This window comes from Ptychodera flava, chromosome 15 (assembly GCF_041260155.1).
Source record: "Ptychodera flava strain L36383 chromosome 15, AS_Pfla_20210202, whole genome shotgun sequence".
NCBI classification, from domain to species: Eukaryota; Metazoa; Hemichordata; class Enteropneusta; family Ptychoderidae; genus Ptychodera; species Ptychodera flava.
In genome coordinates, this window is record NC_091942.1 from 7,688,064 (window position 1) to 7,832,242 (window position 144,179).

General features: G+C 37.8%; 2 protein-coding genes and 1 long non-coding RNA gene across 9 annotated transcripts; 2 read left to right on the forward strand and 1 right to left on the reverse strand.

The window, feature by feature from the left end:
* Positions 1-8,265: 8,265 nt before the first annotated feature.
* LOC139151069 (uncharacterized) lies at positions 8,266-80,342 on the reverse strand. Its single transcript, XR_011556336.1, has 3 exons — positions 79,652-80,342; positions 26,893-27,056; positions 8,266-11,136 (listed from the first exon to the last, which is right to left on the reverse strand). It is a non-coding gene; the product is annotated as an uncharacterized lncRNA (long non-coding RNA).
* A 14,819-nt stretch (positions 80,343-95,161) lies between these two features.
* Positions 95,162-119,846, forward strand: LOC139151070 (7-dehydrocholesterol reductase-like). 4 transcript variants are annotated; one of them, XM_070723599.1, is made up of 5 exons: positions 95,162-95,414; positions 103,507-103,627; positions 109,384-109,600; positions 110,227-110,865; positions 116,817-119,846. In XM_070723599.1, exons 2-5 carry the CDS (start codon positions 103,515-103,517, stop codon positions 117,279-117,281), a joined length of 1,434 nt encoding a protein of 477 aa, XP_070579700.1. In that variant the 5' UTR covers positions 95,162-95,414; positions 103,507-103,514; the 3' UTR covers positions 117,282-119,846. The 4 variants fall into 4 exon arrangements, with proteins under 4 accessions (XP_070579700.1, XP_070579702.1, XP_070579698.1 ...); XM_070723601.1 differs by lacking the exon at positions 95,162-95,414 and adding an exon at positions 99,059-99,122; XM_070723597.1 differs by lacking the exon at positions 95,162-95,414 and adding an exon at positions 99,814-99,986.
* A 6,455-nt stretch (positions 119,847-126,301) lies between these two features.
* Positions 126,302-140,653, forward strand: LOC139151071 (7-dehydrocholesterol reductase-like). Of its 4 annotated transcripts, XM_070723605.1 has the most exons (6): positions 126,315-126,511; positions 129,526-129,605; positions 132,978-133,104; positions 136,873-137,092; positions 137,533-138,171; positions 138,544-140,653. In XM_070723605.1, exons 2-6 carry the CDS (start codon positions 129,536-129,538, stop codon positions 139,006-139,008), a joined length of 1,521 nt encoding a protein of 506 aa, XP_070579706.1. In that variant the 5' UTR covers positions 126,315-126,511; positions 129,526-129,535; the 3' UTR covers positions 139,009-140,653. The 4 variants fall into 4 exon arrangements, with proteins under 4 accessions (XP_070579703.1, XP_070579706.1, XP_070579704.1 ...); XM_070723602.1 differs by lacking the exon at positions 129,526-129,605 and having other exon boundaries at positions 126,302-126,511; XM_070723603.1 differs by lacking the exons at positions 126,315-126,511; positions 129,526-129,605 and adding an exon at positions 132,571-132,772.
* Positions 140,654-144,179: the final 3,526 nt, after the last annotated feature.

The window sequence follows — 144,179 nt, forward strand, 5'->3', positions numbered from 1 at the left end:
TTTATGTTCATACTTGTTTAAAACGTACAAAAATCATCTGAAAAAGCTCAAAATTTGGCACACTTCTTGTCTTGAAAAGACGTATATGTATGAAATGCATATTCCATTTTTGTAAGATGCTTTCTTAAAGACATTTCCTCCTATATGGACAATAGTAAATTTTGAAGAAAAAAGAAGTTAGTCAAGGCTTCTCTGGTGCACATGGCATATAGTTGTCCACACTAATTTTTTAAAGTAAACACAACATGTCAAGTTGTCAAAGTGTCACAGTAAGACACAACATGCAGAAAGTGGGGGAAGTGGGTCCTTGGCAGGGTAAAACCTATTTCCTTGTCCAACAAAGTCCTTCATAAAAAAAGGTTAGTTTGTTTGTAATATCTTTAAATAAACCCTGAAATAAATGGGTGACATTTCAAAATATACCTCTCAGAAATTTAAAACATATTCGTAAAACCTTTCAAATTCTGGTGTACCCTGCTATTAATTTTTATACAATTTTGTTTTACTAAAAAATGGTAAAAATCACCCTTAAAATGAAAAAATGAACATTTCATCATAACTTGAATATATCATATTTTGGTAATTCCCAATGTCTTAAAAATGTCTGAAATGTCTTTAATGCCAAAAAACACAAAGTTGCAAATTTCTGCATAATTTTAACAATCTGAAAAAGACTACCAGTAGAGAGATCTATGTCCTAAATATCAAGGCTGCTCGATTAGCAGTTTTGAAAAAGATTTTTTAAAGATTGTTTGACCAAAAATGACAAAAATTGCCATGAAATATAAAAATTTGAATATTTCATCACAACTAGCACAAATTTGACGATGGTCATTTGTAGGGACATGTTTACAAAATATTGAAGACGTCAGTAAAAGAGAAGAAGATTTTTCCAAAAAATAGCAAAATTAGCCTCAAAAATATAAATTTGCATATTTCATCATAATTTGAACATATCTGATTAGGGTAATCCCTTGGGACCTGTAATCCAAATACAAAAGGATTCGCACAGGCTATTTTGAAGAAAAACCTTTGGAAGTACAATTTGAGGACAATGCTACACATCCACCTTTTAGCTGACAGCAAAGCTAAAAACCAGTTGCAAGTACAAGAGACGTGTTGAGCTACAATACAAAATAATTTACGGTTTGGTAGCAGGCTATGATCAACTAAATGTTACAAGGGCATAAGCTTTCAAAGTACGTGAAGTCTCCTTCATCAGATGCAAGGGGGGGGATGAAAAATTGAAGCAGAAAGTGACAGAAAATTCAGAGTGAAAATTTCAGAAAAATCAGTAATTCAGAGTGGACATTTTTACTCTGAATGGTCTGTCGCTTTCACATCCATTCAAGGCTGAATTTTTTATGTAAAAACATTTTGTCATATTGTCTTGAAAGCTGCCTGCAAATACAAAGATGTCAGATGGTGTTCAAATGTATGAGACTGAGTGTACAGATGACTTTCATAAATGCATGTATGGATTTTCATGTACACATTTTGAAAGAGCTAACAAGAAATATCAGCTTTAATTTAAATAAGGGAGACTACACGTCTGTGAAAGCTTATTCTCCGGCAACATTTACTTGATCATAGCATGCTACCAAAGCTTAGATTAATTCAGAACCAAAATACAGAAATTTATCAAAATTCAGTTACTGACCCTGGAAGTTTAAATCTACATTAGAGATGAGCTGAGTTTCTCAAGCTTGTTTCCAGACAGCTACCTGTACACTCCTCTTCTTCGTTATCTGTACCACCAGCTTCTATAACAACTCTTCGATTTTCAGTTAAATCCAACTTTTTACATCCTGAAAAATGCAACAATAGGTAATATGGCGAGATGAAACTTTAAATGAAAGACAAGGGGCCGATTATTATAAGGAAAAGTGGAGACTTTCATATACAGTGCCTCTCTTCAAAACTGTTACAAAATATTTGCTGCTTCTTGTGATCAATTGATTAAAATCAAAAGCCAAACTCTCATATGCTGAAACAATACATTGTATACTCTACGATGTTTAACTGATGTTTTACATGCGATTGTGTTTACTAAAAGACATATGTTAGCTGTGATTACGCAGCGGTACTATGCAAGGCGTATCGATCGCGCTCAGGTCAAGGGTTATCACTACAGTTGTATTGTGATGACCCTTGACCCGAGTGAGATCGATCGATACGCCATGGCCAAAAGTACCACTGCGTAGTCACAGCTAGTTGTTGGTATAGCAGCCACTGAAAGAAAAAAGGTTTTTTCACGTAGTTAAGCTATTTCAAGGTACAATACAATTAATTTCAAAGGACGATAATACAGATGCTTCAAAAATCGAATACCTTTTACTATTTTGGAGAGGAAACTTACCCTTTCTGATCTTGCTTCCGTACGATCACGACTTCAGGGTGCGCTTACAAGAAAAATGTCGCAACTTCCGTTTTGATGCATCATGGGATAGGAAAAGACACCAAACTTGAACACTAAGTGTTAAGAAGTAGAACGCCCCTTGCACGCCGATGTTAAAATTAAAACGTTCATGGTGGTTTTCTGATTTTCTTTTCTAATTTTTAAACTTTCAACCCGTAATAAACGTGTAAAATTATTTTGTATACTTCCTTTTTTAGAAAAAACATGCTTTCAGCAATTGTAGGCCGGAAATATTTTTCACTTAGTGTGAAATTCGTTACACCAAAATCAGTGTACTTTTGCCGGACAGTGAAGCAATAGTAAATTTAATATAGCCATTGTAAAGAAAAAAACACAAAAGACTGTTAATTGTTTCACAGTATTGTAAAATTTCTGTGATGCTGAGTTTTTGAACACTTGAAGGAGATCGTTGTTAACACATAGTGTTCAGGTTTAGAACATCATTGTTAATATTATGAACACTAGTGTTAACAATATGAACACTAGCCGTTCAAATTTGAACACCGACATGTACATTTTGAACGCGTAAAGACGCGTCTAGCGTCCGCTATTTTACAGTGTGGATGGTGTCAGTGAATGGAGAGTTTAGGGAAAAAATCTTCCTGTTTGCTCATTTTCGACAATAAAGGGCTCCCCGCCACTGTTAGTTCTATGATTATCGGCAGGAATCTATATTTGAGGACGGGACGTCTGGGAGTGCCCTCTCTACTGGAAAGTTCGTGTGACTTACACAGATGTGCCCACGTTTTTGATCTACTCAGATTGAAAATATAGCTTGACCTAGCAAATTCAAGTCAATTATCGAGAGAAACATCGACGATTTTACCTTATGAATAAGGTTAACTTATCAAAAATTAATTGATGCTCTGCAATTAAACGTTCCACCATTAGCGGGCATCGATTGTCAGGTTGTTTAAAAGAACGACGAAGGCAAAAAGGCAACTCTGTCCGATAGATACTACGATCCAGGGAAACCAATCTTGCCAAGTCTTCATCTGTTTTTCTACCTGCTAGTGTGTTGTTAGCTGTGTAAAGCGTTGCTTTCAGGTCTTTGAAGTCCAATTCCTTCCAGTATGCCAGTATATCTCATTAATGGCTGACAATCACTCGAAAATATGCGCCTAAATCGCGACTTCATTGCAGCCAATCATGGAGCATGCTCTTCTTGTTACATCTGAGACAACTCTGTCTACCACGGTAGTGTCGTGTTATAGGCGTGATCAGTTTAAGGTTGGGTTCTCGGTGCCTCTTTCAAACAGGCATTTGCAACACAGTAATGCTTGTTTCGTAACTAATGTCGTCACCCCAGAGTGATTGATCGGTAAACTGCATTCAACCTAGAATAAAAAAATTATTCTTCAATTTATCTTTTAAATTGCTCCTATCAACGCTACAGTGACTTATGAGTTTAAAAATATGTTCGGAAAACTTCCATTGCTACTCATGGTTTGTCAAATTTCATATGAACCATCCAAATTTAATACCTTTTCGCGAGACAAAATGAATGAGCTTAGAGGCTGTAGATAATTAAAGTTATAGGGGAGAGTGTTTGTCGTATTTCGATTACCGTGCACAAAATATGTTTTACATCGCAATATACCGCTACACGTCACGTTTTTATCTATTGCAAAATATCGATATTGTTTAGCGTGTACGGTAACTGGCCAGTGCAGCACCGGTGCACCGACACCTGTGACATATATGTGGTTCAGAATAAGAGTAAAATAACGTAACAATGATTCTGGATACACTGTTTCAATTCATTTTATTCTATTGTTGCGTCACTGTCGAGTTGGCGCTGAGCAAAGATTGATTTTAGAGGAGTGTGCCGCGGGGGGCGGTGGGGTGGTAGCGTATGCGTGATTTTATAGCGACATAATTACCGACTGTAGGTATGCTATTACAGAATGAGGCTTTGTTGGATTTTCGCACTTCCAATCTTTTATTATGGGTGGGGCGCAGGGGGGATGGTTGAGGACAAACGCAGTTAGTTTTGTTTACCTTGCGCATGTTTAAATTATCCACGGCCCCTTACTGACGTGTATGACAGCTATCATTGCAATTGTGAACATCCCTCGGCTTAATGTCCGGTGCAATAATGCTCATGTGTATTATATAAGTTTTATGAAAGGTAGACTGCTACAATGGCCAGACAAGGTGATAAATCATTCCTTACCTACAGATTTTAAGCCACATTGCAAAAGCATCATAATGTATTATGGTAAATGACGGATACTTGACGCCCTTAAAGTTAGAATGGTTGTATTCTTTAGTCGTCAGTATAGATTTTGATTTTCGAGATAATTGATGACGACCTAACATAAGAGAAAAAGTCAGAAACGTTTGCATTAAACACTGTTTGAATTTGAAAAAGTCAATAGCGATTGGAACTAATTTTGGAGAACTGGATCTTGATATTTTTCAAATTTCTCAAAAATGTTAGTCACCTTGTAGATGATTGTTGCAATATTACAAGTTACTCATAAAAACAAGTGTATAACAAGGGTATAACTTAAAAAGAAAAGCAGATGCGCCTACATTTGCAGATTAAACTGACATTTCTTCATTATCCAATCATCCAAATCATCCCTATCGTGTTCCATGAAAGGAAAAGTGTGTCATAAAAAACGGTTTACTTTTATTTAATTGTTTCAAAGTTCCTGTTCAATGCGAGTCATCACATTGCTGCAATCAAATATTTTACTGGCCATTTATATTTATAAAATTTCCTCATAAATAATGTTTTTGCTCCTTCTTAAATCTTTCACCTAGCTCTGCCGATTGATGCCTTACCTAAAACGTGACAACACACCTTTTCCATTACATGAACAGCAAGAAGGTAATGAATGCAGACAGTTATATGCCTATACATGCGGCATCTAAATGAATACTTTGCATCATAGATTTTGTGGTAATATATATAGCAAGACGTTTTTATTACTCAGTATCAACTATCAGCATGTTTTGCCTATATGCCTATTGATTGATATCAAATTATTCATCTAGTGTATATCCAGCTATTGCATTTCATTCTTGCCTTTGGCTATGCTTAGTACATCCGTTATGTACGTTAGTATCGAAAACCGGTCGGAATGACATATATTTCCTGTTAATGTCAATAGTTTACTGTAACACTGTTTTGTCTCTCCTTTGCTCATATTTGAACAATCGGCTGTGTATAAGTCTGAAATTTCGATATTTAGCTTTTAATACTCCGGCGTATCATATTGAGAGCAGGGTGACCTATATGATGTAAGTTAAGCTTCTCGGCTGAATCAGCAACACAACACTCCTATTTTTGTTACATCACACTTAAAATTTGATGTGAGCTTGTGGCTAATAGACGATACTGAATCTGTTCACGATTATACAAATCGTCGCGAGTTATCGAGCGAAAACACCTTTGATTAAGATACTACGTCTGAAAATTCAATTAATTACTATCAATGCCTGCTTTATGATCATACATCTACTTTACTTTAGGTTCGCAAATTACCAGGAGCTGCCCTGTGTCATACGATTATGATGACTATTAAATAAAACATGAGCTATTTTACACGGCACTGCACTGCGGAAAGCCATGGGAGTAAATCTTCTTCCAGTATATGTCAGTTATTTCAAATGGTAAGGAAGGCAAAATGTGCCGTCACCAAGTGCTATCATCTTGTCAGACGCGTCCAAGACACACCTTCCTATCTCTAGCTATGACTTGCATTAGGTTTATTGACGTTAGGTTACTTTATTCGTATGCATGATTGTTATATCATACAAATATATTAACAGCACATATACAGAGATGTGTTATTTTCGAAACATGATAATAATAGTGCTACATGTGTATCAGATCAATATCTGTAGCAGGTTTCACAGAATTTGGTGCCGTACTTTAGAATTATACATCTAATTATAAAGTTCATTAAATATGTAAATGAACCCTTCATTAACTTCACACTACTAAATGCTTTACAACACAGTCAGATATCTGTCGGAACAGTATCTGCAGCAGATTTCATCAAATTTGTTGCATTCATTTCTGAGTTATATGACTAATTACAAAACTTCATAAAATATGCAAATGAGCTGTTTATTAAGTTGACACTGGCCAATTGTTTCCAGTACAATTAGATATTCATCAGATCAATATCTGTAGCAGGTTTCATCAAATTTGGTGCCGTAATTTCAGAGTTATATGCCTAATTACAAAGTTCATAATGAACCCTTTATTAACTTCACACTACTAAATGCTTTACACCACAGTAAGATATCTGTCGGGTGAGTATCTGCAGCAAATTTCATAAAATATGCAAGTGAGCTATTTATTCACTTGACACTGCCCAATGCTTCTAAGTACAATTAGATATATATCTTATCAACGTTTGTTGCATGTCTCATCAAATTTGGTGCAGGAATTTCAGAGTTATTTCACTAATTACAAAAGTTTATTAAATATGCAAATGAGCAGATAATTGATATGACACTCACAGTATCATCATAATGTTCTGAGATTGTTATCTGTGAAATGTTGAATGAAATTTTGTGCAGTATTACTTGATATATGTCGACACTGTCATCACTGTTTCCATAGGGAAACCATTATATGAAAAAAATGATATTGCATAACTTCATTAATATGTAAGCCATACCAACCAAAATCTAATCAGTTTTTGCAAGTAGCGTATGGTACCTGTCTATCAAATGTGACTTGAATCTGCGCAGGCGTTTTTGAATTATCGTGTAAACAGACAGACAGACATACAGAAACACACATACACACACTCACGCAGACAGACAGACAGACAGACATCGCTATAACATTAGCCCATGTGTGTGAACACGTGAGCTAAAATCGGATAATTTACAATTGAGAAACGTACCGCTGAACGTCACCGTTGTACTCGCTCTCCGAAACGTCACAAGTGTATCCCGTCTATCCCTACCATCAAAAAGGCTGGGCCGACTTGCACAGATTTGGAAACTGTTATCCAATTGGTTGGCAGAATCTTACCGTTTTAATTGAGTAATACGAATACACTCCCTAAGTTGCTGTGAATAGTGACAATCGACCAATCAAATATGACCTTGCAAACTCGCTGTAAGTCAGCCCCAAGAGCTTCGACCACAATAAAAATAGAGAATATTCACGTTTAAAAGTAATTAATGCAAGCGATGTGAATGTTAAATAAATGAATGCGGAGTGGAGCATTTCTTATAATGTGGATGCTTTCTACATTCTACTCAGTCCAGCACTGATTCGCAAGTTACTGAGAATTGATTGTCGTTTACCATGTTGACATTTACTGGGACTATACATTTTGATTGTGAAATTGATAATATTCATTGTTTAAGTCGACATACGACACGTTTTTGTGGATATACGATGGAAACTTAAGAGTTTTATCAGAAGCTTGTAAACATCACCTAATGACTTTTACAAGGTCAAGTCCAAAAGTTTTGGGTTTCCATGGTACACCTATTCATTTGAATACCTAATTTCTGTGGAAATGGTTTGTTATTGAGCGTAATATAAACCTTCTCTAGCATGTTCATCCCGGGAACTTCGTAATGCAGAAAAGTGCCAATCGTCATTTCAGTGACATCTTTCATCCCCCGTTTTTTTGAGAATACAACAGGATTAACGTTATTGGAATACAGTCTGTTTCTTTACACTGATATTCTTTATCAAGCACACAAGAAATCATCGAATGAAACCGATAGTTTGCAGAAACATGTAACTTGATGATTCGTCTTTGTGGAAAAAGCCAGTATGACATACATGTACATCATCTTTAATTCAAAAAACACTGCTTTGGCAAAAGTCACGAATAAAGCACGTGTATAGATATCAATTCAAGTGCATTATTTATTCTGATATAATACTAACTAGATACAAAGCCGATATAAAAAGAACTTAATGCTTCATGATAACGTAGTATCTGAATAAAACGAAAAGGCACTTGCTCGGGACTATTACAACATCAAAAACCACGTACAGAAAGCAAAACATTTACGCAGCAACATGCATAAATAGACAATGTATGGTTTAATTGTGAACAAATGTGGTGTTTTCACTGACATTCTGTTTAGTGTAAATTTTCGAGACTGTAACAACAAGTGCTTCAGGCTTAATTAAAACTTGAACTGTCATTCAAGGTTCCAGGACAAGAAATTGACCTTTTTAAGCTAACAATTCCCTAGTGGTTAATAAGCTCAGAACCCCCGTAAATTATATATTTACGGAAAGCCTAGATATAGAGTAACATTTTAGTTACGATAGTGTCACCATTGATTACATAACTATAACATGACAGGTAATTTGTGTAACGTTAACCTTTCCAAATTCGGTCTTGCCTCTTATGTTTTGTTTCAATGCTTTGAAGATTATATGGCTGAAATTTTTGGAAGGTCATGCAAATTACCTGTCACGTAATAGTAATGTAAACAATGGTGACACTGTGGTTATGTTTCCCTATATCTAAGCTTTCAGAAAATGTATAATTTACCGGGGTTCTGAGCATATTTAGCACAAGAGAGTTGTTAGATTAAAAAGGTGATTTCTGTTTTGGAACTTTAAGCATAATTTGAAGACTCTTAAATTATTAGACAATCGAATAAAAATATTTTACAGCCTCAGTGCAAAGTAGGATATTGCCGTAGAAAGTTCAAAAAGATTATTTTACTCGACGTCACGTTGACACGGAAAGGTCAACTTTAAATTGAACAATTGACATTGAAGAAAAAGTGATGATTCGTCGACCACAATAAATATTATGAACATATTAAAAAATTTTGCTGTTTGTTGATCTAATGATAAGTTACTTATATCGTAGCTGCTACAAGAATTATATAAACAAACCGCAAAACTAAAGATCTGATGAAACGAATTTTCTGAAACTAATCTACTCCTATACTTACAGTGAATTTCAGAATAGCTTGGAATTACAACATGCTTGGGCGATAAGAAAAATGTTTCTGGTGATAGAAAATAACGCCACCTGTATTCACTACAAACGTTCTCCTTCGATAAATTTTGCAGCAACATTTACCCAAATACGATCTCTACTGTGCCACAGTCAACATCTAAAGTGTTGCCGCACTCGCATTGAAAACCTCACAAGTACACTTACTGCTTGAACATTCTTAAATTTCCTTTATCACATTTTCCGGCGGTGAAACTGCACAGAACGCTAATGATATGTTCGAGTCAGTAAACGATTGGTATTTCCTACTCTGAACGTGTTCTGTCAGTGAGAACAGTGGAAGTCCTATTGGGTTCAATCGTTGCAAAATATATATAAATTTAAAAACAGAACGTTTGCAATGGATGCAGCTGGCGTCATTTTCTATCGCCAGAAACGTTTTTCTAATCACCCAAACACTATGTAATTCCGAGCTATTTTGAAATTCACTATAAACATAAATTGTTAGTACCAACTTTGTATAAAACATAGTGACTCATTTGTTATCTACAGATGACAATAAAGCTTGGGAAAACATTAAAAATTGGTGGGCAACTGCAAAAATCCTAAATTGTTCCAAACGACGGCATAAATAGTACTCTTTTTAGGTTAAATTGATTACATAATGTAAAATCCAAGGGAAAGTGAAGATTCTCTGAGTGACCAACAATTCATTATAATATCAAAACGTTAATAATCTTACAGTAAGGTGCTTTAGAAGATGTGTTGGTTGCGGCAATGAAAAAAAGTGTGTCCCTTATAAGCACCTGCCTGTGGTACACAACTATTTTTGTAACAAACTGGACACCAAATCATTTATAAACTGTGTCGTCAATTCAACATCCCGTTAACACTGGAATCTAACTCATATAAATCTCTCTTTTTCTTTGATTGCAGCTTCAAAAATGATAACTGCCATGAACATTTACATGTACAGTTTCTTAATAGTCTTAAGTCTCTCTTAATTGAAAGATGTCTTTGTTTTTCTCGGGTTTTCTGAAAACTACTTACACTGTTCAAGATCATATTTAATCCATAGGAGAATAATTTTCCAAACTGTATTTGGTCCAACCTTCAGGCAGCCAACCATGTCACATTTGAAATTAACTTACACCGAGTTGCTGAGGGTCGCTTGCAGTTTTCTCGATAATGTCGGTACACGATAGTAGTTTTATGATAAACTTTTCCAAGTGCGTCAACTCTTGCCAAGGTTAGATTGTTTGTAGCACGGTCATTGTGTCAGTATAGCCACGGACGAATCGAGGTCAACCCTCGAAGGCTTATGCAATACTTTGTTACCTTTTCGGCTCATGACGATGTCAGAAACAGTTTAGGCAAGGTCAGTACGCGCATGGTTCGTCCTTGTCGAAATATTGTTAGAAAACTCCGTCGTGGCTGTTTGTGGCTGACTTGGTCGCACTAAACTGCTGGTAGCTTTAAATTTCTCCGGTTTGGAACATACTGAAGGTAGAATAATAAAAACACACGTCAGAATAACCATGAGGCTACCGATGGTCATTATGCATACTCCAACACTACCAATATCCAATCTCTTCTCTCCCGGGGACATAACCAGGGTGAGACCAACTCCAATGAATAGAACACCGACGCCCAAGCAGGCCAACCCTCGGAGACTGCAAACGATAATGCCATCCCTTTCTCCTGATATCGATATTGCTGTTGTGTCAGAGCACCTGTGTCGTGGCATCTTTTGTCATCACCGGTGTAGGTTAGCGAAAGCTTTCTCTTAACGTGTCCAATCTTTAAGAAAACACAAAATACAGTTACTGTGCATTAAGAAGATTATTACTCACTATATACGGTGATCTGTTCTATAGTGGTTTTTAATGGCATAACGATAAGTTTTCATTACAATTCTTGGGTGGTCGTCCCTCCAAAATGTTAATCGTCATAACTTGTGTGACTTCCAAATCCTTCCGTTTACGTCTGCATGTACATATAATACTGTAAAGCCGACTTAAATCTGCGAGGATGTGTAAGAAGTCTTAGGAATCTCGACTCCTCGTTAGTGACAAGCCAAGGGAATGACGAAGAATTGCCATCGGTCAAATCATAGTACAGATTCATAGCGGGGTCCCTGTTCTAAACCTTCTAAACACGTCATAATTGCCACGAAGAGGGGAAAATTAGATGATACGTTCATAGTTATCATTATACCGTTAAAAACAAATACGTTTTTAATAGCACACACATTTGTAAAATGAATTCGTTAGCCGAAATTTAAATGTTTAGACACGAAGAAATGCACCAGACAAAGGTAAATTTAACATGCAACTGCCATTTGGAACAACGATCCTCTTTCTGCCAGTAACAGTGAAGTTTACTTCTTTTGGAACCTAGTTTTGCAATTTCCTGCACTACGATTTCATGACTGAAGGTTCTAACTCTACTGTGTGTGATTTATTTTCTAAATGCTTAATTTCTCCTCGGTGTTTTAGTTGTCTCGATTTGTTTGACATTGCATATATTTTATTTTATTGCTTTATTTCTTCCTAGTTTTGACAGTGATGACTTCGCTAGGTTACTTGGTGCTGTATGTTATGAGTTCGAACCCGATTGAAAATTTACTGAATTTTTCACCCTGGGTTGATAGCTCTGCTGGCGGACAGCATTGTCCCAAAAGCTGTCTTTCGCCAAGTTAAAGCGATGTATTCATTGCTTTGATAAAGTTTGGGTACAATTTGTTATTGTGAGTATGTTAGTGCGAGTGCTTTATTAACTGTACAGCGTGTGGAGGAGTTGCAGTCTTAACTGTCTCTCAATCCATATAGCCTTTGCGTCCTACCTCTTGCCCTTGTCGATTCATTCGTTGATTCAATTATCAATGCATTCATTTACTCAACCATTCATCGAATGGCCCGTACGTTCATTTTATTTCCCTCGATATTCACAAGTATTGCACACATGCGTGACTCAAAGGCTTATTGGCTATCATTATACCTAAACGAGAACTCCTACAAGATATAGTCAGCAAAGTGGACGAAGCTATTTCTTATTACCCACCAGGGAACACGTTTTAGCATAGCAAGCCATCTTCATTAGCGACAACACTGTGCGAACATGATCGATAAAAATTATTGTTATGGTTGCAAAAAGAAAACAAACAGGTCAAGCTTACATGGTATTAATGAAAGCCATTACATAAACATTGTAAAAAACGGTGGAAAATAAATTATTCATGCCCATCTAGTGTGAATTAGACTTTTTTCACGTCCGTTCTTTTTAAGGTCATTAGAAACGAAATTATGATAACAATAAAAATAATTACATAAAGAATTATGAAGGGTCCGGTTTTTGCAAAGATTTTAGCATTATATGGGTAATTGGTCGAAACAAATTCAGCTAATGTCTGTTTTGATGCTCAATGTTTCCATGGCAACCATCCTGGAGTGATAGTATAATTTTTTGCCGCAAAATGCCATTCAAATACTCCAAAAAATTAAATTCACACTTTGGGTTTTATTTGCCTAATGAACGTAATTGGTCATATGTTTTTGCCAAGTGTTTGCATAGCAACAATTTGGTTGGAACATAGTATAGGGATAATCCGTCTTACGAACGGACGGGCAGAAGAATGCATATACATGCACAAATAGAAACGCGCACAAACAATGTGGCGACATAGGACATCGTTTTGTTCTCCTGCTCATGGTGTCCAAAAACTCCGTTCTCACAACAAGGTCGTACTAGGCCTGCGCAGCATGGCCTGAACGTTGTGTTATGCTGGGCTAAAATAGAACACATATCCCTGCCTGCAAGTGAAATTTTTTGTGATATAATTTTGTAGACTTGAGAAGACTGCAATTTTCTATGCAGAATACATATAGTATTTAACCATCACAAAGCGTCGTGTCAATCATTAAGAAAGTTCTGTACAGACAGGTGTGCTAGAAACGTAAGAAATTAACCGATCTATTGGGTTCACATTGTTAGCATAATAAAACGATACAGTTCATTGAATGCTTGTATAGTATTTGTACGTGGGGACAGAAATTTGGGCTTTCAAATCGATTTAGAGTCTATTGTTTGGCATTCTTGAGTTCAAATTAGATGTCGACTTCTGTCTGTTTTTTGTTGAGCATTTGAACACACTTATCCTGTAGTCAAAGCGTCATTTTGTTTCTAAATGAACGTGTATGGTACTGCATGGAGCTACTGTATCACAGCTTGGAACGTTGCCATGGCAGTTCATTCTCTCACACACGTTAATACTGAAGACACTGATACTAGAAACTGAGGAAAATTCAACGCCCATGTTCTACAGAAAAGACTGTCCAACTACTTCAGTTCTGTCGCTACTGAGGTATTGCGGTAACGCACGCAATTTATATATATATATATATATATATATATATATATATATATATATATATATATATATATATGTGTGTGTGTGTGTGTGTGTGTGTGTGTGTGTGTGTGTGTGTGTGTGTGTGTGTGTGTGTGTGTGTGTGTATGTATGATGTATGTATGTATGTATGTATGTATATCACATAAAAATCCACATCGAGCAAAATCATCTGCGAGTTATAAAATCATGCTGGAATCTCTAAATTCTAGTACAAATAAATTACATTGCAAAATAGTATTATGCATTTCTTCCATCGACAACATTAGATTTTCGCATGCGCTAAAAGCGTTACGGAACAGACGTTCCATAACGTTGAATGTCTCCAAGTGCCCCAAGTGTAGAGCAAGACTTGTCTGGCAAAACCTATCCGCATTCACTTTCAGACGGTTTCAAGGGACCCGTCGAACTATTGCCAGCAAGTGTCAGACGCTAAGCATGTGCAGCTGCACAATTCAAGCTATCAAAAGTGAAAAAAATATAGCGTTTCATACTTGCACTATAAACAGAAAAAAAGCTGCTGATATCGGACCGAAAGACTATTATTTGGACTATTGAATTTCTGATTTATGAACTTAAGATCAATAATGATAATTTTATTATAAAAAACTGCAAAGAATGCACATAGCTATTGGTGCAACGCATCCTCTGCTTGGCGTCGTGTTATAATGCTGTACTGATGCTCTCATGCGTTCTTTGCAGCCTTTCATTACAACAAATAATCCTTGAAATTACGATGTTATTGTCATATTTAATGGGAATATTGCAAATTACCTGTTTTGTACATTTGAAACAAATGAGACAAGAGGGACGTTTAGCTAATAATGACAAATATCTTCAGACGAGCGACTTACCGTCTGATGTAGCGCCATTGTGAATTGTGCTGATAGTGTTCAAACCTAGCAGCACTGACGGGGCCCAAGCGTACAAGCAACAATAATAAATTTACATAATTAATATTGTGAAGTGGATGTTAAAGTGAAGGTTATCCCCAAGTTGCCCACTGCCATTTCATACCTGCACTGCAGCTATTAACGTTTCTTAGATTAGTGAACGTAGGTCAAAGATCATATAAGCCCATCCTAAAACATTTCAAATTTACTGATTCAATATTCAAGAAAAAGTCTCAATTTTTTTAGCCCATCATTAACTTATGCCATAAATATGTATATAGTCAATTAGGTGAATTACTCTTGTAAAAGACAGTGTTCATCTACCTTAAAAATAACTCTTGATTGCACAATGTCGTAATAGCAAATGGATGTAAATTTATGTTTACAAAAAAAAATTGGCTATATGGATGCATTCGTCACAACATCAAACGTTTATGCTTCTGTTCTTCGATGGATGAGCAGGAATTTTTTATTAATTATGCCATGCATTGGTTTGAGCTCTTTAAAAAGTTGGGCAGGTGTTTATGAGAGGAGTTTCAACTCATTAACATGCTATGCATTGTGTCATCCGTACTGTTGTCTAGATTCTTTAATGCATCGACACAGAAAACAACACAGAAAACATTTCTGAATTACTAGTGTGCGTTCTATTCTCGTTCTATGAAACATGACACATGTTCATTACAATGTCTGTAGGTAATTTTCGCTAAAAGATATGAATTCGGGTAAAAGCTAATATTTAAGCAACAACGACCACTCAGCCATGGGATACCAAAAGACTTGACCAGTTCACGTCATGCATGAGCGATAGCGAGTGCACATATCGAGTGAACCGGTCAAAATTTAGTGTTACACCCATTGCTGAGGTGGTGTTAAACGGTGAAAACATGAATTTTTCTCTGGTTGAGAGCTCGCGTGTGGTACAACCGTGCGTGTATGGCGAATAAGTGCGGTGATTTTCACATCTCGCCCGATCAAATCATTGCATTTGCGCCATCAATACACTGGTATAATATAACACCCACTATTAAGAGGAAGATGCCTGACGATAAAATGCACATATTATGTGTTATCATGGTGAGAACAAATTTTGGTCAGTATTCAGATTCCGTTGTAACGAATACCAAAGATCAAGCAGTTCCTGATATAGGAAAAAGTTATATTAGTCTTTGTAATGTTTTTAATTAAGGCTAGAACAACAGCCATGACAATGATGATAGTAATGATCACGATAATGTTGATTCAACTACACTTGATGCGGTATATATGGTAATCATTAAAGCAAACGCGAAATGTGTTCCATCTCTGCAACAGATTAAAAGTTCATAGGTTTAGCTCAAAACAAGTACTTCGTCCCGAAGTAGTCCAATACCAAAGTAATGTTGGCTTAATACTGACAAGTAAATACCACCATATAAATCACGACCGAATGATAAAACTAAACAGCGCAGTCTCTGATTACCGGACACATTAGGCGAGCTCGTGTGCAGGTTTAAACCATTGATTATCAGCTAGTACCGTGTCACACAACTTTACCACGCATGTAAGATGATAGCTAGACACCATACCCGAAGGGTTCGAATTTTAATTTGTATTGGCTTCAGAAGTGCTCGTTCGGTACGCAGCAGACAGATTGCATTGCAAAGTGCCAACGCATCCTTTCCAGGACGGAAAGTCAAACGACACCGATAGTGGATTCACCCGGCAACGGGAGATAATGACCTGTTCTCGAAAGGGCATATGCATGTATAATCAGTGGAAAAGCACGGCCAATCACATTAAGAACATACTACATCAAACGCATAACCAAAGCTTTGTATATTTATCAGTAGCTATCAACAGTGGATCAATCGTCACGAATGTTTTAACAATGTTAAGAACCTTCACGTCGTCAGTATGAAAACAATCTGACAAGCATCGGATAGATTGCTGCACATCTCTCAATCAAAGTCATGTAGAGAGCTTTCCAGGGAAAAATAAATCACACTGAAGCTGGTCAATAACCCATACCACATATAGCTCATATAAATAACTTGTCACGAATCGACCGAGGGACCTGAGCCTCACAAAGAGCAACTTACTTAGAAAGAAAATTAATATAAAAGTTCTAAATTAAACAGCAGCTGCAGGGTACATTGCAGTTTCAAAATCCGATCCCCTCAATCATATTTTCGGTAAAGACACTGACTTTCCTTAGCTGGGTAAATTTACCGCTACCAGTTCTTTTGAGACAGGTTGTAAGCATGAAAATCAAGTTATTTTACAGTTTGTAATAAGCAACTTAACATTCGTTTCTAGGGCGTCGAAATATTTCAAGGCTACAATGAACTATTGTAATCAAGTACTTCCGCCGTGTTTGCTTTCACCGTCAACTCTACATCAGCCGGGCATTGGCCCTGTATTGAAATTTCTGAAAGGAATCATGCAACTGCATTTACTTACTAGTACAGATGGTCTGCAGACAAGCATGTACGCAGATTTTCAACTATCCTGACCTATAGGAAGGAATAAACAGCGATCACATAAACATGGATAGATGGACCAAATACTGAAGGGAAGCTCCCTGTAGTCGGAGTCTCAGCACCATAAAAGACGGCGCGTGTGCAGGATGCGATACGAGTACGAGATAGATATTTGAGAATGACGTTTTCAAGCACTGTTACACATGACTGGAATACCCAATCAGACACAAGGTCGTATGCCTCGTTTTAAACATCAATGTTAAATTGTCTCCTGGGTCATCTTGTCGATATTCGCTGAAATTGAAAGTATTGTTTAAAATATGATTAATTTTATTGTATTCCATACAATATTCGCCTTCTTTATGTGCGAGGTTCCAAAATTAAGCCAATTCGCTCATACAGTTCTGTGAAGTAGTATTTTACACCAAGAAAACAATCAATAAATTGAATAATTGACTCAGACGTGTCGGTCTCATAGGTATTGCTAGGTCAAGGACCTTTAAGCACATGGCATTCTACTGCAGACGAAGCGGAGACTGCATTTTTCTCCTACATTTACCGGGATCCGTCTATTTGCATATTAGCAAACCATCGACGTCGGCGTCATGTCTTACATTGCACAATGAACTGGCAAGAATAGAACGCCCGAATTGAGAAACCATTCGCTTACCTGTGTATACGTGATTTATGTAATTATTTTGCCGTACAAAGTTGGAAAGTGATACATTTCTAGGACGATGCATTTGGTGATTTATCGTTCGTTGATATCAAATTTTGTATTTAAGTGTATGTCACTTAATTTGGCTTACTTTTAATACCCGGATGTTGTTAGTAAATATAAGCATGAAAATGGTGTGCGAGTCTATACAAAGTACCCAGTTTTGGGTAAACTATTTATAGCCAACACGAGTTAATTTATAATAACAGGCACTGTACAGCATATACATACAAAATAAAATTAAATCATCATGCAAAATATACTATCGAAAAAAATAAAAACACTTTCTTGAACATAGAAATCGTTAATAAAATATGTATAACACATAATGATAGTTTTAAGAAGAATACATCCTTCGAAATATAAATTCTTGGAAAAAATTTATACATGTATAACATTATAACTTATTAAAGCATTGTGAAATAAAGGAATATTATAAACATTAGTTCTTGGTGAAGGTACCCGAAAGGAGGATTAAGCCGGACGCTACCTTGAGCATCAAGTTGAATTTGGGTATAAACTTAATTTGAAAAATCAAGGACGGGTTGTTTAATTCTAAGACCTTCTGTACCAACCTTGAACAAACATTATCCAATTAATATTAAATAACAATTGGACGACGTTTAATGGTATCTTGTCAAAATTCCTTTATTAAAGAGAGTTAAACAATTTGTGCTATATATATTAATAAGTGTTGAAAGACAAGCATGAAAATTTCTTTAGGTGTATACCTGAGAGAGAGAGAGAGAGAGAGAGAGAGAGAGAGAGAGAGAGAGAGAGAGAGAGAGAGAGAGTCTTACCAAACGCTAATCACTTATTTGCATATTACATCTACTTTTGCAACGGAGAAGTTAGTTTCAGATTGACGGTGCTGATTTAGATGAAACTTCGCCAAGCAATGATTACAAAATATTAAAAGTTCATTGAAAGACATTCAGCGTTGTACCAATTGTAAGTTTTATCACTTATTCAGTTTTCCCTTGATAAATCCTTAGTGCAATAAATATAGTATACTGCAGATACTCAGCATGCACACACATATATAAATGAATGTATGTGTGTATGTATATATATATATATATATATATATTATATATATATATATATATAATATATATATATATATATATATATATATATATATATATGGGTGAGGTTGTACTCGCTGGTTGGGAAAGTGCTCGATTCGGTCATTCCGCAGAGCGATTTTTCACTTCAGGATCGACTAGAGTGACAAGGTAACTGAGTTGTGACTCTGAAGGTCGCACTCTATGCGGTCTTCAGACAACTGAGGAATTCTTGCTCTCGGCATACATAAAATTTTCGTTGGCACCCAGGTGGCTAAGGTGTTGGTATGTAGAGGGCAGTTCCATTTTCTAGGTGAATCCCAGGTATAGTTCACATTGTTTTTGTGGCGACATTTAGAGATAAGTTCTGACCTTTTGTTGAGTAGACTGTTCTTGCCTGCGTTGATTATGCAGAGTTTGTTTGCGAGGCAGCGTTTTGATTCGTTAGTGTATGCGGTTGTCCCGGTAACGAGGGACCAGCTGATGGTAGATGGTCGTCCTCCTTGTTTTAGTTTCCATACGTGTTTTGAAAATTCGGTGCTATTTGCGTGTTTATTGTGGTTGAATGACTACTTGCGGTTGGTGAAACGACTTTTGAATGATGATTCTGTTAGTCCGTAGTAGCATTTTATGTATGCTGAGAGCAAGAATTCCTCAATTGTCTGATGACCGCATAGAGCGCGAAACTCAGAGTCACAACTCAGGTACTTTGTAACTCCACTAAATCCTGATATATATATATATATATATATATATATATATATATATATATATATATATATATATATATATATATATATATATATATATATATATATATATATATATATATATATATATATATATATATATATATATATATATATATTAGTTCAGACAGACACTCTGAAGTGCCACGCCAGTTATTTGCCAAGTTGCACGAATAAAAAAAACTTACACAATACGCATTCTCCTCAATAAGCATATTCAGTCTGGCTTAAAAGATAGTTTCAAAAACACAGTGTACAGTAGTGAAATGCCTCATACTTCAGTGAACTTAGCATTAAATAAGCAGCAGCAGTTCATGACATTTAAAGTACAATAGATCAGTACCTGTCAAGGGATCTGCTTTAGCTTTAGATTACTGTAATCTAAGATTGCTAAGTCAGTCTACCATGTTGTACCGTTTCTGTTTAGGTTCACAATTGCCTTATCGATGCCACATTATACTAATCCTCCCCCCATAACAACGGAACAAATGCTGCGCAGAGAAAGTGTTTTAGCTCGGAAGTCAAGTGCTCTCCGTAGGCCGTGTTAATCACTCGATAGTTCAGTTTTCATCGGTTTTTGTAGGTCGGTTAGCTACAGATCTGATTACTCGTATGAATTCACCCTGAAAGTTCTTCAAACGACGTTTATTTTATCTGTTCGAAGTCGACAGAGACGTTATGTCGAAGAGGCATGATGCATTTATAGATTGGCAGAACCCCTATCATATTGCGGTTTTCTAATTTCAACCTATAGCAAAGACACAAACTGAAACTGTAAATAAATTTTGCAAAATGATTTAATTTTTCATCGGTCTAAGTAACAGAGAGAATTAAAAATCTCAGAATTCACTGATTCAAAAAACTAATCATAAACTTGCACAGAAAATTATTGACCGTCCTTTTAACGTAATTTCATAGACTTCTTTCCAGTAGTCAAACCATTAAACGTTTTGCATCGACGTCAATTTTTCAGGACCTGAACATGTAACTACTAATAGGCATGATTGTAAACAGAACTTGTGCTCCCTGAGTTGTTCTTTCCTTGGCTTTCCTGTTTTGTTGCGCACGAGTCCTTGCACAGTTTTTAAAAAAGGTTCAAATACGTCGAGTTAATGCGAGTAGCATTAGTTTTGTCAATATTGCATGTTGCTGGGCAACTTTTAACACGTTTTTTGAGACTTCGACTAAATAAGTAGATATTTCGTATTCACATGTGGTAGCTAGGCTGCCAATTAAATCAGCGTTATTCACCCTGTACCTTGAAATGCTCGGATGTTTCCAGCTCTTCAATAAAAGAATAGTAGTCTGTGTGACGTTATCGCAAGATGTCATCTGCCGAGGCAAGAGGTCAGTTTTGTTCGGGTGGGGGCGGAGTGGATTATTTTTGCAGTCATCAAAATATGGCTGCTCTGGAAAAAAAGCTGGCTGACCTTTCATTCCAGCTTTTGAAAACAGGGTTACCCCTATGAAGCCGAATATATATATATATATATATATATATATATATATATATATATATATATATATATATATATATATATATATATATATATATATATATATATATATATATATATAGCTTGATATTCAAAAGACAGCTGTTTGTACAGTAACGAGAGAAGAGCCCAGACTTCAGTTTGTCAACACGGCATACAGATGTATAAACAGTTGTGCAAAATTATATATTATTGGCTAAACACAGGGGTTTATGTGCCCAAGATCAGGTGACAATTTGCCAGGAGCCAGGAGGGCAAATTATCTCCCAATGCGAGGGCACATGAACCCATGCATTCAGGCAATAATATTTTTATTACATGCCTCTTCACAGTTACCGCTATATGACATTTAGTTACATGCATGGCATTCTCAAACAATTTTACCATTATCGACCAGCATCAAACGACCAGCATCAAACAGATTTCAACCAAAGTCAAAATAGCAGTGCGCGCATGGATATTTTACATCTATAGTGTTAAGCGTCTACTTTGACGTCGAAAACGTCGAAGGGCTTCACCGGACCGGGCAACCTTAGAAACTGGTCCGTTAATCGTTCACACGGCCCGCTAGCTCCCCGGATGCTCCTATTCAAATCAATGCACTAATTTGCACTCACATCGAGGCATGTAATAATGCCAATACATTAATTTGGTCAGGATAGACAATTCATTGTTGCCTATACATACGCAGGCTATTACAACAAGCTTAACACTGGGCATTACAACATACCATTTCATAACATAACATTTCACCATCATGGTGGACCTCTACAGAGGAAATTTGAGTGGAAAGGTTCAGAGAGTACAAAACACTGTAGTTAATAATACATAACAACAATAACATTGAAATTAAATGTGATGTCATAAATTACTGCTACTGTCCCGTAAAGGAAAAATAAGACGAGACCAGCTTAACTCTTCTTTTCATTATAACTTGAGTATAAACTCTCTCTTTTCTTGATAATGTAGGTATAAATGTTTATATTCAACTTCTATGAATTATTTCAGATCTCTGAAACCAAATTTAAAAGGTGACCTTGTACCAGCTTCAAAGTTATGAAATATGCTTGTTAATCTTTTTACGGAAGGTTAGAAACTTTAGGAACGAAACTATCATTGCCATTCGCATTTGCAAGGTACATCACACCCGTACCAAAACCATGGCCAGGAGGAAAGAACAACGGGGTGATTTTGTTCTGTTCAATTACATCTCCTGAAAGACCTGGAGAGCTATAGTTTAATAAATTGTAGCCAAGTCTGATGTGCACTGTGTCTGACAGGACTTTTTCCTATATAGTTTGAACCACAAAAACACAGCTAAAATAACAAAAACGGCCTTTTGTTAACTATTATTTTACTCATGAAAAAATATTAAAATTGATTTGAAACCTGTCCCAGGAGGGAAAATTGTTGCCCTTTCAGGTACATCTATAGAACGTAAAATATATCGTCATCTTTGTAAAAATGTCGCTGTATCAAATTATTATGAATTATTAATGAATATCACTTTCTCATGCTGAGTTCTCAAAGAGATAATTGTGAAGGGTCAGGTTTTTGCCATGCTTTGTATATAAACTGCAGATTTCATAATGATGAGTACGCTTTGCAAAACAGATACCTCAGATATGTATCTTTGGTATTCAATAGTTACAAACGCGAAAGGCCCGCCTGGCCTTGTGACAGTGCAATGTGTGGCTGGTATGATTCAAAAACACACTGACCGGAGACTCTATTGAACATTTCAAAAATACAGTAAACCCCCCCCCCCCTCCCATCATCAATTGCAAAAACAAAATGACTCCCGTGACTGGAATGGCCAGTTCCTTATATTCGCCGATGGTAGCGGGCACGAAGAACCTTAACTGAACAGAATCATGAACGAGGACTGGGATCGCCTGTAAACAGTGTGGTGAACCAATTGCCCTATAGGCACATATCGAATACGGAGTAATTGTGCCAGACTATTCTTACTCAGTATCGGGTTTTCTCGACGTAATCAGAGTATGAGAAGCATTATGAAGAAATTCGTGTATGCGTACAGTATACGGGACTGCCATGCCCAATCAGCAAAGGGTCCACGCAACATTTTGTAAATGTCAGGGCTAAATTATCAACTGACTCAGTTCTTCAATGGCTTCCGTATGAGAAAAGCATCACTCAAACATGGTTCCATTGAACTGTATTGCAGATGGTATATTACCACTGACCCTGTGTATCATGTTTTCAAATTAAAGTCGTTCTCTCATAATGTCAACAACACGAGCATCTACAGTAATTGATAGCATTATGCACTTAGTTGTCAGACGTTTCTGTGTCAGAGGTATTACAAGCCCAGAGACCTTTCTGAAATTATTTCTCCCGATCAGTAGCGTCCGCTCGTAAGCGCGTGTTTTCTTTTGTTATATTGTTCTCTGTTTTGTGTAATAGGCAAAAGAATCTTTGCTTTTTTGCAAATTACAAAAATGCATATACATTTACATTTCACTACGTTAGTAGAACTTGTAATCCCTGAGTATTTTTCTGTCCTGAATTTCGCGGTACTGTGGCGCACGAGTCCTTGCACATTACGCGTATTTTTGAAAAAGGTCTAAAACGACCACAGTAGTCGTCCGAGGTAGGATGCGTCACAAACGTGGTGATCATGCTATTGTGATAATCTTACAAATTGGGGCAAAAATTAGCATTTCAAGCTAACAATAGCAGTTCCAGCTTTTTTACATGTTACGACACTATGTCGAGTTAAAGCGACGTAGTCGCTGGCTATCATTGGTGTTGGTAAGATTGCATATTGCTCGGCATCGTCGAGCGCGTGTTATGAGACTTCGAGTGAATAGCAGATTATTTCCCGTTCTCGTGCGGTAGCTCGGCTAAAATAAAATAAGCGTTATTCGCCGCTTTCCTCGAGTTACTCGGATGTTTTCACGCTACTCGTAAAGGGCATGTGTGACGTCATCGCGAGATGGAACCTGCCAAGGCAAGAGGCGTAAACATTGAAGTTATTTTGGTATGGACGATGGCATCGATCGATAGCGTGCCATCGAGAACACGGAAACTTTGAAATGGTGTATCAGCATTATCAAGGAGAGACGATCGTATGAGGGTCATTTGTGCTATTCTTGTTCAGAACGCAAGAGGGTGTGACTAACAGGCGAGATGTATTCTAATGGGACTGCAGTTTTAACCCGCAAAGACTGGAACGTGCCTGCTCGATCGCTGATAACGTCAGCAAACAGCTGCTCAAACTCTCAAAACGCAAAATAGCCTAGGGAAATTTCATTCGAATATCATTTGAATCAAGACGGAGAAGGTCAAGTGCATTACAGGTAAATGCAATTGCGCATCTTGATTTTAAAAACATGCTTATGTTCCTAAAAGATGTAAGTGCTTTTATAGTGGCAAATACAGTGTTACAAACTATCGTACTGGAGGCGTTGCTAACACGTTCACCTAAATAGACATTCGTTGTTTTTCCATTGATTCGAATTAAATGACACAAGTGTCAGCAGTTCGACGGCTTATTCATGGTGATGATATGTCCTTTCAAAAGTTGTCATCGTATTCACATTGATGTTTCTGTAAATAACATATTATCATATTGTATCGCCACAGGAAACGGAAAGGTCTAAGCTTGCCATCCGTTGCTTGAAATATGTAGCAGCACATTTGTAACGAGGAGGGACATCGTGTCTTTTTTAAACGGTCGAGATACAGCTGTGGAACGAACGATGAATGATTTATGTCCATGAACATCAGTATTTAAATAAGGCACTTCTTACAATTCCATGCGTAAATTACCCATGTCATTTGAGGTGTTAGCCTGGTGGAACACTCATTAAGAAGTTTTGAATAAATATTATGAAACATATGGAGTCTCAGCTTTAAATTGAAATCGGAGAACCAAGTGATATCGACATCAATGCTCGCCGTTCCTGTCCCAATATTTTTAACAGAAAGCTAAGGTTACAGTGATATGTGCTTGGCGTTAGATGGCAAGTCCAACATATGAAATCATTAGAAAGCACACAATGCGGCAGATGTTGAATATTCACTGTAATCATCGAGCATAGCGCCGGTAGATTTTGTCTAGTCTATGACGGATGTGAAAAAACTTAACATCACAATGTATGCTATTTGCTAAGTAGGGATAACCTCACAGGGCAAGACAGCTGGTTGGAGAAGACGCTAGTCAAGGTGTTTCGAGGTATGAAATATTGACATAACGACATACTAAATGAACCTTTAACTACAAATTTGTTTGTATCAAGCCGAATCTGCCTACTGCGCTCGGCATGTGTCCAAATTTAGATCGGAGAATGTGACCAAATCATGATATGTGAAAGATTAAATAGATTAATTTGATACCCTACCTTACTTATTCGTAGAGAAATACTGAAGATTCTGTGGTCGGGCTTTACAAACGTCACCCTACTAAAACAAAATTCTGCTACTTAAATATCACCATCGACGAGTCACCTTATGTTAGGATGTCCTGGTAACCAAGCGCAATGAGGTCCTGTTAGTCGCGCGAGCGTGATTCGTCTCTCTATGAGGGATTTCTTAAGGGCATGGATTTTCTCCAGAGGGGTCACCAAATCGGAACAAATCGTTAGAGAGGAGCAATGAAGCAATCCGGTTTTAACGATGCGCTGGAAGGATAATAACTATAAATATCTCACATGTGCTGGTAAGTACAAAGGAGCATTGTTGCGCATGCGCGGATGCCAATGAGAGAATACAAAACGATCATTTTTTAGGGGTGCAGGAGTATGGCCTAGCAATTTTTGTTCTCTATCGCTTTCGCTCATTGGATGTCATGTAAAGAGGTCCAATTTTGCCACAGAAAACACTTAAGTTGTACGAGATTTTGCAGGAAAGGGATGAAATGATATGCTGTAAAAAGGTCAAATAATGCTGACCGTCATTTTGCAGGTTAACTTCAGTCAATGTATTCACTCAATGGTACTGAATCCAGTTCATCTATAATTGTGCGATAAATGATAATCAATTTCGAAAAACTACAGACATAATTCAATTCGTTTTCAGATTCACTTTCTTCGGCGACAACGTAAAATAGAAGCCATCTTTGTCAAAATGTCTATTCTCGGCCTCAGTTTTCACTGAGAAAGCACACATGAACATCTACCCTGCTGCACTCGCAGCGCGCGGTTACGTTGATAGATTTTCGCGAAATGTTAGTTAGGACTTGTCGATGCTGCTGACGTATGTAAATATTCCACGTTTAACTATTACCTTTCCTCTAAAACAATGAACCCACCAAAGAAAAGTAATAGTGAAGGCCAAAATCTTGACAGTAAGTTTTGCTCGAGTACTCAATCAACCTGCCTTAGAAATAAGGGTGTACATATTGCACAGTATCAGCGCTTCGGTATACTATGTTATGCCAAAGAAATGTGTAATTTTATTAATTTTAAAAATGTGGTTAATACCCATGACGAAATTCAAAGAAAACTTCAGCCAACCTACATAACACAAGAACTGTACATGTAACCACTGAGACGATAAGATTTATGAACCCGCTGTTATAAGATCAGACTGACGCACCTGTTCATAAATGTACAGATTCATCGGCCGGTAACGAAGAAAAACGAGGAAGTGGATCTACTTAAAGTCACTCAAGACTGTTGCTGGCAAGCAGGGACTCGTTAAGTCGTTTATGAAAATGATGCATTTGCTTTAACAAATTTTGTCAGCATCTAGCCAGGCTACTATCGCATACCTTGATTTCAAATTGATCTGACTTACCCCTGATGGCAAAGTGTGACGATAGTGTTGTTTCTCGGAATATTGCTCAGCAACCGACCCTCAGAACAACATAGTGTATGTTTCCGTGTAATGAATGGCTAAGTCGTCATATTTCATCGTTTTCTCGAATTTCCGGGTTAATCTTTTCAAGAATGTCCGAAAGCCTGTAAGAAAGTAAGAAATGCGATATAATGAGTCCTGATTAACAAGCTCTCCCTACCAACTCTTTCAGTATAGGCCTATTACAGAAACAGAATGTATAATACCCAAAAGGTTGAGCGCGTTATCGTATTCAACTATACGAAGAAAAATAATTAATAGAAAGGATGATGCCTGTATATATGGCTTTGGCCTTTTCTGACATTATTGCTCATTGTTGGTTGAAGGGAAAATAAATCCGACCCTGTTTAGATCACTCGTCGAAAAGACTGGGCCAGATATTTCAAGGAAAACAAAAACTACACTTGGACCATGAACCCATACAAGGATATTTCTCGTCTGACAACTTGAATCCGTTTCCCAACTTCAATCGGAAATATCAACCACCTAAGCTGGCAGTCAAGATTTTGCGATATTCTACAAACTGTTTTTACAGCAAAAGTGCTTTTATCTGATGTCGTAAAACTCTTCGCTTTGGGAACACAAAAGTCGCGATATTTCACTCTAGCGTAAACGTCAGGTCAAATTACTGTACACAGGTCGGTTTCAATTTGTCTCTTTAATCAAACATGTCCTTCATATCCCGTTTTTCGACGTTTGAACGATGTCATATACGCGAGGAAGGCGTAAAGAACTGGCAGCAAATGCTGTCTTGGTTTCGGTGCTCATTAGGTAAGCCGAGATCGCCCTTCTCTAATGGTCTAGCTGCTGTCAGCTACAAAGATTAAATCTGGTAAAATACCCGTGCACATAGAAAAACTAATTCTGAAAATAAAACCGGCAGAAGAGGGATATCATTTAGGATGATCATCGCCATTAAAAAATGGGAGAAAAATCCTGTTGACATTTATATTAATCGCAAAAGTCCAATTTTAACCTGAAGCATGTATTTTATCAGCATATTCATATAAATTTTTCCTTTTTGTCTAAGTCTACGTCTACTAAGCCAATATCTTGAAAATGTGATCAAGGAAGTTGTCTTTATATGTAGCTCGGTCAAAAGAGGTTGTCTGTCTGTGTGTGAGCAATGGTACAATAAAGAGTAGATCAGGTCGTTTGCTTTGTTCTCAGTCTGATTGAAAGTACACTTCCTCCTGTATAACAAAACCTAGAGTAGCTGCGAGTCTCCAGACGACGAGTGACAATGCCGCATCTTAATTGAACTCGCTACGAGTGAGTGCCCTGTCTTTATGACAAAGCACCTAGTTTCCCCTGTAGTCCGTGATTGTCTTTGCTTAATTTGGAGGTCTAATGCACATGTTATTATTTTGTAAATCCCCTATCCATTTTCTGTATCTTCTGGTGCCTTGATAAGAAAATGTCTTCCATTATCGTCTTAGTCTATAATAGAGGTGCCAAGAAATTAGATTTCTCAGAAAACTTCTACGTAAATTAAGCCCCTATTACAAAGCGCTTATATCATATTTTACATGGTTTTCATTTTCAGCTCACGTGTGTAAACACGTGGGCTATTGTCATAGCGATGTCTGTCTGTCTGTCCGTGTGTGTGTGTGTGTTAGTGTGTGTGTGTGTGTCTGTCTGTCTGTCTGTTTACACGATAACTCAAAAACGCCTGAACGGATTCAAGTCAGATTTGGTAGACAGGTACCATATGCTACTTGCAAGAACTGATTAGATTTTGGTTAGTGTGGCTTGCATATTAATGAAGTTATGTAATATCGTTTTTTTTCCGTACAATGGTTTCCCTATGGAGACGGTAATGACAGTGTAGACATATATCAAGAAATACTGCACAAAATTTCATGAAACTTTTCACAGATGACAATCTCAGAACATTATGATGATTCTGTGAGTGTCATGTCAATTACCTTCTCATTTGCATATTTAATGAACTTTTGTTATTAGTGAGATAACTCCGAAATTACTGCACCAAACTTGATGATACTTGCAACAAATATTGATCTGATATATATCTAATTATACTTAGAAGCATTGGGCAGTGTCAAGTTAATAAATAGGTCATTTGCATATTTTATGAAGTTTTGTAATTAGTCATATAACTCCGATATAACTTCACCAAATGTGATGAAATCTGCTGCAGATACTGATCCGACTGATATCTAACTGTAGTGTAAAGCATTAAGTAGTGTGAAATTAATTAAGGGTTCATTTGCATATTTAATGAACTTTGTAATTAGATATGTAATTGAAATTACGGCACCCAAGTCTTTGAAATTGGGTACAGATACTGTTTTGATATATATCTAATTATACTGAGAAGCATTTGGCAGTGTCAAGTTAACAAATAGGTCATTTGCATATTTTACGAAGTTTTGTAATTAGTGACATAACTCCAAAATAACTGCACCAAATGTGATGAAATCTGTTGCAGATACTGATCCGACAGATATCTAATTGTGGTGTAGAGCATTTACTTGTGTGAAGTTAATTAAGGGTTTATTTGCATATTTAATGAACTTTGTAATTAGTGAGATAACTCCGAAATTACTGCACCAAACTTGATGATACTTGCAACAAATATTGATCTGATATATATCTAATTATACTTAGAAGCATTGGGCAGTGTCAAGTTAATAAATAGGTCATTTGCATATTTTATGAAGTTTTGTAATTAGTCATATAACTCCGATATAACTTCACCAAATATGATGAAATCTGCTGCAGATACTGATCCGACTGATATCTAACTGTAGTGTAAAGCATTAAGTAGTGTGAAATTTATTAAGGGTTCATTTGCATCTATAATGAACTTTGTAATTAGATATATAATTCTGAAATTACGGCACCCAAGACTTTGAAATTTGGTACAGATACTGTTTTGATAAATATCTAATTGTACTGAGAAGCATTTGGCAGTGTCAAGTTAACAAATAGGTCATTTGCATATTTTACGAAGTTTTGTAATTAGTGACATAACTCCAAAATAACTGCACCAAATGTGATGAAATCTGTTGCAGATACTAATCCGACAGATATCTAATTGTGGTGTAGAGCATTTACTTGTGTGAAGTTAATTAAGGGTTTATTTGCATATTTAATGAACTTTGTAATAAGTGATATTACTCCAAAATTACAGCGTTAAATTTGATGAAACTTGCTTCAGATGTTGATCTGATGGATATCTAATTGTCCCATGAAGCATTGAACAGTGTCAAGTTAATTAACAGCTCATTTGCATATTAAATAAAGTTTTGTAATTAGTGATTAAAATCTGAGAGTACTGGGCGATATTGAAAAAACCTGCTTCATTTAGTGATAACATATATCTTATTGTTCTGTGAAGCGTACTACTATTAATGAACCTGTTGTAAAACACGTGAGCATATTCAGTTCATATCTGGTCATCTATCGGGGTTCGGATACTCTACGGGCTACCATTTGTAGTTATTGTAAAACCTATTACCATTAGTCACTGGGTTGAAGTAATAGCAAACTCAATGTAGATAGGGAATCTTTTAAACTGCTTCATACTGTAATAAATAAATTGACTGTTCATTGGAACACTCTCACCACACGTCTTCCTGTAGACCGCTCTGTGCCATAAATAATCGGTTCTATCGCCGGTCTCACTTTGAATTTGAACGTTGTGGGTAGGGATGGACTAGTACGCAATGAAGCCTTTGACAGCGTTTGACTTTTCACGAATTCGAAGCAGCATATGGAAATGGCCTCATTCTTGGGGGAGGAAACCAAAGGCAAAAAACGCAATTAACCTGAAATACATTCTTCGCTCCAACATCTGAAAATGTGAAGAATTGAATGTATCAACCTTCTGATAACTAGAGGCTTTACGATGAAAATAAGACACTTCTTCTATCTCGACTCTAGCTTCGCCAATTAAAGCTGTTCTTCCCTATTAAATATCTTACCCTATTGAATATTCGAAAATGATCTCTCCAATTACAGTTTTTGCACAATGTCCCGTCCCCTTGGATCATAGGCGCCCATTTATACAGAGTCTTCCATTTGATTATCGTGGTTCAGATCTAAAGGCGCACATGTCTAGTCATAAATAAAGCAAAACAGATTATACGATGCATGTAAAAGACTATTCGTGTACCGAACGTTTGAGACAGTCATGGACAAGCCTACGGCTAAAGTATACATTTTCACATTAACATCGCTAAAAGCTAATAAATAATGATATTTCTATCCGCTTAAATCGAATCCAAGGTCTTTTGTGTGTCAATAAACACAATATGGCGGGCTTGAGTCAAATAACCGTTTTTCCTTTTCGTTATTAACACTTGAAAAAGACCTTGACGGTGTTATATGTATCATTCGTCTAGTCTTTCATCCTTGCCAAAACGATTGTTTTAATAAAACATTATTTTATTACCCGTATGTAATGAAATCAAAATCACGTGACTCCGTGATATTGTTCCTACGCACACTCTGTGGCATCCCGGCGAAAACAGGCGATCAGGAAAGAAAAAAACTAGATGACATAGAATCCGGATGGTTTGTAATTTTTGGATAAATTGTACAGTATCATTTCGTTTTCTCCACGCATTTTATTTTAATGAATTTAATCCATCATCCAACATGGCTAACGCCCAAATATAGGACAAGTTAATCGGAAGTTTCTTGCTCAAGGACACAACGCCACTACAGAGTCTCGAACTAACCATTATCCGACAATGAGTCAGTTACTGTAGACTTACGGGATCTCAAACTCACCATCCTCCGATAGTGTAACCGGTACCCTATCCACTGTCCCATAGTGCCTCTCAAACAGTTTTGAAGGATCCACAGTATACAGCTTTACATAAAATCATGCAAATTTCCACAGTTGAGTGTACAGAGCTACGACATGCCGCGTGGTTTCTTGCGTCTTTTTAACATCGTACCTATCTAACGATCAGAGTGTCTCTCTGGGTACGTTACCTTCATGGGTAAAACTTCAACGTGCACATGAAAAGACGGGAAACAGTTCGCAACATCTGACAATGTCGATGTGCATCGACGAGTTTGAGATCACAAGGCTTCCGAACACCTCCAAAAGACGGCATTTCAAAGGTACACGAGATCAATGTTGCGCCTAATGAGCTGCGGCTAAGTGCATGTAAAGGCACTTCCAAAATTCATCCCTGATCGCATCAGTTGTACTTACCACTGACTGAAATCGATTCATTTCATTGCTTGCATGTAAGACGAGATCGCGTGTATTTCACAATATGCAGCATTCCATTCATTGCTGAATTCTCACTAAAGGACCACTTTTTTAAGTGAAGCGGTTACGAATACGATAGACTATTGCCCTTGCTTGGTTGAGATTTTATCTATTTCTGTCCTTGCGGTTGCCAAATGTATCTGCTCCTTCTGACCTATTGTCGCTCTCGGTAAATACTAAAAGGGAGATATACTCAAATTTTATACTCCTCGGTTCACCTTTTAACGCGTAGTTAACCTCGCTGAAAACTTCCGCTATCGAACCTTCGCTATCGGACACCAACTATATATATATATATATTTCTTTAGGTAAAGCCACTCTGGGAAGTGGAGTAATTTTTTTATCGAAGATCCTCAAGTATAGCCTATATATAGTTCTGGCAAGGCCACTCTGAGAAGCGGGGTTATTTTTTATCGAATATCCTCTAGCCAAGTGGAAAGTCACGACACGAATACCAAACAGAGCAACACTTAAAGTAGTACATCAAAATGTAAAAATACCTCTGCTCACAAAGTCTCGAATAAATATTGGACGTATGGCTGACCACATCTCATACAATATCAGGAGCGTTCATTGTAATTGTGGCAAATTCAAAATGTGAACAACAACTATTCACTCTACAGATGCAAAAGCTGTCTTTACAAGCCGAATAATGGACGTTGTAACATTCTTTTGGTAGTAAAACAAGATTTTGTTGTTTACATGCAAACCAAAAATACTGAAAAAAGGATCATCAAATGTTAAAGCTACTGTCCCTTCACTGTTGAAACGTTTTTGTAACGAGCACTTTAAGGCTAGACTTTATGTCCATTTAAAAACTATCTACTGTTGATTGACCAATCAGAGTGCTCAATTCAGGGTGTTTTATCTACTCGTAAAGCCTTGGTCACCAAATTCCAGAAACGAATGACAGCGCCGTAGTAAAGTACTGTCCAATCAAAAGTGAACATGTCATATTCTGTAGACATCTGGTACGTTTTAATATTCAAATTTGGTAACACAGCGGAAACCAGCTGCAACACAAAATCTGCTGTGGTACAAACATAAACTAATGTGCCCTAGGGCATTTATAGGATGTTCCATTACATTGGAAGGCTATTTCACAAAATCTGCTAATGTGCCCCTAGGCATTTATAGGATGTTCCATTACATTGGAAGGCTATTTCACAAATAAAAGTTTTAATTCATATCCTAAACATGTTAAATTGACAAAGGGGATGGTTGACGTAAACACATTGAAAACGAAAATATATCAGTTAGGGGCAATAGTTTTTAAGTCGGATAAAACCCTCGTACTCGGGCTCTTCTGGTATAAAGTCCAACCCTACGATAAAATGTCTCGGCCTGCGGCCTCGACATTTTATCGTTGGGTTGGACTTTATATACCAGAAGAGCCCTCGTACTCGGGCTTTATACTATACTACACACAGAGTATCATTTCATTGTTTTTTATCATGCTCACATGTGACCCGTGACTGCGCGGGCATTGAACGACGAATACACAGCATTATTAAAGGTCAGGCCGTCGAATCCCAGTGAACCAAGACACTGAGTACCTAATATCAATGTCAAAGCAGCAAGAGAGATACAAAAACCGTATAATATTCAATATTATACTGCCCTTGGGAATCAATACCAATCCTCATATTCCATGTGCAAATGTATTTTTTCTCTGAGCCAATACACATCCGGAAGGGTAGAACTTTTCGGTCACGAGAGTGAGGTTCTGACGTACGAATCGGTACACATCATAGATGTGCATTGTTGGTTTGCCTTAACACATTAATATGATATTTTGTCTTCGGTTTGGCGTCATTTTCTTGTTTATCTGCATACATAAATATTTGCAACGTATATTTGCTAATCTGTCAAGTTTGAGGATTACTGTATTGTTTTGGCGCAAATGCTAGGTAACGACAATATAAAAAGAAATAGACAATTCTTGCATGCAAGTTTGTTGTTGCAATCTGAACTTTTCTGTATGAAATCCCATCGTCTTTTCAGGACTACATTATATTAAGTACTTCAGAAAGACCGCATCTTCAAGGTTTACCTGTGGTGAAGTCGCTATGACCTGGCCAAGAACTCAGTCCCCTCAAGGTTGCGCTTCCCCTTACCGCTTCACGATTCTGGAAGAAGTAAAATGCCCGGACCCTTAGGATATAGCTTCGTCGTTATACTTTGGCTGTCAACACAGTCACAAGGTAATATTCGAGATCAACACACACGTCTCGCCATTGTGTGATGCAGTAAATCAAAATTACTGAAGCGCTGACTCACGAACTTGATATCGTTAACAAGGCATTGAATGGTAGAAACTACATCAAAACAGCACATATAGGGGACACATTACAGCAGCGTGAAGTGTTGCAAAGTCCTCATAAGGAGCAAAAATGTAAAACCCGACACCATAAAACGACGGTGTTTTATGATCTCAATTTCCTGATAATCAACCGTATCGATTCGGCAACACTTTGAGACATTTCGATAACGTCTTTTTCGAATTCATGCTAACCTCTGACATTTTCCTGATATTGAGTAAAGGACATGAGTGAAATCCTTTGCCATATGAGCAAATTCCACGATGTATTTTTCTGAGTTAATTGAATTGGTATAATATCTTTCTCTTTTACTTTTTTTGTTTCCCCTTTGACTTTTAACTTGTTGACGATCCCAAAGTTATTCAAAGAAAGTCCGCCACCCATTGGCAGTCATTTTAGGGGCTTGATTAAAACCATATAGAGCCCAGATTAGCAAATCAAAAATTTAATTCAAATTGTGCGATTACTCTAAATACTAGTCATTTCAGCATGATTTTGATATACCTGGTCTACAGCCCGTTTGCTTATCAAAAATACGCCAGCTGTCGCTTATTAATCACCTGAAGTAATTTGACGATGATATCAAATGGCAAAGATACACTCGGCCTTACCAAATTCAAGCAGAACTGTCCCGCCTACATTTAATTTAATTTCCCATCTATGTTACTCTGATTTGGAACAGCCCTGTTTTGCCGTGACAATGACCTTCAGTTAATAAAAGTGCCAATATTGGGATTGTTTTCGATTGACGCATTACCGAGGCTTGTCTCACCAACGCAAATGTTTGTCCTCAGGGCTTTACCGTTAATTTCGAAAGGTAGAGAAGGCCTGTTAGAGTATACGCGTAGATGTTTTTAATTAAAAACGCATAGGGATCAGCGTTATTCTAGAAATCCTATTAATTTCGTCCAGCTAATTGCTGGTCACAAATCTCGGTAAGTTATTGCTATTCCGGAAACGACACATACCTCGTCATCATTTGAATTCATGGGTATAAATATATTGAGGACGCGATGTCAAATAGGAGAGCTATTAAAGGTATACAGTCACCTGCAATCTAAATATGCCAATATGCCAATACATGTATATGGTCAAAGAGGCGTTCCTTGGTATTCAAAATGTCCATGTGAGGGCGCTGTGTTTAAACAGCGGCCACCCGCTTAAAATCTGTGATTGGTTAGATTTTCTCTTTCTAAGGTAACTGTGGCAAAATTGGAATAGGTAACAGTATACCTTCAAACACACGGAAAGTCGCTGTCCCATAACGGTAGTGTTTGCTTCAGGCCGGTAATCTTACTCGCGTAGCCGGCTAACAGTTCAGTTGTTTGGGATGCCCTACACAGTTTATAATAGCGATGGTGTTTACATATTTTCTGTAGCATATGTCTGTTTACTGCGTTCGTAAGACCTAATTAAAGTGTACTTAGGTTGATATAGGAGTAAAATCACACACAACATGATGTCCGTATTTTATATATAGCCAGGATGGTAAACATTAGTTTCAAACTCGATGTAATGGAAGTCCGTAAATACCACGCGTTGTGCATCGTGGCATTGTTCTACCGAGGCTGTAGCTACAGGTGAATAGTCAGAACTTTGAACAGAAATTCTCATGAGTCACGATTATGAAAATAATCGGAAAAATTGACAAAGATTCGTAATATACCCCGTTTAATATGAATTTGACCTAAAGCGCATACAATCGCACAACCCCGGCCAAAACTCACGTATACAGATAGACCTTTTATAAGAGTAGACAGTAGATATAAGTTTATAAATAGGATAAAAAGCCAAAAACATATCTTCTGACCTCCGCATGCCCTGTCAACCTAGCTCGCGCGTACATACGTACGTGCCCTAAATCACCTCTGTCAGAGTTAGGATCTCATTGTAAATGAAATAAGCACCATTTACATGCAAAGTAGTTGTATATCTCGCTTTCGTTATTGCAGCTTTGACAAAGTTTACCTCGTGCTATGACTTTCACCAAGAATGTCTATCTGTTAGTTATTACACTAGTGTGAGAAATGTACAAATAAATATTTTAATGGAAGGAAAAAAGCATATTGTCGTGAACCCTACACTGCTACATATGGTTGCTATTGGATACCTTCTCGAAAGCTAGGAAGTATATATAAGGGTAGGTCGAAAGGTTACAGCACACAAGAGGCATGATAGAGCGATTTTTTGTATTTACCAATGAATAGTAGAGGAAAGTTAACCTTTACACAACCTATAAAAAAGCATATGTAGTTTTTATAAAGCTCTTGAGGAATGGCAGTTGAAAATTGAAATTAGGCAAATGTTTACGTCTACACTGTACTGCACTTGAGGATCATTTCTACCTAAGATAGTGTAGCTAATATCTTCAAGAACTAAAAAAGAGCTGCTCAAGCTCACGGAATTAAAGACTAATAGAAAAAGATCGCGTCATAGTTGATGGAGAACGCAAAGATGTAAAACAGTCCCCGACTGTTGCTGTGCCAAAACGTTATATCTGTGTTCCGGGGATATGTGTTTTATGGTGCGCTCATCATGCAATATGACATGTTTATATTCAAAGAAAGCACATACAACTACAAGATTTGTCTTTTATAATCATCAGCAAGATTTAAAGTTGATGTACACGAATTCGAAGGAGTGACATTCTATATAATTTGTGTAGGACCCTAGGCTGATTTGATCTTCAAATGACAATATTATAGCTTGCATGCCTCACTATACTATTTATCCTAACAAGGAATTATATTTATTGTATAAAACTTTGTCTAAGACTCACAGTCTTCAACACGTTGGCATATTACTTTTCAATTGAAAATTTGTTTCGTGACAAATTGGTAGGCTTTTTGATCTGATTGTGACTGGCTTTCTAAGAAAATTACCAGACTTAATATTATTGTCTATCTCGGAGATTGCGTTTCGTTTTCTTTTGGTTCTTTCGAACGGAGAGAAGTATTCCAAGGGCCTAATTTCCGCTTTCACTAACATCGCATTAAATCGACCCTCTGGGAAGGTTGCGACTGATACACAACTGAGATTTGCTGTCTTTGAAGCCTTGCAAATAAGTCAACATCAGTCACGAGGTAATCATCAAGGGACAAACAACGACCGCATTAACGTCACGGCTATCTCCCAAAGTAAAAGTTCGGTCTGACACAGCAGGGAATTTAATGTCTTTTCCCCTCTCTGCTTGGAATATGTGCATTGACGATGCAAAGGGTTCATCTTATTGGGAATTGGGTCGGACTATTAAAAGATTAAACCAAATATTTCGTGTCTCAAGATTTAATTTAAAGACAGTTTAACAATCCGAACACCTGCAATGAAAAAATGGTGGACAAGAAAATTTCGACGGCGTTTGATCGTTTATCTTGAAAGTCGATTTCTATGGATGGCAGTGTATGTAGTGTATGTAGGGCAGACCCACATGGATGTCAGACGTATATCTAATCAATATTTTTTTTTACCCATTCAAATTATCATCAATTGAAAAGTTCCCATTTAAAGGTATTTTCCCCAACGTTGCAATTATCGGCTTTAACTCGCCTTACTTAGTTGGAAATTCAACAAGAGTACGAGATGTCCATAGTAAACATATGCTTGACATATGTTGTGTCCTTTACAATGTGTCTAACGTTTCATAGCATCAACGTTGCATACATTGGATTGAAAAATATCCCAGCGTATCTTTTAAAGACACTAAGTGCATGAACAAAAGTGTATACCAGCCAAAGTGCAGTTTGTAGCTTACTTGTCTCGACCACTTTTTACCCATGGCAAGTGAGACTTGTGATAATTAGATTGTTCATGAGAATACAGTTACTACTGAAATATTCATGAGTATCTTTAGGTTGCATCATTAGATCTTTGATAAGGGTGGTAAGGGTACCGACATACATTTTGTCGCGTTAGAATATTGGACAAATTTTAGATTATAATAATTAAGAAACACATGAGGAGTCTAAGAACATAAAGTAGAAGCGACTGTCTATGCTACAACTCAGGTTATTGGCTATTGAGTAGTTTATTGGCAGATTTGAAATGATTAATTAATGTCAAATATATTCAGCCGAGCAATGAGCTACGAACTCTCGATACGCTGTACATTGCCATAAAATTGTCACATTTGATATTTCTTCTGAATATGTGCATTGTGCACAATATTTATTTTCAAAGTTTTCATACCTTAATTTGGCCGACCTTCACGTGATATTTTTAAATCAACATGGCTGAAAAATTTCGAGCAATTTTTGTTCTTCACGTTTTCTCTTCCATTTTTGACAAATCGATCGTCTTAAGATCCTCCTAAGGAATGTTTTGCTGAACATGTCTTAACCTAGCTGTTGGTCCACAGTTGTGGTGTTTTAGACGGGATTCCTGCCTTAACGGGCTGGTTTTGACTTTTACGATTTTTAACCCCGCCACCACCCGTAAAAGGCAGGAATCCCGTCTGAAAACACCACAGCTATGGACCCACAGCTAGTCTTAACCGAGGTATATCTAACGTAGAGATTTATGTATATGCTAGGTTGTGACGGATGAAACCATTATTGATTTCACAGTTGCAAACCCTAGCAGTATATAGTTCTGGCTAATGCAGTTGGTTGGTGTTTTTTGTGTCATGATAACAATACCTCTGGAAATTACGGCTATCTATTTGAATAAACTTTTCTTCACCAGTGGCAATCCGCAGGATTGAAATTGCAAAATTTTCTGCATTTTCTTGAGTGATATATATAATATATTTTAGGCCTAGGTGTCTCTAAATTAAAGAACTTTGATGACTACAAAAAACATTGAATAAGACAGCAAAAGCAAACTTTCGTAACTCATTCCACACAGAAATAAACAGTTTACTGGGGAATCGCAGGACATCCCGTATTACTAAACTCTCCCCCTTTTCCCATCGTGCTCTCCGAGTCAACAAAAAACTTCAAGGAGCCATCCGGTAATCACGTGATCAAGAAATTGAATGAGGAAATAAAGGTGCCGGCTTGCAATTTCCGGACCCTGTCTCTAATATGTTTGATTGATTGTTTAATCCAATGATGAAAAAACATCATTAATCTAATTGCATTGCTCGCGACTAGACTATGCCTAATTCATAGCTTTGCACAATATCTGTAACGATCTAATGTCTGCATTCTCCATGTTGTAAAATTACCTTACATGTGCGTAATGTTATTATAGGAGACTTGTAAAAGCCTTAGTTTTCTCTTGATTACCACAAGCCTACACATTATGCAGACTTTTAATTACTCACACCGAAAATAAGTATGCACGAAAACGTCCAAATTTTCAATCTACTGGCATTGCACAAGTCCATGTATACACATTTTCTGCTTTGAAAAGATATGCTTGGCTAGTTTCTAGTCCACATTTATCACAGTGGCTGCTTTATGGTTCAATGATGATTTATGATAAACCCAACTGTTTCAAGAGAGGTTGTACACAATAATGGAAATAATTATTCAAAAAGCATATTGTGTATTGTATATCGCAATATCTAGAAGCAATAGAGAAAAAAGACTTGAAAGTATGGCAGCGGGGAGGTGGAAAGGAGTGAAGAGGGCCTAGAAAAGATGGGCACCGACAATGAAAAATGTAGTTATATGGAAACAGATGGAAAGATACTATATCAATAATCTTATTAAAATCAGATGTAGGGATAGCCCCGATTACTTCTTTGCTTGCTCTCTGTTTTTTTCCTTAGCCGAGAGTCGCTGCATTACATCTGACCCTCTAGGATAGTAGATCGCGTCGTGCAAAGTCTTGCATCATCCCAGGACAGCCGACCAATCGGAACGAGGTTTACAAACCCCCTTAACATCGTCATTATTCGACCATAAAGCTTCTGATAACAACGGCAATTAAATTGCTTGCACTTATTAGTTTCTATTGCAAGGTATCTGGCGAAATCAACAAAAGTTTAAAAACGTCATATTACGCAAGATTCGCTATCACTCTATCTGTACAAAGCAAAAATAAACGAACGGGAACTGCTAAGTTGTGACACTTACAAGAAAATCTCGATAGAAACAATTGCAAGATGCGAGATTTGAATAAGACTTTCTATGGCTGCACTTGACAAGATGTATTGAGGCGACCATCAGATAATGAGAACAGCACAGATCAAGCAAAGAGGGAAACATCGCCATCCCTACATCTGATTTAGATCAGATTGTTAAAGAGAGTGGCAATGAGAAAGACATACTATTGTGCAAACGCTTTGTAACCAAACATTCATTAGTGTGTAGCTTGTATCACATGGAAAGAAAGGAAATTCAGGGGAAACATCGACAACAACAACAACGACAACAGCAGCAACAACAACAACAACAACAACAAAAGTTGATCACAGATTATCAAACTGACGAGTTTTATGTACTGTCAAGATGCAAATCCTAAGAAATCGCGGAGTTTCACGGGTTCTTGCGCTAGCAACCAGCGGTGTCCTCCAACGGAGGATGACTGAGCACTAGCATCAGCGGAATTAGGGAACAAGTTGCATTTCTATTCTCTATACCAAGTATCAAAGACGAGAACAACAAAAGATTAAACGGTTATAAGAATTACACTTTGTAGGTAACTCACGTTGAAAGTGAATGAAAGTGACACGGAGAGCAATGTCCGTTTGAGTGCGTGGGAATGTCGCTCTACTTAGTTTGGAAAAGATAGATAGATAAATAGATAGATAGATAGATAGATAGATAGATAGATAGATAGATAGATAGATAGATAGATAGATAGATAGATAGATAGATAGATAGATAGATAGATAGATAGATAGATAGATAGATAGATAGATAGATAGATAGATAGATAGATAGATAGATAGATAGATAGATAGATAGATAGATACATACATACATACATACATACATACATACATACATACATACATACATACATACATACATACATACATACATACATACATACATACATACATACATACATACATACATACATACATACATCGTATAGTAGGTAGTTTGTGAAGATAGGGATTGTATGTTCAGCAAAACAAGGCATAGAATGTCAATGGTGCCAACATCTCCATGTAAGGAGACAATAATGGTGCTAAAAGGTTGAACAAAATAGAGAAGTCACCTTAGCTCAACCTTTTTTTGACAACTTCAGGTCTCAAAATGATCAAATTACATATTTGACACACAAGACAATTTATGCATCAAAAATGCGCTGTACGATGATGAAATTGTTTATTTCTCGATTGACTTTCGTCTATCATGGAAAAGGGGCATATGAATATTGTCATTTGCAAATTAACCTAAAAAATTTGCATTGGAAATTTGTAAGCAAGGAATGTAATGAAATATTTTAGCCCAAACAAGGGGCAATGAACCTTTGAAACAGGATACCAATTGTCCAACGTCAGGATAACAAATGATCACCTGCCCCTTGGTACATAATCCCTTGATTGTGCTATAATGTATGTGTATATATATATATATATATATATATATATATATATATATATATATATATATATATAATATACATATATACATACATATGCATAACAGATAGTTATCTTTGCGGTTAAATCGTGTTCGCTTATGCATTATTAGAGTTATAAATTTCTTCTCAATTTAGTAACCTAAGTCTTATGTATCTGCCAGTCGCCAGACAAAAAAGAAGACTCTTCTTTGTCGATATATAGGTATATGTGTATGTACATAATCTGTGTACATGTACATGCATATCTATGTATGGGATAAAAAAAACCAGCGTGAGCACTTCATAAGTGGACTGTTGATACCGTTTATGCAATCGTCTCCATGGTTACGGTAACTATGACACACTTCAGCGGTAATCTGTGCAACTGTATTTATGAGAGAACGTACTTACACTCGATGTGAAACATTTAAGTGTCATCACACCTTTTTCTATACTTTTGTTGGACAAAAACATAGCAGATATAACTGAAGTTCAGAAACGTGTGGCTGAACAACTATTATTTCGTTTCCAAGAGGCCTACGTATTGGAAAAGTGTTTCTAAAGCTGAATGTTCAGATTCATTCTACAGCTCTATTTACTGAAAAGAGTATTAAAGTTCTTCGGTCATTTGAACAACAGAGGACAAAGATAACAGGCAGTACTTCAAGAGCCACTTTCGAAAAAAGCATAACGTACTCGATCACGGCGATTCGAACACTGCTTTGGAGTAGACCAAGAATGTGTAACTGATACACTGCTACAATCCTGAGTTACAGATGCTTCAGAGACAGTGGAGGAGAAATCGAAAAAGTAACCGAATAAAGATTTTCTCAAGCTGATAAATGCACGAAGCGTCGTTTTCGATTTTTTCAAAAAAAGGAGTTCCTTGTACGCAAGAAGCAGTCATCTTCACTGTTTTAATAAACGCTGTGTATACGTGTAAGTTTCTACCATCTCGATACAATAGTACAACAGAGAGTGAACATACTGTCATGTCCACATACAGCTTTTCCTCTTGAAATGACGTCATTTCCTGTTTTCGAGTGTAAATGAATAATACTTTTGCTTTCTTTTTTCACATTGTGCAAAAATACACATATACATGTACGTTCACACGAAAATCGATATGATCACAGCCCTTGTTTATAAGTAAAGTCAACTCCTATCGAGAGACTAGACTTCAAACTATTTGCACATCAGGACAAGCCGCAAGCGGTAACGCACATCGACTGAGCAAGTCATAAAATGATTCTGATTGGCATTGGGCCTGCATAATGCAATTTTCTGCATATAACGTTTTTTGAATTATTAAATCATTTTATGTTTGATAACATTATTTATCGATGGAGTATCAAATGGAAAAAAATGACAATCTTGTTACTGCAGCATTGATGTGTAATTTATAATTTCTAACACACTTAAGTCGGTACTGTTTCGTCAAGAAAACAGCGTTACCCAGTAGTAAGTGAGTGTGCAAAGACAGCCCTGCGGTTACGTTGGAAATGTTTTGCAATTAAATTAAATAACTGCCCACCATTCGCCCTTATCCTGTCTACTTTTCGAAGATTAAAGACCATGTAAGGCCATTAACTTCGAGCATTCCTTTTGACGACAATGTTCCCTTTGATAATATTAGTTTAAATATTCTATCTTTGCGTGTACTTATACGTGAGATATTTGAAAAACGAAATTCAAAATAAAATGTTTCATTAAAAGTGCTTAATTGCATAATCAGTTTCGCTTTCCTGAAGTTCTGTAATTTATATGTCACGTCACGAAAAATAATGCAATTGCTATTTATATCTGCCGTTTTTTCAACGCTTTCCTCAACAGAAGAACATCCAGGGTCTTAATATCGACAAAAACGTTTTTTTCTGGTGTGAACCTTAAATACAGCAAGTTTCCAATCTACCTGCATATTGTGTTACCGGTGGCGATCCACAAGTTTCTGTATGTAAGCTAGGTCAAGGGTCACAAAAGATCTGATGCTGCTCCAAAATACAACGTTACTTTTGACAACTATTTAAGGTTTCATGCAAAGTGCGCAAGATAAATCAAGAAAATATATGTACTGGGGTTCACTTCATACAGTGCATATGCTTGAACTTCGAATAAACCCTGTAGACACGGAAATATCTCCAAAACCCCAGCAGTATGTTCACACAACTTCAAATGAACCGACCGAGCATCTCTTTTCACTGCTCACGATATCATGACGTTGATAGAATCCCTTAGAATGCGATTAATTTGCAGACGATACGGCGACCTTTCGCTCTCCGCCACTGAGAGACTACCCGCGGATGATATCCCGGTTCTATCAATTTTGCGGTGAATTAGTGAAAGAAATTAAACATTGAGAAATTTCTCATGCTATCGTAGATTGGGGATTACTTTAGCGACTGAAACGCATAACAAGAGCTCATTATCCGTGACAAGTTGACCTCTATACATTGCGCAAATCGTGAAATGGCCGCTTGAAACCTGTATTTTATCGCATGGTTGGATTTATATACAGGTATTTGGATAGAAGGATGATTGGGTTAAAAGTGTTGTCGATTGATCGAATGAAAACGTAGCGTTGGTAATAAAGCCATTTCAGATGAGCGACGTCCAAAATTACAGATATATATACCACGCATGGGGATAATCAGTGTAACCGGAAGAAATCGGTCATTTTCCCTGTAGAGTCAACTGGCGCCGCGCTTGGTTTGCTGATTACCACAATTTAAGCTGTAGCCCGCTCAAAATATGGGAAGATTCACTAAACCATTGCCATGGGTAACGTTGAATTTCAAAGGCGCCAGGATATTCCCATCTAATATTCCTTTGTGATACTTTCCCATCGAGGAACTCAAGCATACAGTATTTCGTCATGGTGTAAATAAAGTTAATAGTAAAACAAAATCTTTAGCATAAAATTAATTTTGGACGTTTAAGGTAGAACTCGCTTAAGGGCCAGATACTCCAACTCTTAAATATTTACGATACTCTTCTGATCTCACTGTGACAATGTATGGCTCAATTTGAAGCTCTTGGACTGAAAATATCTTCACTCTCATATTTTGTGAAACTCGAAAACTTGATTGATTTTTTATTCTTAATATGATTTTGACAGGGAATGGTTGAACGGTTGAAAGTTTCTTCGACGAAAGATTGAGCAAACGTTGAAGGCTTTCACTTTCAGGGCACATTCTGCCAGAAAGCATCCCATGATGCCTCTTAGTCTCCTTTGTTGCGAAAAGGCGATAAATCATCAGAATTTAGCGAGCTATGGAGGTGCTAGAATCCTTCTTAAGACTCCGCCTCTGCGCCGAGTGTGGTTAATTACAAATTCACACACAAAAATTTTGTACAATTATATATTTCTCTAGTTTTCATCCCCTAAAGAGACTACAGCTATGCGTGTCGTGCCACACGGTTCTGAGAAGCTTCTCTGTGCAAACTTAACCTCACGAAGGCAGATAATAAGTAAAGCGATGTAACGACGTCAGAACTAGATATCCTCGTTCTGTGGCACTCTCTGTGGGGCAAAATTGTTCGCAGTGGACCCTCAAAGGTACACCCCCAGGAAGGACATGTAGGATAATGATCGTTCAGACTGATTCTTAAAGAATTACGGGTGTGTAGCCTGCATGCTTACTTGATTGGTTGATTGATTGATTGATTGATTGATTGATTGATTGATTGATTGATTGATTGATTGATTGATTGATTATTTAAAATATTAAGATTGGACGGGGGCATTTTGCAGTATCAAAGTGTAGAATTTCGAGGAATATACCTTACTTTGAGTATTTTCCCCTGGCTAAAAATTAGGGATGCGAGTGAAAAGGCAACAAATTAGTGTCCTTATCTTCGCAGGTCATAATTCATGCTGACGTAATCCTTCAAAGCTCCAATATCGGTAAAGCTCCAATATCGGTAACTTATGATGTATTTTTTCAGTTTTTTTGTTCCTTTGGTAAAATCCAACGTCTAGTTCTACCTCAGACCAAAGTCAATTCCGAATGTTCAGCATTTGGTTTGTAGAATAAATCTCTAATATGTGTAATTAACACGATTGGAACTAATTTGGGATTATTGGATCTTCATATTTTTAAATTTCTCAACAGTGTTATATGTGCCCTATAGCTGAATGTTGCTATATTACAAATTACTCATAAAAACAAGTGTATAACTTAAAAAGTTGTACACTTTTTGTATGTATGTTTTTATATGTTGTGATCGATTATACAGTTTTTGCTACCAGAAAAGCAGATGAACTGACCTTTGCAGATGAAACCGACATCACTTCCCAAACCAATTATCCAAAATTAGTTCCAATCGTGTGAATGTTCAATTTCATTGTTGGCATGGTTACTGGATTATGATCGATTGTCAACGGTTTTTAGGTTGGACTTCACCGGTTGCCTTTTAATTTACTGTTTCATGTTAAATTTAATTCACTGGTCGTGAATTCAAAGACTTGTATGTATTGTTAGTTGTTTAAGACGGGGCAAACGAACGTGTCGCGGGTATGGATAACTTTCCATCCATAGGACTATCCGAAATCGCAATTTCAAATCTCAAACCCCATTTACAAACATCGATGCGGTAAAAAATATTACAAAGAATAATTGACATCTATATAATTTAAAATACAATACACATACGTATAAGTACCCCTCTTTGGGCTCTTTGAAAGGCCATATCGGCGTTCGAAAATCCGGCCGGGCTTTTCATGTCTCAAACACGCCAAACATCAAGTAATTACACGAACAAAGTGTTAATGGTTTCCGTAAATAAAAGATACATATCAAGACGAGAGGATGAGAACATACGGTTCAGGCATGTACAATGGCGCAGGCTTGCAACAGAATCCTGTATGTATTCAGTAATCTCAAAGAGGACACTAGGCATTTAAATCGACATGTAAAGTGGAGCTTGGGGATTGTGTTTATGTAATTATGTTATAATGGGGGCATTAAAACCAGCATAGCTCGGCGACCATGGTCTGAATAGAAAGATTAATGTCAGACATATGGTTATCAGAGGAATAATTAAATCCTGACAAACCATAAAATATCCTCTTCATAAGAGTTGCACAGCTGATGATACGGGCCATGCTGACCCGGAGACGTGAGGGTCGTCGTAACTACCGTTTCTTGATATTCTCGACTTATAAATCATGAACCATAGTCTCATTTTACACGGTTTTACCAAATCGTCGGAATAGCCAGAATGGGCATGTTTTAAAGCGGCGCTATTGAAAAACCATCCATCCACCCATCCATCCATCCATCCATCCATCCATCCATCCAATCATCCATTCATTCATTCATCCATCCAACCATCCATCCATCCATACATCCAGCCATCCATTCATCCATCCAACCATCCATCCATACATACATACATACATATGTGGGCGAGTAAGGCGAGTTATCTGACAAAACGTGCTCACCTGACAAAACCCGCTGCACTTCACTGTAACCCTTCTCGTTGGTAGAAATAATCCCCGAAAATAACAGTTTGATGGCGATATCGTAGTCTGAGAATGGTTAAATGAGTGGCATTGTCTACTTTATGATGGCGGCAATTTTCTCGCTGACAATCCAGCCTTGTGCGACCTATTATAATTATTTTTTGGCTGTGTTCGTTTGTAAAGTTGCCGCTGTGGTACCTTCTGTTCACTAATCTCATAAGTGCTATACATCGATCTCGTTAAATGAGAGATGGAAGATGCTGTGCAGTAAGTCTCGTATCTCTAACGAGATATTGTAAATATATGTGGCCTCATTGAGTGCGGTATTACAATAAATATATGCGTAATGCTGGTCTCATTAAACGGAATATGATCAATGTGATTGTCTCATGTTTGTTGGTCTCATTGAATGAGATGGTATAATTTCAAATTTACAGGAGCTTTAGCGAACAACACTGTGACAAAGCATGTAAGCTATATTAGATTTTTAAATCTTTTGGACAACAAAATGAAAAAAAATGTAAACAGCTCACCGGATTCAAAATCGGGGCCAACATTATTACATTGCAACAGTGAGGTGCTGGAGAATATGACAAGATGCTATTTCTTCGCTCAGGTCAACATATTTATTTTTTCTCAATCATATGAAAATAGTGTTATTCTGCAGTATCTTGCTTCTCTCACCATATTTACAGTTTCAGTAGAAATAAGCTTTGAATAACGGGATTAACAGACAGAAAAACAAGAAAAACCTCTACACGCAGTGTAGTGATACAATGCCGTGAGCTTCAGCGATTTTTCCGAAAGACTCTCTAAGTTACCGGTGAATAATATGATTTTTTTGGGGTAAGATAAGCATGTTTTGTCAGATACTTGCCTTCCACACGTACGTATACGTAACGTACTACGACGTATATGCCGTACTACGACGTATACGTACGTATACATACCTACATACGTACATACATACATACATACATACATACATACATACATACATACATACATACATACATACATACATACATACATACATACATACATACATACATACATACATGCATACATACATGCATGCATGCATGATGCATGCATGCATGCATGCATGCATGCATACATACATACATACATACATACATACATACATACATACATACATACATACATACATACATACATACATACATACATACATACATACATACACACACACACACACACACACACACACACACATACATACATACATACATACATACATACATACATACATACATACATACATACATACATACATACATCATACATACATACATACATACATACATACATACATACATACATACATACATACATACATACATACATACATACATACATACATACATACATACCTACATACATTCATTTACTGCATTCAACGTCCGTAATTAGCACGTCGGTAAAAGCGCAAGGCCTCTGTTGAGGTGATTTGATACAAAGATAGTGACTTTTACAGACCCAAGGAATTTATTTGTTATCACAACTGACATACGCTGTTCAAGATTAAAGATTTAATTGCCCGAGCTAGTTGACTCGCAAATTTTGTTGCGAATATTTCGAATTCAAAGCAATGAAATCGGCTCCAACGGCCACTCTCTGTGAATTCATATCTTCAGGAAAATATCACAATGCAGTCCATGATCTATTGAAATGAAAAAACGGGAAAGACATGGTTCGGGCATAATCACAATTTTTGATAAATGAATGAATGAATGCAAAGCAATGGCGTCTGCACAGCAGTATTTCAAATCCATATATATGCACCAAGGGCACAGTCATTCAGCGGAGCGTGTCATGTACAATACGCAACGATACTTTATTGAAAGCGAGACATAAATTTGATTGATTTAATTTTGACATATCAAATTGCATTCAGCGAATAAAACCAAAAAAAAAACTGCACCATACTTTTGTTTCCATTCAAGTGACTGAAAAACACCCAAGGCAGTCAATCTTTTAATGAGACCGTTATGTACGATCAAAATTCTCCCTAATTCTGTGCCAGACGATTTGTTGAACTGCATGCTAACCGCGATGTAGTCGACAATTTACGTCAACGTCATTTTTTTTAAATAAAAGTGGATTCGCATCAACTTACATGCAACATTAAACAGACACTAGTAACAGAATCTGCGAGATAAGGCGCAGAACTCAATGTCCCACTTCTGTTCATGGTGTTCTTGTAATCATTTATCACACTGGTCATAATGGCCACAGCGCCCGAGGCTTTCAATACCCAGGGTCGTAAGCCGAGGGGTATAGCGATGTGTTTCTGGTAAACGCAAGAGCTATGAGGGGTAATAAACAGGCGCAATAGCCCCCAATAAGACCAGGTTATAAGTGTTTTATAACACACCACATGCTCATGCTCTTCTATGTTATTGTTTTGTTCTTTGATGTATCCGCACTGAATTAATACGAGAAGTACAATGGAGGATTCTCCACAGGGAAAACAGTGGTGCCAATTTCTTCACAAAAAGAAGTTAAATGTCTTTAGACGTATAAGGTCACAGAATATACTTGAATCTTTGTTGTCAATGAGCTATTCAAGTTCCTACGCTATTGAAATAGAAAATATTACTGTACTAGTCACAGGCTCGTTGCTCATCCCGGGCGCTCATCATGCTCTAATCACCTGCCATTGTTTCAAAGCTGTAGACGACACTATAAGCATATGGTCATGTGACCGGGCACTTTTTCGAAAACTATTTCCCTGAGGATATAATGCTAGGAGAAATATCCTCTGACGTCATTCATTTCGAATCATTAGGGACTTAGTGGTATCCATGTTCTAGTCACGTGACGTACTCTGGCGAACTGCAACATGGAATGAGCATGTGGCGTGTTTTGGTGCAACTAATGACTAGGGTACGAGAAATATATCTGATCGCCAACCCTCTTCCTGGAGAAAAAAAAACACTTCCCTGGACGTCCCTGTTAGACGTGACAACATGTGCGATTTTGGTATTTATTTCTATATGAAGTGTCCATCCATCTTACACAGTGATTAATAACCTAGGGACTCAACATTTGTAAAAAGTCAATATATCAGCGAAAGTTATTACAAGTTGTCAGTGCATCGCTTGAAGTTAGCATTGTGCCGCACGGCGAACAAGAATTACCATTTTATAGAATTCAGCATCGCAAGAAATTGTTTACATGTCTTGTACAACTTCATATTTGCTTTTGTAGCTATTCTGACTCGCTTCGACGAAATGTACATGTCGCTGAAGAAATGCAATTTGCTCAAAGACAATATGCCGATGTCGCGCATGTGCAAACGTGACGAGCGTGGCCTTTTAACCAATGTTGTGCATGCCTCACCACATTTCAAAAGATTGGCACTCTGGGCTTAATCCCACTCACTTGCGAAAGACGAAGATGCACATTACTGGCACGGATAAGACAGAGGTATGTCACAAACGCAGCTCTCAGTAGGCACCGAGTCATGAACACACAACTTCTCGACCAAACGGTGGATGCGCCAGGTCGATACGCCCTCAAAATATTAAAGTTTACTGTCTATGTTTACATGTTTTGCGAAGGATTTGAAGGAAATATACTACGTTAGATTTCGTCAAATATTTTACCATATGCCAGGGTTTTGTTTTGGTTTTTTTTTATTTTAATGGCCTTTTGGCCTCCTACATTTTAGAAATGACATGTTAAGACCCCAAAACCTTCACAATTGAATTACCCTACGGCGCATTGTATATGCCTCGCAGGTTTCTTATCAGCGCTGAAAGAGACACTATGTATATTATCTTTTTACCTTTTTACATCTCTCTTGGGATGGCAAACGCGCTTTTGCAGTAACATAAAAATCGTTGTTGTGTACGCGGATATGAAAGTCTGTTGTCAACGGCGCCGTCTATTCTACAACCGTATCCTGGCAACGATTGCGGCCATAGTAACTTCTTTAAATCGTCGTTGTATGTGAAAATAATAGCGTTGTAGAGGTGCAGATCCGCAAATCTTCCAAAAAAACCAGCTCAAATATACATTTCTTGCACACGCTACATGTGCTGAAGGACAGATCACGCTTCGTTTGAATAAGAAATTTCCAACACAGCATGACTAAAACCCGAAGATAACATATGAACCACAATGTCCACGCGGTGGACAACTTACCAGACAAGACACTGTGACCTGTGAATTGTTGGTTAAGATTCTAATTCTGCCCAAATACTATATAATTTAGCCCAAACAAGGGACTACGTGCCACAGCACAGGAGGGCAAATTGTCTCCTGCTGCGAGGCTATATAGTCCCTTGTTTGGGCTATAATGTTATGATGTGTTATTGCATGCCTCTCTAACATTGTTTCCACTGCACTCTTTTTGGTTTATTTGCAAATAGTAATAAAAGGCGTTATTTCAAAGATAGAAAAAATCAGTTAAAGAAAGAATTTTATCAGCAAACGGCGCATTGATATACTTTAATCACTGTAGTGCGGTTTCTCGATTTGTTTCGCATAATTTTCAAAACACCTGATTTTCAATGTAAAACGTTCAATTTGAACATTTTCATATCCCGTAGATGACAAGGTGAAAATAGTTCCGGGACACTTTCAGTCGAAATATGATGGTTATGCTGCCCGCTGCGTCATCAACGAGTTACCACTAAATCTGAGGCACGAGACGTTCGATATAAGAGGCACGTACGTGTTCGCTCTACTGATTACCCTAATTGTGTGGTGACGTCACGTTTGACACACCTTACTGACTCGAATTCAAAAACACAGACATCACAAGATGGCGTCGAGGGAATATTTATCGGCAACTTTGAAACTGAGGCTCAGAGCTGAGATGATGAACACGAAATAGTTCTCATGCATTGCCTGTAAGATTCAGTACTGACTTAATCAACCTGAACAGACTAAAGTAGTCCGTTAGGGATGGTGAGCGTTTGTTTTTTCCTGATCCCTTTGGTTAATGATAATGATCGTTCCCTATTAATATTCTTACAAGTGTTCAAAACACCGAGTAAATGCCTTCAAAGGAAACTTACCGAAACTTGTGATTGTATTTTCATCATATCTGTTCCATAAAACATGTATTATTCATCTAAATGGGGCATTTTGAATAAAATTGTATAAACTTAGTTAAAGCAACCCACTGTGTACGACTTGAAATGATATCGTTGAAATTGTCCTTTGATAATATTTTCATTATTTTTACATATTTTATTTGCCTCCCTTAAATACAATTATATGGAAAGCATCGACGTTTCCAACACAACGCTTTGTGTACCAGGGGAAATGTTATTGTTGATAAAATGAATTCAATTTTCGATAGTACCATCAGCGATTACAAAAATAAAGGTTGTTTTGGCGAGTTGATCATTAGGAATATCGACATAATAATTCATAACCTTACAAAAACACTATAAAATACATCAAGAGCTACAGTGGCGCTTACCATGTGACTTACTTCTCAAATAACCCAATATTTACTCTAACAAATTAAATGTCGCGAAATAACGACTCAATCGTTAATCATTTCATCCACGCAGTACTGGTGTTACACTGAAAAAACATCATTCAGAATTAAGTAGTTGGCCGCAATAGCGTGCGTATGCGCATACACATATCTATCGTTGTTGGAAGGTTTTGATGGGATAAGCGTTGAAATTTCAAGTTCTATCGCATGTTAACTGCACGTTGAGACTTTTGTGGGAATATTATATCATCAGTCACTTCTTTTAATCGGCATATTAAGTAACACCTTTAACTTACCAGAACCCATCGGGTTTAATTCATTCTCTTTATTATAACATCATTGCCCTACCAACTTTGAAAAAGAACAGCATTTGACAGAGAACGCTGTTTTAATTATCAGATAGTAATTTTGAATTCTTTGAAATACATTATCCAGCGTGGCACTTGGACACAGAACACGACTTGTCGAGATTCGGGTACACAAACCAGAGGCTATTTTGTCATCTCGACGCAGTGAAATTGTAAACTTATAGTCCAGTCAATCTACGAGATTTTGGCACCTAACCACCACAAATTGCAACAGAATTTTTTACTTCAGAATGCATTTCAATGAGGTACCCAGAACAACATATTAAAAGTTTACTCGAATCCACCTTGGGGAAATATGTCTAATTTGCATAAATCAAATATGGCGGCCAACCATCCAACAAAATAACATAATTGGCTATATATCTTATATTAAACAAGATATTTCAGTTATTTCAAAGTCTGACACTAGTTATTTGGCTCAGAGAATCATTTTGGAGGTATAATGTTTCATATAGGCACCTCGTTAATTTGCATAATTCCAATATGGCGGCCAACATTCCTACAAAAGACATTTTCGGTCATATACCACGTATTAAACAAGCTATTTCAGTGATTTTAAAGTTAAAAGTATATTTCTTTGGCATGGACAAACGATTTTCGAGATGCTATGATTTGCATAGGTAATTTATTAATTTGCATAATGCTAATAGGGTGGCCAACATACCTATAAAAGACATTTTCTGTCACATACCACGTATTAACCCTTGTGGCGCCAAAGTCTATTTTTGTCAACTTTATAAAATGTACCACAGTCAATTTTTCTGCTTTTTGCCAAAATTTTGATAAAAAATATGTAGCTGCTGAAAAATGATATCCATTTGGTCCAAAATTATTATAAAACCGTACAGAAAAGTTCACAGAAATTGTTAAAATATTGCATTAAAATTTTGGTGTAAAAAATTACAGCAGTCAAAGGGTGAACAAGCCACTTCTGTGATTTCGAAGTTAAAAGTGTATATCTTTGGCATGGACAAACAATTTTCGAGATGCAATGATTTGCTTAGGTACTTCGTTAATTTGCATAACTCCAGTAGGGTTGCCAACATACCTACAAAAGACATTTTCTGTCATATACCATGTATTAACCCTTTGGGCGCCAAAGTCTAATTTTGTCAACTTTATAAAATGTACCACAGTCAATTTTTCTGCTTTTTGCCAAAATTTTGATTAAAATCTGTAGCTGCTGAAAAATGACATCCATTTGGTCCAAATTTATGAAAAAACGTGCAGAAATGTTCACAGAAATTGGTAAAATATCGCATTAAAATTTTGGTGTAAAAAATTACAGCAGTCAAAGGGTTAAACAAGCTATTTCTGTGATTTCAAAGTTAAAAGTATATTTCTTTGGCATGGTCAAATGATGTTTGAGGTGCAATAATTTGCGTTGGCACTTCGTTAATTTGCATAAATCCAATACAAAAGAAATTTTCTGTCATAAAATGTATTGAACAATCTATTTCAGCCATTTTGAAGTTTAATTTTATTTCTTGAGCATGAAGAAACACCTTTAGTGGTTCAATGTTTTTAAAAGACACTTTGATGATTTTCAGAAATTAAATATGGCTGCCAAATTAATGTCCAAATAACTTCAAATATAAATAAGATTATGGTAGAGTTTTTAGGAATAGGAATATCAAGAAAAAACTGTCAAGAGGGCACTGCACCCAACGCACTGTATTTTGCAAATATTCTTCCAATTTTTATTAATTTGTTAACCCAAGATTAAAAATTGGTCAGGTTCACCTTTTAGCTTGGCAAGCAGTCGTAAGTTGCAAGATATAGAAGAGTCAATGTATGATAATGTATGCAAATCACCCGAATTCCTGCTTCCCTTTTATCCGAATTTCAAGATTTCCAAAGAATATAACTCTGTTCTGGCTGGGTCATATTTTCTGAAATTTTCACATTATGTTTTTAAATGCTATATAACAAAACAACTATTTTGTTTTGCAATAAAATTCTTACATTTTGAATTAGAGGCATTTTTATTTTGCTAACCATGATTTTAAGCACTTTTTTGAGTGTCAGTCGTTCAGCCCATGCCATTTTAGAATGAGGATATACTCTTGTTTCAAGTGAAATATTACATTTCACAAAATAGTTTGTACGGGTTTCCTTGTCATCTTAGATGAGAAATATTCCTTCGAAAAAACTGTGTTGGCAACGTGCAGCTCCACATTAAGTCCTTGAACATTTATTTTTAAAAATGTAGAAAATATAATAATTTACATACAATAACGATCCATTTACGAATAAAAGTGGTGTCTGTGATACCTGAATTCGTTAAAATACCCCATAAATATATTGTATTTTGAAAAGAATGTTAAAGCAAATTTGGTAGACTTACATATATGACTTCCGAACGGATTAAATACGTATATGTTGATATGCCTTTTATTATTGACTTGTAAGAAAGTCATGCAATTTTAATTATTTGCGATTTTTCTAAATATGACAACCGTTAATGATTGTTAGTCATCTAATAACAATCTCTTTCTGAATATAACATTGGATTCATCTGTGTACGGCATTATTTGTGATTTTTATAGGTGCTTTATACTCTACAGTGTTAAAACATGTAATCTTTAATGTTACTGTTTTAAAAAAGTCGTGGACAAAATCTTTAGTTTCTAATTTAGACTGAACCCCCTCCTTATGGACGAGTGCATCTTTGGTACATCCTCCTAGATGATAGGCTAGAAGTCATCACATATAACATCAAAAATACAATAAACACAACAAAGATAATAACAACGCAAAAAATAAAATAATGTGACCAAAAATAACACATGCCACAATACAGACAAATTAAACTTAGCGCTGATGCAAACAATGTCAGACTCTTAAAAACTTGATCGACACACAAACTCACAAACATTGAAAATTGCATGCTTAGCAAAGACTTAAAATTAATTCAAACAACTCATTAGCCCAACAGAATCCAACTGTTACACGATACAAACTTGTACATCTGGAAAAATGACACTTGGAAAAATGACTCAAGATGTATTCTTTGTATTGTGTATTAGTTGGATTCTGTGTTTGGATTTATTGTAAGTCTGCAGTCTTGTAAGCATGCAGTTTTCAGATTTTTTGAGTTTGTGTGTCAAGAAAGTTTTTATGAATCTGACATTGTTTGCAATAGTGCTGAGTTTCACTTTGTGTGTATTACGACACTTTTATTTCGGTCATATCATTTTCTCTGTTTTTTTAGCTTTGTTGTGTTTATTGTAGTTTGCTGGTATGTGTGATGACTTCTTGCCTATCATCTAAGGGATCTATAAAGATGCACCCATCCATAAGAAGGGGGTTAAATCTAAATTAAAAACTAAAGATTTTGAACACCCCTTTTTTAACAGTAAACATTACAGATTACATGCTTTGACACTGTAGAGTGTTAAACACCCTTACAAATTACGAAAATGCCACACACAGATGAATTCAATGTTATATTTAAAAAGAGAATATATCATTCAGAAGACTAACATTCATTAACATTAACAGTCGTCATATACAGAAAAATCAAAAAATTTTAAAAATGAATGTCCAAGGACTTAACAGTTTCTTCTTGATAGTTTCCTAGTGCTAAAAACTATACCAAAACCGTTATTTATATTAGAAGCTATTAAGCCATGGGGCATTAATATGGCAGCCATATTTAATTTATGCAAATTATCAAAGGGCCTTTGTAAAATTGAGCCACTAAAAGTGTTTTTTAAAAATCAAAGAAATAGCTTGTTTAATGCGTGGTGTATGACCGACAATGTTCTTTTGTAGGCATGTTGGCTACCATATTGGATTTATGCAAATTAACAAATTACCTATGCAAATCATAGCATCTGGAAAATCGTTTGTCCATGCAAAAGAAATATACTTTTAACTTTAAAATCACTGAAATAGTTTGTTTAATACGTGGTATATGACCGAAAATGTTTTTGTAGGAATGTTGGCCGCCATATTGGAATTATGCAAATTAATAAAGTACCTATAAGGAACATTATACCTCCAAAATGATTCTCTGGGCCAAATTACTAGTGTCAGACTTTGAAATCACTGAAATATCTTATTTAACATGTGATATATAGCAAATTATGTTATTTTGTTGGATGGTTGGCCGCCATATTTGATTTATGCAAATTGGACATATTTCCCCAAGGTGGATTCGAGTAAACTTTTAATATGTTGTTCTGGGTACCTCTCTGAAATGCATTCCGAAGAAAAAACTTCTGTTGCAATTTGTGGTGGGTCAAACCCTTTTTTGACTGGACTACTTATCCTGTGTGACTGACTTTGAAAAAGGCCCCAAGGAGAATGTGTAGTATTACTTCGCATGAAAAGTCTGCTCATCTATTAAACATTCAATATAACAACAGTTGTGGACAAAAATGATGTTTAATACCCTGCCGCAGGTTATACACTATTTATATCATAATCCTTTGCATATAGATAAAGAGTGCCTGTCAAATAGGAGATCGGGAAGCATGCAATATCGGGGTTACACTCCGTGGCATCCATACTAGCTGTACAGTGTGTGACACGTCAACCACTAAAGGGAAACATCTAGACTACCAAATGGTAAAAAATACTCAAGTCAGTATAAGGAGGTGTTCTCCGGGGGAAATCACTTCGCCGACTCATTAATTCTTCACACTCAGAAATACCCCTCTGCTGCAGTCGTGATCTGTATGTCTCTGCAACAACACATGGAATCGTGAACGTGTGTATGGCTTTGAATTGTCTACGAGCCGCCGAAAAGAAAACTACTCATCGAGCTAGTTTGGTGCACACTCGAACATCGCCAATCACATTTGTACCAGCATAGTCTTCAGTGTAACGTGCTATCTCAGTGTGTGTTCAGGGACTCGTCGCTTCGTGACTTTACAAATGTCAGAGGCTGTTTGTTCAATGATAGTAGATCACAGTACAGAACCGTGATCTTGTGAAAAGTTTCAACTCTTCGTGCTTGCATCGAGTCTATCTTTTGTTTCATAAGTACGCCTACCCATGAATCCTATTGATTGCTGGAATCAAGTTGCATTGCTTCGAAAGGACACCGCTATCTTTAATACGCTAATGCGTGTCGAATCAGAAGTCACAGCGCTTTCTTAAATTGGTTTCCACTCTACATTTCAATTGTGGCTGTTCCATTTTGGAATAATTTCCGTCGATTTTCAAGAACACGCTCAACAACGTCAGTTCTTACCATCAGCTTAGCCAAGTAATGAGATCGCATTTCGTTGAAATGTCATCAAAAGACGCCGCGTTCCCCAAATCATTAAAAACCTACGGCCGACGTTCTTGTATTGCAAGCTCCATTCTTCTCAATGTTTTAGCTGGCATTTTCAATGCGTGTATATTGGCATGAAGAGTTATTTGCATCAGTCGGCGTCCTTCGTCTGCCAGTCTATTTCTTTCTCTGTCTGTCTACCTACCTACTAGTCTTTTCCCCTGCGCGTTTGTCTGTCTCTATGTATGTATGTATGTATGTATGTATGTATGTATGTATGTATGTATGTATGTATGTATGTATGTATGTATGTATGTATGTATGTATGTATGTATGTATGTATGTATGTATGTATGTATGTATGTATGTATGTGAATGAATTAAATTTTCTGTTGGCCGTCGAAGAAGAAAATAATAAGCTGCACGTTTTTGCTACTCCTTTGATAGTTCTTTTTCTTCTCTTCTTCCTATCCTAGCCACCTTCATCAAATTGAAGATTTTGCTAGTTGTACACAATTAAACTTTACAGAGTGTTAAGGATATAAAGAAAAACGGATCAGTCAAAGTATTTTGCCACTTTGTCTATGAAGGTGTCAAGTGTTTCAGCTGTCACAATGTCCGGGATATATTATTCCAGTCCTGAATAGTTCGCTGGAAAAAAGATCATTTGCTGTCATCTGTCTTGAACCTGGGAACCTGATACGATTCACAGTGCATGTGTCCAGTAAATCATATTTGGAAATTTCATGTGTGTAGTAAATCTATTTTAGAAATTTCAGATATAATAACAGGTAAAGAGATACTTAACGCAGCAATTATTATTATAAAAATTATATGTACCTGCTTAAAGTATTTCAATTATTTCAGAACAGTTTATCTCAGCTTCATATACAACAGCCACAACAAACTCAAGTTATAACAACGTAATTAGCAATGTTAAAGCGGTAACGTCCCTATCTTTCAACGTTATTTCAAGTGAGCAACTATACATGTTGATTTGCTCGCTGAAATATGCTAAAATGTATTTCGTCAGATAGTTACTCTTGCTTGTAGACATACCAATAAAAGATTTGAAGACATAACTTATGATACATACAGGGCATTGTGTTCAAAGCATATTGCAACAGTTGTGTGTTACGGAATGTCAGTATGGCTGTGATTCCATTGATGGATAATTCAACTTTTCAATAAGCAGAACAAAATTAGATAATTTCTCATGTGAAAATAGCCGAGATAATTTGAAAAGATAGCGACTTTGTCCTTTTAATGGCAAACTACTCTCACTTCACACAACTCATGTAAACCAAACTGAGTATAGCTGACTGAAAGTCTGTTCACAGTTCATGCAGTGCTAAAGGCCTTCTCATGCATGACGCATGGGTAAACTGGACGTAAACCATAAAACCCCCCGGACAATGTGTTTCTAAAAGTCAAAGATCAACAAATATCTGACTTTGGTGTGAAAAACCGATATGCAAGACTGCGAATATCTTCAAGATGACAGACTTACCCAATGAAAGTTATACGCTTGAGGATGCGTGTAACGTTCGACTGAAATATTCAAGCGAGATATGAAGACAATTTATCTGCGTATGTGTATGAGCGTCAATGATTTATGCTAAAGGCGGACATACATTAAGTCCTTACGTGGTGTTGTATTTGAGAGTGCATTTAGGCCTTCTATCCTCAAGATGTTATCCTCTAGAATCTCGTAAGCGATAAAATATCAATAAAGGAGTAGGTTCTTGAAGACAGTGTTTTCGTGTGTTTGTTGAGATAAGCTCAATTTTTCTTCAATTTCCAATATTGCCAAAATGTGAATTGATTAAAGGGTTGGCTTATATGAGAGGAAGAAAGATGCAGAATCGTGACGTTTTTAACAGCAGAAATGGACCAAAGAATATTCCGACCGAGTACACAAAATCCGATAATCGAAGTTCATCCTAGAATGTGCTGTCCCATGCTGTGTCGCTGCCAATATGAAGCGGGTTTCTACCTGTAATGTGTAAGTGATTTTGAATTCGGCAACCACGATGGTAAAATATTGTCATAGGGTTTTGTCCATTGATATAAAATATACACTGATACTCATCACACTTCCCTATCTGGTTTACCGTAGACTAAAACATGCGTGTAGTCAGATGAAACTTATTGTAATGTTTAAAAGGGAAGGGGTTCACTGCGCAAATTCGCTCTAGTCATACGTTACTAGTGATTTTTAATCTTCGTTCAGATTTTATAGAAAACATTTTATTGTTCATAGCAGTTTAAACTTCCAACAACCTCTTTCAGCATTTTTTCATTTTACGGAAGTCAAACTCATAATTTTGTCGAATGATTTTCGCACTCCACATATTTTCAGTGTTTCATCTCAGCTGCGGGATTTCCATGCATTTGCTGCTATTCAAAGATTTAAAGGGATGTTTTGACCACCCCCGAGGTCTGATGGTCCATCCCTTCGTATTGTCGGAAACCGTTCACACGTACTATTATGAGCGCTTCGTGGTGGCAAGTTACTTTGCTCACTTCATGTTCACGGAAAAGATCAAGAGCAAACGGGAAATTCCGTCAAAGCTATATCGAATTCAATCCCCTCCCCTCCCCCCCCCCTTAATAATCCCAAATCGCCCTGTAAAAACGGCGAAGGGTACAATCTTACTGCAGCATCCTTTAATGAAACGCTGTCGTTCGGGATAGCCGGGAGGGTGTTTGAGGTCATATTCAATAAGTTTCATTTGCTTTGCGCGTGTTTTAATTTTCCACGGTCCCTGGGGACACATTTCTCGGGCATTCAAAATCTAATTATAGATTAGTTTTGAGGAAAATGTGTAAGACACAGCGGCTAACCAAAAAATCAATAACCACTTTGAATTCACGTTCCATGCTATGTAATTACATCAATCAATATGCATTGCACAGCCAATCCCAATGGCTTCATCATTGAATTCAAGAATAAAGATTAGGTTCTGATGTATTTGAATTCAGGTTTACAATTTCAAAGTTAATCCAGTCTTCGAGCACCTGTCAGAAAAATCAATCTATATTCGCCTTCGTTACACATCGCTTTTTTCTTAATTTCTACTAAGAGTTGTATTCGCTGAACACGCAGGAGAGAGATGGAGTTGAAATATTGTTTGCAGTCAGGTTGTTGAGAATGAGGTTGCTTACGTCTTTCTGGCCTCTAACCCTTGATGTCAGCTACATAATCGCCACGATTGATGAAGCACGGGCTTGTTTGGGAGAAACGTGATATTTAAAACGTTTCACAGAATACTAACGACTTGCCGATGTAGACGACAATCTAATGTTTGAGATAACAGACTCTTCGCCTGTAGCGAAATCAGAAATAGCATTTTGTTAAATAACCATGCAGTTGGCTTTTCAGAGCTGACTGATTCTAAACTCTCTTTAAAGAGGTCTTCTAGCAAATTGTGCCGGGGTTTACAAGTTTAATCGCGCTACGTCCCAATTTGCATTGGTTTTAACATACATGTATATATATATATATATATATATATATATATATATATATATATATATATATATATATATATATATATATATATGAAACAACTTTTTTGCCAATTATTATTTCAACCACAATCAGGCATAACCCTTTTTGAAATTAACTTCTACTATCACGTGTAAATAACGAGTGTTCACGATTTAAATACCCGGTGTAAACCGATCTAGTATTTCAATTCATAATCAAGTTTTTAGAATCTTTCATACAATAACATTCGCTTCATATTGCGGAGCTCCAGGATTTTTTCTCAATTTCATCAGGACTTTCTATAGTATAAGGTCAGACCACCTCAAACGGTGTTTGCTGAGAACAAGCTTCTCTCAAAGCCGGGGGTTAGGTGTCACTCTAACAGTTATGCCATCTACGTGGTTTAAAGCCAAAATTGTGCTGGGAAGCTTTTTGCATCATTTATCACGTATGGTTGTGTTGGCTTTCGCTTTGCAACACAGCGCTGTGACAAAAGCATGTTGTATGGACTGGAGACACGAAATCAGTTTTGCCAGATATGGTAACTTCGGGCGGTGTAAGGATAAACGGTAACATTCATGAATGGAGAGCGATAGTAACCATGGCGATCTTCTAATCAGCTATACGAGGTCATAAAATTTATTTCGATATTACATATTTTGCATCTCTGATTGTAAAATATGTCCAAACATTAAAATATTATACCGTCCCCATTTACATCTATCAATATAATTTACATCTATCAATATATATATATATATATATATATATATATATATATATATATATATATATATGTATATATTTATATATTATCTATGATATATTTCATCTATCATATGTGTGTGTGTTATATTTGTGTGTGTTGAGTTTTGATTCTCGTGATTACGAGTTTTTAATTACTTTAATTGCGGGGGTTTTTTTATTCTCGTAACTGAGAATTTTTGATTCTTGTAATTGCGAGTTTGTGCCTGTAAAGACACAAAGAAGTTCGGCGGTGTGGCTGAGTTTGCAAAGTTACGAGCAACCCGTGCAATTCCATTAGTAGTGAATTAATTAGCACATTTTACGGTTGTCACTAGCACCTAATGTAGAAAGATATTATAGCCTACATCAACAATTTCTGATTTTGTTGGCTGTACACTGTGTTGGTGAAATATTTCTTCCCTGTACGGCAGCTATAAGATTATATTTCAAATCAATTTTTGATTTTTATTCAGTTTGTCTCGTTCATAATACTGCGTTGTTTTTGAATTAATATTTATGCTTTGAATTAATGCATTTTCTTCCAAATATGGTATTGCAGAATTGGGGTATTGTTATTTAAATTGAACTTCAACACAGTTGTTTCAAACACTGTATCTAGACGAAAGACCTGTATCTTTACCCTACAGCAACTTATTTATTTTTGTTTGTGGACTCTTTGATTATACTGCCATCTTCATTGTGTGATTCACATTCAATTTAACTATGCTCGTCAAGTTGGTTTTTTTTTTTTTTTTTTTTTATTTATTTATTTATTTGCACAAAATGATACATAAAACACCACAAAATGAACAAAATTGTGCATGGATTACACAGAAAAGTCGAAAGACTTATTTCCACTGTGGTCCATATTAACAAAAGACTAACAAAAAAATGGAAAAAGTACAAAGTGAGAAATCCGACAACAGAGAGTAAAACAAGCACTTCCAAAAATAAGTTAAACGGACTAAAACCCTCTGCAAATCACACCAAAGATTAAATGAAATCTCTCCTGACACGTTCGACATAAGAATCTTGCAAATGACGTTTTAACTTTTTTTTAAAATTGTAATTGGAATCAATATTCCTTATACTACGTGGAAGGCAATTCCATAACTGCGAAGCTGAGTACTGAAAACTTGTTTGAAATAATTTAGCTCCTCCTGGGATAAAAACTGAGTTATTGCCAGAACGTGTATTATAATTGTGTACATTTGTCTGGTAATAAAATTTGACGCTAGGTAGGATGGAGCTTTACCCCTTATTATTTTATGCATGAGATTCAGTTTCAGATATGACACTCTTTGCTCTACACAAAGCCACCCAAGTTTTTCAAAGTGAGCTGGCCCAATATGTTCCCTGGGGTGCATATCTAGAACAAACCTTATTATTTTATTTGTTGTTTGTAGTCTATGTTTACTGCCAACCTTCAAACCTTGATACCAGTAGGCACAGGCATAATCAAAATGACAATTAATGAGACTGTTGGCAAGAAGTATACGTGTTTTCCTATCCAAAAAGTGACGTTTGCGAAACAAAAAACTTAAGACGAATGTTTGCCTTCTGAATTATTTGTGTGGCCATACTCTCTCCTGATAGTGTTTGATCCAGATCGGCACCCAAATAATTAACGATGTCCTTGGCGATGACATTGGTATCGTTACAGACTATTTCCAGCTTAGACTGTTCTTTTAAGAAATGATTCGAGCCAAAAAGAATTGACTCAGTTTTACCAAGATGTAAAGTCAATTTGTTATCCACTAACCATTCATTCAAACTTTGCAATTCTAAGCTTAGTTCGTTTTGTATTTTACCAATATCCTTGTCAGAGACCATCAGTGCTGAGTCATCAGCATACAAAAGAAGTTTACAATTTACAGCAGAACACATGTCATTAACATATATTGAAAATAGAATCGGACCCAGTATCGATCCTTGAGGCACCCCACAATTAATCTGATTAAATAATGACATATGATTATTTACGGTGACCACTTGCTGTCTGCCAGTCAGATAAGAACTGAACCAACGAACAGCTTTTGACTAAGGCCTAACGCTTTAAGCTTATCTAATAAGATCGTATGATCCACGGTATCAAATGCCTTCTGAAGGTCGATAAGCACCATCCCTGTTCGTTTACCCTGGTCAATCTGGTGTTTAATGTGATCAGTGATGTAAATCAAGCATGTATCAGTAGAGTACCCTGGTCGAAATCCTGATTGAAATTCATACAGTAAGTTGTTTTTCAAAAGGTACTCTTCTAGCTGGTCATAAATTATTCTCTCCAGAACTTTAGAAACAATGCTTGTAATCGAAACTGGCCGATAATTACCTTCAAAAGTTTTGTCATTCTTTTTGTAAACTGGGACAACTTTGGCATTTTTAAATCATTCGGAACAACTTGTTGATGAATTGATAAATTAATAACATGAGTTAAACATGGTTTAAGTCTTTGATGTCAAATTAGACAGTGTTTTCCGTTTCAGCTACATGCATGCACATACACGAGATAGCCCATCATCAAAGCTTCAACAAAGTGGATAAACTAAAATCAAGCTTTCTTGTATTAAACTGAACAATAGTGATGTGATAATCCTCCGAGTGATGAACTTTTATTCACTTATCATTCAAAAATTAAGTGTGGGTCATATGTCTCGGATGGAAGTTCATTAAACATACAAATTAGCAATTGGCTGATATACAAATGCTATATAACTTCCAATAAATATATAATTGTTATCTTCACAAGTTTCGTAAATTTTGGTCCAGTCAATCCAGCCATATGTCCATAATTATGATAGTTCATCAAATATGCAAATTAGCAATTAACATTCACCTCACCCTTTAACATCTTTCACTTCTAGTGGCATCAATATTTGTGGCACATTTCATTTAATTTTGTGCGGCCGTTCTCAATATATCATTTTTTTTCTAAAACCACCTACTCTGCGAATAAGTATATATATGCAAGACACGCCCACCAAAAACTAAGTTCTTGCCACACAAACGAAATCAACGTACCAATTTTGTTTCGATCCAATAAGCCGTTTTTGAGATATCGCGCTAAAAGACAGACAGTCATACAGAAATCGGTACGACATCGCACTTGAGATAAAATTGATCTCTGCAGTGCGAACCATACATCGGTGAAAATCCACGCCAACTGCATTGCATTTCCCTCATGTAAAGAGAAAAAATTCCGGCCGATCTTAGCTTAGCTGTACCTATGAATGACCTTGACACCACAGAGTGCTGCCGTACACTCAGCAACATATCCCTGCAGAGAAAACAGTCGACAATTTAGCAGTGCTCAACATTCAAGTCTGTTCAAATATAGTTCTTACTTTTCCCTCAGGTAACATTCTAACAAATTGCTCAGTGATGCTCCCGCTTCTCAAATATCACTAATTATTTATTGACTCATGACATTTCGCATTATTGGTGTGATGCAGTGGCCAAGGACACGTGCCTTTTTAGCATGTCGAGAGAGTCTCTTATCAAGTGTCATTAAAGCGAGAAGAAAGCTACATGTATGACAAATAGACAAATGATTGTGCGATATAAATTACCTTCAAGAACACACTCAAATACTATTCGATGAGTTGAAATATCGCGAGAAAGGTGATGTCATGAAGCAAACACTCGTCATTGCGAAAATCAAAATCTTGTAATTACGAGAATCAAAATTTCATAAATGCGAGAATATAAAACTCGCAATTGCGGGATATTTTTACAAATGTGGCACGGATACCGCTTTCATCAATCAAGACATGTATGTCCTTATGGAAATCAATACTATAGAATACAAAACAGAATGCGTTTCCACATACCTTTTCCGGTTAAGCGACATGAAAACGGGGCAGTTTTTTTTCAATTTGAGAGGTCTGACTAGTTCTGAACTGCGTTTTAATTTAAAATGCCGTGCCGGGTGTTTCAGATTTCCAGGCATGATATATTCTCCTTTCTAATAATTTAACTCTGATCAGTTGCATGTTCAATTACCGCTGTGATATTCAACACTAATAAAATTACACCGAACGCCGACGTTTGCACAACAGGGCAAGAATGATTGACTTCAAGCTCAGTTGCCTTGGAAACGGACGAACTTTAATAACGATTGAGCCAAATGTGACGCCTTATGGTATTCGTAACTGAGAGGTATCTGTCGGCTAATATTCATTGCGAGCATAACATTTTAAACACATTCACACTTTTTTGAAACAAACATAGACTATATATTTTGATCCAAAATGAATTTTTTAATCAGGGATAAGCGTCTAAATCTACTGATTCGATTAGCAAACTACCTTAAATTTATGCCTACTGAATCGAGTGTCACAAATGCATCGTCTCTGCTAACACTGATAAAAAATGTTTTTAATGTTCATACACTTGTCGGTGAAAATGTCATTTTCACGAAAACTTTGAAAACGTTAGCAGTGAAGCATCGTGGGACTTTGCGTGTCAGAAAATGTCTCCGACATGCAACCTTTCTCCTCAACAAAATTATCAGAGCATTCAGCATCAAATGTTCATTCGCCACAAGATCAGAAGCAGATACGCATAGCCAAAGCAAAAGATTAATAAATCTTGAAAACGCGGAATTATTTACTGAAGCGCGAAAAGTCGTTTTAATAGGTGCGATAACGTCTCGTTGTCTCCCCATTTATTTCCAATACCCGTATCTTCATTTAAATGCGTTTTGGAAGAGCTTGTAATACTTCACGGGGATCATGCATTCATTTCACGGGTAGGTGGGCGTATCTGTCACCGCTCCACCGGACGTTTCAACCATTCAAATTTATGATCAGGCGTAATACTAAACTTCCACCATATTGTGCGTGGATGAGATTTGTAATCCTGCAATCCTTTCTTCAATGTCTCTGTTTTCCTTTGAAATTAATGCTGTGACTGTTTCTCCTACTTTCTCTTCATCACGTGGCGGAAACAAGAAAGGAATGCCCCATACACCAGTTCACGAAAGGATACGTATATAATCACGGTCGATTTAAGCGACAACATATTTCGACATGGTCATTTTTAAAGCCTCGACTAATTTGCTCACGTTTTCCCAGGACTTTGTCAACGGCAGGTCGAAAGAATTCTACAAATCTTGGGTGCCATTTTCCGGCCCGGACATGAAACTTTTCCTTGCATGATAGAACGAGACAAAATCACATTTTAAATCTATTAATCCCGTGCCATCGTGAAAAGTTTGCCCCCAAATTTGTAAAATTGGGGTATTTTACACGTTCTGACGAAAAAACAGTACCTTTTTCAAGTAATGAGACTTACATAAGAAAATCAATGGATGAAACTAGATTTAGTCTATTGAAAATGCCTCGCGTTTTAGTGTTTTTCAAATGTATCACACACAAAGGAAATAGTTCAGTCTGATGTATCTCTTTTTACCGTTCACTGGCATTTTCATTGAAATAGGTAATCCGCCGAGACTCGTGCGATCTTTTGCAATCATAGATATTTTCCCGCTTCTTCATGCAGAAAGAAGATTAAAGATTAATGCTCGTCCTCGTATTTGCATGTTCACGGTATAATGAACACTGTGATTTGAACGAAAGCGGATATCATTTTTCCACTATCAAAATGCTAATGGGCTGGAGGTGCCTTTTGGGACGAATTCGTCGGCAGTGGAACGTGAACGGAAATTACAGTAGGCGTTGTCACTGAATGCTACACGAGGAAGTGTTCTTTGCTCGCAGATGACAGGGCCGCGCCTTCAGAATTGAGAAACGCTGACAAGTCAGTAAGGGGACGTAGATAGTTAAAACACGAGCATGAGCAACGAAACTATGAGTGCGTGTCTTTAAAGCCCCTTCTACCTAGCGGAAAGTGCGAAATTACAGCCAATTGACGATTTGAACTCTCCAATACCCAAACCCTTCAGCGCCCTAAGATATCATGGGACTGAGCCCAAAGACGATAAACTGCTGAAAGTAGACAGTTGGGAATTTGAACTGCCGACAGTTTTTGGACAACAAACATTTTCAAAACAGAATCTGGACAGTAATTGATATCCACGACCCTTACCGTAAGATTTTTAAAGTTTCGTTGGGAAAAATCAAAAGGCGGTGTATGTCTTCAGTTGCTCGTGTCCCATTTTCTTGTTTACAAACAATCACTAACATGACATTAATAGTTCTATTCATTATATGACGGGTTACCACGCTGCAAAACTAAAACTGGCTAAAGCGCAGCGTATAGAAAACCTTTAATAAGTTGATCGGCCGAAACTCATCGTGTTGTTATTTAATCATTTCTGAACAGCATATCAGCTACACATACTTACTAGTAAGGTGATGTCAATAATGACAATCTACCAATTAGACATAACTTTCCGAGCCGCTGCACAAAAAAATCCGAATCGAAGTCTGATAATAGAGACCTTTGGTGAACAGGCATTTTGTGCTGACAATTTACCAACTTTTGCAAAAAAACAGAAAGCAAAAGTTCTTCTTATAGCAGCTTCGTGGGCGAATCATGGATACAATTTTATACAATAATTTAAAACAAGATATTCAAAATTGAAAATCTTTCTCTTCATAGGGTAATTCTTTTGCCAGTCAGTGAATCCTAGTATTTTACGCTACTCATCCGATGGTTTACTTCGTCCTGATGCAACTATATTGTACACTTATATATTCATGATGTGAAAATTCTATAAATATTGTAATCACGCGTCTCCGACCAGCCGCTGTTTTTATTATCTCTGCTCTCTGCCTGTGTGAAGTCAATTCTCTTTCAATACTCTTTTTTTTTAAATCAACACGCTTGCCGTCAAAGCCAGGATCTACCTTTGCTGGACTTGCATCCTAGTGGTTTCTCAATGTATTATTTTTACCGCCGCCATATTGGCTGTGGATCTCTTTCAATAAAAAGTGCATCACCCCTTTTTTGCCATTCAGAACCTGAATGTGTGAAACTTATGCCTTCTGAGCCAACAGAGAAAACATTCAACTTTGATGCACGTTCTTATCGTCTTCCATCAGGCGAAAAACAACCAATAGATTTTGAATTTAATGCATATACGCCCCCGAGTCAACAGTTGACCGTGGCCAGTAAATTCTGTACAGCCTGATGTATTTGTGTCTGTGTGTGTGTCTGTGTGTGTCTGTGTGTGTGTCTGTGTGGTGAAAGTTAGAATGCCACATACAACAATATTTAAAACCACTGACATCTTGATTTAGTCCTTCACCAACTTGAACCAGGTGTTTTGCGTCATAAAATAATCCCTAGACAAGAAAGGCCTGGCATTGTTATGTTCGTTTTATATTGTACCTCTAATATTTTACAGACAGAAAAAATCTAGCGGCAGTGTTTCTCATATATCATCCTGATGGTCATGTCAGTTCATTCTCATTATGATTTTTTTTCAGTTTAATGGAATGCCTTTGTAGGGATAGGGCATTTTGCGTGAAGATTTCAACAGACGTTTTCACGCAGCGATCAAAGAATGGTGTTAACACTTTCCTGGTCTCGATGACCACTCGGTATCGAAGGGAAACTTTTGTTCACATCACAAATGACGTCACTGCGATGGTTGTTAAATGTTTTGCTGCCCTATAGAGCACGTTTTGTGGCCAATCCTACCGGAATTCGACGCCTTTACAACTACAATTCCAGAATGAAACAAGATTAGTGCCATTACAGCAATATTGCTTGTTGGATGAAAGCCATGCAAAGATTGCGCTGATTACTAGATGACGTCAACCTTCTGATCTGGGCATGCGTAGTTTCGACGACAGAGTATCAATTTATTCAAGTGTGAGTATCAGTTCTTTTGGAGCAAAACCGCCAACGGTAGTCTAGATGAATAACGGGTCTGGTATCTGCTAATACAAAACTGGGGTAATTACAAATTGATTACATGGAGGTAGTGGTATTACATGAATTGGCTGTACAGGCAAACTTGCACAATATTTGAAGTTAATTTAGCGTGGAAATGAAAGGTCTGCTTCGGTGAGTTCTGATACTTCCTCGCAAAAATCGATAACGACTTCGCCATGTCTGTGGTGACGCTGATTTTCACTGATTTTTTTCCTCCATGACGATCGATAATTAGGAATACTCAACACATCTAATCAAGCGTCGTGTATGCCACGTTTCCATGTGCGATTACATCGACAAGATTGACAGTCGTCACCAATGAGTCATAGCCAAGCACCGTGACGGTAGCTAGAAAATGCTTCCTGGAGCATCGGGGGAAAAAAACTTTTGTGTGGAATCTTTTCTGTCGGAATTATGGCCGGTGCAAAGCACAGGCTTGCAGGAACAGACACAATAAAGGGTCGCTAACAATCATAAGATCACAGACAAATATAAGGACAGACTTTCTATTTGTCTGTGATAAGATGTACGTGCGCACACTTGTCACGTATTTCATGCTTCCTGATCTGACTCGTACAAACCAATCAGTTAAATTTACACATATATGGCCTGTCAACTTACTAGTTTAAAGGCAAAGTGGGAGCTACATTTCAGAATGTATCGAAATGAGTACATTTGCATATTGAAGCCAGAGTGTTCATTGTGTGCAATAATAGCCTTCACAGACGTCTGCTATACTCTTGACGTCATTCAATTGCGTCTATAGTTATAGAGTCTATAGTTATATATCAAAGTGCGATCATAGGTAAGTTATTTTGGAGGGTGTCGTGCAATTTTAAAGGAAATCCATTAAGGTATCTATGAGAAATACATCACCTTGAAACCACATTGGATTAGATATCCAAACCATTTGATATTGTCAGTTGCTTTGATCTCTTTAGCGGTTTATTTAGTGTATGTATATTAGTCACGGTATAGTGTCTTTGGCACCTGTTTTCAATGACACCGCTCAAGGAAAATAAAATTATAAATTATTGTCGATTCGAAGTCCCAATGCAGCACATGCAAGAGTGACGTAAGTCAAAAACCATGACTAAATCGGGGCTTCTTTCTCTAGATCTCTAAGTATTCATAGCAAACTAATGTGTCAGTTAACAACGTTCCCACATCGCAAATCAAAGACTTAAACTGTTGTTCAAACTTCCTTCCAGCAAACTTTCAGCCGTAGCTTACTGTCTTTGAAAATTAAGAATAAAACTCTGGGGTCATCTTGCAAATGCCCAACATTAACCGATATTTGAAATTCAAAATGGCTGCCATCCCTATGTTATCTCGGGGGAGGGGGGGATAAAATTCAAGATTTTCGCAAAACTATTAAGTCGGCGAAAACTTTATTTACTTCAAAGACTTCATGACGAGCCCATAATGTGGTAGATAAATAAGAATATTGTTATTGAGAGTCCCAATTTCTAACTCAGAGGCGCATTCTACCGAAGTTCGGAACACAACTGTTGATTTTCAAATAAATTTATCATCAACTTATATTGACCTTATGGGGTGCAACGACAGAAAGACTGACATAGACGGGATGTAGACATTGTGGCGATGAAATTTATCAGTGTGGCCGTGTTTCTCTCGCCTGACAGACTGTAACACTATAGCTGTCTCGCTATAAACCTTTGAAGTGATTCTGACGATTCACAGGCAAGGGCAATCTAGAACTTCCGATAGAACGAGAGCCACACAATCTCCTTAGCCGTTCAGAACGGACTTAACAGCCTCCTTGAGAATGCTTAGTCGTCGTTAAAACGCTTTATTGCCCATTAGGTCGGTCATTCCGGTCTAAATGTCCGTTGAATTAGATTGATTCGAGCCAGCACATCATTCATGAACGAACTCGCGACAGGTCACTCTCGCAGACATGCAGATATAGAACCACCGCGCTCAGGTCTAACTGCAAATGGTGCCGTGTGTTCTGAGAAAGAGTCACGTGATGTTGCTATCCTAACTCTTTATCGGGTTTCGCGACAGAAGTAATCCTTGCCTTCAAGGAAACGCGCTAAAATGCATTTATTTTTTTCGGATATGGCTGACGTTCGACTGAGACTCATAAATCAATGCAACAAATCTTAGAGCTTTAGTGTCCTCAGATCACGAAGTGCCAAAATTACCACGCTGTCATTTTTCCATTTTGATGGATGGGGTTAGTCAGATTACACAACAACCTACCCTGATATGGAGTATGAACTAAGCCCTCACAGAGATACATAAACATGTTTTTGATACACCGACGATTTACCATGTATGTTTCCATCACGTATACGTTTTCAAGTTGAAGGTATCTGGACACGTGACATTTCAATATTTTTCGTATGGTATAGGGGCTTTCCGGCAAAATGTACATTGGGAACTGTAAACGCATCAGAAAAGTCTGACAGCGCACTTCAAAATGTACCCCCCCCCCCCATCTAAGAAAAAATTAATGATTTGCTGTTGTGATTGAAGTGACCTATATTTCTTTTAACGTGGTTCGCGCGTCGAAAATAAAAGACCTAAAGTTTTGCTCAAAATTTCCTCAAACAAGCTTTAAGTCATTCTCTTTCAAAATCATGAATAAAAATCGAGGGTCACCGTGGAAATATTGGTACCAGAGAAACAAATTATCCAATATTTACCGATATTTGAAATTCAAAATGGCTGCCATCCCTCTAACTCATTGGAAGAAGAAAAAATTCCCGATTTTCATAAAACTAGGCCGATGAAAAACTTGATTTACTCCATAAGCGTCAAAATAAGTCCAAAAAGAAGTAGGCCAAAAAGAATACTACAAATGTTTGAGAGTCAGCATGTTCGTCCCCCAGGCGCATTCTAGCTTCAGAGATAGTGAACGAAGCCAGAATACTATAAGTCTTCATCTAGCCTGCTAAAGAGACAGTAGCTGAAACTTTTGATGTATTTTACTGTTTCTGCTTTTCATGTCTATAACATGTTTTGTACAACTCACCGAGGAATCGATATATTCGGCTTGACAGCTCAGCTTGTTCTTTTTGACATGTGAATATCAGTCCGGACTCAAATTCAAAAGTAACCAATAACGGCACATTTTATGTGCAGTGAGGCTATGCTGGTAAGCTAAACACTGGGTGTTTAAACATGCTTTGGGGAGTAGAATAAGGAGTTCCCCTTGTCATTATAATATCAAAGAAAATAGCAAAAAATGCCAATAACAATTACAAATGCTGTCCCTTTAAACCTAATAAAGTATTGCATAACTGCTCAACATTATCCATTGCGGTTATACTTCATTGCCATTGTAGGTGCAACCAAAAAAAAAAAACCCAAACAAACCGAAATTGCTGCCGCATGGAAGGTTGGGTCCGTGTTTCTTTAGATGCTGCGTAAAGTTGATCACAGCCGTCCGATATGACATGGACAAGGTCTGTTGATCATAAAGGCAGGGTCGGGCTCTGGCAAACTAAAATGATCGGTTTATAATATTGTAGAATACATCGGTCATTTCTGTACAATTACTGGCGATTGTTCACAAATTATCTATGGACGCTGAGCCAGCTAACGACGGTTTGTCGACAGAGTAGTTTCTTTGTAACCTGGCATTCAAAATTTACCCTTTGAGCGCTGTAATTTTTTCGCGCCAAAAGTTTAGTGCAACATTTTACCAATTTTGACCATCTTTTATGAATTTTTTTGTAATAATTTTGATAATTTTGGACCAAATGGCCATTACATTTCATTTGCTACAGTTTTTTCTCAAAATTTTGGCGAAAATCTGAGAAAAATTGGCAGAGGGTTTATTTTATAAAGGGGACGAAAACAGACTTTGGCGCAAAGGGTCAGCTCGAAAATGAACCAACAGACCGTCGAAACCGACCATTACTGATGTTTGTCCAGACAATTATTGTGCCGCAAAGAGTCAAGGAGACCGGGTAGGTTTGTTGAGCGAATTTGTTTGCTTAATCGAGATCGACGTTCTCAATGCACAGATGTAGTATTTTCTAGTATCAGTACAGGGTCGAGATCAAACAATCCGGTAACTCCCACCTAAGAGGCTGTTTAGTTGAAGAGTCAGCTAGCGTAATGTATTGGAGTAGCACGTATGGATGTTTATGAACGCTCTTCTGAAGAGCGGCAATGTCCCGCATGTGTTGGAAATTCACAAATCACGCACAGCTGTTTCTTAAGGAAAAGTAATCAACACCAAGCTCGAGGAGCTGCCGCGGGAATTGAAAATACGAACACTTTGTACATATAAATATACAACGGTACGATTGTAGATATTCTTAAGGCATTCATCGGTGATGACTTTTAAGATAGCCTAGGTTCTTATATTTGAGACTTGTTTCATGTCTCATTCGGCGTATCGTCTGTGAGTTTCAGTTCCGATATCGTTATTTAACTCTTATATGCATGCTTTCTCACTGCAATACCAGGTGTGTATACTTTCTCACTGCAATACCAGGTGTGTATACTTTCTCACTGCAATACCAGGTGTCTTGGTAATAAGAATTGAATTCAATGTATGATCGGTTGGGATTACTGATAAATATATTTCTGCGGATAGAACCGTGGTATTATTAGCGTTTACAATTCTCTACTTCAATGTATTTAACCTTTCGCCATCATTCTCGCTCCTCCGTTGGGAAAATCACAAGGCGTGTAAATCAGCCGGCTAAGAAGCTAGCTTCCGTCTTGTTTGGCCAGTGGGACACTCACAAATCCTGTGAATCACAATTATAGGAAAGGTATATTTTACACTGGCACCTATACTAGTGGCTATTTTCGAGAATGATGGCTTTAACAGACTTTTCGTTGTATGATATAAAGAAACATTAAGCTATACTTCTTATACAACCATGAGTAATGCAGTTATACGAGACAGTCTTTTCTCACCTGTCGCGGACAAACAGCTGTCTATAAAATTCACAGAGCTTCGACTATTATAATTTCATTTTAGCTAATTCTGTTTGAGCGTGACTCTCATGCGAAAATACTATCATTTTTTACAAGTGACAAATGGGCCCATTGTGGCTTTTTTTTTTTTTTTTTTTTTTTTTTTTTGTCATTTCTTAATCAATCACTTTAACGACTGCATTCAGAAGGGCAATTTGCAAACGGCATTTCTGCAGGGCGGTCGGAAACGTTCCGCTTGCGTGCCGGGCTTGCAAGATTTCCAGGTCTTTTACCACGTCACCGTACCGGTAGGTCTTGCCGGTACTGGGACGTCTTATTTTTATCCAGAGAACGTGTTTGAACTGAATATCTGCCGTGGGTCTCAATACTTGCAGACACGGAATTTTACAACGTGTGCATTAAAATATTTCCATCTAGAGAACTAATTTCAGCAAACCGCATAATTACGACTAATTTTGTACTTAGGAGGCCTCCAGTAAATGACAGCCGAAAGAATTATAGCAATGCTATAATGATCCGAACCCACAAGCGCAGTCTCTTCGACACGCCGTCATGGATACCGTAACCGTAGAAACCGTGCTGACAGAAGCACGTTGAAATTGTAGTGGTCGGCGTTGGATTCAGCTGATGGTGAATTCTGAGAGGCTTGCCGACAGAGAAAATCCAATGTATAAATGCTATTTGCCAACTGTTATAGAAAACTTACCTTCTTCGGCGCATTAAAGGTCCAGGGGAGGTTCATGCTGCCATTCTCAGGGTACAAAATGGCAATATGGTCGTTTAATAATATCTGTTGGCCGCTTTTAATGGAAACGTAGAAGCTAACGTATGCGAGTCCTAAACCCATGCACACAGAGGTATTTTATCTACTGATGAAAATAGCTGATGGCCTGATGGAAAACTTAAACCGTGAATGCAGTTCCGTGGGAATGCATGTCCCTAGATTCATTAAAAACTTAAGTTAAAGGGCGACGAATTCGGACGCGCACACGCTTTAGAACATTTCTGCGCAGATTTTACTCCAGCCTGCCGCAAATGGGTTATTTTGTAGTGCATGTATTTAACATCACCTGTCATTGTTGAAATTGCGCTTTTACCTAATTTTTGACCAGTCTCTTAGAAATACATGTGACCTTAACCTTGTCATATTTTGACCCCCTAGGAAGCTGGTTTTTATTCAATATGAGCGCAAAATTAACATTTCTCTCCCATTTACATGGCGCATATTACCCATTCACCTGGAGATATTGTAAAAAGAAGCATGGTGACACCCTTTTATTAAAAGTGTAAACTAAATGGTATTATGTCAGGATTTTATTCGCCAAGTTTGGTCAAAATGACACCATTCAAAGCGACAGGAAGAAAGTTCGAAAATTATGTAGTGATATAATTTCGATATCGTCATTTTGTAATCGATACTTATGTTAAAATTCTTTACAAACATCATGAAAACTATACATTCGATAAATATGGATCTTAAGTCTTGGTATTTATTAAAATTAACTCATTTGCTAAGCGTTTTATAATTGCTTTCTTTAGTTAAGTGAATTATATCATTTTTATTTATTTCTAACGACGCCATTTTAACGTCCGTTTCCATGGAAACGAGCGTGGTGACCCCCCATTTTTTATTTCATTTTTGCACTTGCACAACTTCCAAGAATATTTGTGCAAAGTTTCAAGAAAATGACACCACAACCTAATTTGACGTAATTCGTAGTACTTCACCTTAATGAGAAAGCCTCGAAGGTGTATATATGTGTGTTTCTGGAAGATTGTGTATGTTACACACACCTAGAAAAGTAAGATGAACTTATTCCAACATCGTGCAAACGAAGACATGCTAGCAACAGCGACTAAAACGGCGTGATGGCGGAAGCTACACATCATTATTCTCGGCTTCAGGTGACCTCCCATTTTGCACTCTGAGTAACAGTTCCATTCATCCATCCGTCCATCCTCCGTCCGCCCGTGCGTCCGTGCGTCCGTCCGTCCATTCATCCATCCGTCCATCCATCTATCTATCTGTCTATCTATCTGTTTGTCTCTATGTATATATATATATATATATATATATATATATATATATATATATATATATATATATATATATATATATATATATATATATATATATATATATATATATCCCGCACAAACAAGAGTGTCAACCAATGAAATCCACAAGTACACATATGTCCTCGTGGATTTACAGTGCTGACGCCAAAAAGATCGTTATAACAATGACAAATTACTAATTAATTCAAATACAAGGAAATAATGTATGTTAATTAAATTTCATGCATCTTGTAATCTTCAGTGGATATATATATATATATATATATATATATATATATATATATATATATATATATATATATATATATATATATATATATATATATATATATATATATCGTGAGAAATATCTTCACAGGGCTAAGAAGAAACGGTGCTCATTAGCAGAGTTTTACGAACTTCACCGATGCAGATAACCTGATTCAACCGACTGTCTTGGTGTTCGAACTTCCTGTCTTTTGTTTTGTTTGGTGAATCCAGGATAAGTGGTAGAGGAGTTCGACAGGCAATGTTTATTCTCATGTCTGCATTTAGAGAGATTAGCTCCCAACGCTTGTTGAGGAGGCATTGTCTATCTACATTGATGATATGTATATATATAGCGTTTCAGTCAGGCACGGATTACATCTCTTTGTAGCATTTGTGTATTAACCTGGTAGGCACCCTTTAATTTCCACATATATTTTGACCATTCAGTACTACTAGCATGTTTCAAATGATTGAAAGAAAACCCATGGTAGGAATATCTTGCTTTGAAGATAATAAAACCAAAATAGCACTTACTGTTACCTTCACAGTAAGCACAACAGCCTTGTGAGTGGTGCTGCACACGGCAATTGCGGGAGTCAAGGGTCATGTTATGATTATCAGTGATTTGTTTTTTGCATGCTCCAATTACATACATACATACATACATACATACATACATACATACATACATACATACATACATACATACATACATACATACATACATACATACATACATACATACATACATACATACAAATACATACAAATACATATATTCATACAAACGTTCAAAAGCACAAACAAAATACAATGAAATTAAATGACATAATTTTTAACAGAAGATCATGATTTTGATATGTGGCATTTTGAATGTTTTAATGTATTTCAGCTGTCACTGAGGACATTGGGTGTTTACCAGCATTTCAGTTTACCGTCATTTCAGTTAAGTTCGGGCTTTGAAATCCCATCGGCATAGCGGCTATGACATTTCTATGTGTGAAGCCAAAGGAACGCCGAAGTAATATTGCATGATCAGTCATTGTTCCTGAAATATATAGCGTTGCTCGAATATCGATTGCGATACGCCGAGAAGTTATATCCGCATGCATTGTAGATTTATGCACCTAATATTTGCACAGCTGCTAGACGGCCAGCAAATTTAGTGGTGCATTTATTAATAATATGGACTTGCTTTGTATCGTGTACTATTTATACAATATAAAGGATATCATAAATATTAACATCATTTACCGCATCTAGACGAGCATGCGAGGCTAATGCCACGTAGATAGACAGCAATGCACTGTGGAACTACATGATGCGAATTACATTTGGGGTTAGACACTGATAAATGGTCCGTTGATGAACAAATTACCCCTTTGCTAAATATTCATAGCGGCGCATATTTAGCAGTTATAAGCGAACACGATGAGTACGGGTTATTAGGGTACAGAGGGACCTCGCCTATTTGTCTCGTACGAGTAATTACCAACGTCGATTATATACACAGAGGCGTGCTGGGGTAAATGTGCCACAAGAGTAGGAGAGATTTGAATGTCAGAGAATGAAACGTACACAAAACCAGCACGCAATTAAATGCCACCATGAAAGGTTATCTAGAGAATGATTGTGATGCTGTTCCCTGTAAGTGCATCCAAAGTCTATGGCAGTGGTGAGAAGAAAACGTGGCACGTCCTTGTCCCCTACGCATGGTCTGTACAAAGCAACGGACAAGGTCGGGAATTTGACAGTAAATCCTGCGGCATACGGTTACACTTACCTGCTACACCTGTGGTATACTGGATGAAACGTCGTGCAAAAATTCGACACTGATTGAATCTTCTTCCTGTGGTGAAAACAAAATATTACATCTCGCTGTTAACCCATGGGAAGCTTGCGTTAATCTCGCTGAGACGATGTGCCCGTTCCGTCTCAGTTGCAGCCTCCGCTGCAACCCTATCCAAAATTGTGGAACTCGACGCTCTCTGTGGTACAGACGGATGAAACAACCACGTATACCGTTTATCTGTTACTCGGTGTCGGGGAATACACTTCGAAACCAGGAAAACGCAACACGTGTATCCAGGTGAGGTGGAACTACTGGACGGAGGGAAACCCAGAATAGTGGTGATACATAGGGCAGTGGTTGAAATTCTCACTGTGACTAGCTGCGTCAAAACGGGGAAAGTATGAAGCAGGTGAAACCGGCAATGCGGCCGTTTCCTGGATTTCAAGCTTGAATGAGCCGATCAAATGTAAAGAAAGATATTAATCCGGAATTATTCTTTGTAAGTCCCGATAAACGAAGAGGCGCTTGCAAAACAACGTCTCTCTTCCAAGTTCTCCCGCAACTGAATAGACACTGCGTCAAATGACTGTGTAATAAGTAGGCCTGTATATGAAATACAAGCTGGACTCAGCGTGTGGTTGCATGTGACTTGCGTACTCAACAAAGCTTACGGTTCAGACTTGGCGCTGATGTGCGCAACCAACTCTGAATCTGGGTGACTCACGGAAGCTCGGCTTCCGAACATTGACTGTATGTTCTAGCTTAATTTCAGAGTCTTTATAATTGCGAGGGGGTTCTGCAGACGTTTTTTTTTCTTCAACTAAGAAACTGTAAAAACGCTCTCTCAAATAGCCTGGATGCCAGTAAAACTCTTGAGAGTACCCTGGAAGTTTACAGGAGGGCGGCTGCAGATAAGGGGGAAAAGTCATAAATATCTAACGATGTTATTGATTTTTTATTTAAATTTGATATGTCTTTCTACATTGACGGAAGTAGGATGTCCTTTGCGCATGTCCGATTTTACAGTGAACAAAGTATTATCTAACCGACGGTCCATCGTCGGTTTCTTGTCGGGGCCCTTTTTAGGTCGAGTTGTGATCTTGGGGAAATTGAACTGACCCTTCAGATTTTTGTTCGGATAATATTGGAAAATTCGGCTGACGCAACCGTGAGAGAGTATGATGTGTCAGGTGCAGAAAATGGAGAGGCTCTGACTTTGTCATTCTATTTGCACTCAAAATAACATATATGCTTAATAGCTGTGTGGGCGTCACGTTACACGAATGTTCGAGTGACGACATAAGCCCTTTAATTTCTCACGGCATACCGTGTATTTTTTCCCCCAAAACGGTCACTAAACGTCCAACGCGTACGGGGAGCATATTAAACCTCGACAAGAAGATATTACAGGTGATAAAACCTCGTGTTTTGTTTAGTACCAGAAACCTCTCTTCTCTGACTAGACACTCTTGAAGGAAATCCATACTTGTCTAACTATAGTGAGTCGCTAGAATAGTCACTCACGATAGGTTCTCTGCAACAAGAGTGTAGTCTCAGACGGCACTTAACCAATGGAGAAGATTCACATTTAAAACTAATTAGTAATTAGGGGCTATATAATTCCGTCCATTGATCAACAACTTTTTTTTAATCACGCAGAGGTAAACAAATACTACATAGGGTAAAACTTCGTCAAAACTAAAATATTCGGGCCATAAAGTGTATATGTTATTACAGCCACATTATCTCAACCCCCTTCTCAAGAAATCTTACTGTATGTATTGACCGCAGAGGTTCTTGGTCCACTCTTTACAGTATGTGCAAATAGTATCAGACTGCATAAGCTTATACGTCATGAGCGTTGTTTTTAATCGATTACGACTGATTTTTGTTCGATCTTGAATTCGTTTGGAAGCAATAACACGCAATGTGTCTACAGGCCAAATATTGTTGTTTAAACGGATAATAGAGTGTAAAACAGGGAATCTGGTTGATGTCCAAACGGATGTATACTCTTCATACTTTAGAAGTGGGTCTGTAATCGCACGCCTAACCTAGAGTTTAAATATCAGGATCATGTGTATCTTATGATAGACAGTATATATGAAGCCTGTACGTCAGTGACTGTGTTGTGTTTGTGTGTGTGCATGTCGTCGCGCGCCCATGAATTATTTGTATACACATACATCGTATCGATAACACACGTGAGAGACAAATAGAGGTAGGGAGCGATTATGAGTGCGTTTAGAAAATGTAGTACGTTACGCTTTGGAAAAGGAATGTGTGACTGTGTTAAGAAAGGCCACTTTCTCACCACTTCTCTCCAGTGTTGAGACTCTGCTACCATTCCCACCGCTACCGAGTGAGAATTTCTGGTTCTCACCAACATATGGTGAGAACGATTTTGGTAGCCTGAATCTCACCAGTAATGAGGAAAATTCTCATGCGAGACTTGCTCGCCGTAGTTAATATGGAGTCAAATAAAAAGTTAACAAAATATGTTAAACGGTCGCGTGAGGGCGCTATTTTAAATATGTGAGCTGTGTTTTTCAGAACAGCGTGACACGTCACAACACTTGCAAATTGCAAGTAATCATTTTGATTGGTTGTATTTCATGATTGATTGTTATTGATATCTTTGCCATCGACAAATTTCAAATGCTTCTAGCCGTAACTGCCCCCAAAACTGGAATATGGTTTGCCTATTTTATACACATAAGACTGTATTCATAAATACGGGGCGGGGGGGGGAGAGATTGAACTTGAAATCTTACGAGATCCCCCTCAATACTTTCAAAAACATTTTAATCTGTCTATATGATCGAGAGTTTCAATCAAAACTAAAACTTTGAAATCTTTTGTTTTTTAATGTGTACTTTTGCTCTTTGTTTCAACTCCGATCTCTTGCTTTACACCCTGTCATTTGAAATATTCAGTATTCAGCTTATAAATACAATCTGCATAAGTGATATATACACATATATTGCTGGGAGTTGCATTTACTAATATGAGTCTTGTTTGAGCGACGATATCATAAGGCATAATATTTTGTCGTAAATACTTTATCAGTACATGTATGTCACCACAGATCTTGACCATGAAGACGGCGAGTGGGTGTAAGTCCAGCCATGAATTGAAATTTTGATATACTACATAATCATACTCAGGTTGTCTTAGACAAACTTAACGCATTTCATTTGATTTTAAAAAATACGTCATTCATTGACAGACATTTCCTGTTTGTCTGATATTAGACAATTAACAGGCAACACTCAGGGAGTGTGCAAATTAATTTATTGGAGAGTTTTCAAAAGTTTCTAACAGTAATCTGTTTTATTTATCACAGATCGTTAAAATATTCCCTTCTACAGGCAACCTGTTTCCTAATAATAGAACGAAGTATGCTCTGCAAAATTCAATACAGCCTAAGTATACACAAGGGATTTACAATCTGCGATCAGTATCTAAAATTTATTATCAGACATCCATATTTCAGAAAGTATGAGTCCTATTCCTCTTCTGTTGTCTAAGTCATGTTTTAGTTTGTTTGTTTGGGTTTTTTTGTAAGGATGATTACGGCAGATTGCAGCTTCTTCCGTGTATCAATTGCATTCTACTCACAAACTATTCTGAAATGGCCAGGTGTTCTTCTTGTCAAACACAGCCTGTACAATATGTTTATTTTCATTGGTGAAGTTTTCAGTGATATTTGTTTATGTTGTTGTGTGTCAACGGTTTACTCCCCAAAACAAGTATTGAGCTTGTCAACTGTTGGTTTTACAGGCATAGTCAGCACTATGCCTGTACGGCAATTCAGTTGTTAAGATATTAATACTATATATACAGCTCGTGTTGAGAGAATGCTAAGTATTCACGACATGCTTCATGGAATAGAACAAGAAACTCTGGTTAAGGTAGAACGCGCCCCGGCGACAGATATTCTGACTCATAAACTTTTACAATTCTTTTCTGATCTACCACTTGTGGGGGTTCATTTTAAAGCTCTTGGTGTAAGAAAACTTTTAAACAGCTTAGTTTTTTCGAAAATCGAAAATTATATTTTTCTCCATAGAGTTAACACACGGATGGCGGCCATTTTGAATATGGGATATCCTTAAATCTTGGGTTATTTGTTTCTCTAGTACCAAAATTTGCACTTTGACCCCCCTCCTTCCTTGACTTTTATTCTTGATTTTGAAAGAGAATGGTGGAAAGAGTCCTTAAGAAAAGTGTGAGCAAAAGTTGAAGTAGTTCACTTTCGAGGCGCATACTATCTTAACACACAGAACAAAAGAAAGGAAGAGATGTCCACACATATAAAAATTGTAAGCATTCTGTACAGGCAGTGTTGACAAACTAATATTTGGTGTTCTGGCGTGCTTTAAGTTGTACGGAGACACTGTACCAGTACAACAAAAATACATTGCAGCTATGCATGGTCTCTTTAAATGATTTCAAATGTGTAAATATGTACTTCCACCTTGTCTTCCAAGATCAGTATTTTTTCACGAGGCATTCATTTGGTGCGACAGTGCATAAAATCAGAGTTTTGCTGACAGGGATAAAAGCTTACGATGATATATTAACGTAACTTTCGATCAATTTATTCAGCGATTGTCTCGTAAACACTGTTTTACGGTTACTCCAAACACGGCGAACTCTTTTTTTTTTTTTTTTTTTTTTTTTTGCAATGAACAAAATTTTTTTGACAAAAAAAAAAACCAGAACAGCAGACAAAGAAGCAAAAAAGAGACAAAGACAAAACTGGGAAACAAGAACAGAGTGGAAAGTGAAAAGTGGTCGCCTTTTCTCGACCTTTTTCAGCAAATTTAAAAAGCTGACTCTGTTCACCATTCAACACGGCGAACTCTTAACTCCAATTTGCTTACACAAACCGAGCACATTTTATTTCATTCCACCGTGTATATAACAGATCGTCAAATCATCTTTCCCTGGCGTCAAAATGCGGCTGGTGGCGCTCTGCAAACTCCAAAAATCCCGTCGGATGTTATTGTGGCTAATAAGAAAATTAACACAAAACTTTAATCATAATATCAATAGAGGGAATATAAAAACTATCAATATTAGAGCAGAGCATGATCAGAAAAATGCAAAGTTTGAGGAGCATATGCAAATCCTTAATGGAACCAGTTCCTACGCTATTGACAGTCACTGTTGCTGCAAAAATTCAACTTTCACTGACGGGGATAGGTCGCATTCACAAATACTGGGGAGGTGGATTTTAAAGGTTTGGACTGGGTATTGAGGGATCTGAAAATATTTTTGTTCCGTATTATTTGATATTTTCAGATTCTACATTTTGGTAGGTAATTCAATAAAATATGAATTCACCGTGTTATGTCGTCCAATGGCGAAAATGTTAATGATAAATGAAACGATGCATGGAATCATTTTGTAGCATTTCATGACTTTTATTTTGAAAAAGTCTGAAACAGTATGATGAATGCCATGTAAGACCGAGAGAAAAAATTGTGCTGTTCCGATAACCCGACATACCCTATTTTTTACCTGCCGACCCTAAACTTTTTAAAGCTACGTAAACACAGAAGTAAAAAAGAAAGAAAGAAAAAACCATTAAAATCACGCATTCATTACCTGGCATTTGATTTTTGCTTGAACGAGGATGTCTTTCATGTTTGTATTCCATTTAAAAGTATGATACGTTTTTTCTGGAAATGTTGTGGCCAGTTTTTGATCGACCTGAACCCCTGAAAAATGCATACTTAAAAATAAATTGGGGACAAAATCCCTGCCGACCGACCTACCCTATTTTTGAAAACATGTTATCGGAACAGCACAATTTATTTATTTTTTTTGCCTAACACTGGACAGAAGCTTCAACTATTGATATTTTTCAGTATTTCTATTTAATGTATCAAGTAAACTTTCTTGCCATCTCCCTTGAACATGTTTCATGAAATTGTCAGGACTTTCAGAATATGCCACAATGAGAGAAAACGTTTGGACAAAGAATAGCAACAAAATATTCTCCGATTAAATTCAAGGCGTCATTGGTATAAACAAAGTGGATCAGTTGAAATCAAGCGTCCAACTTGGACCGTAATTTACACAAGTCGTCAACTATTATCTTCATTTATTTGATGTGACAGTGCATGAAATCAGATTTTTGCTGACAAGACAAGACAAGAGCTTACTAAGATTTATTAAATTTACTTTCGATCAATTTATTTCAGCGATGGTCTCGTAAACACAATTTTACGGTTACTCCAAACACGATGAACTCTTAACTCCAATGTGCTTACACAAACCGAGTAGATTTTATTTCATACCACCGTGTAACAGATCGTCCAATCTTTCCCTGGCGACAGAGTGCGGTTGGTGACGCTAAGCTGCTAACTCCAAAATCCCGTTGGCTATAATCGTGGATAATAAGAAATTGAACACAAAACAATTCTCATAATAGGCAGAGAAGGATGCGTACAAAGTTGGAATATGTAGAGAATAGGGAAATGGGAGTCAATAACAGACAAATAGGCGTGCAATAAACGTTTCAAAATCTTTGTTACTTTTCACGATCAGTATAATTGTCAGAGAGCAGCCATTTATCGACCAGCGGCAATCGAGAGCAGTCGAATACAGTCGAATGAATTGTCAAATTTGAGTGTCGAATGTTGGAAAAACATCCCAAATGGATTTTGCTGTGCAATCCTCTGTAATACAAGGCATCTTTTTGCGGCGTTTATGTCGGTTACTGTGACCAGATTCCCTCAGAGGGACCCTGCTTTGACTCCTGTAGTATGCTGCCTGAACGGAACGTGAGGGTCCGCTGACATCAATTTGGAAGGAAATCCTGTGTTCTCCGTGAAACCCGGGCGGATGAATGTGGCGCCATCAAGCGACGGACAGTTGTTCATACTGATACCAAAACATTCTTTTTTTCAGTTGAGGCGGCGCTCAAACGTAGGATTAGGTTCTGATTTTCCATCCATCGTAGCATCTGTGTAATTTTTACACGACATTGCACCATGTATTGCAGTATCTGCGATTTAAATTTAATTTAAAATGAGTTGTAGGGTTAAAATGCAACTTTATTTGGGTTTCCGACAGGAGTCTATATTTCGACACTGGTAACTCTCCTGTCATACATTTTTTTCAAGTACTTCTCGCCTAACCTTCAATAATTTTCAGTGTTATCATAGCTAATCATGCCCAATACCATAAGGTACAGTACACTGTATATGATCGCGTTAATAACTAGCAGCCTTCCGTTCGCGGATGCCAGCCAATGTCGCAACTTTGAAACGCTTGATTTTGAATGTAATCAATTTATCAACTGTTGCTCTGAAAATTCCTTATTTAGAGCATACAGTGTTTCATGAATTCCTCACGGTGCATTTTATGTTATCTATTGCCTTCAAGTACAATTTGTTCCCGTTAGCATGTGTCTGTGAAGACCAAGCTAGATGCCCGACTGAGATATCGTAGAGGATATTATCGTTGTTAATATTGTCAATTGCGGACAGAAAAAAAACAAACATTTATGAATTATGTGTAAAGGTAAGGTTATCGCAAAACCAGTTCGTGTATAGCGCATATTTCGGTCGCTACGGGGAGAGACTAGTTTGAACGTTATTGGTATAGAGAAAATATTAACGGTTTAATGCTCGATCATCGCGCTGTTGCTAAACGGTTGTGTAAGTTTCGCAACGATCACGTGACACTACATCGGCATTGTCAGGCTATTTAAAGCATTGAGTAAATTTGATAAATGTTGATAAGATAGTTGGCGCAGCACAATAGACGAGCTCATGCGAGTTTTCCTGAGGCCTGTCAACCGAAGGTAACCCTGTACACGGGTATTACCCTCACGTGTATTGTACAGTACAGTGCTGATTGATTGGGTATACCCTTCTGCGGTTTGAAAGGTATCTGAACCAACGCCAGGCCTTACACATTGCACGGGTATTACATGCACGTGTTTTCTACAATGAAACACTATTGGCTGAACTGATTGGATGAGAGCTCCTATCAGCTGAAACGCGAATGTGTATCAGGCTTTCTGGAGTGTTCAACAACCACCAAGGTTCAATAGGTCACTGAGCTATGCCGATTTGTGGTTAGATCAACTTGAAAACGTCCAGATTTGCTCTACTGCAGGGTTTCATGTTGTCGTGATTTATAATATGAAAAATGCCATTATTCATATAAATCATGACAACGTGAAAGGAAAAGAAAATGAATCATTGCTATCGACCGGTCACAACACGCCCTGACCAGCTCATACAGTGGACTTTTGATATGCAAGCCTGAGGGAAACCGTAAGTAAGCCGTCATTATTTACGGCCGGGGTGGGGTGGGGGGAGTCCGGAGGAATTTCATCGGAAATTCCGAAATTTCGAGTAACCCCCCTGCCAACCATGATGAATTTGAGTAACCCCCTCTCTAACTCAGAACTTTTGACTGACCCCACTCGCTTAGAAAAGTTAAATACCAATACACGTACTTGTAAAAGTTGCAAAAATACAGCAATAGTAAAGACCTTACAAATCCTGATGTACCCTACCAGATCATCATCGGTTATCTTATAACGGTTAAAGGTATACTGTCACCTGTTCCAATTTTGCCACAGTTACCATGGAAAGAGAAAATCTAACCAATCACATATTTAAAGCGGGTAGCCGATTTTTAAAAACAGCGCCCTCACATTTGCATTTTGAATACCGAGGAACGCCCCTTTGACCATATATGGGCATATTTAGATTCAGGTGACTGTATACCTTTAAAGGTGAAACCAACAAAATAAAATTCTGAGTGACAACAAAATACAGATATTAAAGCTCACGCTATAACCAGTATCCGACTATATAGTAAGATTTGATGACAGTCCGTACAGCTGGTGATAAAACGAAAAGACATTCACAGATGTGATCGAAAAACTTGGAGTTGAACGATGCAACTGTAAAAATACACAACATTTGAAACACTCGAATACAATAAAGTTATATGAATCTTAATCGTCACTATGTAAAAGGTAGTGTTTGAGTTTTGTTTTGAATGCATGCCTTGTGGTGATCTGTTTGAGTGATGGGGGAAGGGAGTTCCAATGTGTAGCTGCCGAGTATCTGAATTGGTTTTGCGCCAGTGTGAGGCTATGCTGTGGATAAGGTAGTCTCCTGTGCTAGATAATCGGGTGGGATAAGAGTGTGAAGGGATGTGGAACTATTGTTGAACATCACGGGGGTAACGGTTGGATTTTAAATCATGGATGAATATGCCACAAGCGTACTTGCTAAGATCGAAAATATTCAAAATGCCAAGCTGAGGGAAAAGTGGTTTAGTATGGGCTGTACGTGAAATGTGAAAATGTGATGAGGCGGACCAGTTTCTTTTGCAAGCGAGAAAGCTGATTAATATGAGATGAATAAGTATTTCCCCAAATCTCAATGCAGTAACTGAGACGGGGAAGAATAAGTGTGTTGTAGAGAAGAATTAATATAGATCTGGGGACAAAATGACGAATATGTGATAGTATTCCGATTTTAGAGATGATTTTATTAGTTATGAATTTGAAAGTACAATGGGAGAACACGTGAGAGGCTGAGGGGGATTAGAGGGGGCTTTGCCTTATCTTGTTGCATGGAAAATTCTGGGAAATTCATGTGTGTAATGGTACAGTCCGGCGCAATCTGAGAGGTGTTTTGAACTTTTTTTTACTAAGTAATAAAACTGCTAGAACACCGCAAGGGGAGAGCACGAGAGGGGTTCCCCCCTCTCGTATCTAAAATTTTTCGATTTTTGTGACCCCCTCACATTCCTCAGAACCCCAGGCAGTAAATAATGACGGCTCCTTAATAACCCTCCAGTCGAGCAATGTGGGCGAAAATCTCACATCTTCTAAATTCTGCAGTTTCCCCTGCAGTTACGCGGCCTCCGATCTCGGTGAAGTAGTTCCGCATTGACCCAGGCTGGTTTTATTGTCCAAACCTGTACCTATTTGTTTTTCAGAGACTTACCAGTACTAGTGGCATAACGTAAAGGTCAAATCGTGCAACGGGGACAATAGTAAATACACAGACTCGAGATAGACCGTGTGCCGCCGCCGCGTGACGTGCGAGGTCATGCCACACGGCATGACGTTGATCGCATCTAAAAAGAAAATTGCTCATCATTGTGTAGCTACTAAGGTTGCAGCTGGTCTTGCACGTACGTCAGAGCTTGACAGCTTCTAATGCGTCCCAGGGTAGCACTGACGTCAGTGACGTCCCCTTGGCGACAGCAATCAACCGTCAGTCTTCAAGTAAGCCGGACCAACCTGTAGCTTTGTTGTCGCGTATTTGCAGAACTTTATGAACCTTATAAGTATTTTTCTCATAAGAGGGCTTACTATGAAGACTGAGACTTTCAAACAAGCATGGACGAAGACCACACTATGATGCACCGCTCTATTTGGCTATATACATGCGAACTTGAAGAATTACCATTTGTGTTCTTTCGTCGTAGAGCTCATTGTCGAAAAACGATCTCATGCCCAACACCACTACGAGCCATGATATATGGTGAAGTACTTTGAAAATGTACTGAATGAGAGATTCAATGTTGATGTTTCGTGGGAAGTGCATGTTTCATTCAGCACAAAATTATCATCCTCTTACACGATGAAAATTGTATTGCAGTCACAGGTGTCAGGCGTGTCCCTCTCTCCAGGGTCCATGCTATAACAAACAATACCACATTCAAAGTTTAATTCTTCAAAACAGTCAACTCAACCTTGAGAAATAACTCTCTCTCTCTCTCTCTCTCTCTCTCTCTCTCTCTCTCTCTCTCTCTCTCTCTCTCTCTCTCTCTCTCTCTCTCTCTCTCTCTCTCTCTCTCTCTCAAGAACGACACGCATAGTAAATCCTTGTGCAAGTAGTGTAAGGAAAATAATCTTTGAAACTTGCTAGGTGATTATTTATTGACTACTGAATACTTCATTTGGTTCAAGACCTTCGTGAAAAGTGCATCGCTTATAGAAATCATCCACTTTACGGAACTTTACAGTTTGGCTCTGAGCCAGATTATAAACTATAATAAGGGGTATTGAGGTTTCTGCGTGTCGCCGAAAGCAAATCTGGCTGGCCGCGCACCGGGTGACTGACCTTCGTTGGAGTTTTGCACTCTGAATTGAGAACATGGCACGACTTCTTTAAGTAGGAACAGTCTAGTTGTAAAGGGGAGGCAACCTGCCGTATACGCAAAATATGTTACAGCTCGGTTTGTAAAACTTCTCAGCTACATTGATTCAGCTAGCTATAGGCCTATGTACAATCAGAAGATCTATCCTGCCGTAATAAAACAAGTCCTTCCCACGGTCATAGACATGGTGGACATGGAAGACAGCTTCCCGTCCCATTGTAGCTGATCGATCCGCGCTTTTCATGCTGTCCGACGAGGTCTGGCACTGCAATTCTGAAGAACTGTGACTGTCGACTGGGCTATTATGAGACAGTTCATGGAGCTAGGGGAGCCGTCATTATTTACGGCCTAATGTGAGGGGGTCACTCAGGGGGGTTGCTCAAAATGTGGAGAGGAAGAAGGGGAGTTACTCCATTTTTTTGTGCTAAGTAAATTGAAAAACCTCTCAGATTGCACCATTGCACCCATCAAGTTATCAAAATTTTCGAAGAGAGAGGGGGGACACCCCCTCTCGTGCTCTCCCCTTGGGGTGTTCTAACAGTTTTACTGATAAAGACAAAATGAAAATACCTCTCAGATTGAAATAGACTGCACCATTGCACACACCATTTTTTTTTCAAAATTGACAAAACTGTTATGAATTCATCCTTTATTATCACAGAAACATTTTAAATTGACCTCAGTTCAATAACTATTTTGACATTTAAACATACCATATTAAGTCTTTTCATTAGAAGCTGGCAGCTGGAGAAATAACACAAGAAGGTCACAGGTTTTCCATTCCTGCATATTCATTTGTCTTCAATCTCTGGCAAACAGAGAACGTTTTTCACAAAATGTATTGTCATTGCTTGGTTGTTGAATATTGTGACACAGAAATATTGCAAGAAATGTAATAAAAATATCATTGTTCAATGTCATTTTCAGACAGTTTTACCGAGCGCAAAATAAATTGAAAGACTCTCAGATTGCACCATTACACATATCAATTTCCCAAAATTGGGATGTACTATCAGTTTTACATAGTAAAAAAAAAACAAATTAAAAACACCTCTCAGTTTGCACCAGAGTGCACCATTGCACACATCAATATCCCAAAATTAGACCACTCAGCCTCTCGCGTGTTCTCCCCCTGTACTTTCAAATTCTGTCCAGTCAGATATCCTCGTGAAAACCCTGTCATGATACCAATCCACAATAAACAATAAGTTTATATTTTATGATTAGATACTGGTTATAGCGTGAGCTTTTATATCTGTATTGTGTTGTGACTTTGAATTTCATCTTGATGGTTTCACGTTTTTCAACTGTCATGAGATAACTGATGATAATCCAGCAGGGTACAGCAGGATTTGAAAAGTCTTTTCTAGTTTGTAAATTTTACAATAACATGTATTGTTATTTAACTTTTCTAAGTGGGGGTACTCAAATTCATCATGTTTGGCAGGGGGTTACTCGAAATTTCGGAGTTTCCGATAAAATTCCTTCGACACCCCTCCCTCCAGGCCGTAAATAATGACGGCTGGAGTCCGTTTCCTGCTCCATGGACAGTTGTACTTATTACGACGGACAGGCGGTTTACTACTTGGTGATTCAAACAAAGAGGGACAAAATACCAACAACAAAAAGCGAGAGATAAAGATCCGAATGGTCAATGGTTGAGAGTTCGAATAACACCCCCACCCCTCCCCATCCCTGCCTTACATAAGTTACGGGGGACAGACAGGGTCGCGCGCCATGTGTGTAGGCTAGGCGGCTGTGTGAACTCAAGTAAGGCTGAAGCCAGATATATTAAATCGACATGAGTACCACAGTGGCTTTTGGTTGGACAAACGGCGATGACCGCTGTGGTATGTATTGCATTAGGGACTGGTCAGTTTCTTCAGCCTGGGGGGGGCGGTGGATTCATGGGGGGGTGTGTCACCCTGTTTTTGACTTTGGTGATAGGGGGGTCACCATGTTTTTGAAATGCCCAATAGGGGGGTCAGTGTGTTTTTGAATTTTGACACAGGCTCATCATTGCCTAAAATGCTAGTGTCAGCCACAACTTTCATCATTCAGTTGTATTTTTCGGCGCGCCTTTCGGGCGCGTAACTTTAATAATCAGTCATATTTTTCAGCACGCCCAACTTAAAGATATCAAGCATACATACATCAGAGATATCTGTATGTTCAATATGTTTCAGCATGCTCTTCAAGCTCATTACTTTTATATATCAGACATTTTTAGCATGCCCTTCAGGCATGACTTTAATATACAAGGCATATATATCAGAGATATCAGGATGTTTCATATTTTTCGGCGCGCCCTTCGGGCGCCATACTTTAATAAATCAAAGATATCTCGATGTTTGCTAAGTGAAAGTGTAACATTAATTATGAAATCTGCATTTCATAAGAAAAGGATGACAAATTCCTGATACTTTTCTGTTCTCTCTATGAGAATTCAGTATGAGAAAGCAACATGCACAAATATTTCACAATATATATTTGATACAGTGACTTATTTCAGAGATAGAAAAATGACAAGATATCTTTCCTTCTCATTGATGCAATTATTTTCCTTTGTGTCACAGGTTTTCTGTAGAAAGATGCTTTTTTTTATGAACAAAATAACAGTTAAAAGGCAGTTTTTGTCATTATTAGCTGTGCTTTTATGGTTTCAGTGTTACAAGAAAAGGTCCTCTCAGACACTGTACACATCAGATTTGGCTAAAAAGCTCTCTATGGCTCCACAGGAGATTTATTGATGGTTGGCAAGTCTTAACACCCATCAAAGTTTTTGATTCACTGCTTTTTCCTCTTTGATATTAATGATTGACGTCCATTTCTGTACAACAGTTCAGGACATCTGGTTAAGCATAGAAAGTGTGAAATACATTCACAGCTCATTCAAAATACAGCTCATTCAAAAAAAATGTATTCAAACTTTAAGATTGACACTTTGAAATTCCTATCTTACAACTGACATGTCAACAATTTCATTAAGTATAGGATAAAGCCCGAGTACGAGGGCTCTTCTGGTATATAAAGTCCAACCCAACGATAAAATGTCGAGGTCGCAGGCCGAGACATTTTATAGTAGGGTTGGACTTTATATCCAGAAGAGCCCGAGTACGAGGGTTTTATCCGACTTAAAAACTATCGCCCCTAACTGATATATTTTCGTTTTCAATGTGTTTACGTCAACCGTCCCCTTTGTCAATGTAACATGGTTAGGATATGAATTAAAACTTTTATTTGTGAAATAGCCTTCCAATGTAATGGAACATCCTATAAATGCCCTAGGGCACATTATGTAAATGTCCTAGGGCACAGCAGAGTTTGTGTTGAAGCTGTTTTCCGCTATGTTACCAAATTTGAATATTAAAACGTACTACATGTCTACAGAATATGACATGTTCACTTTTGATTGGACAGTACTTAACTACGGCGCTGTCATTCGTTTCTGGAATTTGGTGACCAAGGCTTTACGAGTAAATAAAACACCCTGAATTGAGCACTCTGATTGGTCAATCAACAGTAGATAGTTTTTAAAACATAGAATGACTATTTAAAATATAAATATATGTAAAATGTAAAATATAATATATATATATATAATATATATATATATATATATATATATATATATATATATATATATATATATATATATATATATATAATTTATGTCCACCTTTTGTTTTACCTATGTCGCGCGCCGGGGGGGGGTCACCCTGTTTTCGAAATTTGGAATAGGGGGGTCACTCTGTTTTCAAAATTTGGAATAGGGGGGGTCAGCCACTTTTTGACGTCGGCAAAAAATAATCCACCGCCCCCCCCCCCCCCCCCGGCCGAAGAAACTGACCAGTCCCTTATGCATACCACAGCGGCCATCGCCGTGTATCGAACCATGAGCGATCGTGGAGTGTACACTGGTACATGGAGGAAAAGTAGCTGGAGGAATCGTGACTGAAATCGTAATTCGTATGCGCCTGGCAATGTAAATAGTGCATATATCGAGGAAAGAACTTTGGGGTCAACATTCGGTTTGCCAGGCAGCTGCACGTTCTGTGCAATTAAATTAGGCCTACATGTATTTCGTGCGATGCAAAAGGGGTCTATACGTTCCGTTTCCTGTATCTTTTAAATCACTAAAGCGTCGAACATTTTGTGTCCAGGCGTATGTTGAGCTATCAACTCTGCCTATAATACCGCCTTATATTCTGTAGGGTCACTGCGACATTGCATACAAGATCACACGCTCGATCGATTGAAGGCGAACGTAATTAGGTCTACCGTACTGTGCGCGGCACAAGGCGGGTGGGTGTGAACCCGCTATGTTCGATTGATATGCTAATATCAATGACGCATGCGTGAGAGAGAAAGTGTTCTCTGCATGCAGGTACCTGAGTTACAACTCGAGCTGCGGACGCTGCATGCTGGCCGGCTGATCTACGACGAGAAAGGGACACCAAAACGTGTGAGGCGGAGCCGAGCGAGGACGTGTGCAGTGTACTGTCTGGGTTAACGCCGGACGACTGAAATACATTTAATCAAAGTCATTGTATTCTGTTCCTCGTATCCCTTTTATTCATCTGAAGCATCTTTAAAGGTAGGTTCACAGACGAGAAATTGGAAGTTGAATATCAATCCAGAGGGGCCGGTTTGAGGTTGTGCATCAGTGTACTGGGTGGATAGCGATAGCGTAAGGTTTTCCGCGCCTGGTCGCAATATCTTACATGGCGTGATTGCGACCATAACATTCGATTGCAGGGGTGTCCCTCTTATCATAGTCCTAACAGTGTAGGGACTTATAGTGTGTTACATAATTCGTTGGTTATTTTTTTTTCGGTCAAACAATTAGATCGACGAATACATAATATCCCTTAATATTGTTCACTTTTGAGCCGCTGACGACCGTGGCAATGAAAGTGACCTACTTCTCAGGTTAACCCCCACGTCCATTTTCCATGTCTGAATGGAAACCTTACGAATGTTAAAACATGTTAAACATGTTTTAACATTCGTTCGTTTCACCGGCCTTTATGAGTCTCGTATTATGCCGAGAGTACACACTGTCGATGAGGTTTTACGGGCAACACATATAATAGCCATGCCTGTCGACAGAATCGGGTAATTATGTATGTATTTGGGGGACAAAGCCCGGAGCGCTTTGCACTACACAGTGTTGGTGACTGTAGCTCTCTGTCGGTCTTGTCTGCACACTCGCTGCAGCTGCTTGTGGCCGGTCATATAAATTCAATCATAAATGGCAGTTTATAACGAAGCGTATACTTTATAGGTGCGTTGCACTGGTGAGAGGGAAGTTGCAAATCTATCACAGCATGCATAGTGATACAGATAGCATTTGAACTTGAGGCTGTACTTCCCGGCTGTACTTGTAGTTGTACAAGAAGGTTGAATAATAACGCACAGAGACTGGCTTTAGTTCCAATTAATGAGCGGGAGCGCAGTGCTAATCCCCAGAGAACCACAAAGTCCTACAAATAACCACTTCTAAGTAAAATCAGCGCTAAAAATAGCCATATTCACCAATAATTTAAAGGATATGTTTAGTGCCCTGTCATGTACATAGCGGCAAACTGAGGTTTTTTGTTTTTGACATTCTGTACTTTTGCTCACACGTGTACGTGTCCTTTGTAAATACATCGTAAACTTTGACCCGTCATATCCATGACGTCACTTTAAACCCGGCCGGGCCGCAGCAAGCATCTGTCATCATCGCAAAATTGCTTACGAGGTAGACACAGAGAAAATTCAAACTTGACGAGGTGGAAGTTACACGGTGCTACCGTATGCACCGCTGCTGTCCGCGTGGCCCCCGGAACTCCTCTCCGTTCGTCTTTTGTGTTGAACGTCTGCCTTTATATCTGAGACGTTCTTTGAGATGTTAATGCACCCCTTGTAATTGTGTTGTAAGCGCTTTTCTATGTCATCGATCAATTTGCGTCTTCTGCAGGGGTCGAAAGACCCCACACTTTGCGATGTCGGAGAAGCCATCGCACATCTATAACTATATCCTTGAAGGAGCGGATATTCAAAACGTTAAAAAAAACCAAAAAAAAAAAATACAAAATCAAAACTGTTTTTGAAAAAACTGAGGTTCTTGATATGCACTTTCGGCGCACTAATCAGACAGCCTTGGTGCGACCCGAAAATCGCCCATCATTATCGCATGCGGCGAATCTTCAACAATAACAGACATCTGTGTTTAGGAATGCTTTTGCCACGGTAATCGAAGTTTCGCAACACAAAAACGCTGAAGTACATGTAAAACATATTACAGGCCCTAACTCGCGCTTTCTCTTGTTTATGGAAATACATTATACAGGAAAATTTGCTGAAAACATGCAATATTAATATTTAAGTGAAGATGTCACATTACATAGTATTTTTTATGAAATAAAGATTTTTAGTTTATCTGTCCAACGGAACTAGCTGCAAGTCCGAGGTAAGCTTACATTTATTCATGTTGTTGATGATACCGCTTTTGAAAGGGTCGAAGTTTTAGGGTAGGATATTTTTTATTTGGGCTATGACGAATGAAATAGTTTAAGACTGTACGATGCTGTCAATACTGCTAATATTGTACAGTGCAGTGTGCACATCTGAAGACAATCAAATGCTATCCTCTATCGTCCGGTCCGCTCGGCTTAGGTCAGCGTAAATTTAATATTGTCTCCCTGCTCGAATAAACTTTTCCTAGCAAAGCTGTCATCATTATCACTTGATCCCTTTCGCGGATATAGATTCATGGTCTTTCAAAAGTCGCGTCCAGTGGTGATCGTCGAAATACTTTGAATGAAGTGTTACTTCAATAGCGCTGATCGCGAGTTCAGGCATCGTCGTAAACGTGTGTGCGACGTCGGAAGCTGCTCTACAGCTAGCAATTCGGACACATTTTGTTGTTGTAGTATGAGCCGTAAGAGTGATCTTTAGTAACACTATATAGCAGGTTTTTTCGTCGTTTAGCAAACTTTCAACCGCGGGGGTCGCCTTGCAAATTTTGATGCCAGAGAAAGAAATTAACCAATGTTTACCGACATGTGCAATTCAAAATGGTCGCCATAAAGTTCCTATGTTATCCCTTAAGGAGAAAATAAATTCCAGATTTTCACAAAACTAAGGTGGTGAAAACTTTATTTACTCCATAAGCTTCAAGATTAGCTCCCACAAGTGGTAGACCCCAAAAGAATATTGTAAAAGTTTGAGAGTCCGAATATTAGACGCATTCTCCCGTAACAGCACTGATGTAGGAGTTTCTGTGGACTTTCGATTTGAAGAGTTCCCCGGGCATATTAAACCAAATATCATCGAACGGAAATAGAATCAATCTCGACCCCCCAACTTGTTAGAAATGACGTGTTTTGAGTGAAGCAATTTTATACATCATAATTCGCGCTGAATCCGCTTGCTTTCAGAATGTGTCGCCGATTTCAACAAACCAATAGCTGTTGCTAATGTTTAATGCATTCTTATTGATCGTTGCTGAAGATTACTTTAATAGATTTCTGGTCCTATTATTTTTTCTTTGTAAGTTCAAGTGGCCATTATTCTGGCTAGTTTGCTGTGAAATGAAAGATACATTTTACAATCACTCCATATGCAATGGCGATTCTTGCCTTTATTCGGCTGGGTATGTTAGTTTCAATTATCAAAGTTCCAGCTCTATTAGCTGAAAATTTGAGTTCTTTTCCAGATATTTTTGTAAATGTTCCCGGCTTACACATGGGGACTCGTAAAAATGACTCTGGTACACGTACAGCTACTGTATGTTGTGAACATTTGCAAACGAATGCCGTGATCGAAAGACTTTCAAAAATTAAAATCGACAAGGACATCGATCACTAGATTCCTCACCCTTATTTATCGACTTTTACAGGTACTTAAAAGTTGTTCTTGGTAGAGTGATGTTTCGTCTCGACAAACAGGTCCTTTGGTAAGGGGGTGTGGCTTGGAACAGTTTGACCCGAGTCGCGGAAAAACATGCGGTTGACGTGCACGGTGTCGCATAGAAACTAATGAAACCATGGTAACACTAAACGGAACTTGTTCGAACAACATGAAATAAATAGAATATATATCGATATGTAATAAATGGCTTTCAATGATGTAGATGAAAGAAGTTTCGACTGACTCGCAGCGTGTTTGCAAGGTTATATCTGATTGGTCGATTGTCACTATTCACAGCAACTTAGGGAGTTTATTTGTATTATTTCATTATAACGGTACGATTCTGCCAACCAATTGGATAACAGCTTCGAAATCGCTGCAAGTCGGCCCAGAAGTTTCGACATTGGTATATATACAGAATTATATCATACCAGTATATTGATGGCGCAAATAATGCGATCTGATTGGTCGAGAGGCGAAAATAACCGTGCTTTATTCTAAATACAGCACTGTTGGAACAGGCACGAGCTCTCTGCTGGAAAAACAATCCCTTTTTGATGTTTCACGCCAGATTTTCAATTTATGATATAATAGCAATAAACCACGCCGGTAACCGGTATACCACTCGATGTTGACCAGTTCACACTCCTTATATCATATATATGCGCTGGCTATAGTCCGTTTACATAAATCGTGAACTGAACAAATACATACCAAATATCCGTATAAACATACCTACGATACATACATACAGACAGACAGACAGTCAGTTGCAAACCTGTCGCGCTTATTGCAGTTGGTCAGTTGTTGCTATGGAAACAGTCAAACCCCACAATCAGTGAAACAATCAGTATATATAATCGGTCTTACGAGCTGTCAGTCGAGATATCGTAACTCTACGTAAGCGCAGACCCAGACAGTAATTTATTCTCATCTTAAAGCATTGTCATCTTTGTCCCCTTGACCATTGTTCGCTGAACTCTACAAGGGGTGCTGCCATTGGTGCAGGCTTGCCCCTTAAATATATCCACACGGTCTGATATCCATATTTCAGTCTCGGGCACGTTGCATAACTTCACTTTAGGTAATAAAGGTCACACACACCATTGTCGCCGTTTCGAGTTAATTGCAACTGACGCGATCACGTCCTAGCCGGCTAAAGGAAAGACCCCTGTTTCTGTATCGGACGTGGAGCTTCCGTACCGTATCCAGTGCACTATGGCCGAAGTCAGTGTCAATATCAGCAACCGCATGATTTCTCAAGAATCAGGTGATATCGGGGAGTATACTTGAGTGTTTGCGATATATCATATACATGTTAGCTGTACGTTTTATAAGGGTCCTGAGTAGACACATAAACTGCCCCTGCATTATGCTCGCATTACTGTGTGAATAGACATTTTTTGGTTCCTATCTTACACTTATACCTGAGAATGGCCTGCGTGTGATAAAATCTGAAAGTCTTGGTGGAGTCACGGTGCAGAATGGGTATCATGGGTTTTCTTGCTACAACTTGGAAATGATACTGTACGTCTCGTAGAGATCCTAAAATGTTAATCAGAAGACTCGGCTTTTGTTTCCCGGTTGATATATGATCGGGTGGGGTACTTTATTGTGTGAAATTGGCATATTGCATGTAGGTCGAATTTGTACAGGGAACTGTATCACGTAAAGTCGACTTACAATAGAGCTGTTGGTATAATTTACTGAGCGGTAACCTCCACACTTGATTTATATGTGTGTATTATTACAATGGACTTTAAAACAGAAAACAGACCCTCTTCGTTACGTCGGTTTGCAGCTGTTAATTCATGTATTATTGTTTTTCGAACGTCGCTTTTTTAATTTTGGGACATATTCTAGCCAGTTATAACCTCGCATAATGTGGATAACTCACCTCTGCCATATTCACATGATGATATGAGGCAGGCGCATTATACAGCCACGAGGAGTTCGAAAGTGTTGAAATATTAGATTTCATCGAAACTTGATTTCATCTGACAGAATTGAAGAAGTGAGAGAGCTTTAAGTTTAAATTTGAAACAGCTTATCCCGACAGTTCTGGCACCTATAAAGTTCAACTTTTTCATTCGCCGCATTCTCGTACCGCATAGAGACTTCGAATTTTAATGACCCAAGATTAAGAACCCGTTGGGCACTTCACCAAATTTACCCAGAGATGGATGTGAAATGTATATGCTTGATTCGCAAGTATCATACGGTGCGCCCTCTCTCAGGCTGCAGGACGGTGGTAATCAGAAGAAGCTAAAACTCTCATTTTGTACCCAGAAGGATAACTTTTCTAAACCGCTGATCATCTTTTACAAAACAACTATACAAACACAATATTAGATTTTATTCTTGTTTTACGAGTGTCTTTGCAAACACCCAATGTCATCCATACTAGAAGTGCACCCGTAATGAAGAATGCTGTTAACTTACATTTTCCTTAATTTGAATGGATGCCGTTCGAATGGCGAAGGTACCCAGTGCGAGAGAGCAGTTTTTCAGTCAAAGCTTTGCTGTCGCCATCCTCAAAGTCCCGCTTTCTGAATGGAAGATTTACGTCTCAATAAGGCCTGCTATATGCGGAACACGTAACGGTAAACCGGTATTGTCAAGCATTATCCGTGGCAATGCTCCAGAGGCGGCGAGCTCTTATTATTATTTTCACGAACCACGAAAATCGCCCAGTTTCTTTGTTACTGGTGACTCAGAGTCTAGATTTAACAAACGGTCCACAAGAAAGGCATTACTTGTACATTGACAGGTAGTGCTGTCACACCCAATTCTGAGCATATCCACGTGCTCTCAGAAGAAGACAAACAGTGAAACACATGAAGAAATATGCGCTATAAATAGACTATAAAATGCTGTACAAGTACTAAATATTATAATTGCAGTGTGGAAGTATATATTTTGCGCAATTTAAAAACAAACAAACCAAAACACCTGAAAAAGCAAATGGCTAATTTAGAAGCGGCGAGCTATTTTCCAGGACTATACGGTGACCAAACTGTGCGGCTTTTCAAGCTGTATGATTGGTATGAAATTCACTTGTGTCTATCCTGTAATGGAGCACTCACTCAGGCCATCTTGATTGAACGTATTGAACTAAGAGTTTAGCCAGTCCCAAAGTGTGTTGAGGGGTAATCGGAGTGACTGAACAAATTTAGCTCGGTTGCACAAATAAATTCTTATTTTCGGGTGTGCATGCATAAGTCTTTGGTGATTCCGGTCTTTGTGATGCTGACGGTGGCCTTTGTAACTTTCGTCAAGTGTTTAAATTTTAACTCAATCAATGCCATTCTCATTCTTTCAGAACGAGACATTTCTCGCATAGATGCTAGAGCGACCAACTGCAAGAGTAGTTCGTCGGTAGTTCGTTTGCACGTACAGCACGTTTTCTGAACGGTCCGTAAACAAGGGCCATGCCCCGAACAAATGTCAACACTCATTAAAGGGCCAGTAGCTGGAACTTTTGTCTTTTCAATATTATTTATTTGATGTAATCACGTTAACAGTTTCTTGGTACACTCTCCAAAGCATGCAGAGATACTACATTATTAAGCTTGTCAACTCGCAATCAATATGTCAGGCTTATTGTTGCAGGTGATTTCTGGTCCCGGGTGTGAATTCAAATGCATTACATGTATGTGCCTTCTACACGTACAGTCGCTGTGTTGGCAAACTAAATAGTAGGTGTTTAGTTTACTTTAGGTGTGGGACAAGAACGTGCCATGGACACACAGAACAAAATAGGTAAAAATCAAAAGTTACAACTTGTGGCCTTTTAAAATGTAGTGTGCCGGCTCAGCAAAGGTCCGTAATCACCGTTACACAACCGCTATCAAAAAGCAAATTCCGCATTACATGCTCCTTGCGCATGATGCTAGTTATTCCCGACTGACCCTTGAGTTGTTCGCCCTTTTGTTTTGTTTTGATTTTTTTTTCTCGTTATCTCGTGCGTGCGTGTAACGGCGAGGTCACAAACACCTGCATACCGTTTACCGCATGAAAAGGATAACATCACCAAAACGGCAGTTTAGCAATCGCCGTTCAAGATAGACAGTATTAGGCTAAGTCTACTTCCGTACCTCATGAATGCGACAAAGGACAGTATACACGTACCAACTGAATGACCTTCAGGAAACAATGCGTAATTACACATTTAGCTACTTTTGTATATCAGTGTATTGTATTGTCGAATGCATAGTTTGTAGTGCTTTTATTAGCATTGATTCACTACCTGGAGCTTAATCCCAACAGCTTTATCTTTTCGCTGCGGTCGTTTTTTTTTTCCATGACAGTGTTTGTACTCACAAAGTATTTGTTCATGACGGCAACTTTCACCTTGAGCACGCATCCGCTCTCCTCATATAAATGGACACGTGTTTATAACCGTTGCCCATTCCAGGTGATACATTGATGTCCGCACTCTCAGACTGGTCAACATCATGCAGCTGCATGTTCTACAACAACAGTTCCGTGCGTAGCAGTTTGTAATAGTGACTTTAGAATCTTCGTATATTAAGACATTTGATAATTTACCAGCTCCCTAAGATGACTTGGAACATCTGCGAGAACTAACATGTATATTGAATTGTGGGAACAGACTACAAGTCATTGGTATCGATAACGGTGGGGTACCAGAATACATCTGGTATCTCCTCCATTTTTTTTTGGGGGGGGGGGGGTGCCTCACCAGCACTTAACCGGTGTTGTCCAGGGTTTCATTCGATATTCACATATTGTTTTAACATTGAACTTTGCTTTTCTTTCGCCTACAGTCACCTCCATGGCACAAACGAGGCGGGTCACCCGTTCACAGAAAGAGACTGTTATGAACGGCCAGAATGGTGAAGTGGCGGGAAAACATGACATAAAACCCGGGGAGTGGGGAAGAGCTTGGTAAGTCACATTTTCCTCATATTCCCGTGGATCCTCGTAAACGTAATGATTGTTCCTTGAACCCGTCATAGCTTGTTCAAAGTGATGATGCCAACATAACGCCAGGCACTGCCATATGTTGCATTTTCTAGGGGAAATAGGAAACACAAGTTTTACATCATCGAGAAAAAGAATGTATATCCTTTTCGAAACCCAAGCTTTTTATCTGAATTGTTCCAGTTTTCCTGAGGTGGAAATCAGTGTTTTTAACGTTTCATAACCTGTCAGAGCAAAGCCTGACTACTGTTGAAGTCTTGCAATTATTTTACATTTTCAGGGCAAACTGTTTTTAAAATTAATTAGCATTTTGATTGTTTTTGTTTTAGTGAGCTCACAACATACACATTGCCATCATTGACCCTGGCATGGGACCTATGATGCAATGTTATTGTTTATAAATGAATGCTAGTCAAGTCTAACATTCACAAGTTAACATTATTGAGTATTTGGTATACTGGTTCATAGAGATGATCAAAATATGATATATTCAAATTATGATGAAATCTGCAATTTTGTATTTTAGGGGCATTTTTTGCCATTTTCGGTCATTTTTTTTTGTCAAAAACTACTTGTCTGATAGCTTTGATATTTGGTATGCAGATTCCTATGGATTAATGAAATGTGATATATTGAATCCATGATGAAATCTGCAATTTTGTATTTTGGGGGCAATTTTTGCCATTTTGGTGAAAACATTTCTAAATTTCTTTCTCAAAAACTATTTGTCTGACAGCTTTGATATTTGGTATACAAGTTCCGAGGGGCTATCTTAGTGTGATATATTGTGATCATGATGAAATCTTCAATTTTGTATTTTTGCAGCTATTTTTGCCATTTTTGGTCAGGTCATCCTGAAATGAGCTATTAAAGATATCCACCTTCTTCTCCAATATTTAGCAATATAATGAATCATCGCCACAGAAACTGTTTGTCTAACTGGTCCTTAACATTCAAAGTTTTTTCAGTCAAATTGCCTGTATAAGGGCCAGTGGATAATTAAAACATGTGCACTGTAAAACGCAACTAAGTGCGTTTGGCCTCAACCACCCTCCCCCCCCCCCCCCCCCCTAAATGAAATAACATCAAATCAGGTCCAATAATCTTTATCATTTAAGGTAACTCTGAAATTTACCAGGTCCAAGGTATATATCGAAAATGACAAATGCAATGGGGTCATCTTGAAGCACGAAATAGTGGTGGTACCAGGTGTCCGGAAAGTTTGGAAGTGCGAAATCCAACCAAGTCTCATTTTGTATCAGTATGATTGTTATGCTATTTTACTCGTACGCTGAACTAAATTTATGTCTAAGAAATGCTGGCTTAGTGCCGGTGCCACACCGGCCTGGTACATGCCAAACAATGTAGCGCGATATTTTGCAATATATAAAAACGTGTAGCTGGATGTTACGATATAAAAATGCGTAGTGCGATTTGTGCGCATGGTAATTGAAATACAGCCAAACCCCCTCCCACTCCCAACACAAAAAAATTTACCATTTTTCATTCAGTAGTAGCTTATGGGACCTTGGCCCTATGTTTGAAGTTTGTTGTCATGGCATAGGGTTGTCCAATATCTACATTATTTAACACTGCAATGCAGAATACATACTCAGTGAAACTACTGGCATATTGTTCTTTCACTATAGTCATGACATCTCTTGCTGTGGACTTTGAATAAATAATGCCAAATGTATTAAGCAATATTGTTAATTTGTAGCACATATGACAAGAATCATTGTCAAAATGCTTTCTGATCCATAACCATTATTACATGCCTCGAGGTGAATGCAAATCAGTGCATTGATTTGAATAGGAACATCCGGGATATTAGCGTGCTGGTGAACGATATACTGACCTGTTTCCATGGTTACCCGGGCCAGTGAAGCCTTTCGATGTTTTCGACGTCAAAGTGGACGCTTAACGCTAGATGTAAAATATCCATGCGCGCAGCGCTATTTTGACTTTCGTTAAAATCTATTTGGTGCTGGTCGATTATGGTAAAATTGTTTGAAAATGCCCTGCTTGTAACTAAATGTCATATAGCATTAACTGTGAAGAGGCATGTAATAAAAATATTATTGCCTGAATACATGGGTTTATGTGCCCTCGCAGCAGGAGACAATTTGCCCTCTTGGCGTCGGGCAAATTGTCACCTGCTCTCCCGCACCTAAACCCATGTATTTAGGCAATAATATATATAACTTCCCAAGCAGACGATCCTTTTGACTCCTACTTACCTTATCTTTACCTTCAAGGCCCTAAGAATAAGATATCCCATCTGTGACTTCATTGTTACAATGAACTGTTTCAATCACTTTATTCGTAACTATGCCTTCAACTGTATTATGTATTATCGACTTTGCAATCCAATTCACACTTGCCTATGTTAGAAACTGAGTAAGTAAGCCAATGAACGAGGAGGAAAGAAGGACAAACAATATAGAAGAAATATCTCTGGAAATTCTGAATAACCACAATATAATAATCACAGTTCACTTTTTTCAGAGCTAATAAAGTACCCACCCATTAGTATAACACCAATTTAATGGTACTGATTCCATTTGTACTCGGTAAATCAACAATGCACATGCTCGTCAATATAGGGTCAAACTTTCTCAGCCATTTTTCCGGGTATGCTTTGCCCAATGTCCATCAATGCTTTTAAAATTTATTAGGGGGGCATTGCACCCAAAACAGCGTATTTTGCTCAAAAATCAATTTTTTTTGCAAATATTCTGTCAATTTTAATTAATTTGTTAACCTAAGATTAAAATATTGGTTGGGTTCACATTTTAGCTTGTCATGCAGTTGTGAGTTGCTTGATAAAGAAGTGTTAATTTATGCAAATATATGTAAATCACCAAATTTCCTTGCTTCTTTTTTCTCACAATTTCAAGGTTTCCAAAGATGTTAACTCCATTCTGGCTGGGTCAAATTTTCTGAAATTTTCATATTATGTTCTTTAAATGCTATGCTAACAAAACGACTATTTTGTTTGGCAAAGAAGTTCTTACATTTTGAATAAGAGGCATTTTAATTTTGCTAATCCTAATTTCAATCACTTTTTCAAGTGTCAGTCTGAATCTTTCAACCCATGCCATTTTAAGAGATGATGCAAAATAAAATAGTCGTTTATTTCTACATATACTGTTTTTTCAAGTGAAATATTACATTTAAGAAAATGGCATCAAGTTTTTGACTTAAATTAATTTTGATCATTAATACCAAAATTGAGGGTTTCACCCTAAATATACACACACTTCAATCCTTTGAGTAAACTACTGCTTCCATACTAAACTTTAGATTCTCTGCTTTTTGAAAATACATAGTATGAGGGGGGTTTCTTGTCATCTTTGATGAGAAACATTTCTTTGGAAAAAACTGTGTCGGCAACATTCAACTCCACCTCAAGCAAGCGGGAGACTGTGTAAGTCATTTACAATGACTTGCTGTAAGACATATTTCAATGTTTTCATTTCATGAGGATTGATTTGTTGTTACAGGCATAGACAGTAGAGGCAAGACTCTTGCACCAATAACTTGTGTTACAATTACAGATTGTTTCAATGAGTACTCTCCAATATATTACAATGCAAGAGAAACTGTGATTAATGCTTTCATAGCAAATTTCATTTATACACTTTTCCTTACTGTTTTCAGAAGAGCAGTGCAGTCATTCTCCTACCATTCACATAGCTTATTTCAGACTAGATTTTCAGCTTGCCAGTCATTTTCCCCTTTATGAAAGATACTCTGTAGAACTCTACAGGGTTCTATGGCTTATAGATATTCTATAGATATCTATTGAAGTTTCACAGAAGTTTAAAGAGTTTTGGCCCCATTTTCTATAGGACTCTGTGGTAAAACAAGATTCAATAGAACTCTGTTGAATTCTATAGAACATTTTTCACATGCCCTATTGATAGTGTAGTCAGTGCTTTTCTCTCTAACACAAATACCCAAGGTAAGAAACCGAAAATCTTGATTTACACATGACTGGATTTATCAACCATCCTTGTGCTAACACAAAGCATTCTGAATTACACTTTCATCAACCTTGTTGGATCAGAATTTTAACCATCTTTTCAAAAATCATGCTGAGGAGCAATCACATCACAGAATATATAGCTCCAGGGTTATTTAGAAGTAGCTTTTGAATTCCCTCTTCAGTGATGAGTTTCATTTATAACTTGTCTTGAATCAGTTAACCCTTTGAGCGCCAAAGTCAGTTTTTGACGCCTTTACAAAATGTATCCCAGTCAAATTTTTTTCAGATTTTTGCCAAAATTTTAATGAAAAGTGTAGCCAATGAAATGTGATGTACATTTGGTCCATAAAAATTCACGAAACTGGTAAAATGTTGTAGTAAACTTTTGGTGGGAAAAATTACAGCACACAAAGGGTTATTGGACAAGTACGATACAACTGACCCAGGATTTAAAAGTCACAGTTCACACTCATTATTAAAGGTAACTTTTAAATCTACTTCAACATAACCTTAAAATGTTCAAGCTATATTTTCTGTGACTTTGCTTCCAAACATAATAATTACATCATAGATCAAGTAATTCACTTCCTGATGCCATTATCTATGAAGATAGTCTAGGTGAAAAATAGTGCAATATACCTTTGAGTTCTGACACCTGCATTGGTGTTTGTTTGGTTTGAGCTTGGATTTGAAATATTTTTGCAAAGGTCATTGCCTACTTGAATTACAATGCAGACTGTTGTGAAAGATGGCTGCAGCATTCTGTGGTAATATAGGGAGTTTATAAGGCCCTTGAAAATCGAAGCAATGAGCAAAGATCTTGTTTGTGCGGCACTAATTTTCAGCACTAACACAAAATTTCAATCAGTTCTAAAGCTAGCGTTGGTCTAATGACTACCAAGAGGATTTGTGCCGCTGAATATTTTAAAATAGGAAAATTGAGTTCAAGCTAATGTTGTGGCCAATTGGAAATTAATTCCAGGTCTTGTGCCACTTGAATAGACTTTACCAATGACCTCTCAATTCTTAGTTTGTTGATTTATTATACTTCCTTGCTGGCATAAATAGATTACATAAAGAAGACGGAACAGAGACATAAAAATAAAAACAACTAGACTGCAAGAGGAAAACTCTTTTCACAGGAAAATCCTTTGCACAACAGTTGAACAATAGAAAGTCAAAACTAAAACAGAAGTCATTAAATGGTAACAACAAACAGATGTCAAACACCTCTAACACTATCCTACCAAACATTAAAAAGGAAAAAATTGTTAAATGACAACGACAAGCAAAAAATTGATCGTCAAACATTCACATGATAAAAACAGAGTAAATGTCAGATAAAATCTCACAAAGGAGCAAAATTACACATAGGATGGCAACTGCAACAGCGACATGTTGTTAACCATGTACAAGTGTCAGTGGGTTGAAATCAGTTTTAAATTTCTGCTGATAAAACAAATTCACTTTTGATTTAAAAAGAGATAGACACTCTGAAGGTCTGATATGGGAATCCAACTGGTTCCATAAAGGGACAAACAAAACAAACAGCAATGCAGGTGTCAAAACTCAAAGGTACAGTACACACTATTTTTCACCTAAACTATCTTCGTAGATAATGAATCAGGATTCGAAGTGAATTACTGACCTTACTGTCTGACACATACCATCAATTCTTCAACAATCAAAAAGAATCTTCATTGTATTTCCATTTCAATCTACCTCACAGGGAAGTTGATCTAGGAACCTATCTTGGTGTCGTTGGCTTACTGATGTTTGCTCCATTATTGGTATTCTACTTCTTCTTGTCATGTGACAAGTACCAGTGCAGCCTCAGCGGCCCGATTCTAGACTACAACGGCGGGCATGTATTCTATCTGTGGGAATTGCTACCAAAGGCAACCTGGAATGCATGGAAAGTTGGACTCATCTGGCTGGCATATCAGGTATGTTGTATTCCAAGGGTACTCTCTTGCCATCGCAACACAGAATATTTTTCGATAGAAATTATAGATTTTCAAATATGTGCCATACCTTTATTAGTCCGTCATGTGCAATCTGCGGCCAGTTTTTACTACAAATTTGAGAGTTGTATTACAAGATTTTCTGTCACAAGCTGTCTTATAATAGGATAGACAGGTTTTGAACTCAAACTCTTGGCTACAGCGCATGTGTTTTAAATAAAAATCTCCAATTTTACAGGAAATACTCTGAAAAATTATTTAGAAGAGGTTGATTTGGTTAGCAGAATCACACATTTTAAGCCAATTAATTGTATCCAAATTTACTTCCGCATAGGAGTTCATTGTAAAAGGTAGGTTTGTGGAGTGTGGGGAAAACCTGTAAATTTCCATTTATTTAGCATCTTTCAACCTCAATGGTGAAAAGACTGCTCTGGTTTTTTTTTAAGTATAGCATAAAACTTTGGACTGCTGTGACGAGGGGTGCCATATGCTGTGCAGCCAGTCCTATTATGCTGAGCAACTGAACATGAAGATTCTCTATGCCTTGTTACTATCCACCAGGACTTCCATACAGTCTTTTCATTGTCCACACATTTTCCCTCCTCCAGGTTGTACAGTATTTCGTCCCAGACGTTTTACACTACATTTTACCAAGCTACAAAGGCGGTGTTCAACTCGGCGCGGTAACGCCAGCGGGAAACCAAATGTTGTACCTGGTCAACGGCCTTCAGGTCTGGGTCGTCACACACATCCTCTTCTTTGCCAATGCTTTCTATTTCAAGTTGTTTTCACCAACCATTGTCTTTGACAACTGGGGCGGATTACTGTGGGTGGCAAACATCACTGGTTATGTGGTTGCTACGTTTGCTTATGTGAAGGCGCACTTCTTTCCGACCAGCAGAGAAGACTGCAAATTCAGCGGCAATGTTTTTTATGACTATATGATGGGCGTGGAGCTGAATCCAAGGATCGGCAAATGGTTTGACTTCAAGCTGTTCTTCAATGGCCGGCCAGGCATTGTTGCCTGGACCATCATCAACTTGTCCTTCGCATTTAAACAATATGAACTGTATGGCCACGTTACCAACTCCATGATTTTGGTTAATATTCTCCATGCAATCTACGTACTTGACTATTTTTGGAACGAAACGTGGTACCTTAACACCATCGACATCTGCCATGATCATTTCGGATGGTACCTTGGTTGGGGAGATTGTGTGTGGCTACCCTATCTTTACACTTTACAGGTAATATTTCTTCAGAAAGTTTAGCAAAATTGAAGGGAACAATTTGAAGGTACATGTAATAGTCTACAGTAGGATTCTAATTTACATGTATAATTGATATAAAGTGATGGAAACCATACCGACCGCAATGCACAGCGTCGCTCCAGTGTTTCATCCAGGATGGCATCAAAAGGGGGTTATTTTCCTCTTTACCAGAAAATTTAGGGGGCGATTTCACCAGATGCAGTTCATGTGTTCTACTTGTATCTCTAAGGTGTGACTGGCACCATTTCATGCATATGGGGGATGGTCCCCCTCCCCCTTGACAAATTACTAGGGGGTGCCAACATGTCAACAGAGGGGGAAGCCCCCATCCCCTTTGTCTACATGAAACACTGTTGCGCTTTTCAACAAGCATAAGATCATTACACCATGAAAATGTTATATCTATCAATCTACTCTACACAAATGTACAGTATACATTTTCACAGTTTTCTCCAGAACGCATGATTGAAGGAATCCCCTTATCCAATCAGAATTCCCCTCAAAAAAACCCACCAACTCATGCCACATCACCCCAGCAAAGTGGTTGAGGCTATTCACCACTATGATCAGTGCCAATGATATAACATGGACAGAGATTGCCTGTAGATTACAAAACTGTTTATGAACTTGTATGAATAAAGTGCTTGATTAGTATCAGCTTGTAATACTCTAAACATTTCCTTCATGGGTAAGAACAGGAAACAGGAGACTAATTTTAATTTGATAGTTGCTCACGTGTGAACACGTGAGCATATGTCGCAGCGATGTCTGTCTGTCTGTCTGTCTGTCTGTTGGTCCATTTTCTCAAAAACGGCTGAACGTATTTCAGTCAAATTTGGTAGACATCTTCAGAATTCAAATGGCTAGAACTGAAAAGGTTTTGGTGGGCATGGCTTGGATATTAATGAAGTTATGAAAGTTTTAATTTTTCTGTTACGCCGCGTATGACAAGTGAAAACAATCGACTGTTTGAGGGCGCTGTGAAATGTGCTTGTCCAGGTTGGCTACAGCTGGATAGCTCTGGTTTCAACCACGGTCCCTCCGTGTTTCAACCTCGTATTGAACATTAAAAATATGATGTTTTATTACTCATTCAACTCACTATTCAAGATAAAATATCGTTTAGCAAATTAGCTTTATCCTTGGTAATTGATTGTTTCCCTCGCTGCTCGATCGCCAGAAATGAGTACATACGTTCTCTACCTAGCCTCATGGCATGGAAGTGCTGATGAATAATAACTTTGGGTCAAAGGTATTGAAGTGTCCAATCAGGTTCGTGCACAGAGTCCAAGGCCATGACCTACTTCATGTACTTCTGCACTGTTTTGATTTTGCTTCGCCAAGAAACGTGTTCGTCATTGTCCATAGAAGTATGTTTGCTCTCCTTTGAGGTTGTTTGTGAAACAAATTCCGGGATAGGCCTTGGAATGCATACGATCGGCATCGCGGCAGTGCATGTAGCTAGCCCTACGAGTATGACGAGAGTGTCCGGCTTTGGCTACGCCGCCTCCCACCTCCGGTAGGCGGCGTAGCCAAAGCCGGACACTGTCGCCATACTCGTAGGGCTATGCATGTAGCGTACCATGCTTGTGTAACTGCCGAGCTCAACGTGCATTCACGGTTGATACTCGTGTACAATCATGATGTGTTCAATTCTGATGAAGATTCATAAGTCTTACTTTTGCAGTCTTTTTTCCGTACGATAATCCCGACAATACGTGTTACTGTTGGCAATGGGATATACTTCCCAAGATATGTCGGATTATTGAAATACACCTGCAGACTGATTATACAGCCAATGTTTACAATATCGCGCAACGCATGTTGATGTCGCCGAACACCAGCAATACAAATGCAAAAATGAACAAATTATGTATGCATTCAAAAATCGAAAACCACACAATGGCAGCATATTATCTCCAGATAATATGTGTAATTTTTTATTTACATAGTGGCAGCAATAAGCATAAATAGGCGAGCGATGTAAATGGGGTCGGTAAAGCATTGCAGCCGGTGAAAACGCCGTTGTTATCTATAGGGTATTCTGCATGTAAGGCGCTGAATTACTTGCGTCTGTAACAATGTAAACTTTAAAAAATTAAAGCAAAACTTCAAAAATCTTAAACCATACAATTGAAGTGCACAACATCAAGATTATTTGTGTATTTTTTTAAAGTCAATAGCTGAAGGAATAATAATCTCCAAGCGAGCGATTGATTCGGGACCGGTGAATAATCACAGCCGGTAAATATTTTGTATGGGCTTGGGAGTAATAAATTACGTCGCCGAATCACGACAGTAAAATGTAAATTTAAATAAAACCACGCAACAGCAAAACATCGAAAATAATACCCTTGTAGGACAGTATCTTAAGATTATAGATTTAGATTTTTACATTCATAGCTGAAGAAATAAGTATCTTGAGGCAAGCGATCGGCACGGTAGCGGCGAAGAATTTACAGCCGATAATACTGGGTGCGGGAGGGAGGGAGTAACGTATACGCGTACGTCGCCAATCACGAGAGTAAAATGTAAATTTACACGAAACTAACGGAATATCCAAACATCGAAAATAACACCCTTGTAGTACAGTATCTCAAATTATAGATTTAGATTTTTACATTCAAAGCGGGTGAAATAAATATTTTGAAACAAGCGCGATCGGCACGATAGCGGCGAAGCTGGTAGATCATCAGCGCCCATTGTTTTCTATGGGGCGCGAGTATGTGTGTTGCCGAAAATTGAAGGCGGTAAAAATGTAAAAATACAATAATTTGAGCCAATATTTAAAATCGAAAACGATACGATTGTAGAACGACATCTAAAGATTACGGATTTAGATTTTTACATTCGTAGCTGATGAAATAAATATATTGAAGCAAGTGATCGGCACGATAGCGGCCATGAATTTGCAGATAGTAGACGCCATTGTTTTCCTATGAGGCGCGGGCAATGTGTTTTTTGTCGAACTACAGACGGCGGTTCAAGTGTAAATCACAAGAATTTAAGCATATATTTAAAAATCGAAAACGATACGATTGTAGTACGGCATCTCAAGGTCTCAGGTGTGAATTTTTGTATTTATGAATGAAACACTAAATAAATTGAAGCAAGCGATCCACAAGGTACCGACGACGGCGCAAAAACCATTGTTTACTATGGGAATTTTTCGTATCATTCATCCACACTTGCAATACCTAAAACTCGCCGGTTCAATTTTTTCATTTTTCGCACGAAATGAAAGAAAAGACACAGTCCTTCGGATGTTCATCGTAACAAAAATCGTATCGTTTTCGATTTTAAAATTACGCCTTACTTTTCTTGTACGAATTGGTTTCAGGGCTTAATTAGCAGTGGTGCTGTACGCGATTCGGACATAACCGCTTGTCTGTGTCAGCATAATTTTGGCAGAATTTTCGTAATTTATTTTATATGTAAGTAAAATACTTACATATACGTTTTCATGTATATGTATACTATATATTTAGAGAATCTTTAGGACAATGCTAGCGTGAAACGGCGGCAATAGCGTTATATATTTCTGACGGGCGTCAACGTCCATGAGACAGCGTGTCGCTGCCGTAGTGGGTCATGAATAATTCATTAGGACGACTACGCGTGAAACAAATTGGCTGCCAAAAAACCCGTAGTGTGTAGGCAAAAGTGTGACGGGGTCGAAGTGACTTGGGTACCTGGGGCCGACCAAAACCAGTGTGAATTACTGGGGTCAAAGCGGACAGCGGCCGGGATGACGTGTTCCCCAAGCGAGCTACCTTCAGAAGTCTGTTTCATCGCAAAAAACGCCAACTTTTAAAACCCGTCATTTATTTACTGATGTTATTCTCAGCATCACAAACATATACGCCTCTGCTATGTATCACAGCAAATAGTTATATTTGAGCGCCCCGTAAATGGGATCCTCGTTTTTTTGCGAACCCGGAAGTGTGTCTTGCTCAATGCATTTCCTACCCATAGCGAGGGAAACTGCCCGCGTTCCCATGCTCCCATGCACCCTTTTTCAATGCCAGTGCAACGCCATCTGTGCAAAATTTGTGGTGGTATGCTCCCGTGTGATGGAAAACCTCTCTTATTCTAACAATGACGTAGTTGACTTTGGACTTCGATTTCGTAAATGTGATGTCCATGCAGTGAGTTTGGGTTGGCGCGCTTATAATGCAATCTTCGCCCGCCTGCGGTCCGATATCCCGCATTTATTAGCGATATTTATCTGTTTTGACTTGACCAAAGTTGGCAAAACTTGCTATGTACATTAAGATACTATGATACAAGATTATTGAAAGTCATTTGACATTTTTTTCAGCCAATTCCCAATATGCATATTTAATGAACCTTCCAAATTAGGGATATATACTCGGCATTTACTTGATAAAATTTGGCGAAACATGCTGTGTACATTGATCATTATACCAGGTTATAACAGTATTGAAAGTCATTTTGCATTTTCATGTCAGCTAATTCATAATTTGCATAAATAGCTAACAAGCTTTCACGGTTTGGCATATAGAGCTTGAAGGACTTGACCAAAGGTAATTACACATGCTATATTGTGATACAATGACAGTACTCAAAGAAATTAGTTATTTTTATTTCAGCTAATTACATATTTGAATACTTAATGACCTTTAGAATTGATCTGTGGTGAAATTCATTGCGTTGATCATAACACTTTAAATGTAGCAAAGCATGTAGCAAAGGTTCAAACTTGCACATAAATGCAATATATAATGAAACACGTGAGCATTTTCAGTTCATATCTGGTAATTTGATAGTTGACCTACACTTTATTCTTAATTTTCTAAACCTTGAAAAACTGTAATTTGCATGACTTAAATTGACATAATTTATTGTTGTTCCTCTCTATCAGAATGAAATCCCCCCCCCCCCCCAAAAAAAAAAAAATTGGGCTTAGGGGCCACATTCCCCCCTTGTAAGAGAAACACCATGAAAGCACTGTACACAGGTGTAACACATTCATGCGTGTATGTACATATGTTCGTATGTACTCACACACATACACACATATACATGTATATGTAAATGTGTGACTGATACAAAGTGATGGAAACTAAGCCATTCACAAGTTACAGTGTTGCTGTCCTTAACTTTTCAAGAAGAATGAGATCATGACACCATGAATACATGTACATGTATGTTATGTACAGTATCTGTGTCTGTCTGTCTGTTTGCCTGTATGTATATACATGTACTGTATGTACATGTGTATGTATGTATGTATGTGCACATGTTTGTGTGTATAGATTTACATGTATCTATTCAGCTATACATATAGAGTATATACAGGTGTAACATTCATGCATATACACTGTACAATTGTGTATGTACACACTAAGACACACACACACACATATATATATATATATATATATATATATATATATATATATATATATATATATATATATATATATATATATATATATATATATATATATATATACACCAGTATATATATATATAACATATATATATATATACACACCAGTATATATATATAACATACATGTGTGTGTATGTGGATGCATATATATATATATATATATATATATATATATATATATATATATAATATATATATATATATATATATGTGTGTGTGTGTGTGTGTGTGTGTGTGTGTGTGTGTGTGCAGTCTGAGTATGTATATGTGTGTTACTATATACTAATGAATTAAAACAATAAAAAGTGATAGTAACATAATAGTTTTGTCAAAAGTTTAAGAGCAAATTTTCTGTACATTGACACCTGAAACTATACCGATACCATTTATTTTTGCTGCAATGTTAGACACTGTATTTTGCTTCTGTGAAGTTTATATGTAAGCTATGAATGCTTGGAAATTTATCCACTCATTATCTCATGGCTAATTTTATTTTTAACACTTTTAGGGATTTTACCTTGTATACAATCCGGTTATCCTTTCATCTCTTCACTGTGCCATCGTCCTGATCCTTGGTCTGTCGGGATACTACATCTTCCGTGACGTCAACCACCAGAAAGACTACTTCCGCCGCAACGATGGTAACTGTATCATCTGGGGCAAAAAACCAGAGTACATCCAGTGCCGTTATACTTCATCAGATGGCAAACAACGACAAAGTAAACTCCTAGTATCAGGCTGGTGGGGTGTCACTCGTCACATGAATTACACCGGAGATCTGATGGGCTCCCTGGCATATTGCCTAGCAACCGGCTTTGGCCATCTCCTGCCCTACTTCTACATTATCTATATGACCATTCTGCTTGTACACCGGTGTCTCCGTGACGAGCATCGCTGTAAATGCAAGTATGGAAAGGATTGGGATGTGTACACTGCTCGTGTTCCGTATAGGCTGATACCTGGTGTGTTTTAGTATCGCAAGAAGAGGCTGAAAAATATTTCATGTAATAATTTTCTCAGTGTTTGATGAACAAAAAAGTCATTGTTTAAATCTTGCAAATTCACTGCTAGCATGCCATTCCTTGCACACATCATAAATTACCATTCCAGTGGTGTTAATTAACCTCTTCAATGTCATGGACATTGTTATCATTGAGCACCACGTTGTTGAGCGCCATTTTCCATCAAGTGTTCCCTGCGCCCCAATGTCCATAGGCATTGGCGATGAAATTGCACATGACAAAACTGCACTTGTCGCAATGGATACTGGGTAGCTTCTTCACCACGAAGTGTAAGTTACATAATGTAGGGTATTTGTTAGAAGCATTGTGGGTAAGCTTTCATTATAATCACTGTAAATTAGGTAGTGGTTAACATTGTTCAATATAGATGCAGCATTTTCAAAAGAAATATCGGATTTATTGAATAGTTGAATCCAGTACATTATTTTGATGCACCTACAAGATGTTTATCATATTATCTCAGTCTTCAGGATTGATGTGTTTAACATGTGGTGTTATAGGGTCAGTAAGCTTCTTTTATATCTCAGTATGTTTCATTCTTATGGTTTTTTTTCAGTCTCATTTATCATTCCGTGCCAGATGAAGTCTTGAAGTTTAATGAGTATGACATATCACATTTTGTTCATTTATATATTTAATGAATTTATGTACGTAGAGATACATGTATATTACTCAGTGCCCTGACATGCCTAGACAGATTTCAGTCATTTGTCAAGCTTGTACCTTTGGGGAATGTGAGTTGAGGTGTCCATTGGGATCGTAATGCTTTCAGCAAGTGAAACTGACTCACAAGTTGCCAGTGCAAGCGCCACTTAAGATCTCCTTGACAAGATGGCAGTATCATGTATGTTTCAGATTTCGATCTCTACCCTTTCGCCAGGACGTACAGCTGTAAACCAGTTTGTTGTGTGATATGAACTAATTTGGCAGTCAGTTAGTTTTAATTTGTTATGGCCAGAGCCTTTCTGAGAAGTTTTAGGGCTGATTTCAATAAAACTTAAACAAAGGCATATTAAAGGTAGTGCAGATGCATATTGATTATGTGATATCATCCAATATGGCTGCCCAGCAACCATTTTATTATATTATTTTTTGTCAGACATGATCCATTACTCATACTTGCCATGACCAATTTCATTTTGACTCGCCACAAAGAGAAGGCTGTGCTGTGCTGTGCTGTGACGTACATGTACCTATGGCTATTTATGCCTATGCTAACCAGTGACTCTTTTAATTACTACATTATTTTGATTTCAATCCACCTACAGGTACATGTAAACAAATCACGTAAATTATAGGTCAGGACTCTGTCATTTACAAGGACTTGTTAATGCATGTTTCCCATGTCAGTTACTTTGAAAGAAATTAACCTTTCAAAGTTTAGGTTAACTGCCTCATCAGACCTTTCGTAGATAACTAGTTAACATAGTCCGAGAATGTACTTTCCTAATGCAGCAATGATTTTCTTGCTCAATTTTCATTGTGTACTTTAGTAGTCGTTTTCTTGTTCTTTTCTCAACTACAAATGAACTAGATGATCATTCTCTTAAATTTAGGGATTCTCCAAGTCGCAATTTACAGCTTGAAGTGTTCATTTGAGGAACAGTATGATGATGTCACAGAAAGGCTGACTAAGCACTTTTATCAACCAAAATAATCCTACTAGATTGTGGACACAATTACACATTGTATAGATGAACAATCCCTGACCATACTGATCTACCAAGGAGACAATTATTGCTGTTGATCGTCTTGGTTGCCCAGACAGCACTTTGGGGCTCTCATCCGGCTGCCCTAATCCCATTAAAAAATCTCTGAGCGAGATGATGTAATACATACATGAGCAATGCATCCTGAGAGCAGCTGACCTATGATGTAATTGTTATCTTTTCAGACAAAGTCATGGAAATTATAGCTTCAACATGTTCAGGACTATGTAGAAGTGATTTTCTATGTCCCACATAAGTGTCAAGTGTGAACCATCATGTGACTTTGATATCCTAGATCAGTTACACTGTACTTGTCCAGATGAGAGTCCTGCAGAACAGCCTTGGTAACCTAGACAGTACACTGTTTAGCAACAGGAATAACCTGTGTGGTTATTCAAATAGTAGTCTTTTGTCAGCTTCATTATTATTTTTTTTTGAAATTCAGTTTGTCAAAAATAGAGTTGTAATTGAATAGTTGAGTGTGTGTGTGTATATATATATATATATATATATATATATATATATATATATATATATATATATATATATTATATATATATATATATATACAGAGACAGCCTTCACATGCCAAAAATGTAAGGTTATTCATGAAATACCGGGATTTATGTCTGAGTACATCATGCAGCGGAGGTCTCGGACAATACCGAAACGTACAATGTACAGTGACATAAATCCCGGTATTTTGTAAATAACATTGTTATACACTTTTTTAGTCCAATTTTATTGGGAAAAGTCGACATAAGACGTTTCTAGGATGCCTGTGGCACACTGTACCGAGCAATTTCAAGCAGATTGTTAATGCGTTCATTGCGTCCACCAAGCTCACAGAACGAAATTTCAACCTATGCACTGCTGTGCATGTGGTAGAAAGTGTAGGTGCAGGGCACAATTTCACTCAAATTCACAGGTTTTAGAATGACCATTATCACTGTGTGAAGTACTGAATGTGTCAAAGTATGTGTTTTGTAAAAAATGTAAGATCTTTTCATTTTTTCCCCTCGTGATGACAAAAAGATGTTGTGAGGTCAAAGGTCAAATAGCGTACAAGTTACTTTACTCTGCGTCAAAGTAATTGGACTCCGCATCCACTGATACTGAAAGTTACTGTATGACGAAACTCCATAGGTTACTGATAATAATATGTGTGTTTATGTCGAACATGAAAGACTTAAGTTCTTTTGAGGAATTTCATTAAATTTTGCAACATTTCAATGGGCGTTATTTTCTGCCAAGCCAAAATCTCTTGAGGCTGAGATTGGTTTTCAGTCATTTCTAGATTTGTATGTTTTCATACTTATTGCCAAGACTGTTTGTGTTATGTAAAACAATGGTAAATTGTTGATTAGTAAACACCCAATAGCAATGCAAGAGACAGTCATTAGTGTCCCAATGAATGTAATGCATTCTCTTATAAAAGCTATGTTCATTTGTTTATATATATATATATATATATATATATATATATATATATATATATATATATATATATATATATATATATATATATATATATATATATATATTATTCTTTTTAGGAATTTCCTGGACTTTTATAACATGTTAATGGGCTATTGGTTGTTATTTTCTGCCAAGCCAAAACTTGTTGAGGCTGAGTTTGCTTTTGAATCGTTTCCAGATTTGCACTTGTTTGTGCTCATCAAGCAAGAGGTTTCTATTGAATAAAATATGGAGTTCATAATGATTAAGTTGTAATGTTGTCTGTTGTTTCACTTTTAGCGCCCTGCCTCACACCTCAGAAATACTCTGGAAGAAATTAAAGAGACAGAATGATGTTATCATAACTCTCTGTAATGTATTTATGTCACTAAATCATGATGGCCTGTGTAATGCCCGTATGTATGTATATTGTATGTGTATATGTGCATGTACAGCCCATTTAAGGTGGAGGCACCGTGGACCAGTGGTTGGGGTAACGGACTCACTATCGGAGGATGGTGAGTTCGAGACCCGGTTCAAGTCCTGGTAGATCCAGAGTAGCTGATTCACTGTCGGAGGACGGTGAATTCGAGACTCTAGCACGGTGTTGTGCCCTTGAGCAAGGCACTTTACTCCTCTGTGCTCCATTGGGGTAGTGGGTTATGGGTACCTCATCCTGTAAATGGGCAAAGCACCCGTTGGATGATGGACTAGAAAAAAAAAGGTAGTATGCGCCTTGAAAATGAAAGACTTCAACTTTTGCCCAAACTTTCCTCGCTGAAACTTTCAACCATTGTCTTACCAAATCAACAATAAAAATCGGGGCTCACCATGCGAAGTTTGGAACTAGCGAAACTATACCCAACATTTTGTGATATTTTAAATACAAAATGGCTGCCACCCTGTGTTAACTCTATGGAGAAAATTATATTTTGGATTTATAAAAAACTAAGACTGTGAAAGTGTTTCTTTGTCCTAGTACTTTAAAATGAGCTGCCACAAGTGGTTGATCAGAAAAGAATTTTAGGAATTTGAGTCTGAATATCTGTCCACAAGGCGCGTTCTACCTTGAAACCTCAAAAACTGAAGCTCGTACCATCATACTACCTTGTGTATACGTGTACCCAGGGGTGCAGATGTGAATTTGTTTAAATGTTAGTGTCAAAAATATGCAAATGAGTTTTAAAGAGGTAAAATCCTGAAAGTTGTTAAGTTCTGTAACCAAATTTAACCAAGCCAAGATTTGGTTGAAACATGATATGCAGGTTCCCTAAGATGACTTTAGATAGATTTGTTCGGATTGTGGTGAAATTTTATTTGCATATTTGGGGGCAATTTTTCCCGAAAGTGGTCAAAAATCATCATGTCTGAAACTGCTTATCAAACTTTTGAAGCTTGATATGCATTATTCTAGGGTTGACCTCTTTCAGATATGTTCAAAGTCTGGTGGAATTTTCATAATTTTATTTTTGGGGCAATTTATTCCCATTTTTGGTCAAAAAATTATCTTCTCTGGAACAACTTGTTTTATTGCTTTGAAACTTGGTATGCATGTTCATAGGGGCAACTTAAGGTTAGCGTCTTTAAGTGGTAGTGAAAATTTAATTTTTGTATTTTTGGGCAATTTCCGCCATTTTTGTCAAAAATCTTCCCTGGAATCGCTTGTCAACTGCTTTTAACTTGGTATGCATACCCCAAGGGATGAACTTCGTGAAGTTTGTTAAAATTGTGGTGAGCTTTGCACAGTTTGTATTTTTGGGTCTTTTTCCCTTTTTTCGTCAAGAAGTCTCTCAAAAAGTCTCTTAAATTGCGGTCTGATTGCCTCAAAATTTGACAGGAAGGCTCTTATGGATGATGTATATCAGTTTTGCAATGTATCTTTGAGACAATTTTTGCTGCTTTTCGTCCAAAAAATTTCAAATATTCTCATCATCTTCAATTCCCTTGTCCAATTTCAAATATTTGACATCCACTGAACACATTTCACTTGTATTTGGTGTGTAGATGCATGCTCAATGTAAATGGAAATTTTGTGATAATGAAGTTTATATCATTTACCAAAAGTATGCTAGTGAGTAGCAAAGTGTAAACTTGGTGAAAACCTAAATAACTACAAGTCAGAATCTTACACGTTGGTGATAATTTGTACAGAAACACAACCGAAGACCTCAAAGCCAATAATTATCAGTTGTTTTCCTATATATTACTACTTGATGAATTATCAAATATTAATTTTAATTCCATGCAATACAATATTAAAGGAGGACATTTTTACTTTGGTATGGTAGATTCAACATGTTTCGCTATAGTATTTGATGGACGGTCCATCAAAATGTGCAACTGCACAAGACATCAAGAATATTACAAGCTGAGGCCTACATAAACTACTAATATTAAATGTCGCACGTACACACTACCGGGCCTGCCACATCTAACAAATTGTGAGCAAAAAGTCATTCAATGACGCTATTTTTTGGTATTGCACTGCTAAGGCCAAGAAAAATAAGTTTGTTTCTCATCCTAGACATATTGCAAAATTGATGCGGTGACGCGGATTTTTTTTCTCTGAATTATTTTTTCTTCATCCAACAAGAACGCGCAAAAACATGAAACAACACAGGAATGCACGGAGAGATAAAAAGATAAAACCAGATATGAACTGAAAATGCTCACGTGTTTCATTATATATTGAAGTTATGTGTAAATTTGAACCTTTGCCACATGTTTGCAACTTCATTGAAAGTATTATGATCAACATAATGAACAATAATCACCGCCGATTAATTCTAAAAGGTCATGAAGTATACAAATATGTCATTAGCTAAAATAAAAATATTAAAGTTATTTGACTGATCTTATTGTATCACCACTTTATCTAGCAAGTGTAATTACCGTTGGCCAAGTCCTTCAAGCCATATATGCCGAGCTGTGAAAGCTCATTAGATATGCAAATTATAAATTAGCTGACATGAAAATGTGAAATGGCTTTCGATATTGTTTTAACCAGGCATAATCATCAATGTACATAACATGTTTTGCCAACTTTGATCAAGTAAATCCCTGTATATATCCCTAATAAGCAAAGTTCATTAAATATGAATTGGCTTAAGTAAAAATGCTTAATGATTGTCAATAATGTTGTATCATGGTATCTGCAATATGTGTAGCAAATTTTGTCAACTTTGGTCAAGTCAATACAGACATATATCTCTAATTAGGAAAGATCATTAAATATGCAAATTAGGAATTGGCTGAAGAGAAAATGCTTAATGTTTTTCAATAATATTGTATTATAGTGTCTTTAATGTACATAATAAGTTTCAACAATTTTGATCAAGTTAATTCAGATATATATCCCTAATTGGGAAAGTTCATCAAATATGCAAATTCGGAATAGGCTGAAGTAAAAATGCTTAATGACTTTCAAAAATGTTGTATCATAGTGGCTTCAATACATGTAGCAAGTTTCATCAACTTTGGTCCAGTCATTTCAAATATATATTCCTAATTAACAAAGTTCATTAAATATGCAAATTAGGAATTGGCTGAAGTTAAAACGCTTAATGTCTTTCAATAATGTTAAATCATAGTATCTTTAATATACATACCAAGTTTGGTTAATTTTGATCGAGTCAAATCAGACATATATCCCTAGTTAGGAAAGTTCATTAAATATGCAAATTAGCATTTATCTTTCATGTCACCCCTTAATCGTTCCCACTGATGATATATCTTGGTGTGATCAACATTTGTAGCAAATCTCATTAAATTGTGTGTAGTCGTTTTTAATATATATCCGGTTTTTTTTTCTAAAATCATTAATTATGCAAATGAGCAAAAAGTATGCAAGCCACACCCACAAAAACTAATCAGTTCTTGCCATTTGCTAACTGAATATATGTACCAGATTTGATTCTGATCTGATCAGCCGTTTTTGAGATATTGGACCAACAGACAGACAGACAGACACACAGACGGACAGACAGACAGACAGACAGACAGACAGACAGACAGACGCACAGACAGACAGACAGACAGACAGACATCGCTGCGACATATGCTAACGTGTGTAAACACGTGAGCAAAAAATACACAGCAGCGTTGCTTTAGTATTTTGTGCAGCAACAGTTCTGCGGTTTGACTTTTTGTTCAGCAATGCACCGTTTTGACAGCTTAATAATATAACAGTGACATATGTGTACAGTTCTGAATGGAAAGTTAGTGTCAGTTATTTTGTTTACAGTTCTGTTTTATACATCACTGTATCATGATTATGCACTATCGTCGCCTATTTTTGCGTTTATTATTTTTTCATTTTATTTCCTTATGAGTAGAAAAAAGGTTGACGCACGGGTCTGAATTGACGCGCGCGAGGGTGAGAAACAAACTTTTTATTTTGCTTGGCCTAATCTCGGTTCAATTACATATATGCGTTGACATTCGCAAAAAGCGCCTTCGATCAATCAACCGACGTTTCACAGTCTTCTGTACAACATGAGAATTTTCAAAGACTTGTACGCTTCATCCATGGTGTCTTGCGGTAAGGCCACTTAAAGAAAATTCTTTCTTTGCCGTCCGTGGATTTTTGAAAAACCTACCAGCCAGCCAGGAAAACAAAACAAAACAAAACAAACACAGACAAAAAACACGTATTAACATATTAGCTCAATTTTTATTTGGTTTCTTTTGGAAAAATAATATTTTTATTTGTAATGGTGTTAACATCGTGTTTGTTTTCCAAATTTTCTCCAAAAACCTACTAGCACGTGGACGGCAAACACTGCAGTTGAACTAGCAAGTTAAAATAAAACGTATATAAGCATTTACTTATTGTGTCTACCACACGTTTTTGGGTGAAACATTGACAGAAAATTGCAGAACCTCTACCTTCTACGTGTAAACCTCGAGTCGAAGAGTAAGGCTCATCTTTTGTACCCAACCTTCCGTCATACATTTTGAGGTCTTTGAAAATATGCTTACATATATAGATTAATTGATATAAATATAGAGGTACGTATGCCACATGAATGCATAAATTTAGGATAAGTGGGCACAGGAAAAGGACAACATCATAAACAAAAGAAAACTGACAAAATACAGAAGACTGAAATTCAATCTATCATTCAAAATTATACTAATAAGAGGACACCAACGATTCTTATACTTTTCAATGGTAGGGTCTCTGTAAGCAGTATTTCTCTCTCTATTTTGGTTTTATTTAATATTTTGGTTTTGTTAAATGAAACGGAAGATTTTCCCTCTACCGTCAAAATTTATTCAGGAACGGTTTCTCAAGGTTATACAGCAATTTAGAATACAACTGAATCTAGAGTTTCCAAGGGCCGGCATGCATTATTATAAATCTCAGAGGGACAGGGATTACATGTAAATGCTATGTCATTCGCCCTCGATCGCATTTGCCGCATGCCCGTGTGCCGCTGTAGCAAGCTGATTAGATGTCGTAACAAGACGTAAGACCAGACATCTAATTTGATCATCACTTTATCAAATATGAGTTGCCTTTGCCCCAGGGTTCATTGTCCATGGTCCATTGAACTCAAGAGAGATGCTATCTTTGTACCGGCTTCTTGACTATTATTGAAATAAACCTGATGTTCTCATATCTCCAGTTGAATAGAATAGAATGTTGCGTAAGGTATACGCAACGTAACTTACGCGCAATTGCTAAGTGCGTCTGGTTGCATGGACGGGGCGGGCAGGTCTAGCCACGCTTAACTATATGTGAACTGCCGTACCCAGCTGATCGAAGTTACAAAGCAGTGAGAGTATTAAACCACGTGACTACAAAAAGGTCACACAGTGCGGCGTGGCGTGGAAGCGTGCATCGACCTCTCAGCCCAATCGAATGGTCGCTTGGGCTCAATTATCGGGTCTGCATCCGACGTCATACCAGCTAGTCTAGGAACCCAAAAATTTAATGTAGCTTCTGTGAATGCACAAGGCAATCGTCGACGTGTATTTGGTGTCATCACAATACCACAGAAGAGAAACCGGTATGTATTCTTTCCTCAGGCCCCCAGACAGAGAGACAAGATTCACTTTTTACATTATACATAACGTCGCTCGGTCGTACGTACTATGGTGGTCAATTTGCTATTTTCTGTGCCTAAATCAGTTTGGCAGTTTCCAACCTGATTCTGCCACACTTTAAAGTAGCAGTTATCCTCTGAGTCTGAATACGAATGCATGGTTAATATCCCAAATTCACTTGACCTTGAGCTACTTTACAATGTGAACCCCTTCTTTTACACAGCAACATCATTACATTGTATTAAGGCAGACAGCAAAATGCCTGGAACACATGTAGCTGGTCTGTACAGGATGTACATTTCGTAAGGGAGCATTCGTTTTTCACGGGGAAGAGAGGTGTTTTCCGGTGGAATGTAAGCTACAAATAAAATGCAAAAATCGACCCCCTTCCAAATCATTTTTCTACAATATGACCTCTCCCCAAATTCATCAATTGTAAAATGTAAACCCCTCCGCCAACTATACGTTGTAGATTGATTAACCCTTTAGCACCCTAAGGCCCTGGGGTGGCGTTGACATTTGGAAGTGGTATGACGTCTGAATTCTGATGAAATAATCGTACTCTCCCCCATAACCATACAGTTTTAGAATAACCATAAAACAGTTGTCTGAAAAATAAGCAATTTGTGGTCATGTGACCTCATTAAATATTCAAAATGGCCATCGCATTATTAAATATTCAGAACACAGCACTGTCGATATTGATGATGTCCGCTATCTTTTGTCATTGTCAGAGGTATCCATGTCGTCCCCATGCCTTCCTTTTCCCATCTAATAACAATTACTCCGAAGAATATATATAAAACCTAGTTAACTTTCGTATTTTGTTTCTCGATTACAAATCAGATACAATAAAGCTCATTCTGTCTTCAATTGCATTTTTTTACTATAAGGCAAGTTACTCTGAAGAAAATAAAAGAAAAATGTCTACAGTAAGCTTATATTGTTTCAAAGTATTGTGTGTGAAGCCCATTTTTACATTTTGTAATACGTCCCCCAAAAAGTTTATTCTTGGAGACAAAAAATAGGAGCATCTACATGGTCCCAATATCTTATCTGATATTGATACACAGTCACTGGCACACCATTGTCTTCCGACTGGTGAATGAATAGTTGACAGAAAATAGACTGGCTTACCATTCATCAGTCAAAGTGACTCACTGATTAGTACGAAAGATGCAGTTCACTTCAGTGAACTTGACATTCAAAGTGGCTTGTCAGAATAACTGTGTCATTGGAGTTTGTATTTATATTTGTCAATCCTGGTTGTTCAAATATATGTAATTTTAAGGTCCACAAATCTTTGCAAACACGCCATACAGCACCATATTTTCGAAAATTGGAGCCATGTTCCCCAGTTTTCAGTGTCATAAAAGTTATATCGTTAACATTGCCATAATACTTATTACCCTTGGTCGACTTGAAAATTTTATTTTTGTGAACAAAAGTGCTCTTTTCTGCTTGTTATCGCCTAATCAGACAAAATAAAGCCATGTTCGCGTTATATTTTTCGGTTAATTCTGTTGTTTTTTGCCATAATTCCACACAAACCTTTGTAAATTTGACGCCCCCAAAAACCCATTCATTGTGAAGTTTGACCCCCCTCCAAAAAAACCCCCTGATTTGTAAAAGTCGACACCCCTCCCGTCAAAAATGAATGCTCCCTAACCCCACCGGCGGATTCTTCTCTAAAGTACCCGACAGGAGTGAGCTACGGTCGATGCAACTAGATGAAATTTAGCCGAGACTCGGTCACTCTAAAATATCGGCCACAGAGCGACCGTGACCGAGATTTAGCAGAGCAGTTTTGACTGTGATATATTCGCTGAGGTCACGGTGACTTGGTACCGTACGTTGATAGTTCGAATATCAAGAATAGTTTATTATAATACATACTGCAGTCTATTTAGGGCTGCTATCGCACTGAATTCAGCTTGCGTGCATTGTTAAAACGCAGTACTATCCTTTGTGTGGTTTCTACCATAACCTCTACACCTTAGGGGTGTGTTCTGTTGATCTTTCAAAAAGTACTCTGAACTCAAGTAGACTGTACCGTATACCCGCCCATATTACAATGTAAATCCAATTTGTAGTTTCCATGAAATTACATCAAAAGCGTATGTATTGGAAAACTATCATCGTTTACTGACTCGAGCAAGTCTACATACCCGTCTCAAGGTCACTGTGACACTACATGTAGTACGTATACGCCGGCAGGCGTGAGCGTATAATAGTATAAGGCCATTTTAAGAAAATTCTTTGTTTGCCGACCTTAGATTTTTGAAAACCTTCCAGTCAGCCGGGGAAAAAACAAACACAGACAAAAACAAGTGTATTGACACTTTATTTATTTATTTATTTATTTATTCGTAATAGTGTTAACAGTGTGTTTGTTAATAACACGATTGGAACTAATTTAGGATAATTGGATAGTGAAGTCATGTCGATTTAATCTGCAAATGTAAGCTGGTCTGCTTTTCTTTTTAAGTTACACACTTGTTTTCAATGGGTAATTTGTAATATCGCAACATTCAGCTATGGGGCACCTAACACTTTTGAGAAATTTGAAAAATATGAAGATCCAATGATCTCAAATTTTATAGTTCCAATGGTGTTGACTGTTCGTAATTTTCTCTGATAACCTATCAGCACGCAGACGGCAAACGAATTATTTTAATTAAAGTGCCTAAGCTGTAAAGCAATTTTACACAGAAAGTGGTGACGTATCCCGCATTGGTCCAGGTGCGTGTGATTTGCATGATTGCGACCTTCAAACGCTGTGCCTGTTGGTATTTCTTGATATTTTTATAATGCTTCCTTTATGCACAGATCACCACATGCCTTGAAGGTTGTTCAGAATATAATCGCGTCCATTCCCTTCGTTGAAATTTACAAAAGGGAACGAAATCTGTGCTAAATGCAACCTGAGCAGAGGGACTGTAAATTTCATAATCGCCACCTTTCTATTTACATGCAGATGTGACCAAATGTACAATACAAAGCCGACATTTAACGTTACTTTCACACTGCGCATTTGGTTCTACTCGGAGGTGTCTGGTAAGGACTTCATTGTTTTCTAATGTGCCCCAGAAACGTAGGGATGGCCCCCATTAGTTTGAACATCACTCGCCATCACTCGCAAGTTGACAGTCCGGTCAGCAGAGCTGATATCGATGCATCTGGTTGCATCGACGGTTTTTCTTGCATCGGTAGGCCTAATGGCGGTGCGCTCGTCTCGACATCTCATTCTTTCAGATAGGGGAGCACCTTTTGATTTCGGGGTGGTGTTGGACGGATGATTGAATGGGAAATTTGTCGGCCTCCCCTGAGAGGAAAGCAATAGCTATCAAATTTGCAAAGTTTGAAATAATTCGCTCCCTCTTTTAATCGGAGATGAAGTAGGAAAAGATTTGAAGTGAGAGCTTAATTACCTGAAATGTGTAAAGAATAGATCGTGATATGTTGAGCTGCCGCCTATTGTGCTACAAGTAATACTATATCTTCGTTTCATGATCAGTTGACTTCATTATATGAGTACTCCATCCGTATTTCCCTAACTTTCAATAGCGTGAGACAATACAGTATTAACATTCTGGATAACAACTTCCGCACTGTTCGACATTTGGAGAACCGGTACACAACATTGTGGATACAATTTGCTTTGAAGTTAAAGGTATACAGTCACCTGTAATCTAAATATGCCCATATATGGTAAAAGGGGCGTTCCTTGGTATTCAAAATGCCCATGCGAGGGCGCTGTTTTTAAAAAGCGGCCACCCACTTAAAATCTGTGATTGGTTTAATTTTCTCTTTCCATGGTAACTGTGGCAAAATTGGAACAGTGACAGTATACCTTTAATGCACCTTTGAGGTCTCCATAATAAATATTTTCTACAATGGAAATTGAACATCCCATTTTCCACCTGTGTGGGTTCGCCAAGTTTACCAGCTTTGCCAGGCTTTCTATTAAGATTCATGCACGCTATCAATGTATCACTCTTTTCCCCATATTGATATCAATTTCCGTCATTCACCAACTACTACCTTAGTACACATGAAGAATAGCTCTACGAATTCTGAACCTATTAAGGCTTGCATGCTTGTCACGAAAAATGAAAACATTGATACTTCGATGCAGTTCATTCCGAAATAAAATGTCTTGCCAAGGAATTGTTCTTTCCACCTTTAGTTTTTTCTCCACGTGACTTTTTAGACTCGAACATTTATTTATTTATTTATTTATTTATTTTTATTTATTTATTTATTATTTATTTATTTATTTATTTATTTATTACGTGTACAATGAAGTGCAAAACAATCGACACAGTTATTTTGCAGTTCACATTACATTGCCTAGAACCTCTTTTATAGTTTTGGTATAGCATCAAACCGTAAGTTTAAAGGGCAACTTTTGTCGGAACTGCGCCTATGCGAGTTTCGTGCACTATGTCCAGATGCACCCCATCGCCATTTCTACGACATTTAAATTATACGATGTAGATTATGACAGACATGTTTTAACTTTCATCAATCACCATCGTACCTTGGATACAGTGTTTACATTGGTCGCATGCGTCCTATACGACTTTTGAGCGCAGTTCCGATGACTGTATCCCTTTAAAGGACCATACCAAGACTATAGAGACAACTCTGACAAATAAAACAAATTGCGCCTGTTTTGCATTTGGTTTTTTTCCATCGTTAGTAAGGATATTTCACTCTCTCAGTCGGGAGCAACTTCTTCAAAGGGAAATTTGAGGGCAGGCGAATATATATATATATATATATATATATATATATATATATATATATATATATATATATATATATATATATATATATACTGCTCTGTGCATAATGTATGTGTCTTTGTCTGTTTTCTGTGTCTGTGTAATATTATAATTTATGGGAGAATAAATAATTCGCACGTCGTTCGGTTTATATGAATCAATTAATCAGTAAACCATACGATCATTTTACAACGCCTATTTTAAGTGCTGTATCCAATTTTCGCCATGCAGTGTGCGAACAGTTTGTTCAGCGGTCCAACTGGCACGTTCAGTCCTTGAATGATGTTGTAATGTAATTAAGGGGAACAAATCAAACGCGAAACAGCTTATTTCCTTTTTTCGATCCGCCTGGACGCATTATAGGCGGAATCGTAAAGAACGACCTTGGACGATTGTGTTGTCTTCGCTGAAACAAACATAGCCTACTTGCCTCAAAATCAAAGGTTGAGAAAATGAGTGACACTATTCCTAATAATCCAGTAATATTGATTGTGCGGTGCTGAGGAGCCAGGCTTTGTCAAATAGTCATAACCATCAAGGACAACTGGTTAATCCGTTGAACTGGTGTACACGATGCTCTCTCGATGTGTAGAGTATAGCTGAATGGTTGTTTCAAAAAATAAAAAGAGATTATATGTAATTTACAAATTTTCAAATGACGACGTGCATACCAGGTAATATTTCACTCAGCGCACATATTTGTGTATAAAGTTTAACCGAACAACATTTCCGACATACTGCATGCAATATTGCCGTTCGAAAAAATTTCACGCACAGAAGTTCACGCAGACGCACTGATACAGTTTGAAAGAACCAGCACTTCAATCCTTCATGGTTTAACCTTTGTTTGCTTGCGCGCTTTTTCTAGGTCGCAATGATACGATTTAGAGCGAATAAACGACATGCCACAAAGATTTGAGGGTACACTATGTATTGTTGAAAGAACACAAAATCGGACTAGTACGCTCATGGTACATTATAGTATACTCAGTGATGTAAACGTGCCATCGGAAGGAATGGCCTTAAAGAACGACGGCAATAACAGACACACAGATCACAGAGTATTTATTTTGACTGTCGGGCGCATCTTTATGTGATAGTTTTATGGCACGGTGAGTGTTGTAAAACTTGGTTCAAAAGATATGTACGCATTAATATTGGCGGCCGCTGTGTTTTTTACAACTGTTTGAATTCACGTAGACGTTAATAAAGGCCAGGGCTGACCTTGAGGCGATTTCCGTACATGTATTTAAGCGGACGGTCGCTGACAAGCCTCTGTCACATAGTGTGAAGGCGTCGCATCTGTCAGCACACCCGATGTCTGTGCACACTTGACATGGAAGGTAGCTTCCGTGGCAGGGAAGGTGCATCGACGCGATGCCGTTGGGTTCGCTCCAACAGCCGTGCGGTAGATGAGGTACCTCGTCATCTCAGGTCAGAATCCAACATCAGCTAAAGTTGAAACTTGTAATTTTCTATCGTTCCGAGAAGGGGTAAGTCAACAGCTAGTAAGAATTTAAGAAAAAAAGATGAGTCTAATGTTTTTAGGCATACTTCGAAATGCTGCAAGACTCACATAACGAATGTCTGTTCGCCGTTCGAGTAGATTAAAACCCTTTCTTTTGTTTTGCAACTGCAGACATGTCCGTGGCAAAGGCGAGGAGCGCCATCCGCTCGCGGGAGGCCCAAGACACGCCAGCGGTGAACGGCCAGAGTGAAGTGGCGGGAAAACGCAGCGGGAAAGCCGGGGAGTGGGGAAGAGCTTGGTAAGTCGTATGCTACAGGCAATCTCGCCCCTCCGATTACGTTTGTGGTCCCTTGTGTTCATGGCCGACAAAATGCACTGAAATCAAAACAAAACCCAAACAACCCTCCTTGGCAAGTTTTGCGCCTACATCCTTAATCGGATTTTGCAAAATATGATGCAGTACTTCTGTGACGAAAAAGATATTTTCTTCTGTGTCGTGCCAGGTCCATTATTTTCACTTTGTAAGAGATGTATCGCATCATTTTGATCAAGTATAAATAAATTGCTTAAATTAATTATAAAGGGTTTTCTAACAACCGATGGATATTTTTAAAATTACAAATGACCTCAAAGAGGGATAAAACTGCAGCAAGTGTGAAGGAATACAGTAAAAAATTGGCCGACTAGCGGAAATACAGTACTCGTTAAAATAAAGAGCAAAGTTAAAACAAATACAGTAAAATACTAACCGACCAGCGGGAGATAAAACACTTGCAAAGCAGTAAATCAACACCAGTAAATCAAAAACACACAATATCTCTAAAGCTGAATACAAGGCTCTGCGCGATTTATCTCGCAACGATAACATAGTTATTAAGCCTGCCGATAAGGGAGGGGCTGTGGTAGTATGGCGTAAAGATTTATACATTACTGAGGCACAAAGGCAACTTTCTGACACATCTTTCTATAAACATCTTGACACCGACATCACCAATAAACACAATAATATCGTCAAACGTACTATCAGTGATCTAGTTCTTGATAAACTTCTGCCCGACGATGCAAAATCATTGATCATTGATCATCCACGCACGTCTCGTTTTTACTTACTACCCAAAATCCATAAAACCGGTAATCCTGGCCGCCCCATTGTCTCTGCTTGTTCCTGCCCTACCGAACTCATTTCAACATTCCTTGACAATATTTTTGCCGGCATCGTTAATACACTCCCCACTTTTGTCAAAGACACATCTCATGCCATCAAGATCTTCAACAGCTTTAAGTTTACGGGTACCCATAGATATATATTCACACTTGATGTTAAGGCCCTCTATACTTCCATCCCTCATAAGGATGGTCTCCAGGCCCTTGCATATTTTCTTGACCGACGCGACGTTATGGATCCACCCACAAACGTTTTAATTCGCTTAGCTGAATTAGTATTAACTTTAAATTGCTTCACCTTTAATAGTGAATTCACACACAAGTTCGCGGTGTTGCCATGGGTACACGCATGGGACCTTCTTACGCTTGTTTATTCGTTGGTTACATCGAAAAACAGATAATACAAACATATACCGGTCACATTCCCGAGCTCTTTAAACGGTATATTGATGACTGCTTTGGTGCAGCATCTTGTTCACGCACAGAATTGGATAATTTTATTGATTTCGTTTCACATTTTCACCCCGCACTGGAATTTACTTCCACTATTTCAGACATATCAGTTGCATTTCTTGACATATCAGTTTATATCAATGAGGACTCGCTGTCTACCTCCATACATTATAAATCCACAGACTCTCATGCATATGTTCTATACAGCTCAGCTCACCCCCGTCGGTGCAAGGAATCCATTCCATTTTCACAGTTTCTACGCGCTCGGCGCATTTGCTCTGACCAAAAGGATTTTGAGCAGCAGCTTGACACTATTAGCACTTGGTTCTCGGCTCGGGTTATCCCCGCTCTGTAGTGGACAAAGCCAAAGAGCGCGTTGAACCATTAACGCAGGAGGATGCGTTAAAGTCACTACCCGTTCTCAATGCGATCGCATTCCTCTTGTATTAACATACCATCCTTTTAATCATAGAATCAGTAAAATCATCTTTGAGGAGTTTTCCATCTTAACCAACTCCCCCAACACACAGAATATTTTTTCCGTACCTCCCATCATGGCATTTCGACGTGACACGAACATCAAAGACCGGCTGGTGCGTTCCAGTTTACCTAATCACGATTGCGCTACTGGAACATCATCATGTGGCCGTCGAGTATGTAACACCTGCCCACATACTTTTACAACCAACTTCATTCAGGGCCCGCGTGGTAGAGTCAATGTTTCCGGCGTGTTCACATGCACGTCGGCTAATATCATCTATTGTATCAAATGCAGACGCTGCAGCATGCTATATATTGGCGAAACAAAGCGTCGCCTAGGCGATCGCTTTGCTGAACATCTTCGCACTGTGACCGACAACAAGCTCGCATATCCGGTGGCCAAGCATTTTTGTACACCACCCCACCGTGGTCGGTCCGACATGGCAGTGTCTGCTATAATCTCCACCACAGACTCTACCCGCCATAAACTCGAACAGGCCACTATTTTTAAACTAGGTACTCTGGCACCAGCCGGTATGAATGCATATTTTAACGCGTTTGATCGTTCCCTTGTTTGATTGGCTGTTTTTCTTTCTTGTGTTTTCACGTTTCTCTAGCGAGTTTTAGTACTGACGAAGGGTTGCACCCGAAACGTCTGCGCTTTTTAGTCTCTGCTTTGCAAGTGTTTTATCTCCCGCTGGTCGGTTAGTATTTTACTGTATTTGTTTTAACTTTGCTCTTTATTTTAACGAGTACTGTATTTCCCGCTAGTCGGCCAATTTTTTACCGGATATTTTTAAAGCCTATCTGTAGTCTAGATTAAGTTATCAAGATACAAAATGATCGTTTAACTCCTGATCAGAATGTGATGGCTAATGCCATTTTGAAGATCGGACCTGTGTGCCGTGCCGAACGAGTTAGCCGCCGAAGGTCTTTCTCGTTATGCGTATTTATTTTGCCCTCAATATACAGATTAATAAAATCCGGTGAACAAGTGTGTCAATAACATAGCTACTCCTGGTGTTGAGATGCCCCTTGGAAAATGCCGGTAACCTAGCAAGATGACCGCATGCATATTACCGTGAGGTCATGATCGCTACTTCGCAAGGTCAGCAGTGTTATTCCCATCAATGAGCAGAAGTCTATTCGATGCCTAGAATTCAAAACTCCTGCATGAGTGTATCTCAAATATTGTTCCCACTCGTTTGAAATATTCTTGTCTCTCCTTCAATAAGATTTATATTACACTTGCTGTAATACAGCGATTCTCTAATTTGACAAAGTAAACCAATAAACTCAGCAGTGATGAGCATGAACAAAAACCCACCTTCAACTATACTGTAGTATAAAATTTTGCCCGGCTATACATGAACCATCAAAGTTATATTTTAACAGTTTTTATTGTATGTAGTGGTATCACCTACGATGCACGCGAAAAATTTAGTATAGTACTGAAGAATTTATTTAAGCAATAAAGTACACACAGCGATGGTATACCACGAGATTTTGACCAGTTCACTACATATATGCACGAGCGATAGCGAGTGCATATATGAAGTGAACTGGTCAAAATCGAGTGGTATACCGTCGCTTGGTGTGATTTATTGCTATTATATCATAACAGTATATTGAAATTCTGGCTTGCAACGTCATAAACGGATTTTTGCTCAAGCTGAGAGCACGCGCGTATGCCAGCCGTGGTATATCGCCAATATACCACGGTTCGTTTCGCGTCTCGACCAATCAGATCGCTGTATTTGCACCATCAATATACTGGTATGATATAATTTTCGATAATTTGATGACTAACGGCAATATGTAATGCCAAGTCACTGTGTGATTTGAAGTAACCATCGACGCGGCCATCGTTGGTCCACACTCTTGGTATTATTTGTTAAGATAGTATGAGTCACATCCAAGCTACTATTCCCTTTACCAAATGACATTTATGTGTTGATCTTCCTTGTAGGGAAGTTGACCTGTTCACCTCCTTGGGCGTCATAGGCTTGATGATACTTTTCCCTGTGATGGTATTCTACTTCTTCGTGTCGTGTGAGAAGTATCAGTGCGCCCTCAGCGGGCCAATTCTGGACATCTACAGCGGCAAGGGCGTGTACGATATGTGGCAAATGCTTCCAAAGGCCACATGGAGTGCTTGGAAAGTTGGCCTCATCTGGCTCACGTACCAGGTATGTCGGTATCGTACGGGGATAATATTCTCTCACGGTCTCTTTTCACGCTGCATGCAACCATGACGTAAATCATATCGTGAAAGTATTTGTTCATGAGGTATCTGTGAACTGGCTCTCAGTTTACAATCTACCTGCATCAATTTATCTCTTAGTATTTATTAAATCAGCATAAAATTTATAGATATATCAATTACATCAAAACAGAGTTCCAATGGGGCGCCTCGTCGAAGCCAATGTAATATATTTAGTATTCTTTCTCGATGAAGAAGGTGATATCTTTCAGACTGGTTCTCAAATCGCCCTTGAAATATTCCAGTGCATGTTTGCAACCACAATATCATGGCGTCGCAGTACTCGCTTGTCGCCCTATGTCCGATTGTTATTATTTTCTCTTAGTCCACACAAAAGACTTATCATTTGCTCTTCGTTACCTCCAGGTTGTACAGTATTTCGTCCCAGACATTTTACACTACATTTTACCAAGCTACAAAGGTGGTGTTCAACTCGGTGCGGTAACGCCAGCGGGAAACCAAATGTTGTACCTGGTCAACGGTCTTCAGGTCTGGGTCGTCACACACATCCTCTTCTTTGCCAATGCCTTCTATTTCAAGCTGTTCTCGCCGGCCATCGTCTTCGACAACTGGGGCGGTCTGCTTTGGGTTGCTAACACCGTCGGCTACTCCCTTGCCGCGTTCGCTTACGTAAAGGCGCACTTCTTTCCGACCAGCAGAGAAGACTGCAAATTCAGCGGCAATGTTTTTTATGACTATATGATGGGCGTGGAGCTGAATCCAAGGATAGGCAAGTGGTTTGACTTTAAGCTGTTCTTCAACGGCCGGCCAGGCATTGTTGCCTGGACCATCATCAACTTGTCCTTCGCCTTTAAGCAGTACGAACTGTATGGCTACGTGACCAACTCCATGATCTTGGTGAACTTCCTCCAGGCAATCTACGTGGTTGACTACTTTTGGAACGAAACTTGGTACCTAAACACCATCGACATCTGCCATGAACACTTCGGCTGGTATCTAGGATGGGGAGATAGCGTTGGTCTACCTTACCTTTATACTTTGCAGGTAATTAAATTTTCAACTCGTCAGAGTCTCACAACTCATTGATTAATTTATCTTGTAAATGAGTACGATCAATAATCTGTGAACGGTGTGAGAACGCGTCAACCTTTCCCGTTTTCTCCAACAGCTGGAGTGACATTTGCTTTAAAAATCAACACTTGTAAAATATATTGACGAACAAATGAAGATTTATGACATAATGGAGGATCACATTATTCAATCGGATCATTTCTAGGGTTTGATATGAGCACCTTCTGCAGCTAGGTATCATTACCTTCTGCATGTCCTGTAATTATCTGTGATCTACTCTGGCAATATCATATATAAAATTGAAGTGAGAATATTATGCTTAATTCATTTTATGTAAACTTTCAGGGACTTTACCTGGTGTACAACCCAGTTTCCCTCTCATATCTTCACTGTGCCATCGTCCTGACCCTTGGCCTGTCTGGATACTACATCTTCCGTGACGTCAACCACCAGAAAGACTACTTCCGCCGCAACGACGGTAACTGCATCATCTGGGGCAAGAAACCAGAGTACATCCAGTGCAGTTATACTTCATCAGATGGCAAACAACGACAAAGTAAACTCCTGGTATCAGGCTGGTGGGGTGTCACCCGTCACATGAACTACACCGGAGATCTGATGGGCTCCCTGGCGTACTGCCTAGCAACCGGGTTCGAACATTTACTGCCGTATTTCTACATCATCCACATGGTAACTTTACTTGTACACCGGTGTCTCCGTGACGAACATCGCTGTAAATGCAAGTACGGAAAGGACTGGGATGTGTACACTGCCCGTGTTCCGTATAGGCTCATACCCGGTGTCTTTTAAATGCAGTTGGCAAAAAGTTAACACGCATCCCATGTCTTCATCCTAGTTACGTACAACGTACATGCTCTGAAAGGCGGTGTGTCCGAATCTCTTTGAAAATGTAGCATAATCTCTCTTCAAGATGCTAGTTTTGATAGTACATGTACATTTTTCCCCGAGACGCCATTTTACAGGTTACATGTTCCCTATTTAAGGCCACTGATGACGTGAAGTCTTTGTCATTGTTCCGCATCTTGCACAACCTTCAGTTCTTCGCTCTCGATAATATTGACCAGACCTAATTCACAATAATCTCAAGCTTCACTTATTGCGATTTTATCAATGGATATTTGGGCATTGACCATTTGAATTTTATGTCGATTGACGCTGAAAACGCGAAGTTTTTCAAACTGTGTCACTAGAAGTTTTCATGTACATTTGTTGTCATTTAGCTTTCTCAACAGACGATTTCTACCTATTACGAGATCTCGCGAGAGTAAGTCAAGCTTGTGCGCTCTGTGTAAGACTTTAGCCTCTGCATCACGTGAACACTATCATACATCATATATCCTTCAATAATTATCTATGAATTTCATTTGGAAATCGTCTTGTGGTATACAAATATATATTGTACGTTTACTCTATGGTCAGCGATGGGAATGGATTAGATCGAGGAGAGAGGTCATGAAGAGCGCCCTCAAGCCGCGGATCTGCCGTCCATAGGAGATGAATAAATTCTGAAAACATTTCATATAATGTCAGTATGAAGCGTATCACAGCCCCCAAAATTAGTGTTGTTCAAACATAATTTTTTAATAGTTATATATTATGCGTAAACATATCACATTTTCTTAAAGAAGCTAATGTTTTGCGTTTTGCAGCCAAATAATGAAACCATACGTCATAGAGATACTTTGGAAATACTTTCTTACCGATCATTTTGGTGAATAATCCCTAACAACGACCCATCATACTTCATTGTCATTGCTGTCTGTAATGTTTTGTCCCTTTTTGAATTGAAGTGGTTCATGTGTGACAACAAATTTTACAGAATACTTTAGGCTTAAAGATTGTCCGTCAACTTGTTATGTGTTCTCAGAGTTAGGATTCACTAATATGTTGATTTGGCCTAAAATGCTGTAGTTATTTTTTCAGTGAAGAAAGGTTTTTGGCAAAAGTTTTACTCTATTTTTTTCAAATTGACAATGTCTGATGGCGTTGCAATAATTTTGATTTAAAATTCTGTGTTAAGATCTCTACTTACACGAGGGTAACCTGTGCCATGATTTTGTTTAAAGTGAAACTGTTTTGTTTCTCTCTGTCAGAATCGTAATTTGACCTACTAAAAAAAGTGTTTTAGTGATGTGCCAATGCAAAGTATACAACGTACTTTAAAACTCCCCATGTGGGTCAACTTCTTTGAAATTATACAAAAGACTGTCCAGTATTTGACTTAAAGGTTTTTCTTTCTTGATTTTGCATTCTTGCAGGAAAATATCTTGAACATTAACGGGAGATTGTTCTCCGTCAAGCCAAGACTGCTAGAGGCTGAAGTGTATTTTCAATTGTATTCCGAATAGCGCGTTTGGCGCCTATCAGAATGTTTCAATTGATTTAAATATTGTACTCAGATGAACAGTAATACATATTGCTTTTGTCACCGTGAGTCATGTGTGTTTATTTGTATGTTTCGTCACGTGTCATGTGTGCATGCATGTGTGCAACCATTGGCTAGTCGGTAGGCGAATGGACTAAGTGTAGGACAATTAATTTAGACGTTCAAAGTACAACCACATTTTCTCTTAATAAGCCGTTCTGAGTACATAATATGATTATTATAACGATCGTTATTTATTCCCATCGTTGTGATGGCCTCTTTTGTTTTCTTTCGACAAGATATAATGAATGCCGTCCACAAAATTCTAACAATTTTAACCAATTTACCGTGCGAAAATTTGCGCTATGTATTATTTGCAGGTCAAGTGCCGCTATCAAATGAACACATTCTACAGCACTTGAAAACCATTGGTAAAATGTACTACTAAAATGCTTCAACTCAAGTTAATATCAGCACACCTAATAAATTCCATCCATAGTTTCGCTCAGCATCTTTGAAGTTTGAAGTTTGAATTTATTCAAATTTATGTTATTTACCCGATTTCCTTGCTTCTCTTTTCTCCCGTTTTGCGCATTTCAAAAAAAGTTTCAGTGCATTTTGGCGGGTCAGATTGTGTGGAATTTTCGTATTTCATGCATCAAATGCTATACAACAAAGCGAAAATGTTGTTTGGCAATAAACTTCTTACATTTTGAATAAGAGTCATTTCATTTTTGCTTATAATGACTTTATGACTGTTTTGAATGCCAGCCTTTCAACCCCTATCGACCCTTAGTTTTTGAGAATACACAGCGTGAGGGCGTTTTTCATACCATCTACTGTTGCAGGTGAAAGTGTGTTGGTTGATTGCGACGCTATTCAAGGAATGGCTTAGCCGAAGGCTGGCGTTAAAAGAAACATTCTCACACAGTGTAGTCCACACGAATTGTACACATGCATAATCAGATGAATGACCTTGGCATTGAGAAATATTATGACATTTTTATTCGACTGTGCGACATTCAATCGGATCAATAGCCGCTATTTCAGTAAAACGTTTAACACAATGAGTAATATTACTAAAAGTGATTACATAGTAAATACACAAATGCTGTCTTTCTTTGATGGTTCCTAATTGCCTGCCAGACGTTCACGCTGTCGTAAAACAGTCCGACTCCACTTTCTTACGCGTTCCCAGTAACAAAATTATGCGGTTGTAGTTCTTCCGCAACGAAGGTAAATATATAGTCATTTCACACTAGCAAGTGCATTTTCCGCGCTTACTGGTGATTTAAAAGTACTCGTCTTACAACATGTGTACAAAAGAAAAGGCAAATTCAATAATACTGGTGATCTTGAACTTTCTTTCCGAGTTATGCAGTGTTCCCACTCGGTTATTATGAAACGTGTTTCTCATATAAGGAGTATCTCGTGACACGTGAACAACAATCAATCCACACCATATGCAAGCAATGATGAGGAACATCCTAATCGTAATAAGAGAAATGTTGTTGTTTCTCCGTAAACTCGAAAGTATAGAGTATATGAACATTAAAATTTTCAAACAACTAGAATAATGTGAATTTTAATTATGTTGAAGCAAGCTGCTAAATCGTAACGCATTTGAATACATTTAGGGCTGCTATTATAAATCAATCATTGTCACGACTTGTAAAGTGTATCTTCTCTGTGCATCTCCTCTCGTATGTCGCTTTCCGTTTATGTGTTTTAGGATAATCACTGAGCAGCAGGAAGTGGAGGTGTTATCGATGTCAAAGGTCATTAGTTGCTGATGAATATATCTACACCACAGCGTCCACTCCATCTTCACCTGAGTCATCACAGCATAATTCTAAACAACAGGAAAGTACTTTCCGGTTGAACCAACATTTAATAAACGTTTTTGCAGATTCCGAGCCAGAACAACACCATATACAGATGGCAAAAAGACCGCCAAAGATGAAATAGGCAAAAACGATGCTTAAAAAAGCAGTTGTGGTTATCACGATGATTTCCATGTTTCAGGTTGTCCAGTATCTTCTCCAAAAGTCTACTTCTGACAGAGTTAAACCGTGGACGGCCAAGATGTTGTACGTCTGCTAGGTGGCGCTGTTAATGAAAATGTCAATGGTTATTGATCTGCACTAACAGCACAAGAAACACTGTGCTTACAGGTCGTGGTATACAATACTGCGGTGTAAACTTGACATGTTTAACAATGGCCTTGAATGTCAAAATTTAATTTTTAGGTTTACAGTTTTATGAGCATGGTGATACTAGTGTTGTCACATTTATTAAGTGAATGTGCTGATGCCAATGCTGATGGTAATAATGATGAAGACCATAATGAGGTAACAGGCTCTATGAGTATCAAGGCTTGATTATGAGACCAAGGTCAAATCGTTTGATTATTATGACGTATTTCGCAAAGTTACAAGGTTGTAGTACGTACGCAATACCGTTATGATATGTTATATATTATTCTTTTGATAGGATTTACTACGCATTGTAAAAACGTTTCTATAATGTTAAAGCGATTAAAGTGCACTTAAGTATAACTTCCCTATCTTTTAACATTCCTCAGATTCCGCAGTTTGGTAGGTAATTCAATACAAACTTATGAATAACATTGCAATGCCATGCAATTGTTACAATAATTAAACAAATTCCGGAATAATTTCATAGCATTCAATGACTTCCACTTTGAAAAAATCCATAATGATATGAATGTCATAGAATTTGTATATGAAAAACAACAAGTAGACCTTTAAAAGAGGACAGAAGCTGCAATTGTTGATAATTTTTTCAATATTTCTATTTCATCTCACTACACAATGCTGAAACTTGTAAAGCTGTTTATGTAAACACTGTTGTTGATTATTTGATTAGAGTCCAACTTAAATTCATTTCTCCTCCCCCTCCCCTTACCCCGTATTTATGAATGCAGCCTTATAAGTCAATGAAAGCTGGAAGGAACTTCATAAACTGGAGTTTTATTCACCTTTTGGTTGGGTCTTCAAGAGTGCCAGATGTGATGTATATATAAATCAATGCTATGTGCCCTGCATGGGGTTCATACGACGACCAAACTATGTTATGCAGTAATTTGAGATAAGGGACTTGCGAAGTCAGTTTATTTTACCAAAAAATATGACCCCTTAATAAGAATTGAATAGTGTGATTCTGCTTTTTTCATAATTGAACTTCCATATCTCTCACTTTAGCCAACACATAGCTAAACACCCGTTGTCAATGAGTATATTCACTTTGCAAAGGCTGGAAATTTCCGGCGGAAAGTAAGGTTTGTTTATCTTTTACTCTGAAATTTCGGTCATATTGTAGCCAAATAACATGGTAGTTCACAAGTCGCTTAGCCACCAACTTCATTGTACACCCGCAAGGTACGCACGTACAAAATCACTGCATATACAGCAGAAGAAACAGAACAAATCAAACAAGGAAAAGATCTGAACAATTGCCAATTTGTATGACCCCTTATGCTTAGTCACCTCTTTTTAGTCCCCGCGGACGAAGTCCGGCGGGGACTTATAGATTTGGTCCCGTCCGTCCGTCCGTCCGCAGCCGTTTCTCAGAC

Excerpts from the sequence above, each read along its gene's own strand:
- LOC139151070 (XM_070723597.1), top strand. The coding sequence starts at position 99,935 with ATGGCCGAAGTCAGTGTCAATATCAGCAACCGCATGATTTCTCAAGAA. Across the intron at positions 99,987-103,506 it reads CATGATTTCTCAAGAATCAG|TCACCTCCATGGCACAAACG; the intron begins GTGATATCGGGG and ends TTTCGCCTACAG. Across the intron at positions 109,601-110,226 it reads TCATCTGGCTGGCATATCAG|GTTGTACAGTATTTCGTCCC; the intron begins GTATGTTGTATT and ends TCCCTCCTCCAG.
- LOC139151071 (XM_070723605.1), top strand. The coding sequence starts at position 129,536 with ATGTACAATACAAAGCCGACATTTAACGTTACTTTCACACTGCGCATT. Across the intron at positions 137,093-137,532 it reads TCATCTGGCTCACGTACCAG|GTTGTACAGTATTTCGTCCC; the intron begins GTATGTCGGTAT and ends CGTTACCTCCAG. Across the intron at positions 138,172-138,543 it reads CTTACCTTTATACTTTGCAG|GGACTTTACCTGGTGTACAA; the intron begins GTAATTAAATTT and ends GTAAACTTTCAG.